At 41.0% G+C, this 144,049-nt stretch overlaps 4 protein-coding genes across 5 annotated transcripts; 1 reads left to right on the forward strand and 3 right to left on the reverse strand.

The window, feature by feature from the left end:
* Positions 1-11,751: 11,751 nt before the first annotated feature.
* Positions 11,752-74,420, forward strand: ext1c (exostoses (multiple) 1c). Its single transcript, XM_070921374.1, has 11 exons — positions 11,752-12,698; positions 62,130-62,223; positions 65,140-65,247; positions 67,205-67,324; positions 69,299-69,431; positions 69,810-69,928; positions 70,172-70,267; positions 70,716-70,802; positions 70,921-71,081; positions 73,300-73,471; positions 73,586-74,420. The coding sequence occupies exons 1-11, from the start codon at positions 11,752-11,754 to the stop codon at positions 73,769-73,771; spliced, it is 2,223 nt and encodes a 740-aa protein (XP_070777475.1). The 3' UTR covers positions 73,772-74,420.
* Positions 74,421-75,474: 1,054 nt separating this feature from the next.
* LOC139298976 (mediator of RNA polymerase II transcription subunit 30) lies at positions 75,475-79,453 on the reverse strand. Its single transcript, XM_070921808.1, has 5 exons — positions 79,403-79,453; positions 78,607-78,843; positions 77,740-77,898; positions 77,339-77,428; positions 75,475-76,456 (listed from the first exon to the last, which is right to left on the reverse strand). The coding sequence occupies exons 2-5, from the start codon at positions 78,829-78,831 to the stop codon at positions 76,361-76,363; spliced, it is 570 nt and encodes a 189-aa protein (XP_070777909.1). The 5' UTR covers positions 78,832-78,843; positions 79,403-79,453; the 3' UTR covers positions 75,475-76,360.
* Positions 79,454-92,501: 13,048 nt separating this feature from the next.
* anxa14 (annexin A14) lies at positions 92,502-97,364 on the reverse strand. Of its 2 annotated transcripts, none has more exons than XM_070922038.1 (13): positions 97,332-97,364; positions 96,953-96,992; positions 96,194-96,290; positions 95,926-96,014; positions 94,880-94,993; positions 94,608-94,698; positions 94,402-94,481; positions 94,167-94,205; positions 93,879-93,969; positions 93,696-93,791; positions 93,546-93,601; positions 92,853-92,960; positions 92,502-92,709 (listed from the first exon to the last, which is right to left on the reverse strand). In XM_070922038.1, the coding sequence occupies exons 2-13, from the start codon at positions 96,977-96,979 to the stop codon at positions 92,650-92,652; spliced, it is 948 nt and encodes a 315-aa protein (XP_070778139.1). In that variant the 5' UTR covers positions 96,980-96,992; positions 97,332-97,364; the 3' UTR covers positions 92,502-92,649. The 2 variants fall into 2 exon arrangements, with proteins under 2 accessions (XP_070778139.1, XP_070778138.1); XM_070922037.1 differs by having other exon boundaries at positions 96,953-96,995.
* A 2,078-nt stretch (positions 97,365-99,442) lies between these two features.
* crybg2 (crystallin beta-gamma domain containing 2) lies at positions 99,443-119,476 on the reverse strand. The gene is made up of 20 exons (XM_070922172.1): positions 118,664-119,476; positions 116,945-117,715; positions 111,972-112,019; positions 109,982-110,100; positions 107,691-107,904; positions 106,480-106,619; positions 106,215-106,341; positions 106,070-106,105; positions 105,799-105,938; positions 105,460-105,586; positions 104,303-104,457; positions 104,088-104,214; positions 103,954-103,986; positions 103,081-103,193; positions 102,795-102,924; positions 102,577-102,716; positions 102,192-102,315; positions 101,240-101,398; positions 101,002-101,161; positions 99,443-100,597 (listed from the first exon to the last, which is right to left on the reverse strand). The coding sequence occupies exons 1-20, from the start codon at positions 119,474-119,476 to the stop codon at positions 100,509-100,511; spliced, it is 3,765 nt and encodes a 1,254-aa protein (XP_070778273.1). The 3' UTR covers positions 99,443-100,508.
* Between the last annotated feature and the right edge of the window lie 24,573 nt (positions 119,477-144,049).

Below are 144,049 nucleotides of genomic sequence, written 5' to 3' on the forward strand. Positions count from 1 at the left end.
TATTGTTTTCATATTGGGCTGCAGGTAACATAATTCAAATCCTTCCAAAAAAAAGCCTCATTTGCTATAAGAATCATCTCATCGATTTAGAATCATTGTTTTCATCCAAGTACAGTAGTTTTATTAACTCAAGGTCCACTTACTGGACCTCATGGCCTGGGGTTTCCTTAAATATGGTGATTGGTATCTTTGTTGTAGTGCAGAGAAATGTAGTGCTGAAAGCTAAGACAGTGAATCCGATTAGTGGATTGACAGACAATTAACTATTTTGATAATCAATAATCATCAAGTAATTCTTTCTAGAAAAAAATGCCAAACATTCATTGGTTCCAGCCTCTTAATTGTGAAAGCCCTAATTTGAAAAGCTTATCCTAAGTTAAAATGACAATAGCCTAAAATAACACTAATACGAATAATAATAATAATATAATATATATATATTTTTAACAATTATGGCATTTTCCCCTTTCCTTTTCACGCTGAAACCACATTCAGGCTGTGACAGCTGTCACTAATCCTCAGAGAGCCTCGGCACTGTTGCTCAGTGATTATTCTCGCTCGCCCAGCCTTCGTCTCTCCACAGCGCTGCTCTGCAGCCAGGAGACAGATCCAGAGATCAGATACTCGTCCAGAACAAGACAAAGGAAGATTACTTCATCCGGACACAGAGCGGCGCAAGAGTCTCAGAAATGCCGGCTTCACTGTGGAGATAAGGCGCCCTGCCACTTTCTGTTTCCCGTGATATTATCTTGTTGTACCCCATTAAACGCGCAAAGGCCTGGCAGACAGTCAGGTAGCATTTAGAAGAGACTCCCTCCATCAACACAATATATAATAAAAAAAATAGCTACCGCTGCTGGTGTAACAATCTACCATTCTTAACATCTAGCCTAATTGGCTCTTTGGGCCTCCCGATGCAGATCCTTAATATATGGAGCGCATTTGTTGCCAAAATAATGAAGTCTATTATTTAATTGTGGCCTACTTTAATTTCGAGTAATAGTGTGTAACATGGCTTACTGCCATTACGGTTGGTCTATAGCCGGAACTTTGTCTTGTAGATTTCAACTGCTGAAACACCTAAATCCTCCCAGATTGGTGTCCCTCATACATCATCATCATCATCATAATGGTGGCCCAGTGTTTACGGTGGTGTATTAGACAACATTCTTTCCGCAAAGGTTATTGCTATTATTATTATTATTATTATTATTATTATTATTATTATATCTTCAGCCACAATAAACAGGAGACTACATTTAAGGGAGCCTTGAGAAATGTGACGCCCCTCCATGTCGGTTTAATTCCTGTGCGTAATTCAGTGCTTTCAAAGCGCCCCAGTTGCACGGGGTCGCATCCAGATGTGTGTGTTTTTCTTTACGGAAGACGTCGAGGAGCTTCTGAACCAATCACTGCCGCCTGGGGGCGGGTCGTGTGTGGACTGTTGTGGATATAGAAAATGGACAATTTAACACGCAAATTCAGCATTCATATCCCGACGGGGAGACCTACACTTGCACGCTGAATTGATTGGCAAATGCCCGGCCGAGGTGTGAAAAGGAAAATTACCAGAGAGGGGAAGAGCGCGGTCCGCCACCCGGTAAGAGCGAGCTCTCTGTCGGGGGGGAAGTCGGAGCGCAGCGGGGATCGTCCTGGGTGATTTCTGCTGTCTATGTTTAGAGGATGTGTTCGTTGTAGATGCATCAGAGTAATAACGTTAAAACCGATGTTTCTGCTGAGATTACAGGTTACATGTTGTGTATTCAGAGAGTATTCCTCATATTGATCTTCTTCTCTGGTCTAAAGGAATCAATCACCATTACCAGCTCATGCTTATAAAATACAACGAAACGTTTAATTGTCCCCTGACATATGGTGGCCGCACAGGTTGCGATTGTATAATTAGGAACATGTTTCCGCAAAGTGCGCTTTCCCACCTTAAGACAGCCTGAACTGCCATCAGGTCCTGATGCTTTGTTTGCACCTTTGTCACTCACGCTGCTCAGATGTTGGGATGTGAAGTGTTGGAAGCAGCCCTCACCAGCATACAAAGAAGCCAAACTAGGAGACCTTTTGTTTTATTGTCGTGGACGTATATAGATAAAATTATGCCAGGAGGCCAGTATAACCTAAAGTCACTATAAGTGCAACAGGGGCACTTTAATTCACCACTGGATCATGGTGAGACACCCGCCTTTAGCCTGTTTGACAGACGCAGCCTGTTTCAGTAATAGGTGGCTGTTGGGGCAGCAGGGAGTGATGGTGTGGGGTCTATGGTGCTCTGACTGAGAGAGGTGCATGCTGGATAATAAAGGAGAACCCGACATATCGGCGAGTGAGAGATCTGGGAAATTCGGAGGACAGACACGAGGGGGCGGCGGGACACTCCGCCTCAGATTCTTTTTACGGACGCGCCCGGACGGCGCGGAGGCTGTGTTTGCGCCTTGTCAGCCTTGTAACTTAATCATATTGTCGGGCTCGTAAAGTGAGAGCGGGGTCGCCCCGTGAGGAGAAGTTGGTGTTTTGAGCCTCTACAGCTGGTGTCATCGGCGGACTGAGCTCGAGCAGGACGCTCAACAGTTCAGTGCGCAACTGATTCCGCTTCAGGGGGACTGGAGAGTCCGAGCCTCGCAGCTCAGAACTGGATGAACCTGCTGCCGCCACCTGCAACGGATCTCAGTATCATTTCTGTGACAGGTAGGCTGCATAGGTGGCACGTTTTGACAGTGAGACTGCTGCAGGTTAGACTAAGTAAGTAGCATTCAAATACTGAAGCTGTGTCAACGACTGATGCATTGATGGACCTGAATGATTAACTGTCATTCTAATGCTATTGTGGATAATGATGTTTTCTCTGGGTCCTTTCTAAGCCTTACATCAACTCTCTGAGCTTTGGGAAAATCTTCAGCACACGTTGAAATGTTCTGCAGACGATCTGCTTCTCCCACTGGACAGATGGGCTGTGGGTTGCACATTACCCTGCCACCATCCAAGAATACTAAATAATGTTGCCACTAGTTCAGCTGTCGAAACTGTTTCTGAGTGCAAAACAGTTGGAAGTAACCTCGGAATCACTTTCATCTTACACTACGCTGAATGTAAACTCTTCATATACTTTGCAGACATGTACTGATGAAGATGGTGAACAGAACGCAGAGACAGTGGCACAAGGCATTTGGGCAACAGTAGACTGTGTATGCATGTTATACAATATGACATGACATCCCCTGAAAGTTAGGCAGCTCAACGAAATTGGATAAATTCTGAAGTATTTCTTGAGAGCTGTAGGGAATTTCCATTTTCTTGAAAGCTATTTCAAGAATGCCTGTCTAACACCTTAGTTTCACATTTAAAAGAAATGTACCACAGGGCTGTGTCTTCTTGATGCAGTCCAAATAAAAAAAAATGCTTTCTTCTGGCTTCTGTTTGTCTTGGATGCCTCTCTTGCATTCAAGATACAGTAGTTCAGGAAAGAGCAGAGAATTACCTGCTTTCACATCCTACTAAGTGCTCCATGTATTAATGAATCCCAAAGAAACAAACAAGGCTGCCCGAGTTCATTGCAGCAATTAATTACAGCTCTCTAGTTATGTTTTGATGAAAAAAGATGGCGACTTCAGTGATCCCAAATAAAGTGCTGTCATTATCATGGATGCGCAGAAAAAAGGCTCTCTGGGGAGGGTGGATCCTCGTGGCAAGCTGTACATGGATTTCATCTGATTTATGAAATGACTTTATTGTAATGGCAACCCCCTCATCTTAATAGGATTTTGCATTCATGATGGTTCTGTAATACCCTTCCTGGTGATTAAGAGAAGCGCGTATCTTGTCTTGTCAAAGCATTGGCAAATACAGACAATATTCATATTCCTGAGGTGGTGGGCATATCCATAAACAAGGCATCCATCAGAGGGATTGTGAATATCAGTGTGCCCTGGTGGGTCACTGCGCATAGTGACCATGTATTCTCATGCACTTTTTTATTGTGCTTGTGTAAGAATATGTGATAATAATCAAGTTGGAGAGTAAAGGAATGGCATTACAAATAAAACTGAGGAACAGCTTTGAAATCCATTTATCGTCCTCACAAGATCCTTAATCTTTTCTGCAAAATGCTGCAATCTCATATGTCAGGGACACTCTACTAATTGAACCATCTGGAATGTGGCCCTTCTTCCTTATCCCAGGGTCAGATCGTATATCATCCCTGCGTTGTCAAGGTCAGATTGTTTATAGGCCGATCTGATCTGAGTTCTGCCATAGGAATGCTTCCAGGCAGAAGCTGCAGAGATAAGAGTTGCAGGTAGGATGCGCTGCGAGCCGGACCAGTTAATAAGGCAGATGGATTTCACTACATGCCGTTTCTTCGCTCTGTGTGTTGTCAGGTGCACAGCCAGGCACCCTGAACACAGAGCAGTGCACTTGCTGTATCAGTGTCCTCAGTAGGCTATTCTACTGTATATGCTGGGAGCTGTGTACCAGTGTTACCTATGATCTTAGTCTCTGTGTGATAAAGCCTCATCCACACGTTTTCTGTCCGTTTTTCTGGAACTGTAAACAGCTTCGCCGAATTCAGATCGCGAGCTTGAACCTCCTAATAATGGTTCCTACCCATCTTGTTCATTCTGTTAATTAGCCCTTGTGGCGTTGGAGAGCAGCATATTGTTGAGACATAATTAATCAACCCGGCTTGTAATTATGCTGGGTTTGGAATGTGAGCGCGGTTGGGAGGCTGGTTGCGTTGCAGGGCGTTCAGCTTGAGGTAAACATCTTATTAACCGTGTCAGAGTCCCTCAGCCCACACGGAGCAAGTACGGTTTTATTAAGGTGGCGAAGAACGTGCTGTTATCCATATTATGAAAATGGCCTTGTAAAAGAACCAACGTTTGATTAAGTTTATGGCCATTGTGGTTCAGAGGTGGTCGAGCTAATGGAAAAATACTCCGGTAGCTGCGTGTACACAGCGAGAGAGATTCTTTTTTATACAGTAAAAAGCAATTTGTTCAGCGTAGACCAAAATGCACATATGCACAAGTGTTTGTATCTGCTTATATATGCATATGCTGTGTGGGAGTGTAAAGAGCACCTCAATTTCAAAGGGCAGCTAGTAGGTGAGGACAGAAAATAGAACATGGATCACATCCTGGTTGTAAGCCTTTAATACAGGTCTGTCAGGGGAGACAGCCCGATTGTGTTTGACCACAGCAGACTGACTGTTATGACTACGTACAAACAGACAAACCTCACACACTCAGTGACTCCTACAGCTCCTGATAGAAATGCAACCCCACTATTATGCAGCCATTCGCATTCACACCAATAAAAACACGCAGTTAATGAGCACATGCGCAAATTCCCGGCAATACCAGCCCCTCTGGTCACTAAAACAAAGAAGCATACACTAACACAGTGGTTCCCAACCTGAGGGTCGGGACCACCCCAAAGGGTCACAAGATAAATCTGAGGGGTCATGAGATGACAAAAAGAGAGATGGTGTTCTTCCTAATATTTGCTTTACTGTTCTCTCTCTTTACACCAAACCAGAGCTGAATTAAATTGCTGCTAATGCAAACCCGACATTTCCTACTGCTGCTTCACACTAAAAGCATTCAACTGTCATAACACGGGGGAGACTTTTATTGTGAATTGGCAACTGTCTTTTTCTGCATTTTTGGATCGCAGATTAGCAAGCAAGTAATGGAACAAGAAGCAGCAGCCATGAAATCAGATTGTGGTTAATGTTATGATGGAAAAAGGCAGCTTATTGACTTAAATTAAAACAACATGAGTTTGTTTGGCTGCACTGTAAACAGATACACCAAGTAGCAGCTCAAGGAGTGTTCACTGCTTCCATAATTCTGGGACCTGTAGTATCAAACTGCACTTGGTGTTATCATGGTAACCACCGGTGTCACCAAATCAACCAGGACTGAAATCTTAAGGATTACAACTTGGAACTGTTCCCAAATCTGTGAAGGAAAAATTACTCTGGTTTAACCGATTCAGGGACATATGAAACCTGTATTGAGGGGTCACAAGTAGACGGTAGCTCCATTTTAAGGGGTCACAAGTGAAAAAGATTTGGAACCACTGCAATAACACAAACAACGTAGTGTGGCTGGTCCCCGGTCATGCTGTCACATCTCTCAGGCCTGTAATGACAGAGTCCTGGGTAATTTTAGCTCGACTGAGCGTTTCACCACACCACAAGATTTGTGTTTTCTTCAGAACACTTCATTTTGCTGAACTAATATGTTGCCAGCTTTAGGCCTGCAAAAACACACATGCCAGATGTGTGTTTAAGTATAGTTTAGACACACACTCGGGCACACACAGCCACAAAAAGTCACCAAAAGGCCTACTGCCACGGAACACTGGCATTTCTACAGTGCAATCACCCAGGATTTGTCATGTGTATGGTGGGCTTTCATCATTCAGGTGGACTGTCTTTACAAGCTAACCATATCATTTGGGAAGGAATGGAAATCTCATTTTACCAGACATTTGGTCCACCCAGTGTCAATTTGCAATCTGCTCTATGTCACTATCCAAATCATTTCAGACATAATAATGCTGCTACAGCTGCTTCTCTTACAGTTGAAATGACTGTAATGGTAGTGGATTTCATTTTGAGCATTTACAATGTCAGTTGTGCTCAGCATTGGTGCTGTGGCCAGAAAACAGCAAATTGAACAAATAAGGGAAAAGCCAATCTGTCCCTGAAAGGCAGAAGTCTTTATAGAAAAATATCCCATTTGGTGGAAGAAAAATACAAATTGACAACTACTGAATTTCCTGCAGAAGGCCATCATGGGTGACATCCATTTCAGAGCATGTCAGTTTTCATTTTCCATCAAAGCCTGCATAACTACAGTTGAATAAGCTGCTGTGTAAACACAATTCAAGGGAGGCAGATGGGAAGACACATTTCAATTCCATTTTCCTGAATGACTTAATAATGTAGTTCTGTGGAAAATCGCAGCAGGTAGAAACAGTTGAGGGAAGCCCTTAGGGCCCTCAGAGAGGAAGAGATCCAGGGCAGGAAGTATAGGGATTGGGTCCAGCTGTCATCCATGAAATATCAATCAATAAGTCCCTCTCCCCCCTGTCATTCTCTCCTTCCATGCCACTTTGATGTCCTTCATCATCACCTTTTATTCCCCTTGACTTGTTACTTTCCTGTCCTTTTAATGACCTTCCCATGTCCTCCAGATCGGACTATATTCAACAGGAAGGCCAGCTTCAGAATTAAATTACATCAATAAAGATCTTCAGCCTTTTAAAGTTGTAATCCTTAACATTTCACTCCTGGTTGATTTGCCGACACCCTGGTTTCTGGTGGTATCAGAAAGTGCGATTTGTCACATTAAAAGCCACTCCGTGTTTCGCCAGTTGATTGTCTTTAATGTGAAGCAGTGGCAGTAGGAAATGTTCAGTTGGCATTAGCAGTAACTTAATGCACCAAACAGTCAACAGAGAGGCTGATATCACTGCGATAAAATTCAATTCAAAATTCAGTTCAATCTGGATTGCGTGGCGGAGTCTGCCACAAACAATAAAGAGCTAATTACATAATGTAAATACATTAATGGCTGAAGAAATGCCAACCATAAGTGTTCAGTAGGAGAGTACCTCAAAAACCATTTTAGAGTGTAAGGTAAGGTGAGCAAACAACTTGAAAGGTACTTTCTTTGCAGTAAGGATATGGAACATTGTGAAGAAACGCTGGTTTGTCCTGCTCCGACGGTACACGATCCACCTGCCACTTTACATTAGGTGGTTTTATTGCAGTGTGCATTATTACTTTTTCTTCACTTTGCAGTGTTGACACAATTTCATTGCGCGCTCAGTACACTCTAAATGAACCTTCCTAGAAGTTTCTTTGCACTCAAGGCGAGGGTATGATCAAAGAATTGTTGGCCTTGCAGAGTGTATTCCTCTTGTCTGTGATTAAGTGTTTTGTGCCCCTTGCTGCATCCCACCTCCCCCAGCCCCCTTTTGAGGATGAAGCAGGAATAATTGAAAAAGGAAAACCATGCAAAAATGGTATTGTTTCTATGTGAAACCCTCTAGTCAGCTTAGGTAGCATAGGAAAAGGTGGTGAAAGGAAAGAAGAAAACAGAAGGAAGGAATAATGGACTGCAGGACAAGTAGGAATTGAGGGAAGAAGGTATAGATGGAAAACAAATGGCAAGGGGTGGAATTGTCGGGCTCTGAATCCTGCTCTCACCTTTCCTTGAACCCTGTCCTTCCACCTTCAGGCCCCTCTATTCAATGAGCCTTGTGGCTTTTACCAGTGCTAGGCACCCAACCATAATGATCCATCATTGATCCATGACAGAGGGACTTCTCCCACCACTTAAAGTCACTTACATGTGTGTATGTGTGCATCCATGTGTGTCTTCTTGCTGATTTGCAGCTCTAAGGATGTTGTCAGGCCTGTTCAGGTCCAGGCGTGCCCCACAGTTTCACTGGCTTACATTCATCATTATTGCTCCTTATTAATGGCCACGCACTGCGATTGCACGGTTTGCCCTTGCACACAAAAGTAGGATGGTAGGGAAGGTAGGGATGGACGTAGCGGTGTTCAACAGAAGCTTTCACACACCTAGAGCTGTCAGGCAGTAAGATGAGGGAATTCATTTTTTTGTGGTTAGTTATTTAAAAATTTATAGTTTCATGCCCTAATATCCTATAATATTATCTTCTATTATCTATTACTATGTTCAGTTCACATATTATCCATTCTCCTCCAAACCAGTAATACCATATTGCCTCAGAAATGTCTCCTTTTATTGTAATTTTGAAATCAATTCAAATTTGAGGTTTGAGCTGGTATTATTTGATAAATTAAACTGAATTAAGCGTGACAGCTTTTTTTAAAAAAAGAAAGAAGTGTCTCTTATTGTGAAATGGCAGTTTAAGCATGGAAACAGAAACTTCTATTGTTGATCCCACAGTAATAGAGAGACCTCCGTGCACTTAAATCAGTGTAAATATCCTTAGTCCACTGGGATTTTTGCAAAGCAATGGCGTCCAATGGCATTAGATTAGATAAGGTAATGGAATAAATTTGTCATGCCCATCATCATTACCATCATCATAATGATACCCTCCATCACTTTTCTATTACACCTTCTTGCCATCACTATCAATTATCCCCACAACCACAAATCACCAGGACAAAGCTCGTACAGGTCTCTCACAGGAGTGTATCCTGACGAAGATTGAGGTGTAATTGTGTGTGTTGGTGGCGGGGGATATAAAGCACGAGAAAAAAATAAAGAAAGGAAAATCAATGCCTTAACTAAAGGGGCAAGGTGAATTATTGATGAGGAGTATGTAATGGGATCCCAAGTGTCTATTTCTCCCCAACTTGGACTGCTTGCTGCCCAGGCGGCTACAGTCGTAGCCAGAGAAGTAGAAACAAAGAAGGTGCCAAAAACCTCCCACGAACATCTCCACAGGCAGATTAACTAACCTGAATTATCTGGTGCAGTTTGGCTGACACTACCGGTTGTGGTACAGCAAGGATGCATTTCCAGAAGGGCTCATGTGCCCAGATGCTTCTGCTACCCAACCCAAGCAGCCGAACCCTAAACCCCGTTGAGTGAACGTTGCTTCATTAATTTGCGGTGCCTTCACTGCCTCAAGTGAATGACAGCTAGCATCACTGTAAGTCAGCTGCATTTTTTACGAAGTCCTATCTGTAGTCACAATCTTTTGGTGTCAAATCCAAAATGCTTCCTCATATTACTTCTCAGATGGTTTGGTGTCAGGGTTATCCACTCAGCACAACTCGCTAGTTTACTTAATGTCTTGTTTCGTCCAAGCAACAGTCGAAAACCCAAATATCTTTAACTTGCACCCATTTAAAACACAGAAAATCCTCACATTTGATGAGCTGCTGGAAAAGGACTTTATTAATTTAGTCATTTTCTGTCAATTTACATCGTAAAACATTCACAAACACATTACTCACTTTTTGTGTTTCCATATGCATTATACAAAGCTCTTAGCATGTCTATAAACACACACTTATGTATATGTAACACAGGTAGAGCCCAAATGTGTTGTTGTAGGTTTTAATTCTGATTTGTGAATTGAGGACCTTTAAATTTAAAATGGATACCATTGAAAACCAGTCACGGTAGATAAACTGAAAATACACAATGTTCAAGTAAAACAACACTGTTTTTCTTAATTGCTCCAAAGCTGTTCACACATAAATCCTTATTTCCTCTATCCTTCTGAGGTGGAGAAATCAGAGGATGCATTGTTTACCCACACCACTGGTGTGCTGTTTGTTTTATTGCAAGCAGAGAAGGCAGGCATCACTTCTGCTTGGCTGGAGAAGAGGCAGAAATGGGGAATGTGAAGGAGAGGTAGAGAGAGAGTGGCCAGGTGAGACCTGAAAGCTGCCTTTGTGTGGCAGCTGGCAGTATGAACACTGCCCTTCACTGTGAGGTGTTCTCCACACGCACACACACAAGTATAGTGTACATGTTGGGGAGTTATGGGGGGATGTTTGGCAAAGAATATGAGGCTGAAAAACCGTTGCAAGTTTGCAAATGTGACAAAAAAAAGCCTTCACTCGAAGGTGAACGGACGTTTCAGAGCCATAAAGTTGCTCTGTTTTCCTTCTGCGTTTCCAAATCTCCATTTCAGATGCTAAACGCTCTCTCATTTTCTCCTCTGCTGCACCTCAACTGTATCTGGCTCAGTTCAACTGGAGCTTGAACAGCATGATAATATCTAGTCCCGTCTGCTGCTTAACATACTATCGCAAAAGATTATTCCAGAAGTCTGTACACATTACAGCACACAGGAGCCTGTGAATATCCATCTTTTTCACAGGTATGAGGAAGCCAGACAGGAACGGAGATAGAGAGAGGGTGGACTTCATGAAGAGAAGGTTTTGATGTGTGGCTAATCAGGGATGGATGCCTTGTTGAGCGTGCACCGAGTTGTACTTTTCTCACTTTTCTCTGTATGAGCTCGAGCTGAAGAGGGATTTTTTTAAATCCTCGGCTGCCTGTGAAACATTACCCAGCTGTGCTACTTTATTGCTATTTGATTATATGTGTATTGGGTATTGTGATGGGGTTGCAGATTACTTGTCTGTCCAAAATGAAAAGCAAATGAAAGCTTATACCCATTGGACTATCTAAAGTGTTAGTTGTGGCTCCTCTTGAGACGGCAGTTTCACGCCTAATCCCAGAGCATGTCTCAGTGTTGGTTGCAGAATGGCAACTCTGTCTGTGTACTGATCTGTATTCTTGTTTGTTTACTTCTCCCCAGGAGGGGCCCTGCAGACGGCAGTCGTGCCAGGCACCATGAGGCAGCAAGCTTGGCCTGAGAGAGCGGAGAAATCACCCTTCATAACTCTCAACCAGGCTGGGCAACGGAAGAAATGCACAAAGAAGCAGCAGCAGCGCATGCCACAGCAGAGACAGGCTAATACACACATCTGAGAGTCCAGCGGAGAGCAAATGGGGAAGGCAGAGAGAGACTGAGAGAGGGGAGTCAGTAGCTCAGATTGCGTCATTCTAAATGGCAAAGTGGACTTGGCAACACTCAGAGGCAGTGATGTCCTTGTTAACACATTGTCCTCCGTTAGAAGCTCCTTGTTAGAAATCACAAATCAGTCCCCCGCCCCTGTGAGGCTACAGAGCTGAGGGGCAGAGGAGAAAAGAAAAACAGAGGACGAGAGAGAGACAGAGCGGAAAAAAGAGACTGTGACAGGCCCCCATGCAGGCGCGTAAGAAGTATGTTCTGCTGGGCTTGTGTGCGTGCTGCTGGCTGGTCCTCTTTTACTGGGGTGGAGGAGTCCAGCTACGACTGCTCCGGCTGCTGACACGGCAGCGGGGTGAAGTGGTGCGCCCCTGGCCCAACTGGACCGACCGAGCCTTTCTGCCCCGCTATGCCCACCTGGATGAGCTCCAGACGGACCCCGGGACGGCTGAGTCGCCCCGCCAGCGGCGCCAGGCGTGGTCTGCCATATATAAGGACAGTCGCTGCCGCATGGAGACCTGTTTTGACTTCTCGCGGTGTCGCCGTAGAGGAAGGGAAGGGTTCAGGGTGTATATATATCCATCAGAGAAAAATGATCGTGTGTCAGAGAGCTACAGGAAGATCCTGACGTCTATTGGTGAGTCGCGGTACTACACGTCAGACCCCCGTGAAGCATGTCTGTTTGTGCTTGGGATAGACACCTTAGATCGGGACCAGCTATCAGGACAGTTTGTGCCCAATGTAGATGAACGTATCCGTGGTTACCCGCTGTGGAATGACGGGCGGAACCACCTGATCTTCAATCTGTACTCAGGCACCTGGCCCAACTACACAGAGGACCTGGGCTTCAATATCGGCCAGGCCATCCTAGCCAAAGCCAGCCTCAACACAGAACATTTCAGGCCGGGATTTGACGTCTCCATCCCGCTGTTCTCAAAGGATCACCCGCAGAAGGGCGGAGAGCGCGGCTGGCTGGTGAGGAACACCATCCCGCCACGAAGAAAGTACCTGCTGATGTTCAAAGGCAAGCGTTATCTGACGGGCATCGGCTCAGACACCAGGAACGCTCTTCACCACATCCACAATGGAAAGGACATCGTGTCGCTGACGACGTGCCGCCACGGGAAGGACTGGGAGAAGCACAAAGACGCCCGCTGTGACCATGACAATCTGGAATATGAGAGGTAAGACAGGGGTCACATGGCCAGTGGGCAGGGCAGTAATGAGGGGACGTTAAAATGAGAAGCGAGGTGCGAGTCAGGGATTTATAGGACATAGTGTCAAGTATCATTTTTTTATTAGGAAATACACAGTGGTGTTGTTCCGTTTGCCTTCTTATTTGAACTTTTAATGCTGTGTTATTGGTCTTTTAGATGTCGATGATTCTCTACAAGCAGTGTCAGTGGTAGCTTTTCGGTCCCACTGGTTATTTTTGTCTCTCTTTTATGGCGGCACAATTTTTGACTGTTTAGGTTTATGATGTTTGGCAGTTGCTTTCGAGATCAAAGATTTTAGGCACAGACTCAAATCACTGGAAAATTGGATTCAGGTCACGGTTTACAGCAGTTCTCGCTTGTATTAGTGCTGTTAAAAGTACAGTTAAACAGTGGTTGTGATGTGCTAAACTTGTAATAACTGACCTTGAGCTCCTTTATTATTCAGAGTGTAAATAAATTTTACAGTATTTTAGATGAACAAATAACAGTATTCAACAAAAAATGTGAAAACATAAGATAACATGCAGTTATTTCCATTTTGTATTTGGGTGTTTAGACCAAGAAATAAACATAGCTACAGCTAATTAATTACAAGTGAAACTACACTGTGTAATGAGCCACAGCAAAGGTCACCACAAAGAATGTCTTTGTGAAATGTCTGATTACCTCAGAGAATAATCCGCTGCTGGGTGTAAGGTGTAAATGATTATTATTTGTTTTAATCAGTCTGTCCATTTTCTTTATAAAGGTTTTATTGCTGCTGTTGTTGTTGTATGGCAGATAAGCTTCCAATTTCCACTTTAATTTAAGTGATATTTTGGAGGAAACTGATGAGATGGTGGGTGGAGTGGATAACATTAGGAAATGAGATTCCAGCAAGATCTGCAATACAATTATTTACTATTAAAACCAATTAATTTCAGCATGTGATGTTTTCCGGGGCTTAAAAACAGTACAAAGGCATATACTATTATGCTTTTTTATTATACACTTCAGCCCTACAAGACTTTTCACAGAGTGGTTTTCAAGTATGCGTGTCCTATTGTTGAGTTAATAATGAAAAGCTTTAGGAAACACATCCATCTGCACACAATACATGTTGCAGCAGCTGCTTGGTAAACAGGTCTCATCCTACGAGTGCTCTTCTCCTACTGGCTTATTGGAGCTCAGGAAAGTGATTTCAAAACTGATGGAAAAAGATGCATGTACTCAAAACAAACAATTGGAACTTTTTTGTAAAAAAAAGAAAATGTCATTCATATGCTCTGGGAATTCATATTAGAGCTAAAAAGGAGGCATCTATTATTAAATAATTCAATAGTATATTTTTTGTGTGTGAAAGCGGTGTGGTGTAAACACTGACACTGCCTTAAATGTGTTGGTTTTAGCAGCAGAGCGTTGTTACGCTGGTGGTGAGGTGGAGAAGGATGAAGGAGGACTACTGCAGTTTACTTTTATGCAAAGTCATTATCTTCTATTATTCTACACAGTGGTAATTACATAGCTGATATAGAGGAACTATACCGCTCTATAACACTGCCCCTCTGTTTCACTCATACTTGCTTAACTTACACTTTGCAACAAAAGTCTCTGAAGCTGAAGTGCTGACAGAGCTCCTCATTATAAAGTCTGTGCCTGTCCATTCATACACAGATACCAAGAGCAGGATAGTCTGATGATGCAGAACATTCGTAGACAGGAGAAGATGGATTTCAGTGAAAGAAAGAATATAGAATAAGGACTTGGAGCCTCACCAAGCTGTCTATTAAAGTTTGCCTGACATGGTCCACTCCTCTGCAGTGGCGAATAGAACAAGACAGCAAGGAAAGATCTGGACTATCAGCACTATCATTATTCTATTATAGGACAATTAATAGACAAAGATCATTTAAGTGTTTACAGGTTTGGGGGGAATTAACACCTCGTCCGATACATACTTTGACAAACAGAAACAGAAACCTGAGTCAAAAGCAGTGGAGGATTGAGACAAATTGTGACGACGTGATCACCTGTAGCGCTAGCCTCCTCACTGTTCTCTACACTGAAGAAGCCCGATCACACCAGAGAGTTCGTCCATTTGTCCTTGTAGAATTGGCAACTGTTGACTTCTCATAGGTCTAGTTGGTGAACTACTTCAACCGCTAACATGCTAGCCAACCAAGATGCTATTTCCGAATTTACTTCATCCCTGAAAGATAACTAAGATGTTTGTGCCTTAATTTAATCAGTGAACACTAAGCAGTAGGGCTGCAGCTCGGAATTATTTTTATTGTCAATTGGTTTGCTGATAATCTTCTAATTGTTGAGTCCATTAAAGGTCAGAAAATAATGAAAAATAACCATCCATAATTTTCAGAGCCCGAGGTGACGACTTCAAACTGATTTTTCTTTTTTTCCTTTGTTGCACCAACAGTCAAAACCCCCACAGATATTAGTTTATTATCTGACTTAACTAGAAGGATTCTCTCATATTTGTGAAGCTAAGCCGAAACCATCAAGTTGAAAAATGACGATTAATGGATTAACTGACTTTTTTTTGCTCTACTAACATTCATTGAAGTCATCACGTCACAGGACGTTGAGTCAAAAGAACTCCTGTATGAGTGAAATGAACAAAATTAAAATTGACTTGAAATGCGTTCCTTTTCTATTACATTGTTTTACAGTTTATTATTTATTTTTTAACTGAAGTGCTTCTCCTTATGTTGGATTGGCTGAACTTTTCTGGCATAGGAGAAGCCAACTGCTAAACCCCAATTTAAATCTAAGCCTCTGTGAGGTGTAAGTTGTTTTCAGGTGCTATCGAATGAATACTCAAAGCAAATATTTCTAAACCAAACAATAAGACTTTCCAAATATCGTTTACCCTGGGATCAGCAGTTAGGTGGTGGTTCTGATCCAAGTACACTCCTAGCTGCTGTGGCCTATAACTAGCTACCTTAGGCTTGTTTACATTGGGCCGGCAAAGGGATGGAGCTGCTCAACACTGTATGAATGAGCTCATTTATTCCACACAGCCCGCTACTCAGACACCCGGGTGGGCAGGGGGTGTGTGGGGAGGGGAGGATGTGTCCCATGTGGTATTTTGCAGTAGTTTTGGATACGGCAATGGCTCTGAGGGTGTAAGGGTGTGAATGGGGGAGGCAATGTGAGAGACAGCTGCCATTTGTAAGAAAAACACAAAAAGCTGGATGATTTTTTTTTTCTTCCTCTCCCTCCCCCTTTGTATGGAGTCTCTTTCTCTGAAAACGGGAGGCTTTTAGCCTTGGAGAGAGAGAGAGGTGTGAAGGGGGGATGTGGGGGGAAGGGAAGGGAGGGAAGATGAGGGATCCATCTCTCTTTTTTCATCTTTTGAATCTCCCTTTGGGGAGAGAGGAAGGAGATTTCAGAGGGGAGAGCATGAGAACCGTGGACAATAAACAAACTGCATGATGAGCAATGTTTCTGTCTGAAAACCAAGTCCGGGCAAGGTAGAGACACACCCTCGCCTCTCCATCTGTCTGGTCTTCTGGCATATTCTCCCTCTCTTTCATGTCTTTCCTTCAATCTTTCCATCCTTTTTCTTTCTCTCTTTTCTCGACTATTTTTACCAGAAAAACCTGCACCTGAAAAAGCAGTATATTAAAATGTAGCCCATGACACCAAGCGAGCAGGTGTCTTTGTGTGCGAGACTGTCACTGTTATATATGCACAAGATTCTGTGTGTTTGTGAGACACTGTGTCTCAGTCAATGAGGCTCTTAGAAGGTAGCACCAGGTTAATGAGCGCATGCATCTGGTACACCAGCAGATTAGCCCGGAGGGACCTGGACAAGACAGCAACCAACGGACAAAGGGCATGCGGAGGAGGAGGAGGAGGAGGAGGAGGAGGAGGAAGTAGGAGGGAGCGGAGCTCAGACGGACGGATCAATAGATCGTCATGACATAATCTTTTAAAACCTAACCATGTCACCCCCTTCTTAGACTAATGAGAAAATTAACTGGGCTGTGAAGCGGTTGCCCCAAATGATGACACAATTAATTTTTATTCCTTTTTAGATAAAATTGCTAAAATTGCATTATAATAACATTAATCATTTAGTTGAAGCTTGGGTATTCCCCTTTTACAGGAGATACTGTAACTCTGCAGCATTATGTGAACAACTAATGTGCAACTAATAATTATTAATTTTTATCAATTAATCTGTTTATAATTTCTCCAATTAATCGATTAATTAAGTCAATATTCCCAATATGTCATTTACCATGATATCAAACAGAGAAGCAGTGGAGAAGCAGTTAAACTGATCAATAATCAAAATAGTTTCCGAATGATTTTCTGATGGTCGACTAATCGTTTCAGCACTAATTAATTTCCCTCAAACTCGTGGATCTATTGCTCAAACTGGCCTCCCTGGATCGTATTTCGCTGTCTGGTGACTGAAACACAGTCTGAATGGCCAGTAAGACATCAGTCTGCTAACCACATATCATATGAATGAGACTGCTGTCACACTGTGTTCATCTCTGGTCAGCACCGTACACAGAGACTTTAACCTGCCACTGTAGGTCCTTACACATTACTGCTGAACAACAGATGCTCAACAACAGTAGTGCTAATTAAAATTAAAGAGTTTGTTTACCCAAAACACATTTTCTTTCCAACCTTTGGTGTTATCTAGCTATGCAGTTGCAGATGGTTTTGGTTTTATTTTCCCGGGTTTCGGATATTTCTGCCTCTTCTCTAATACAGTTGAGGGCAATGGAATGCCTTTGTGCTCCTCACAGCATTGAAAAATTCAGCAGCAACATCTGTTTTTGTAGAAACAGCATCCCAGTTATTGTAACAAGTTTCACCTTCAGGGTGCATATTTCTTTGGTTGAAAAAGCTCAATTGAAAACTGTTCACAGTGGGGTCTGTGTGTTATCCTGAACCATTCTTAACAAAGACGCCTATTCACCAAAACAAGTAGTGTGCAACCCATGTTCAACTCAAGTTAGACAGCCATTTAGACTGACCGCTAGTGCAGGTTTAATCCGCATCGCTGTGAAAGTCATGACTACAGCAGTGTAAAGCTGTCCTACTCTCCTAAAATATTTATACATATACATATGTTTTTTTCCGCTGGACTACTGAATAGTTGCATAATTCAGATTCTTGTGGCTTCATGAAACTAAACTATAATACCTCCATGGTTGTTAGGAAAATAGTTTTTAAAAACAGATTAAGTTTAAATACCTTTGTCCCGCTATTCTATTTCTATTAACATTTTACTCTTTTAAAGTACCGAATGATTGGTAAATGGTACCCAAAAATCCCATTAAAATCTGCCATAGGGAAAAGGAAATCTGAATAAGAACAGAAGGTGCCTGGAAATACTTTTCTGGTCTATTGAATTGGTGTGTAAATTCGAGTGTGTGTGTGTGTGTGTGTGTGTGTGCATGGATTATAGATGATAGGAGAGAAAACAGAAGGAAGTAGCAAAGAGACAAGTTGGAGGTAGGACACAGTGGTACCCAAGGCAATAAGAGCAGCAAGACAGAAAGGAAGAAAAGGAGAATGTCATGTGATAAAGATTACAAAAAACGGGGAAAAAAAAGACGGAGGGATACCGCAGGCAACTTAAGGAAAAAGCGAGACGGGGCAGGAGGGAGGGTGACAAAGTTGGGGAGAAAGACAGAGCAAAGAAAAGGGAAATTGGAAGAGAGGGGATACTTGAAGCGAGGGAGATGCTGTGCTGCAGCCTAATGGCCTAGTTTCCCTCACTTTAGAGAATTCTCTAAGAAAGGGAAGAGAAACGTGCATTGTACAGTGAATGTAAATGAGCAAGAGTGTGAAAAACAGAGAGGGGAGGAAGAAAGAGAGGGATATTTAGGAGATACAAAAGGTACGCCAGAAAACACAAAGTTCTCAGGTTCCTTTCGGACCAACCAAGAACCCAAGTGTGTGTTTGTGAAGGGGAGCTGGGGCTGAACAGAGCAGGACAGGAAGGGAGGGGGAGATTGAAGGGACAGGGAGGATGTGTCATGGCAAAACGCCGTACCTCTCTTTTTATCTTAAATGGCTTTGGCCTCAGTGTATAAGAGCTGGTGTTGGAACCCGATGGGTCATTATTCATGACCCTCCTTGAAGGAACTCAAGGTTGTTGAAAGAGAAAGAGTGAGCAATCAGACTTTAAAACCTGGGAAACAGTTCAGGATGAATGTGGCATACTAATCAGACAAAACACAACTGGAGGACTGCAAGAGAGAACGATTTAATAGTATATATTTGCTACGGTAAGAGTTAGAAGGAAATACTCTCATGCATATGTAATTTGAACAGGACTTTTATGCTGCAAACGCTGTCCTGTGAAGGATTTCAGTGTGGTGCGTGACAACTGAACCAGCATTGGAAAGGAAACCAGTGTTGTGTTGTTATCAGCTGGGAAACATAAAAAGGCCTCCCATTGTTGTGTGGTTACTACTTCCATACATTCAAAGTTTGAATTAATATGTGGGTGTGTACTTGCACAGTGTGTGTGTGTGTGTGTGTGTGTGTGTGTGTGTGTGTGTGTGTGTGTGTGTGTGTGTCTGTGTCTGCATCTGTAAGCGCTGCACGAGAGTGTGTGTGATTTCAGATTTTGGCAAACCAAATAAGAGACGCCGCAGCCCACTGTAATTAGGGCCTGTGAAATTGTACCTCTGAAGATGCTGTGGTCTGAGTGTGTGTGTGTGTGTGTGTGTGTGTGTGTGGTTTGTGTGGCCCTTCTCTGCTGTCTCTCTTTAGAATACTTGGAAATGAGAAGCAGCCTTGTGATTCTCTGGAACCTCCGTTCTTTTCCTTCTCTCCAGCTCGTATCTTTCCAGTCCCACACATCGGTCTTCCTCCCTCACTGTGCTTTTGTGAAGTCTGGACATATATGTTTGTATAGTCACAAGGAGCTTCAGCAGTGCAGCAAAGGTTGTACTGAGGGCTTGAACCTGCTTTTAACCTGCTTGTTTTTCTTTAAAGCTGCTATAATCAATATATTTACATTGACACTTGATCAAACGACAGCATTTAATGTGAAAGGCGTTGCTCTTAGTGATGGACCACAGAGAATTATCACCTGACTGCTGTTCCCCTCAGCTCTATGTAGCGTTTTAGCATCTTTTAACTCATTGTTTTGGTTTTACGGCCCGCAGCTTTAATGTTTTGGTTCTCTCACGCCGCTCTCACAAGCGTCAGTTTCAGTTGCAGTAGGAGTCTCTGTACCACAAAAAAAATGCTCAGATTAATCAAAAGGCAAAAGGCAGACAGACAAAGTTAGCGGAGACCAGACTAGAGCTAACAGGAGAGTAAATATTGGACTTACATTCTTCAGGTGGCCAGAAACATGACTCTAAATCCTTGTTACTCCACATCTTATCATATCATATCAGCTTTATACTGTGATAATATGTCAGTGTTGTGTTTGCACCTTGTTTCCGATGAAAAAGATGAAAAAGTGTCTTTTTCTATTCATGTTTTGGTTTATCTTCCTATCACATGGCAATTCATAAGATAAAAATATCATTCATTTGTTAATTTAATCTATTCCATTCTGCTAGATAGATAATATTTGGGCCAAGGAATCATTTCTTTGTTTGAATTTTATTTTAGCCACAACTATGAGAGAGGGAGGCACTCAATCTCAAATCAAAAAGGCATGTTTGCAAGGTCACGAAATCAGTTTAGCTTCACTTCAGCCGATGGGAATGATGTCTTTGGCTGGAGGAGTGCTCTGTGTTGGCGGAGGCTTGCGCTCTCTGAGAGTCTTCTACTGCAGCTCCCCAGACTGCTCATCTTAAAGGCAGAAAAACCACAGCTACACAACATTCCTTAGCCTTGCAAAAATGAAATGTTGTAATCTTGGTCAAAACACAAGCCAGTCACAACCTGCTTGTCATTTCTCATTAAATGTTTGTGGTCAAATCTTCATCCCCTCATTGTTCTCTCAACCGCTGCTCACTGTTCGAGTCGTATTGGTAGCCTCCCACTTCCTAAATTATCTATTTCAGTTTCGGTTTCTCGTCAGTCTCGCTCCTCCACGTTTCAAAATAAGTTGTAATTTATCTGTCTAGTCTGAGGGCTTTCAATGTAACAAAAGCTTGTTGTTTACAAGTCCCTCTGGCAAAACCAGTGGTACTGGAACCACACCACCACATGAGGCAATCAAAGTCTCCACAGCTTTGTGTTGTAAAAACTCTTCAACAACCTTTTTCATACAGTCACAAGAGCAGCAAATGTAACATGACAAAATGCCTGGTAGACATACTGTATCTGCCACACCCAGACTTGACCTACATTTGGGAAGTCTTAATTCGAATCCCTGCATTAAAAACAACTGCAAGTCTAATTGCTGTGATAGACATGCATATGTAAGACTTTTGCAGCTTACAATAATAATTCGTTCTCTGTCTCACCTCTGCACAACCCTGTAACTTGTCTCCCAGCATCTTGTCCTCCTCCTCCTCCTCTCACTTTTTTCACACTGTACTGTACAAAGTCCTCCTACAGTTGACTGCAAGCCTCCTACCATATTTCTGAGCTATGCATAATTAATCAGCAGACCCTGCTTCCCCATGAAGGCGAACTTTTTTGACAGCACAGCTGTCTGTAGTGTTACACACAATTGTCTCGCACGCCATTGTGTTAGTTACATGCACATGAATGCACATATGCGACGAACAGTCCCCTCTTTGCTCTCACTTTGCTAATCTATGCATTCCTGCTCTGACACCATGTTTCCCACCCCCCCCCCCCCACCGCTCACCCTTCATGCATGTTTTGATGAGCCAGACAGCCTGCGAAAGGTTAGGAGAGGAAAGGTCTTATACTGTGTGAGCCTCAGAGTGTCAAACAAGGTTTCATCTAATCCACTCTGTAAGAAGTGACGAATCAGGAGTCTTGACCACTGTCTGTGCTCAAGCATGTCGCCCTCTATAAGCAAGCCTTATAGCTGATGACCTGCACGTGTAGGGATGAATTGATTTCTTAACCGTACAATCGTAACAATTTCCGATAAGGCACCTTTGATGAGGGTTTATTAATGTTACATAATCATTTCCTGAAGCTTTGGAGATCAGTTATAAGCAATAAATAATAACTACTTTTTAGGTTTCCAGTTTGTGAAAAAGTCTTTGACTGATTGGACCATTCCACCTCTTGCAGAGAATCTGGGCAAAAAATATGTTTATCAACAATTTTATAATACATTACCAACATTTATAAATGAATTATTACTGAATGGAACTGATAGACACTGGTCAAACGGATTTCGTTGGTGTTGTTGGCAATCCATTAATAAACGCTTAAAGGAATAGTTTGACATTTTGGGAAATACCAGACTATTTATTTGCTTTGAGCAGTTGCCAGGCAACCAGCGGAGGCTCCGGGAAGTTACTGCTCAGAGCCAAATAGTCTGGTACAGAAACCCTCAATGAAACAACAAAGTGTCGTTTTTACACTTTGATTTTTGTACGGATTAAAAAAACAAGCTCTGACATGTTAATCAGTGAGCTTTAGAGGTGCTGGTAGGTGGATTTTGTTACTGTTGGACAGCGCTAGGCTACCTGTTTTCCCCTGTTTCCAGTCTTTGTTATAAGCTAAGCTAACCTGCTGCTGGCTGTAGCTTCACATTTAACAGACCTCTATGCTATCTCAGTGCTAAATCTAGGAGCTACATGGTAGTAATCATTTTTTGTGTAATCATAGTAATTATATTTCATTTGGGGATGAAACATTTGATTTGTCAGTAGATGCAACCTTCACTTTTGAGGTCTTCTTATCCTAAAAATCATAAAAATGTAGTCATAGTGTGCAGCTAATACAGTCCAGCTGCTTCGAAGGAGATCGCCTTACCTGTAATATCCTCTGTCTGTTGGTTGACCTCGCTATGTTCACTTCTTACAGACATATGTGAAAACAGTGATCATTTGAAAATACATCTATTTTCGACTTATCTTCTCAGGGAATTTGGAAGTAATTGTAGCTCCCAGGTCACACAGGTACAAACCATGGCTGAGGAGAAATCCTGTCAGGCATAACCTCAATTTATTTCAAAGGATTTCAAGATCTATTTAATCCAGGTAGACTATATAAGTGGGGCTGTGCGGTTACAGGAGGGGCTCGCCGTCTCACTGATAATGTGAGAGATTAGGCTCAAAGTTATGACAGTAGTCATGGCAGATATATTCATATTCACCAGATATTGTGCAGAGTAGAAGGCTAACCAAAACCAAATGTAATAACATGCAAGACAAGGCATTGATAGTTTAGAGATTGAAACATTTGAATTAAATACAGAAACCATTTTCAAATATGTAAATATAACTTTTGTGTTCTGTGTTTTGCAGAAAAGAATGACCCATCTTAAACCCTGTAAACCCAAATCTTTCTTCTTTAAATAGTGCTTGATTCTGGCTGATTGGTGAGTGCAGTAGTAGTTGTTGTTGGATTTGGGCACATTTTCACATACGTACTGTCTGTATAAGGAAAACAGGTAACAGAGAACTTTTAATAGTTGCCAGTTTATCGGGGTCTGGACGTTCTGTTCTTTCTGGATATATCTGGTTTGTGAAGATTTGGAGAACATTTTGCAAACGTGCTGCATGTCACTGTGTTCTTGTCACATCAGTGCAAAGCGATGGGTCAATTTTGATGATTGATTGTTATGATTGTTTTCGCTGTAAAAAAATAAAAAAATTGGCGTCAGGCTTCCCGGCTGGCTTTGAGCTTGAACATTGTGTTAGCTGTCAGGCTCAGGCCAGGCTTGGGCTGTAATGAATCAGGCTGGGCCAGACTCAAGGCCCCACCTTCTAGTCTCGCGATCAGGGGCTGCATTCGACTGTGTGACCGACTCCCACTTCACGCAGCAATTTTCCAGGTGTGCGAAGGATGTGAATTCTTTGCACTACTACTTCTGTCCAGGCTGAAATGTCAGCCCCATGCTGTAATTTACAAGTGAGACTCAAAAGAATTACAAACATTTTGTCCATCATTTTACAGACCTTACGCTATCAACAATTGTTCAGCCATTCTATCCGTTTGCGTGTCTGAGGTTTGGATAAGTTGCACTGCACTATTCGAGGACTGCAAGGGAATAGCCCATCCCGAGACCATTTGCCAACTCTGCCACTGCTTGTGAGTAACAACTCTTGGCAGAACATGCGTTTTTTTCACTATCAGCTCCTCATTTCTCAATTACCTCAGCTCATGCTTTGTTTTCTCTTTTAGACTCCGGTATACATGGAGTGGGCGGCTCCAGTCTGTCAGGTGCCTATCAGGTTTCTTAAGGAAGGCCGTTTGGCCCCGGGGCTCCCTCACTAGTGTGGGTGTCCTCTTAATGGGTGCCCATTCAGCGCCCTAATGGGCCCTTTATCAACCCCGGCTAACACTACAGCGATCATAGCAGGAAAAGCCTCTGGCGACCTTGCTCGCTTTTGTCCAGGCCAACTGGAGCGTAAAAGCTTTGACAATGACAATGCAGTTGGGGGAGAGAAAGAGAGAGACATGGAGGGAGACATTTCTCATTCCTTATGCTGTTAAGGAGCTGAATCTCCTTTGAGTGGCCTGGATTTAACTTGTTTACTGTTTTTTGATAGCATCTATTTGGCCTTTGACCTCACCACCACATTCTGTGAGAGGTTTAGTGATGATGGAGGCGAGAAGAAGTCTTTCTGCTCAACCTTGCCAGAAAGAAAGATATGCAAAAACTGTTGGAGTTTAGAAGTTCAATCCCTTAATGTGGAGAAGAAGCCAGCAGCCAAATCATTACTTACAGACACACAGCACTCAGACCAGATTTTGCCTCAATTAGGCTGTCCCAAACACATTCAGAAGGTTTTTTTCCAAGCACTTCTTCACAGGACCCCTAAATTGCCTGAGATATATGGTGCAAAATTAGGCCAGAAAATATTGTGTAGTGTAAGTTTGCAATAAGATGAAAAGGCTTTTTAATAGGGACTCTCTTTGATGTAGAGCGAAGCGCTCCGATTGGCCGGTTTTGAGATGAATGACTGATACATTGTGATAATCCCAACCACTGGAGGGTTCAAAGGACTCACTAATATATGCTGCACTATCAGCATTAAAATTATCTATGTACCCTGTTTTTTAATAACGCTGTGGGGTATTGGGGTTAAACTGGGATTTGGATGAGAGCGTGTCTAAGCAACCGCTAGTATTTTTAATACAAACTATGTCATAACCCTCCATGTATACTGCTTAATTATTTATTTCACTCACACATCATCCTTTAGTAGTATTTTTAGCGCTGTTTGTTTAATAGATGTGTGTGTCAAAGAGCCTTTATCTATATTTCTATTAGGGGTGTCCCAATCTATTTTGTTTGGCACCAAGAAACACAAGCACGTGTTCCTCTCTGAGTTCACGGTGTACTTCTTCAGTATCTATTTGGACTGACAGCTCACGTACAGGCTGTCCTCTGCTTTCTCATATTCGAGCGAATAGTTCAGCTCCACTTCTTCGTCACTTTAGGTGTTTGAAATGGCATTAGTCGTGGATAACAGATTGTTCAGAGACTTTGTTGGGACCTGACCTGTCTTTCATGCCATTGTCTGAGGAGTACTTATCGTTCTTATGCTAGTATTAAATGAGCACACTGGGTGCTTTTTGAATTAATAAGTAAGCAGCTTGGAAAGGGCACCTGTGGTAGCAGCCTGTGCATAAGCGGAGCGCACAGTTTCTGTTAACCTCTTGACTTGTGCAATGTCAGAGAGGTTTTGAAATCTGACCTACTGTACTCCTGCTGCTGAGCTGTTTAGCCAGGACCTCTTTGTCCAACACTGTTTCTTAGAGAAAGGGTGGGAACCACTGCCTAAACTGAACAACGCAGAAATTACAACTGATAAAATCCTTTTTATATTTATTTTCTCTTGTCGTTATACTAAAGTGCCGGGTAGACTAAGAATAATCATTAGGCTTTTCAGGAGCCTCATCTGTTTTTTTTTTGTGCTTTTTTTGCAATGTAATACACTCATCACGAGTTGGAAAGTGCGCGCACGAGTGTGTGCACGAATGTGTGTTTGCTTGCGTTACCGTTGCCAAGCCCAACAGAAGACAATACAGTGTGTGTGCCCCAGATAAGGGCTTTTATTCTGCTACCTAGCAAATGAAGAATGTGTATAAGATCATGAATTACTCATGAGTTCTGGTGTTGAACTCTTATTTAATGATAGCCGTGCTGGGACCGCTCTGTACCTCTTGCCTGTCGCCCCCCCTCATCACCTTTGATGAATGAGAAACAAGTGGAGAGAGAAAGAGAGTGAGAGTCAGAACTTCCCCTTAGTTGCTCTCAAAATGTCTTTAGCGCTGTAGTCTCTCAGAAACTGCACCATAGACACAAACCCTACAAGCCACAGTTGCACTTCAGAGAGTATGATGTATGGCCTGCTGCACTTCCTTGTCAGATGGCCTACTACACTGAACACTCACCTACAGCACACTACAAAACAGCTTTCCTCCAAATGGCACTGCGCCGAATATACACACACTTTGTCAGGTCTGCGTGCCGTGTGAAAAATGGGCTTCATGTTGCTTCCGCCTGCTCAACCTAAAAGTTTCCTCTCTAGATTAAAACCTCGGCACACTGAGCTCCTTCACACTACAGCAGGCCCTGACTCATTCCCATCCGCCGTTCATTTCAGTCCTCATTTCCTTTACATTATACACACCATTAAGCATATTAAGTTCAATGCCTGCCATTGCGCTGCCCCATGCTCTTAGTGATATAGCCATCTGTGTGCATCTCCTTTCCTCAGCAAGCAGGTGTGTCAGGGCAGGCTAGGAAAACAATTCATAGCCAGATGAAGGGATATGTCTAAAATGTAATATCATTTAAAAGATTTAATTAAATTAACACAACCATGCTAGCGCACAGCATGCTAACATGCTAACTCTTGTGATGTTTAGCCAGAATAATGTTTACCATGTTTACCATCTTAGTTTAGTATGTTAGCATCCTGAAATGAGCTAATTAGCACTAAAAACAAAGTACAGTTGTGGCTGATGGGGAAGTCAGTCAGAAGTTTTTGCAATTCTGAGGGTGAGTGGTTAAGATGCATGCCATATAACCACAATGTCTGAAGTTCATTGTGACAGACACACTATCCTGTATCTGTCACTATTGAATAAAGGCTAAATGCCCCGAAAAACAAAAATCCTTAACCAAAAAAAAAAGCAAAAACAAAAAAATCCTCAGGACCTCCAAACCAAGATTACCAAGTTTCATGACAATCCATCCAATATCTGGTATTTGGTATCGCCAAAGTCATGAGGATACATCGTCTGGAAACCATGAATGTTGGTACCAAAGTTTGTGCTAATCTATCCAGTATAGATGTTGAGATATTTCACTGGCTAAGTGGAAACTTTGACCTGCTGGTAGCGCATCTTCAAAGTCACATGGATTCATCCTCTGGAATATGAATATTTGTATAAAATGTCATGGCAATCTTTAGAGCTTTTGAGGTATTTCAGTCTGGGGTGTTGTGGTTGACTGACCGACCAAAATTGCCATTCCTAGAGCCATGCCGCTAACAGTGAAACAGAATTAAAATGATATATTCTGTATTTCTCCACGCTGCTCCTTACACTGCAGCACTTTTCTTGAAGTCGTTCATCTTCAGCCTGGTGTATTTATTGCCTTCTGTGATATGTTCATACCATTACTACTATTAGCTTGCTGTTGGCATCTACTATAATGACCTCTAACAGTCCGGTAGTGGCATTCAGTGTCACTCCCAACCTTTCACCCAGTGCCAAGCACCAGATTACACACATGCACACCCCTCATATGCCCTTAGACACTCTTTCTCTCTTTCCTGTTTTCGCTGCTGCTCTTTCTTCCACTTGGTCGTTCTCTCAGCACAAGATGCATGTAGTCACACACGCCCCTGCTCATGTTTCTCGCTGTGTGCCCAGCCGGCAGCGCCCTGCTCGCTCAGCCCTGCGTCTGTGTTTCCAGCTGTCCCCTGGTTATCACTCTCTCTGTCTCTCTGTCCACTGGCTGCCAGTAACCAGAGCACTCTGTCTCTGTCTCTTTCTCCGTGTAGTGACCTTCCCTCTCTTACTGTAAGATGAGTCTTCATATACTTCCTTCCTTTCTGTCTCTTTGTTGTCTTGCCTTCCACTCTCTCTTTCTGTTTTATATCCTTTAGGAGAAGAGATTTACTATGTGTGCCTCTTTTATTTTTATTTCTAGAATTTATTCTTTTGCCCCACTGTCTGTCTCTTCTATTGTACTGCTCCCCCACCACCCTTCCCTTTCCGCCCACAAGGATGTAATGTGATCAGGTGCAGTGCGTGTGAACCATCTTGGTTATATTCACTTCAAAAAGTAGATTATGTCTCTGTCCTCTCCCTTTTTCTTCCCTTTTCCTCGTGTCATTTCGTCTCCTCTCCTCAATCCCTCCATTGCTGGAGGAATAGCCAGGTCAAGTGGTGGAGGCAGTATTCAGATCCTTTACTCGAAGAAAAGTACCAATACCACAAAGTATTCCGTTAAGACTACAAGTAAAGGTTCTGCATTCAAAAGTACAGCAGTATTATCAGTAAAATGTCCGATGATTATTAACACTGATACATTAATGCATAAACTGCATTTTACTGTTGTAGCTGGTGGAGGTGGAGCAGACAGTTAGGTAGTTTAGTTCAGCAGGGTCAGGCCCCCTCCACAAGGCAAACCCGAGGGGTTGTGAGATGATTAATGGGAGAGAAAAGAAGAAAGAAGTTCTCCTACACAAATTTGAAATATTAATGTGCCTTGAACAGTTATTTAAATGAAACCATCTGATGGGTTCAGAAACGTGACAAGGGGCCCTTGTAAAATACTGTATTGATTTCCCAATAACATACATAAAACAGCATAAAAAACGCATTTTAGATAGTTACACAGAAGCGGTTGCATTAACAAGTTATTTGTATGTCCAGTGCATTACGCTCCCTTTACAAGTACCCATCAAGCCTCTGCTCACTTACTATGCACACGCAAGCACTTACACACACTCTGTCACACTCCATCATGGCCTCTAATAGGGTAAAGGCTGATGGAGCAGCCGGGCCTGCTCAGCAGACAGTGGTAGAGTGAATCTATATTCAGTCTCTGCACTTCTTCCTCCTCCTCTGGAGCCTGATGAACTCAAGGGAATCCATGGAGCCAATAAACGTACTGTGATCTATTGAGGCACCCTCCCTTGAATGCAATCCATACTCCACGGGGCATGGACTGTTTTCTGCGTAGGCTGAGTGTCTGTATGTGGTAATGTTTTATTTCTGTGTCCTTGTGTGTCCGGTGGTGAACTGGGTCCAATGGTTTAGTGGAGGTTTAGTGCATGTGCGCATGCATTAGCAGCCCTGTGTGTAACAGAGAGCCACTAAGTGAAAGCGACAGAGTCAGAGAGAGAAAAAGAGAGAATGGATTAGGGTTTTCTCAATGTTGCGGCTTTCTGGTGCAGCAGATGAGCAAAACGGAGTAACAATGTTAGTGTCCCATAAAATGCAACTTCCCATGAGTGCCCTCACTGCCACATCGCCTCTTAGGTTAATGCAGGGATGATTAAGCATGTGGGACTTTATTGATCCCTGTAGAAAGATTCTCTTCATTCAGAAGTCAGAAAGAGCTACAGGACATCCAGTGTCTTACTGTGTGACACTTCAGGACGGTGACAGCAGTGATCACTACACCACCACTCTTATTTGTATCTAAAACTGCATTGAGTAGGCATTACCGATTGTGGTTTGGAAACTATTTAACTATTACTGTTACTGTTATTGTTCTTGATGGTATTTCTTCTATTTTTAAACTGCATCTGGGTAGTGCGATGTGCTTTATTTGGACACAAAGTAATCGCCTTATGATCCCCCGCAACAAGGGAAACCCCTGCTGCAATATTTTGTCTTTTTACTTCCTGTCCATTCTGGAACTGGGAATGTATCATGTTGTGTAGTTGGCATATGCTTGTGACCACCTTTCAGTGACCCCCACACCCCGTAGATGAGGGCAGCTTTTCTTTTAGATCTTCCTTATTTGTATCATGCAGTACCACTGTATGGAGACACCTGCATTCCCTTTTCCCCATTTTTCTCATTAATTTGTCACCTATTGACAGATTGTGAGGTTGTACAGTAACCCTTTTTGAGGCATTATTTCCTGGTTTCGTGGAGTTTCATTTCCCCTCTGTAGCTGTGGTGAGACAAGTTGAGTAGTGAGTGTAATGGCACACATTGATATTAAAACTCTCAACCCAGGTGCAATTACAGTTCAAATAGAAACTATAAAAAGAAATCCAGGATGGTGGATTATCTAGCTTGGGCAATTGTAAAGTCTGTGGAAGTCAGCAAAGGCCTTCTTATTCTGAAACGATGAAAAGAATACTTGTTTAAGGCAAACTGGAAACTGGAAAGGACATGAGCGTGCTTGGCACAAACCTAAAGATAAGTTGTCTCTGGTGGTGTCCACACCATTGTGGCCACACTCTTCTGCATTTCAAGATGTTATACTGGCACTTGATTAAACTGCAGGCCAGTACAGTGGTGTGCTCAGCCAAAAAAACAACAATATCATGAGAGAGGCTGAGAGGCTTTTGGTCTCAATTCTGACACAAAATATCAGGATTTCATTGGAAATTAGGCTTCGATTGTGGGAAATCACATTTGATTGTGTGTGTGTGTGTGGGCTACTTGACCATGGGTGTGCAATAGTGCTATTAGCCACTGGTAGCCTCTTAATTCATTAAGCCCATAATCAGGCCTTCATTTGTATTGAAGTAGTTTTGCTCAGTGATTATCGGCTGGAAACGTGCCATCCTGGTTCTGTGATCACCCTATTTGATTGGAGATATCACCGGTGGGATTTGAAAGTGAAAGAGAGAACCACAGAGTGAGAAAGCATGCCCGAGGCAGAGACAAATTATTAGTTTGTTACTGCCTCTCTCTCTTTGTCTTTTCCTTCCCTCTGTTCCACCATCCCTCCTTCTTTCCATCTCTCCTTCTTTCTTACGGTAATGCTCCATTGATCTGTGCTGGGAAAAGATATTGCTAATTCACTGAACCCTGCAGAGCCTCTGCTCTGCCTTGGGCTGATTGCACTAGTTCATCCCTAATGTTCCCTTTCTCTCTGCTTCCCTCGGCTCTAACCAGCATCCCAACCAGACACGTTTAACCCTTCAGCTTTCTAGTGCTGCAGGGTGGCTGCCGGCTAATGGCGAGGCAGACTCCTCTCAGCAGCAAGTGGTGCTAATGATGACAACGCCAGAGTACGAGTGCCAAGTGAACTGAGTTGGTAAAAGTGATGATTTGATGAGCAGCGCTTTCAGCAGTGTGTGTGCATTGTGAAAGTTGTGGAGAGAACTTTTGCAGCAGTTTAACTTTCAGAAATGATAAAGTACAGACAAATTAAATTTAACGATGACACCAAACTTTTTTTGTTCCTCCTCATTCTTTGGTGCTTTCATCCAGGGAATTATATGAGTGTATAAATATCAAATGAGGTCTGGCTTCAATCATGAAGCTGCTCATTAAGTCACAGGTAGCTCTTGATTAGAATCCGTCAGCTGCAACAAAGCTGTGATTGATGCAGCAACTCATAAAAATGCACAGAAATAGAGAATGGAGGTTATTATTGCCAAGTTAATTTGACACCAGCAACTCAGAGGCAAATTGAAAAAGAGCCAACTAGACAACAGCTAGAGGAGAGAGGAACAGTAACAAGAAAAAAAATAATATACTGCATAGATAAAAGAAAGGATATTATGAATGTCCAGGGGGAAAAAAACTTAATTTTGAAGTCGAATATTAGTTTTCTGGTTTGAATGTGTTTTTCTCTTTCTGTGACAAACACACACATGGACCCACACACACACACTCAGGCCTTAGGCCACGATGCTCGGATGTTTCCTGTCCCTCGCTCCCTCACTGCAACATAAGGATGCTCATTTCTATACCTCATTCATCATCTGAATGCCAGGTGGGGCAACCTCTGAAGCACAGTGGCCACAATTAAACTAAACCCATTAGAATTGTGCCTGTGGTAACTTTGCCAAGGGCAGAGACATGCAAAAAAAAGAGCTTACATCTGAATGCTGTTTTTTTGGCCGTTTGTGGAAACAGACAGCTTTTTTAAAAATAAAAAAATAAAAGAAGCAATTCTGTAGATGTTAAGGCCTTGGGTATCATCTGTTTGGTTTGTATTGATATTTGCTTTCGAGAAAAATTAAATTGTGCACACAAAGTACCGGGGGTACAAACAAATAAACCAAAAATGAGGAAATTATATGTTTTCTGCCAAAAATGTTCAATTTAAGGCACAAGCTCTATCTTGTGTGCATCAATGTAGTAAATCATGGCCTGAAAATGCTTAATGTTATCTCCGGCTGCCCTCATGCTCTGTAAAACGTCATATTTCATAAACTCCAAAGAGGAACAAAAATAATTTTTAACTGTTATTAAAGAAAGATATTAAAAAAAGAAACAAACATTTGGGCTTTCTTGCCAAGAGTGAGATGAAAAGATTGATGCCACTGTGCGCTAAATATGGGAGCTACAGTCAGGAGACAGTTAGTTTAGCACATTGACAGGAAACAGGGGGGAACAGCAAGCCTTGCACTGTCCAAAGGTAACGAAATCCATCTACCAGCACCTCTAAAGTTCACTAATTAACACGTTATAACTCATTCGTTTGATCAAGAACAGAAGGGTAAAGCCAGATTTTGTTACCTTTGGAGAGAGCCAGACTGTGTCCGTGATTTATGCTAAGCTAACAGGTTGCTGGAGGTATCTTCCTATCTACCGTACAGACATGAATGTGGTATCAATCTCCTCATCTATCTGAAGAAAGCACAGAAGCATATTTCCCAAAATGTCCAACTACTCCCAAAACAAAACCTTTGATTGAACCGAACAGAGCAAATTGGAAAACAGTTTCATCGTCATGACCTTGCTGCAAGTAAACCTTCAACTCGCCCGCGCTTTTGATGTGATTTCCATGACCTGTTTGATGTTTTTGAAGGGCTATTTACATGTCTTTCTTTGATGGAGCTATCAAAGGGAAAAGCTGTTGTATTTTGTGAAGTGGTCGGTGTGTAGTTGGACCTTGTCTTTCTCTGCCCCCCACCTCCAGAGAAATACTGTGGTGTGTGTGTGTGGCCGGGTGGCAAGGTCGGAGAATGGTGTTTATGGTCCTACTGAGGCGTGACATTTCAAAAATGCTCCATGCAAATCTCTGTTCCTCTCTGTGTGCCTTTCCTCTTCTCTTTCATTCAGCATTCTCAAGTGTCACACACTGTATCTTCCCCTCCTCCCCTCTCCTCGCATCCTCGCATTTTTTTTTTTGCATCCTTCTGCACCTGAAAATGTAAATTTACATGGCATTAAATATGCACATAGCAAGCTAGGTGTCAATCACTGTTTTGTTTTCATTACATGTTCCTTATCTAGCCTCTCCAGATGTGGAAGGGGGGTGAGAAAGTGGGGAGTCAGGAAGTATTCGTGCTGCTTTTGGCTACAGTCTAGTGTCTTCCAGTGAGCTCTCCCCAGAGGCTGCGGTAGTTCTGCTCTTGTTTTCCGACCAAATGAAAACTCTGATTGGCTCGAGGGCTGTTCCCTGCATGCCAGTCAACTCGCCTGACTTAATTAACCACTAATCTCTCAGCTGTCAGCTTCTGAGGCGGGAGTTGGAGTGACTTCAATCTGCCGCTCTTCTCTGTACTCTTTCCCAAGAGCTTTAGGGTCCCTGTAGAGAGCACCCCAACCCAGCCCGCCCCACTCAAACCAGACAACGCCAACATCAAATACCCAGCGTCATCCTGCTTTGACAGCCAGCAGACGTCAGCCATCCACAGGAAATTGAAAGCTTGGGTTTAGAGAGAGTGAAAAGGCACTGTAATTTTTCGCTAACGTGTAAAGAAAAAAGAAAAAGCAAGACAAGTCACCCCTGCCAGGAGGGAGTAGATGATGGACAGCTGGAGAGAAATGTAATGAATTTCTCTCCGATGGAATGACGGAGGGGGGAGTTGATGTCAGCGTTTGTTACAGAGGCGGGATAGTTAGTCTACACGTCACCTGCAATCTGAATCCTTGACTTTCCTGTTTCTCTGCTTTTAGCAAATTTTGCACAAAACAAGTGTAACTGATATGTGTTTTGTTTCCTTAAAGGTTTCTGTTTTTTCAGATTTTTTCCACTAACTAAAGGATGAATGATGTTTTGCTTGCTAAATGGAGGCATAGCCCTGTGTATACATGTTGCTATCAGGCAAAAACAATGTCTGTCAAGATTCTGCTTAATTCTTCTCCTATGTTTACCTTCAAAATAACAGCACAGTGGATTCACTTACATTACTTGGTCTCAACTTCAACTTCAACTTTAACTTTATTGTCCCTGAGGGGAATTTGTCTTGCAACCAGGTGAAACATAGAACAAAAACTCAGACCTAAACATAAGATGCCGAACATAAAACATACTAAAATACATAAATCATATAATAGAACTATGGAAAGCAATTGTTAAAGCCCACTACTCAAGCTGACATAAAACAATGCACATCAAGTGACAGCATAAAATATAACTGGGAGCACATCGAGCCACCGCCGTCTAATTCTGTCATCGGTGGTTAAAATGACTTTGCCATCACCACCCTCTGATTTATATAAAAGAAAAATCATGAGCTTTTAACAGTTTGATGGTGTGAGAGATAAAAGAATTTCTCACAGTGTCAGACGGGGCCTTTGGTAGTCTGAGTCTGTGTCCAGAGGGGAAGAACTCAAACTGTCCATACAGATGATTAAAAGGACCCTCACTTCACTGCGTCGTGAATGAGCAGGGACATTTTTTCATCTGTCTACGATGGAGTTTCAAAGAATCAGTCAGACTTCACCAAATTTCAGCTTGTCGTCTTGTTCATTTAGAAAAGTTAAAGAATAGTTCCATGTTACAATTTGGGTCTTATTTTTTTACGGATGTCAATTCAATTGGTACTGAACTGTGCTCACCAAAGTGATTGCTGAGACCCAAGACCCAAGTTGTATAAACCAGAATTATCCTTCAAATTTTGGTTGGGCTTGAATTGACCGAATCCTTGGCTGTATCAGTGTGGGGGTTTACCCAGTATGTGACTGAATCACTGATGCATAAGGCTCTGTTGTTGGGGGTAATGTGTTAGCAAACCGTTGCCTATTTACATATGCAGCTGACATGGAGCAACATTAGCATCCATGAGGGAAACATCTGGCTCTTAAGCTTAAACTGATGAGAACAATGAGATTAGACCTAAAAGTTTAAGTTGCGGGTCGTAAAACCAAAACAATGAGCTGAAAGATGGTAAAAGGCTCTGTAGAGCCGAGGGACAGACTTTGTAGACTTGTTGTTATGAGCAACACCTTTCACATCACATGAAGTTATTTAATCCATTGTTGATATGAAAAATATTGATGCAGTGCAGCTTTAATGTCTTTTCCAGTCACATCTTTTCAAAATGTCATCTTCCAGTTAAAGTCACAACCCAGACTGAAGCAGGAATAAGGTCCATGTGCTGCTGTGCCTGTTTCACTTGCTGCAGTGTGTAAACTAATTATTCGCTCACATGGTCTGTTTCAAACTGACTGTGGAGTCACTGGGACAGGAGCGTGCCTCTCAGATTATACCACAGACTGACGGTCATCAGCACTTGCACTGATTTGAGGAGGTCACATTGAGAGTAAAACATTCCCACAGCTTTTATTTACTGTACACAGCAATGACTTGCTTTGTTTCCAGTACAAACTTTATTTGCATGGGTTCATTTCATGCGATTGCTTCCTTTTTAAAAATTCCTTGGTTTACTTTTTTAAGTCCATTTCGTCACCAACTTTGATCTTAGCATTCATATCAGTCCTCTAGCTTCGGGCAAATTCACTAGCAATGCACTGAAACATATTTGCATATTTGTTGGATATGCCCTTTTATGTATTCTTGTACATTACTTCTGCACCTCTATGAGCCCACTAGGCAAGTTCAGTGAGAATGTTAGCTCCAATATGTTGCTCTAATTAGATGCAATGTGTCGTTTTGAAACTGCTTGGCGGGGAGCAGAATAGGGACTTTTGTAGTGCGGCCACACACTGCACAAGACTTGTTGTTTAATTACTGGATACCACTTCCCCTGAGGTCCCACTGCCACTCCTTTAAATCCTCACTCTGCCTCTTTCATCCCTTCCTCCTCAGTCCTATCCTTGATATTCTCCCCTCACAGCCAAACACCCTCACTTGCTTCCTCCGTCTTAACTTCCTCTATCTATTCTTCTTTTAAACCCCACCACTGCTCCTCTTTTCTCCTCAGCAGTACCTCTATTCCCTATCTCCTTCCCTTCCTTCATGCACGCCTTCTCCTTCCTTCTGGATAGACTGTTATCCGAGATGGCCGCTGGCTCATCTGTGGCCCAATTAGGCATAAACAAACATTTGGACATCTCCCTCCTGAGCCCCTCCCCTGTTTCTCTATTCTTTTCTTTCCCTTTTTCTCCTCATGCAAGGACAAGACAAGCATTTGTTTCTCCATTATATTCTGTTGTTCTCAGTGACCCTGACTGTCTGAAAGTGAGACAAAAAGAGCGGTATAGAAATAAAATTAGACAGTTGAAAGAGACAAAAATGAAGAGGTGGAACAAGGGAAAACATGCAGTTTAACATGGGAGGAGAGTTTTGGCAGACAAGGAATAAAGTAGGAGACGGAAGGATTAAAGGGGAGAAACAGATTTATCAGCAGAAACAGTGTCTCAGGAGCAGATGGCAACTGATTCCTCATAAGGTGTTTTTTCTTCCTTTTTTTCTTTGTTTTATATACTGTAGTTACATAAACTTATTTTGTTTTCATGGAGACAACTCTGGAAGTTCTGTGTGTGTGTGTGTGTGTGTGTGTGTGTGTGTGTTCAGTCCTACTGAAGCAAAGATGGTCACAAATATGCAGTTTCATTTAAAAAAAAACAACTAAATACATTGCCTAAACAGCTGGGCATTGTAGTTTGCGGATTAATACACATTTGGTGCTCTAGTGAGTATTTAAGGCAGCAAGACGATGTATGTATGCAAAGTGATGTGCAAAAAGACTATTGTGAAAAATAATGATTTGAAAAAGAAAAACCAAGCTAAAAAAGTTAAATGTACACATGACATGACTATAAAAACATCCCCAGAAACCACAGTGGCTGTACCACAATGGAGGTCTGTGCCACAGAGGAATAAGATATATCGCTGCTCATTGACAATAAGTAAGAAAACAAATAATCACCAGCCCGATCCTTTAACATTATACAGAGACATGTTAAACATATTATCCAGAGAGGAGATCAGGCAAACCAGCTCTGTTTCTCTGTTTAAATGCATTATTTTAGAATTGCATTTTCTTGAATTGTTTTTATGTTTTTTTTTTCCTCTGTTTTAGTGCATTGAAGTTTTAACCTTATTTCTAACTGTATTCTTTTTTTTTTATTCACTTTTATTCCACTTTGATCTGGTATTTCTTGTCTTTGTAAAGCTCGTGTAACCGTAAGTGCTGTATAAATAAAGTTGTCATTATTATCACTATTATTATTATCTCTTTGTAATGTCTTAAACACAAATTACAAAACAGACAATGTTTATTGCCGTAGCTTTTATTGCTGTCCTCATTACTGTAGATAATTCACAGAACGCACTGTTAACTTTATTGATTTAAATTTAACAGTTAGTGACTGTTCAGGGACTATTTCAGTTTCCCACTGAAAACTGATTACAATGAGGACTGTGGGTCATCCTGAGTAACCAGAACATTGTCTCTGTAAAGACGCTTTGTGCAGCACGAATGGGGTGCAGGCAGAAATCTCAAAACTTCAAACTACCCTTTTCTCTGTCTTACTCTTTGACAATGAGGATATAGACAGACACACACATACACACACACAAAGAGGGGTTGCGGTGTATGTGGACAAAAAGTAGCTGCTCTGAAATCAAAGCATGGCCGAGCTAAGGCTGCACTCAGCTGGGGAGAGCAGGGCGAACAGTGGAAGATCACTAGATAACACTCACTGACGGACTGTTTGTGTGTGTGTGTGTGTGTGTGTGTGTTCATGCTCAGATATAACCAGGAAGTTGTAGGACAAACCTACTGTGGTCTCACTTCACCTTGATCCAAAGAGAACAGGTTGGAGAGAAGGAGGTAGAGAGAGTCAGGGGAGTTAGTCGGTGGAATATCCTCGCTGCAAAGTATCATGTGAGAGTCTGATAATGATTGAACTCTGTGTGTTACTGTAATTTAGGAATTTTCTACGGCAGTGAACAGAGGCTGAGACACTGAATCACTGTGTTTTCTCTCTCTTTGTGTGTTTGTTTATATATCGAAGTATACACGGATTTATATTTGCTGCTTCTGCATGCATTTCTATGTGTGTTTAAATGTATATAAGCTTGTCTGTGGGTGTATTTGTGTGTATATTAAGGCACAAACACACATACATAGTCCCAACCCCTCTCTCCCCTAGAGGTGCAGTGTAGATGATTGTGTCACAGCAGGAAGAGGCTCTCTCTCAGCTCCATGTCTAATTAACTTTATGCCTCATTTTGTGTGTGTTTGTGTAGCGCCTTGTGTGTGGGCTCGGCTGCGCATTGTGGCTTTTGCCAGTGCTAAAAATGAGAGCGAATTATTTAAAATGAATGTGAAATATTTAAAAGGAGACTGAAATATTGGCCGGGTATTGCTGCAGAAGGTGTAAGGCGGAGGATTCAGCAAAAAACAGTGTGTACCATTTTTTCTTGGGTGTACCAGATGTGTATGTGCCTTGCTTTCAAAGGATAAATCAGGTTTAGTACAACTTGAACCCTTATTTTAGTGGTGTTGGCCATCATTCCTTGAACACATGGTTCACTTAAGGGCCGAATGTAGTCCAAAACAGAAGTGGACACTCACGCAGCTCTGTCATTGGTTGTCTGCATCCTCAGATGTGTTCACGTTTGTCGGCCCGTGTGGTCTGTACTATGTCCAATTTATATTTTCCGTATATGCGTGCTGCGAAGGTCCGCGTGATGTCATTTTGTCATCTGCCCATGAGGGTGCATGTGGTCATAAATTTTGGGCTGTACGCAGACAGTCGGAAAATATTTTTGTTGGTGTGTGAACAAACGTGTGAGCACATCTGTTTATGCAGACACCCAGTTTTGTAACTGGAGCATTTGAGCGTATACCACAACCTTCTTCAGAAAATGGAACTTTCTCAGGTGTCACCTCAAAGGCTTATGATCCCAGCTCCATATACGCTGTTCCATTTGCTGAGAAAGGCCTCGGGATGTAGTCAAAAGCTCAGGAAATAGCTATGTAAGTGAACCTTGCATTCACAACGTTTTATTAAGGTGGCGACATTAATGCAGTACTACAGCCAAAGTTGAACCAGAAAGTCCAATTACGTTTGGCTAACCTGGGGGTCTGTGGTCATGTTTCTTACTCTTACTCTTCATCAAACGTCTTTTTAGTGATGCCGCCACATTTCCAGATCTCAGCCAGGTGACATCTTGGTGTGTACAATGTTACTGTGACCAACTGAACCAACGGCCAAACTTACAAAAATAAGATTCAAGTTGTAAAACCGGACTGATCCTTTACCTGACACTGTGTGGATGTGTGTGTGTGTGTGTGTCAAGGCTGTGCTGAACATGATCTCAGGGTCACAGCTACACTGTCAGGCATCAGACAGGGACAGACGTTTGAGGGACCACGGTGATAACGACAAGGGCGTGTTGATTGCGGTGTGTGTGAGCGCGCGTTTGTGGTAGTGCAAGTGGGAGGCTGTCGAGAGGGTTCACGCTGAGAGGGATTACAGCCTCAGTATTACTTATTGAGACACACACACAGGCTTTATATTAACAGCAAACTCAGCGGGGTTCAGTCATTCTGTAGGGCCTCCTGGTGTCACTGCTGCGTTTACTCATTAATCACATGTCCATTTTGAATTCACAATGCACCAAAGACCACGTTGGGGAATGCACACACGCAGCGTGCTCGTCCTGGTAAGACACACACACACTGTTGGACACACAAAAGTAACAGACAGGATACACAGAAATACACATTGAGGAAGACAAACACGTGATTACACACACAAATAGATAAACATTAGAATACAAATACACATTCTCAACAAAGAAATAGACACAGACACTCGCATGCACTTGTACACACACACACACACACACACACACACACACACACACACATACAGTACAGACAAATACACACAAGCTTTAAATGAAACACGCCTACAAGAGATGCGTATCAAAAAACACTAACAGATATAAACGCACATTGACAAACGCAGGATTTTAATGTGTATGCATACTATGCACATACTATTGCATGTGTTTCTAAAAACAACAAAGTGCATCACAAGCATAAATGGATTATATAGAAACGATGGCAATATTTGTTAAAGGAATACCATAGTTCAACAATGTTGGGAAATACGCTTATTCATACCCACTTTGTATCTGTACAGCCTGATGGCATAGCTTAGCATAAAGACAGGGGGAAAGGGCTAGCCTGGCTCTGTCCAAACATAACAAAATCCACCTACCAGCACCTCTAAAACTCACTAATTAACACATTAAGGAGAGCTGAAGTTAACAGTACCTGTTTATTGTTTATTTAATATTCACTAACACTATTTCCCATAAGCCCTAGACCTTTGGCTTATGAAAGAAACGACATATTACCCTTGGACAGAGCCAGGCTAGCTGTTTCCCCCTGTTTCCTGTCTTTACGCCAAGCTAAGCTAAGCTAAGCTAACTGTAGCTTCATATTTAATGTACAGACATGAACTCCTGGCAAGAAAACAAAAAAAAAATCAAAATATTCCTAAAAATACCAATACCTAAGTCTTTCCTTCACAATACCTAAAATAACCCCATGTGGTCCCAGTACATCTACAGTAAGCATAATTTTATTTCTGTTGTGGAAACCGAAGTGTTACACGCTTGTTGCTAAAGTGCACAGCTCTTTAGCCACATTATTTTTCCAGGTTGAAATGACTGTCGGCACTCTGTGCTGTTTCAGCTTATAATGACATGATTGATGTGTGTGGACTAGCAGCAGTTGCCGTGGAGCTCCAGGCAGTCATATGCTGTCAATCGTGCAGAGGTCAGCTAAACTAGAAACGAGTGGGCGAGTCTTTGTCTCTTAGGGTCGTCCGGTTTGCTGATTAGTTTAATCTGTTGAGATGTTGAGAAAACCTGCTGACTACACAGCAATACCGTGCCATTACTTACACGATGCAAGTTATTTTTGGGAGTAAATTAATTGCGTGTATGCTCATTAGGTCTTTTTAATGCTGTGTGAACCTGCATTTTGTCACAAAAGCTGTCACTGCTGCCACTATTAGAGCCTGTTGTGAAGTCAACCCCTGCTGCTATATCATCAAGTTGTCAAACAGATTTGTAGAAACTGCTTGCATTTAAAAACAAAAACTTACTATTAAAGAAGAAGCCGACTGGAACAAAATCAGATGCTGTCTGGTCGACAGCTGACGCTTATGGAAAACACTGATCATTTATTCTGTTAGCGGCTGCTTTTTTAACAGCCTTTCCTGACAGGAATACAGCTGTACGTCAAGCTCTGCATTTCCAAGCATCGTGCCACTAAAGTGAAAATCCAACCTAAAATAGAAACAAAACAAGCACAAGATTCATTACATTGCTTATGATAGGGAACCGTAAAATGAGCGCTTATCCCTGGAAAAATGATCTCAAACACTGTAATAGAATCAGCAGAGCAGCTCTCCACTGATAGCATAATCAAGCCTTTTTTGTGTTTACAAATTGAGGCAGACTTGTCAGAGATCACAGGAAGAATATGACAGGGGTTAATCCCCTTTCAGAATGGATTTTTTCTTTTTTTCTCTGTGGGAATTATGTAGAGCCGGTGTTGTTGTTTGTTGTTTAGCTTGTTTACCAGCAACCATCCAGCCTGCCAGCCAGCGGTCTCTCAATGGAATGTTCTGGAGAGTTACTGGAGCGAGGCCAGTCTCTCCACACTGCGCCCACTGTCTCCCCATCTCACTGCACTGAGAGCTACACAAGCCGATGATGGCACGGCCAATAAGGAAGCCCGAGAGCGTGTGCGTGAATATGTGTGTTTGTGTGATACTCCTGAAGTGTTCACTCTTGTATGACTGTTGCTCTTTCAAAACCACTAGTCATAAGATTACACTGGCTTTGCGTGCATGTATGTATGTGTTGTATGTTCGTTTTGTTTTTCACTTTTAACTATTGGCAAGCGTAGACAGGAAATGAGGCCAGAGAGAGTTGGATAATGCAACAAATGTCCCCAGCCGGACTTGAAATAGGGATGTTGTGGTTCATGGCCAGTGCCGTAAACCCTGAGGCCACAGTAGTTCATACTTTTGCTGCTTCAAACCTCTAAAATTCCTACAAATGAAACTCTTTGGTATAATCTGTGTCCACACTAAAGCCATAATCTGTGACCAGATTCACTTTGTTTTAAGGGGTCACTTGTTGAAAATGTTCGGAGCCACTGCCTTAAAGCAGCCCCAAAGTAGTTGAGTTAAGTGTTAAAGTGTTTATGAATGAATACAAGAGAAATTGTTTATTAGAGGTAACTGAGTAGAGAGTGTTGCTTGTTTTTGACAAAATTCCTGAATATTTAGCGAGAACTGGCTGACCATGTCTGAGCCTGCAGTGGCAAAGTGCTGATGGTTTGTATGAAGAGAGGCTTTGAGTGCAGGTGAAAACGGCTGGCAGTTTTGGAGCACAAATTGTTACACTGTGATAGCTACACAGCTTTTCCATGTCAGGGATGAGCCCCATAAGCCTTCTGCAAGATGATGCAGAAATATATGCACACCTGAAAGGCAGAAATGGGTTGATTTCCAAAATGCTATGAAAAGAAAATGTATTTAGATCCAAAAATCAACTTCCTGCTCATACAACAATATAAAATATAGTGAATTATTTTATTTTATTGTAACTATAATAAGTCTCATTTTGAAATGTATTTATTTCAAATTTATCAAAGTCAACTTTTCTGAAAAAGAATGAAGTTTGTGTAAGTTTGTATGTGACACTATAAAAATAATTTCTGGAGGTAATAAGTGCAATAGGAACCCGTGTTGTTGCTATTCGCAGAGGTCCTGAGGTGGAAATGGGAGCATATGGTTGTGTTCGCACCAGGCTCTGCGTACTTCCAGGGAACTGACCTTTTGCTGTCCTCCAGGAGACAACATGCTCGGACAAAACTTCAAAGTCAGAGTGATTGTGCCACACCAGCGAGCTGGTGAACATTTGCTAACCTTTGCTGTATCTCATGGACCAGCGATGCTGCTTCTGTGTTTCTTGAGGAGAAAGTCCACTAAAAATGTTTTACATTACTCCTGTAATCACAGATGGTTCATTGTAGCTCTTGGAGAGATTTCTCTCTCTATAAAGGGACAGACACACGCAGAAGGCTGAAGCTGGACCCTGGAGCAACGGTTCAGTCAGGTGGCAGAAGGTGACCCCAACTTGAAATTGATGTGAGTGGAAATAGCACACATATCAAACGCTTCATGCATGATCTGTGTGGACAGATTAGGGACTGTATGAAAATGATTGGGGGTAGGTGGAAGCAGAAGGGGTATTGCTTAGGGCAGTGGTTCCCAACCTTTTTGGCTTTTGAGCCATTAAAATAAAGCAACGTCTCCAACGGTTGTTCGTGACTTGACTAAGTCAGCCAAAAAGTGGTTATCTGGGTCATCTTCGAGGCCTAAAGGGGAAGAATTGTTATAATGGTTTCTTTTTTCAGGTTTTCTATACTGTTACTTGTCTTGTGATCCCTCAGATTTATCTTGAGACTTTTTTGGGGGTCCCGACCTCCAGGTAGGGATCCAGAACTGGGCTCTGTCCAAAGCACCTCTAAAGCTCACTAATTAACAGGTCATATCTTGTGTGTAAAAGCGTCAAAATTGTGATTTTACGGGGAGATGTGTTTTAAATTTTGTCTGTTTTTTAACCTCGTAAAACCCTGTGGTTTTACCTTTTGGACAGAGCCAGTTGAAACTCCTACTTCCACTAAGCTAAGCTAACCGTCTCCTGGCTCCAGCTTAAAATGTATGGAGTGGTATGAGAGTGGTATCGATCTTCTCAGCTAACTCTCAGAAAGCAGCGAGCATATTTCCCAAAATGTCACACTGTTCCTTTAAAATATCTGCGGCTGTCATTAGAATCTGAACAGTGAAGAAGAGATAATCATGAGGTTAGACACGCACAAATTACACGAGCGCACACACAGGGAAGACGAACACACATTCACAGAGATTTGATGGGAATTCCACCGAAATGCCGACTGCAGGTAAACGCTCGACATTCCACTAATGCCTCCCATAGCAATGTGTGTATGTTTGCATAGGTGTGTGTCTTTGTGTGTATGTGCAGAGGCTGGTGATATATGGTCGGGTCATTGCAAAAACAAGTGAGGTCTCAGGGTCGGACGGTGTGTCCAGCTCAATTGAGGTCATGTGTTTCGTAGTTTACTTCATAACATTAGTGTGTGTGTTTGTGGGTATTGTTTGGTCAGGCTGTTTTGAGCTTGTGCGTGTGTGTGTGTGTGTGTGTATTGTTGTGATCTAGATAAACTGGCGACTCTGTAAGAGTCAGTAGTCGATAGTGTTTGTGCCTGGAAGCAGTAAAACTGTCTGAGTGAGCATGAATGCCATTAGACACATGCACATACCTATCACTGTTGCCCTCCAGCACACACACACACACACACACACACACACACACACACATAAAATGCAACTGGCTCCACTGACATGACCTCTTGTGTCTGCTATTTATCTGAGCAATCTGTGTTTACGCAGATGTCACATACACAGTCACACAGACTCCACATGTCCATGTACGCACACACTCTCCCCCAGAAGGCCTAAATTTCATTGAGACAAATGCATGAAGATAAACTGTAATCTTTCCAGATTTAAGTGCATCACTACTCCACTTACTGACAATAATCTTCTTCTGTGGTTTCCAACCTGGAGTCGTGGCGCCCACAAGGGCTCACAAGATAAATCAGAAGGGTCACGTTGCACATACCAGGACGGGCCGTTCCTATAATCTTTGCTTATTTTTCTTGTGAATTACTCGTTATTTAACCTCTTCAGGCCTCTAAAACTTATACCAGTGATACAGGGGGAAAGATTTGATTGACCAATGCATGCAAAGACAGAACAGTAGGCATCGTTGTGTGGCTTCTCCTCTGTCTGAACGACGCACTCATACCTCAAATACACACATCCACAGTAGTAATCAGTAATTGAAAAGCTTGCTGGTCCGCGAGCTCTCCTCACCTCACACTGAGCCGCTCCTTAAAGGCCACGGCCTCCTTCATCCCCTGAAGACCACAGGTAATCACCTCCTAACCTGCTGTCAGGGTCTGAACAGACACGCATGGGCCCATGTTCATGCGCGAATAAGCTGCTAAATATTTATTTTTGTTCATCTCCTCTTATATAAACTGAACACAGAGGTCAGAGGCAGATGGCTGTCACAATTCAGGTAACTGGCAAAAGGGAAGAGCAGGTTGAATTAAAGGCTTTACTACACTGGAATCTATGGTCAATGAGCAGGCTTACAGTCGACAACCTGGTGGCTGTCAGAATTAGGGAAATTATTCCAGAGGAGGGAAAGCAGGAAGGCAGGTGACAAGAGTACAGGTTTCAAGATTTAGGAGTCAGGATTAAGGATTCGGGAGTCAGGATGGCAAAATGGTGGAGTATTGAGATTGTTTGTTTACTAGCAGTATGCTGTTAATTAACAATTAATATAAAGTACATACTCCATATTATTTGTGGTTAGTATGGAATTAGGACACAGCAAAGATCTGGAAAGTGAAATAATAAGTACAGTGCTCAGCGGGAAAGATGAAGTCTGAGGCTGAAGAAGGAGAAAGTGTCAGTATAACACTTTCAACGTTGGCCTTCATATAAATTGAATTTGTTGTCCTTGTTTCTATGGATATAGAGCAAATACAGCAGCTTGCAGGAGTTGGCCATTTTTAGATCTATATTTTATGATGTTTCTGCTTCATTCTTTGTTGCAGTTTCTGGACCAATAAGAAAGAGTCGGGCAATGTTATGTTGGTCTTGTAACCAAAATAATACTTTTGCATTCTCATTATGAGAACATGCATGAAAAACATGAACAAGATTATTTTCTGGCCACAGGAGTTATCGCCACTGTTGTTACGAAGAATTAAAAGTTGCCACATTACACAATAGAAACGGCGTTTTCTTCTAAACTGCAGTGTTGTAACTGCTGAACATAGTCCCACCACTTGTATTTGTGGCCTGGAATAAACACCCATGGGAGTTTCTTTGGGAAATATTGCTGCTGTCCTTAAAGCATGAAGAATTAGTGTTTGAAATACAAACTGCTTGGAGCTGCAAGGGCTGCGCCACAAAGAAAAATATAATCCGCCACACTGGAGAAGAAAAAAAGAAAAATCCACGGTTGCCTCACACTGAGGTTCTTATGTAGATTACTTGAGTATTTTAAGGATTTAATCAGGGGCCGACAACGCTGCAGTGTCTCGTTTTTTTCCCCTCCACATCGGCGTCTAGCTCACTAATCTGAAAAATCAGTCACTACACCGGGACATACAGGTAGAGACAGAGAAGTGTTGTGAGCTCACACACACACACACACACACACACACACACACACACACACACACACACAGATATGCAGATGCACCGATCTCCTCGCCCACACGTATGCCTGTTCATGTGCGACTCCCCAGGGTGGTGTCAGGGCCCTGACTGATGAAAACACAGCAGCGGTGGCGGTGTCAACGCCATAAAACAAAGGCTGCAGTGTAGATGAGCTGCCAGCCGTACCTCCAGTGATGGATTTCACCGCGAGCACATTTGCTGCTGAAAACAGACCATTTAGTCTCCCTACCACTCTTTCTTCTTTGCTCCCTGCTCTCTTAATTCTTCCACTTCTACCTTGTTCTATTGCTTCTTCTATCACAGAGTGCTTTATTTGTCTTTTGCATTTGCCGTCCTCCTGTTGCCCGCGCTGTGATTTTTTTCCCCGATACCTCCAGTCTTCACACTTCTTTATAATTCTCTGTGCCCTTCAGCCATCTTCAAAGTTGAATGACTCATGTTTATGACCCTTACAAAGGAACACATCTGTTCTCTGCCCATCCCATGCTGTCTGTTTCACTGTTGTTGGTCTTCTCTCCTCTCTGCTCCACTTGTCTGCACACGTCTGCAGCGGAACCGCCTCAGACTGTCTTTTGTCCATTCAATATCCTTCACAGGTGAAAGGGTCACCGCAAGCTCCAATATCCTCTAAACCCTCTCTGAAATAAGGGCTGTGTGTATCTTGCGAATATGTTCCACAGGTGAGAACTGTCGGGCAGAAAATTGTCAGATTTGTGCTTCATTTCAACAGAAATCTGTCTTTTTTTGTGTGGCTGTAATGTCCATTTTAGCCTGGGAAGGCCATTTAAAGTTTTCACCATCCTGGAATAGTTACAGATTGTGTTGTTATTTTCTGCTTTTATATCCAAACTTCACACTTGTGCATTAGTCAGACAGATTGCTTAATAATAACAGTGGACATCGACAGATCGGTGTTAAGCCAGGCTTGCTCATGACTCAGAGTTTTTTGACGGTCTTCGGTGCAGAATGCCGCTCTCTGAAATATGCAAAACCCTCTAAACCGTGTGACTATTAATAGAAGATGAAATATCAGGGAGACAGATTATGTTCACAGCAGGGAGTCTCAGCAGAGAATTTTCCTCAACGATCTTTAGTAGTCCCACTCAACAATGCATAACAACCCCCTCACCACCACCACCACAACAACAATCTGGGTTAATATCATGCAATTACAGTGCATATGTTTCATTTTGGTGTTTTGCAAGCAGACGATCACGGAGAATGAATATGAAAGAGACGCCTAGTGAGGTTTCCTTCCTTGCTAAATTCTCCATGTATGCACAAACAAAGGTACAACATTCTTCCTTTAACATATCTTTACAAACCTACAGCGTTCCTTCACAGCAGTGCAAAATAAAATGACAATTATAAAATGAAGAAACAAAAAAATATAAATGTTCAAATAAATTAAGATTAAGAGATTAAGATTAAAAAAGATAGCTGGATGTTTCGACCTTAAAGGTAAAGTTTAACATTTTGGTAGTTATACTCAGTGTTTGATACCACTCTCATGTCTGTAAGATAAATATAAAGCTACAGAGGGTTATCCCGCACATAACCCTCTGTAAAACCATAAATTAGCTTTTACCGATAAACAAACAAGATATAGTGTGTTAAAATCTCTCTTTGTGCTAAGCTAAGCTAACCAGCTGCTGGCTGCAGTTTCTTATTCATCCTACAGACATGAGAGTGGTCTTGATCTTCTCATCTAACTCAACACAACCTATTATCACCTTATACATTTCAAAGTTTAAATGGTGAACGTTCGATATCCACTCTCCTTTTCGCTCTGTTTTGGTCCTCAACAACTCCTGAATGGAATATCTGTCTCTAAATGCTCCACTGTGTTCACCAGCTATCAGCTGGCTTTGCTTGTGTGCAGGTAGCTTATAGTGGGTTTATTCTAGCTGAGAACTGCTGCCTGCTGTGTCTGGAAACAACATTGATGATAACGGTGAGAGTGAACCGAAACAGTCATGTTGCGGGCCATAAAATCAAAACAACAAGCTGAAAGATGCTCTAATGCTCCATAGAGCAGAGGCAAACTGGAGAGTTGGATGATAATTCTCTGTGGGTTCATCACTAAGAACACAGTCATTTGATCTATTCTTGATATAAAAAATTTGATTAGAGCAGCTTTAAACATGTTTTTTACAGCGTAGCTGCAATGAAGTGAGGAAAGTTCCTCAATTTAAAATACACAGCCCTCTGTGGAAAACCAAAACTTCTTTACAGGACACCTACCAGTGAAAGACATTCAATCATAAGTTTAGTCAAGCCACTTGGAAGAGTCAATCCCACTTATTTGACCGTGGAGGTTTATGATAAATGTGCAGACTTTATGAATAGCGGCTCTATTTAGAGATGGCTCCATAAAACAAGCAGCAGTCCGCTGTTTTATGTTTCATCATAAAACCTAAGGTCAGTGCCGTTTGAAGTCTCAAAATGAGATTCACTCTAGTTTTGCAGGGTGGCAGTTAATCTCCTGTGACATAATATTCGTTAAGGTAGAAAATAAGTGGGACTTGAGTTGAACCTGAGTCTGGAAACTTTCGTGGCTGAGTTGGTTGTTTGAACATTACGTATGTACTTTAGGGCAGAGAACATACAGTGTCGTGGCCTTTATGTTAACAGCTACTTGGAGCTTTGTGAGGACATGAAAGAGGCTTTTATATATATGACTGATGGCCACACACACACAATAATGATCCTATAGTCTGTAAACTTTCACTTCAAAAGGAGCCGCAGCATAACAGCCATACCTATTGTAGCCCCACCTGTGCATGGGCGTTTCAACCTCTGCTATTAGTACAGCTGCTTGTCTATATGCGGCAGTATTTGTTCAGAGCTAAAATAGCTTTAATGACGGTGTGTTTGACACCATGTTCTCAAAAGCGGCCCTATTGTCACTGATGTCATGTCTGTTGTTGTCTGTTTGGCTTAAAGGCCCATAGGTGGTCCAGCAACGACAGTGGTGCAATTGATGGGATTTGTCTGCTTCTGTGTGTGTGTATGTGTGTCTGAATGTGTGTGAATGTTGTTAATAGACTACCCGGTGAGCTGCCAGTTGGCTTGTCTCATCACGAGGACCTAAAATCTGGCAATTCTCAGTCAGGCAGGAAATAAACAAAACATTTGTTGGCACTTTCCTGTGGTTAAACAATTAAAGGCACACAATGGCACATGAACACACACTCTCTCTCTCTGTCATACATGCATGTGCAGGCTCACTAATTCACAAGCATTTTCGACCGTGCGTACGCGTTCCCAACACGTTTTATTTTCAGCGTGCAGCAGAGAATTCATAAGGGGGAGAAAACTGTCATTGATGTGTAAATTCACTATAAATAATTCCTCTCTCGTCTCACCCAAAAGACCGTCTTGACGCGTGTTTGCTGCTCCTGCTTTCAGCTTACGCCCATCTCTCTTTCCCTCCCTCCTGTATCCATCCCTCCCAACATCATTACTTATGAAGCACTGTAATGAAAGACTCTCATTTTCAGTGTTTTCTGAGACCCTCCATCATCCGTCCTCCGTCCTCCGTCCTCCCCCCCTCACTCGGAGATGGGCATATTGGATAAAGTATCCAGCCGTAATGGAAAATGACAGCGGGGTTGTGGCCTACCCACTTGCGCCGTGTGAAAAACAGGAGAAGTAGAAGAGTCCTCGCCTTGCTCAGCTCTATATTTATAGGCAGAAAACCTGATTTCAGATCAGTCACGCTAGACTTGCGGCAGACACCTACTGCACGCCGGGGGAGGCGGGCAGGCAGACAGACAGTGAGCTTTTTCTAGTTCTTTCTTTCTTTCTATCCTCTCTTGCAAAAAGTGCATGCTGTGTTGTATTTTATGTCTCTATATACCCTTGCTTTCCCTCTCTGTGTCTGTGTGTCCTTATTTACCTCTTGCTCTATTGATATTCCCCATCAAATACACAGAGGGAGTGCACTTTCTTTAGAAATGGAAAACAAAATATGCCAGAGTGATGAGATAATTTCAACTGTAATATTTTGTAGAATCAGAGTCATTTTATGTTCGTAGTGCAGCGATTTGTGATACTGATGTTCATATCTACAAAATATGACTGCGTTCATGCACAGCATTCACAAAGACGCCTCCTCGGGTGACTCATACAAACAAAAATAAGTGAGCAACAACTTATTTCTGTTTTTATACCACGCTCATATATGTCCATTATATAAGAAGCTACAGCCAGGAGCCTGTTAGGTTAGCTTAGCATAAACACTAGAAACAACTAGCCTGGCTCTCTTTTTTGGTAGAAAAGATTCACCTTCAAGCACCTCTAAAGCGAATTAACATGTTACATCTTGATTGATTAATCCATAAAAAAGTGCTAAGCGAAGCTAACCAGCGGCTGGCTGCAGCTTTGTATTTACTTTACAGACACAACAGTGGTATCAATCTCCTCATCTAACTCTCAAAGAAAGCAAATAATTGTGTTTTCCAAAATGTCGAACCGTTCCTTTCAAGTAATATATTTAGACACATGGTCCCCCTTCAAAGCCTTAATTTATGTTGCACTTTAATGGTGTCATTTCTCTAAGAAAAGTACAATTAATCAAATTACCTAAAATCAGTTGACATGCGTGAGACTTTCGGGGCCTCAGGGATCTGGGCTCTGAGGCAGTTGCCGCTTTGCCCGAATGCTAATCCAGACTTGTTTTTTTTGCGGTGCATCACGTAAAGGGTCAGTTAAGGCTTCTGTCTTGGCAAATATCAAAAGATCATTTACCAACTTGCCAAAACACTTGAGGAAGAATCAAATTGTATTTCCCTTTTTGCTCCCCTTTTCCTTTGATCCTTTCCAGTCAGTCTGATCTTTATTTGTGACATGTTATACAGATGCCTTCAAGCCTTAAATCAAACCCAGCTCTGTCCGCTGTCCTTAGCTTGTCTCTGTCCCCCCGCCCTTTTCGAAGTCCTCAGTTCTCTCAGCAGCTATGTTGAGTATCTCTTTTTCCGTCTCCTCCTCGTCTCCGTCTTGTAATACTGAGGCAAGAGGGCCACTAACTTCATGCTCGTGTTCCTGTGCTGCTGTGCTTTTAGCCTAATGGACAGACAGCTGTGCTCCCATTTCTATATATAACTAACAACCCCACATGATGAAGTCTGTCACACCCTCTCTCTGGCTACTACATGTAGCTGACCACTGTGCTAATGCCCCAGGAATATTACATGAGTGACTATGTGTGCTCATATGGGATTGCAGTGATGAGGCCTAAATACCCAATTTTAATCTGCAGTCTTTTTGTAATCATTTTTTTGGGGCTTTTTTTTACTAAAAACCTGCACTTCTTTGCTCCTTTTTATGTAATAGTTTTTAGCGAAATGTGAAAAATGTGGTTTTATGTACAAATAAAGCCACATTAAATAGATTTAGTAAAAAGCAATTAGATAAGCCTAGCTGGAACTACTTAAAATCTGTATTTAATGTAGCTTTAATCTCCATAAAACCACAATTTTGCTATTAAATGGATGCAGGACAGTCTCTGCAATTTCAGCCAATTGTCCACTTTATTTTCAAGGAAAAGTGGCAGAAAATGGTGACATAGTTCTTTCTTCTGTGAAACATTTATAGTATAATTTAATTCAGAGACGTTCAGAGGCCTTGAAAGTGAAGAAACACACACCGTCATTCTTTGCCTTTCATTTTGTGTAATGACATGAACGCGATTAAGGATAGAAATCCTCCTTTTATATTTACATGCTCTGTATTTGTGTGTATTTGTATGTGTGCGAGCGCTGGATGAGGTATAAGTAACAGCGTTAAGGGATCAGCTGGTGGTGGGGTCGTATCCTTTCAGATTAGAGAGCTTAGTCCTCCTGTCTCCATGTAATTAACGAGAGACGGAGGGAAAGAAGCAGATAAAGACAAAGAGGCAAAGAGGAGAGTGAGTACGCATGGAGAGTGGTATTAAAAGAAACACACACAGAAACACACACACACACACACAGGAACGCACTCAGCAGAGGAGGGATTGTGTTTGTGTATAATGACAGGGTGCCTGGTGGTCAGTGTATTTGTGTACATGATGAGCGTATGTGCAGCAGGACACCGAGTCCAGAACCAACATAACAGATAGGATATATAAGGGTTGGACTGGATCTGTGGTTTGTCTAGCAGAGTTCAGGACCTCTATAATGTCAACAGGGATAATAACTGCAGGATGGCAGCAATGCAGCCGCATGAAGCTGACACAAAAAATCTGCATGTACACAGTCACACACATTTTTTACTTTTGTAATAATGGGAAAATGTCAGTGATTTCACGACGGCATTGCCATGGCATGTGTTGAAAGGCGCAAGATGTAAATGTTCCTGAACGTAGCCGCATGTGTGAATAGTTAAAATTCCTAGCGGTGCCTGAAAAGTTATCCCAGTAATCTACAGGGAACTGTGTGCAAAAGAGTCTTTAGTGTTAATTTAAAAGGTGAAAATGTGAGTTGATGCCAGTGTAAACGACACTGTTAACTGATTGATATCATACCAGAGAGTCACACAGGGAAAAGCCACATGCCATGTGCAAATTGTATGTTCTTTGCTGATGAATAATGTATGTTTTCTCTCATTAAAAGAGATTTATTTTTTTTAAATAACTTGTAAGTGAGGATGCCAACAAGTTATTAAAGGAAAATATATACAGACTCATTATTATAACAGAAGAGGTTTATTGTCCCTCCTGAAGAAACAATGACTTACTCAATGTCACATAAGGAAAACAATTGCATCCTAATGCAAAGGGAGAAAAAAAATCACTCCTTTTTAGCCCAGCACTCGAGCCCTCAGCAGTAATGGCTCTTCGTAACGGAGGAAGACAAAGCGGAGTGGCAGAAAATCCATTAGTGAGTCTGCTGCTTGATAGCAAAGAGACGCAGAGGAATGGTGGCTTTTGATACTGCGAGGCCAACTGCACAGGAGGAAACAGAAAAAACTGCCGTGTCTTTTTTTTTCTGTGAGAGTCGAGAAGGCTGGCAGAAGTTAGCCCCCATGTCTGAACCCCAGTGGATGACTAATATCTGAAACACTCCTGTGGAGCCGAGGTGTGTGTGTGTTTGGGTTAGGGCATGGCTGTAAGTGCGAGGGACAGAGGGAAGAAGGGCATTGAGATTCGGGGATTGGACCTATCGACCGAGCCATTGGCCTATCACAATACCAGACAGAAATGCCAGTAAGTTTCAGCTCCTGGTCAAAAATTGCGTTTTTGTACTGCTTCAGTTTACCCGCCTTTTAAAGTCTCCTTTTAGCTTCAAATATAAATGTATTGCATAGTTTTCAGATAAGCAGGGGTATTTGAAAGTGGAGAAACATTTGATGTGGATAGTTGCTGTCAGTTTCTTTTAATAAATTATTTTGGGGCATTTTAAGAGAGTCGACGATAGAGAGCTGAAAGGAAAGTAAGGGCGAGAAAGCTCACATGCAACAACAAAGGTGGACCCAGCAGGGACGTTGCAGTTATACTGTATGGTCAGTATTTCTCCATGACATTAAATATTCATGACTAAATAAGCAATAATAAAAGATAAGAAATCACATGTAAGTATTTTTTTTTATAAAGAGTTTGACACAAAAAAGCTACACTCAGTTCAAACCAGCGAGATGAGTAGAGACAAAAACACAAACACAAAAATCTCTTACAAAATAAACTCCTCTAAAGTAGGATCCCATCGCTCACAAGGAGATGCTGATTGAGATAACAAGTTTTAAAGGCCTTTCAACATCTAAGAAACCAAGGCACCCCACAATCAAGATTTTTAACACATGTTGAAATTTGGTTCAACTAAAAAAATCCAGTTAGAAAATACTTTTTATTAGAATTCTGACGGTGTTTAAAAGTAATAGCTCATTACAGAAGAAACCTGTGAGGTTTGTAGTGTAACTGGCAGCAGTTACAGGCTTACAGCAGCGTCATAACTGATGAAAAACACAAGGTTCTGGTGGGATGGATAGGCTTCACGTTACAGACTGCAGACCATCCCGCTGTAGTTACTTCTCCTGACTTGGTCTTTCGAATCTTTGCTGGATCTGTTAACAGAATAGCTCCTCGTTTCTTTCTAAATATAAATTCCATTTACCAGTTTAGCTGCACTGGGATTCAATTCAAGATGAAGTGTGTAACTGTTCAATATTTCAGAATTTCCTGCTGGCTCCCATGAATAACACAGTTTACTTTAAACTTTTTTTTGCAAGCGCAGTCTGTCCATACATTATTCTACACCCTCTTTACATGTCATTTCTACTTTGAGAAGGGATTATAGTTTTTTTGATAGTTACACTAGATCCCCGTCGAGGTGCTGAAAGATGAGGAAGAGGAAACAGAGAGGAGGAGACCAGAAGATTAATAAGACGGAGTGATGGAAGGAGATGGCTTATCTGTCCATCTGCCATTAAAACAGTCAATGAGGCGCGGAGGTAACTGTGTGTGTGTGTGTGTGTGTGTGTGGTTAGGAGAGACAGTTCTTTACTCGTGAAACAGCTGCAGGATAGGATTTAACATCTGGATACACCTTCACTTTCTGTTGTTGACATGTCTCTCTCTCACACACACACACATACATGTAAAAGACCGGCCCATTTTTTCTTCTTGGCATGGAGATTACTGAAATGAGAGGAAAGATGAAGACAGCAGGGATGAGGAGGAGGAGGAGAAAGGGGGGGGGGGGGGGGAGGTGAAGATTATGGCCAGTGTTGCCTCTGTGAGACATCCTCCACACAAAGATGAGCTCTCGTCTCTCCCTCCCTCTTTCGGTTTCTCTCTCTCTGTGTTTAATGTAAGTGGATACTAGAAGACCTCATTCCTCTGCACACTGAAACCTGAACTGTCTATGTAGCCTCCTGCCTTTCACTCTTTTTACTCTCTCTTTACTATTTCTCTGCATCTTTTTTTTACCTCTCCCTTTCTGTACCCTCCAATCTTTACAATTTGGTGCTCACATTTTTCACTTATCTTTAACTTTAAATGCGGTTTCTTTCAAATAATGCTTTTCTTACAATAAGACACAGCAATAATATGTTACCTCCTCTGCTTCTGCCTCTGTCTGATGGCATGTTTAGTGTGGGTTGTAGCCCAGCGCCTGACCCATTGCCTGCAGACAGAGCTGTAGTTTTGTGACTTTCTGTCCTCCAACCCTCCCTTCCTCCTGAATCCCAGAGGCTGCAGCAGCTGGCTACACACATATTTATCTCTCTCCATGTCTTTCTCTTATCCTTTTTCCTTTTTGTCCCTTTTCTCCCTCTGTCTTTCACTCTCTCATCTTCTTCTGCTCTCAAATAATCTTGTTGTCCTCCCTCCATGTCACTCTGTGCCACACACCCTGACACCCTCCCACTGTTTGTTCAGTGAAACATTGTGTTGGCAGTCATATAGTTAGTTCACATACAGCACAGGTCTTTTATTTTGTAGCTGAGGAGAGAAAGGAGGCCACAGTATGCACATAATGTGGACTCATATCATACAGTATCATATTACTAACTGTGGTTAATAGCATCAGCCAAATACCAGTAATGTAAAATTAGACAAAGGAAGGAACGGGAGGCTGGCATGTAGGAATGGTGGTAGGAGGGGACCTGGTTATGGAGGGGTGATGCAGAAGTGAGTAGGACATTGGATAACATATAAGGAGGGTAATAATATATATACTATTGCAGTAGTCAGGTCAGGATGCGATGAAGGTTCAGCAGCAGGGAAGGACAGGACAGTGTTTGTGATGTGATTTGCATAGTGTTCGAATGACAGATGGCTTTCTTCCCACCTGATTTGGAACCAGCAACAAGTATTCATTCTGGTGTGGTTTCTGCCAAAAATGGTTCTCCATGTATTAAAAAAAGGTTGCTCTTCAGAAGCTTTTTAATAGAAACATAGAATAGCCGTAGAGTATATTACTATAGCTGAAGTAATGGTCTTGTATATTTTTGGGGAGCATTTTTGACTTTATTCGAAAGTGGCCAGTGGAGAGGTGACAGGAAATGAAAGGTCTCTGGCCAGAATCAAGCCGTGCATGTCGCGATCACAGTATATGGTATGCATCTTAACTACCGGGCCACCAGGTGCCTTGCTCTTTTGAGGTTTGGGGTCCATTTGATGGCCTAAATCTATCTTTAAATGTCCATACTAACCCTCATTCATTCTGATTTTTTCATGTGGAATGGCAGCCTTTTTCATTTTTTTCTCTTGATGTTCTGAATACGTGCATTTCAAAGCTGAAAATGAAGCAACATTGGGGTCAAGAACATGATACGCTCTGCAATTTAATTTCATTGAATAGTGGCAGTGATTGAACAACAGTATGTTGTTGCTTTGGCCTTGATTACAAGTGTGTGTGTGTGTGTGTGGTGTGTGTGTGTGTGTGTGTGTGTGCTGACATTACCAAGACAGTCACTTCTGTCATTCAGGTCTTGCTGTGCTCGCTGAGGTGAACATGAGAATGAAAAGTATTGACAGCGAACCTGTTAGCGCTGTGGCGGCTAATCCATAACCTTGGTCAACCACACACTTGAGCTCACGATCAGGGACAAACATGCACACACACGGATACTGAAGTGCACACGCTCTATTGACACCTGACCTTTACAGGAAGCAGAGCGGAGATCAACTGACCAGAAGCTGCTGTCAATCAGGGAGCATCCACCCTCCCTCCTCCCTCCTGCTTCCCTCCATCCCTCGCCTCTCCGCTTTCACAGTCGGTATTCATTAAATAGTCAGTGTTTAGTATACATAAGGAATGAGTGTACATAAGGGGATGAGGCTGAAAGGAAAGAGGGAAAGACCGAGTGAAGAGCAGTTTTGTTTATCGTATGAATAAATATAGAAATATAGAATAAAAGTCACAAATACAGTCAAAATGGAGGGTGAGAAAAAAACACAACAGAGAATCAAGTCAAGGAGGGCGAAGCTGATAGGCACATGAGTGAGAGAAAGGGAGTTTAAGAAAAGCAGATTTGCTTAGACACCACAAAACCCTCTCTCACACACACACACACACATGCAGTCGGCGACTCAGAATGGTCTCAGTAAACACAGCTTTGATGATAGTGGTATCACACGGAGCCCAATGCCTTGACATGAAGAGAGAAAGCCTGCTGTGCACTGTGTGTGTGTGTGTGTGTGTGTGTGTGTGTGTGTGTGTGTGTGTGTGTGTGTGTGTGTGGTGTATGGGGAGACACTGGGTGGGTGTGAGAAACTCTGTGGCCTGTGTCTCTGTTTGTGTCTCTGTTTGAGACTGTGGCTATCTGAGACAAACATACAAAAAAGGAATAGCAATATAAAGACATCAAGCTTAAATCTGTGTGTGTGTGTGTGTGTGTGTGTGTGTGTGTGTGTGTGTGTGTGTGTGTGTGTGTGTGCGCGAGTGTGTGTCCTGACTACACGATCAACTTCACTCATCCTTCTACATAGATTGGCTCCATATTGGATGTTTAATATTTAACTATATCTGTCCTCCGGAGAGACCGGGGGATTGGAAAAAGGTGGGAGGGAGCAGTGTGTGCAGTGACACACACACACACACACACACACACACACACTTATAGAGCAGTGCTGACTTCTACAGATATGAGTGTACCCACAATCAGAGTCTTTCATCAAAAAACAAAAACACTCAATGTGCAATCAAGAGGATGCAAATGATATGAAAATGTATTCAGACACCATGTTTCTGCAGATTGCACACATGCCCAAACACAACCACATTAGTGCTGAGACAATTGGTTGATTAATCGAATAGCTGATTGATAATCAGTTAATCATTTAACTCTTTCATTAATTAACTGATGTTTTGGCCACTTGGGGGCAGCAGAAACAAGTTGTAAACACAACAGTGGCATATTTGATATGGTGAACTATGGCGAGTTTTGGTCTCCACCCTCTCCTGAGGGAAATATCAGTCTCTCTGGCCACTAAATGCTCCACTATGTTCACTAGCCAGTTGCTGTCTGTCTGCAGTTTGCTGCTTTTTCACTGAAAACTTTTCACTTTGCATCTGCAAACACTGCTGAGAGTGAACCAAAACATTAAAATTGCAGGGCTGTAAAACCAAAACAATGAACTGAAAGACACTAAAAAGCTCCATAGAGCTGAGGGGAACTGCAGAGTCGAGTGTTAATTCTCTGTGGGTTTTGTCACTAAGAGCGACCCTTTTCACATACACATAGTCATTTAATCCATTGTTTACAATAGTGACGAGTGCAGCTTTAAATGTAAGGATTTGCTGCTTTGTATATCATTGCAGATTTTATATCATTGGGTTTTAGACTGTTGATAAAACAAAAACAACCGATGTCGCTTTTGTCTCTTATCTCTTGTGATGATTTTCTGTCATTTTATAGACTAAACAATTGATGAAAAAAGAAGTTACAGATTAATCGATAGTGAACTTTAATCATTAGTTGCACAGTATACAGTATATTGCATTCTTAGTTGCGTGCCTACACCATAAATCTACTGTATTCATTCAAATATGAACTGTGACACAACAATAATCTACTTGTACGTCTGTTCTGTAATTTAATCTCATGTAATCCACATCCACACACAGCAGATCTGAACACATGAGCGCTTCCAGATAACAATCGTGCAAACTGCCCTCCAGTGCACACGGCATTCATTCAAACCCCCGTTGTTATAGTGTGAGTGCAGGTCAATACGTGTACATTACAGTACGTATACTGTATGCATGCTTTCCCACATTAACATGCAGGGAGTCTGGTGCGGTACATTCCTTGCCACGCACAATATACAATGACATGCATGCAATCACATACACATGAATACACAGTGAGTCATTGTTATTTAGCTGGGTTTGCCTTCCAGCCAACCCCCAATCACAGACCCACTGGCTCGGTTACTCCCTTATGCACAGTATACGGTTTTCTCAGGTCTGTGTGATAAGCAGAAGAGGTATTTAAAGGGTGGGTTCACCCAAATTACAAAAAAGAAAACATTTCTCACTAAGCTCTACTTGTTAGGGGTGGGTGATATAACAACGTGCTATGAAATTGTATAAATGTGTCAACCATCAGGAGATTTGCAGATTATACAGCAGTAGCTATACCTTTAATATCTGTGGGTGTATTTGTCCGGTATTTAATTCACTGGAGCCATTCCTGTGTGGTTATTGCATCCACAAATCTCAATTGATTTTCCAGAAAATGTACTTTATCACAACATTTATCTTTCTTCTGTCTTGCTTCATGCAACCTTGTGGCGCTAGATGGCCTCTCCTTGAATCCAGCTGTAGCTTGGATTGTACATAGCTTTTGCCAAAGGTGTATTGTGTAAAAATGCACACACAAAACTACACTGCAATTGTTACGCTTTTCACATAGAATCTATATGACAGAGGACAGCGACAAACACATGCATACTCAAAGGACAAATGCCGAGGCGAAGGGCCAACAAGAAGAAAAGCAGGACAGACAGGGAGAGTGAAGGAGAGACACAGCAGGTCTGGTCGTTTGTTGTTGGAAACAAAGTGCTGTTAAATGATTTACTTGTTCCCTGCATTTAAGTACAGTCCCTCATTAAAGAACAGCAGCCGGCAGACTGGCCGGCTAGACTGCTGGATGGCAGACAGACCAACTCGGTGCAAAGACATACACATACGCTACTTTGTGCACAAGCTGACTCCTAGTTATGCATCGTCAAACACACACAAATGCATGTGCACGAACACACACAAACAGCAGGAACAGAGAGAGAAGTGGGTCAGACTAACCAGCTCAGTCTCACTACATTTACAGCATACAAGGGGGTCTCACTGTCGCACATTACATAGTATATGTGCTAACACACACATAAACATGCTCAGCACTTGCACACACACATATATTAATATTTATGTGTTCTCGCACCAACATACACAAACAAAATATTTTATTCTAGGAGATATATTTACTTTTTAATGCAACACACACATTTATTTACTCCCTTTGCTCAAACACATGAATACACACATGAGGAGTTGTGTGTCTTTACAGATGCAATCTACAAATTCATTTACTCATGCATAGCTAAATGAATGTGTTTACCTAAATCCCAAGCTCAGAACAAGATTTGGACACAAAATCCCTCAGAAATACATCGCGTAAATCTCTTTAACCATCGTGACGGATATTTTCGCTCAGAGATTCATTCCAAATGTACATCAACGCTCCCAACGCTGGAGATTTATATTGCTGCAGATGCACACGGATCCATCGCACGCCCACGCACAGATGTATATGTACCACAGTGGCGATGGCAAAGCTCTATCAACAGGTGGAGGAATATCGGAGAAGAACCGTAGCTAACGCCAAACAAGACGGCCTTTCAGTAAACTGATGCTAGCGTTTCTGTGTGTGTGTGTGTGTGTGTGTGTGTGTGTGTGTGTGTGTGTGTGTGTGTGTGACCGTTTGGCATGTTTTGACACATTCATATTGAATATACGCTCACACAGTGACATCCATTCAGATCTTGATGTCCAGGGCTGAGTGTAGCAGTGTTAAATGATGCCAACATCAGCAATGAAATCTCAATTTTCTCATCCAGGGAGCAAAAGGGGCCTGTGTCTCGTCGCTCATGGAGGGCTAAATAAATGACTCAGCGAGTGAGAAGATTAATGATGGGCATATTTTGCACTGACGTTCCTCCTGCAAATAAACAAGCAGAGAGCTAGATGTAGACACGAGGGAGGGTGGAGGAGGAAGAAGAGGAGAGAGCAGGATAAGAGAAAGGAGGGAGGTGTAGTGGGCCGATGAGATGAGGAGGAGCAGAGTGAGGGGAAAAGTTGAACTCTCCCATAAGAGCCTGTTTGTTTCCCCATCTGTTTACTCCAGTTCTTTACCATGAGACCGTTACACCGCTCGTTCGTTGGCGTTCCACTTTGCGGATGAAGGCGAGCATTGATGCAGAGGTTTCCATTTGGCTTCTTTTACATAGCGCGGGTATGAAATATGAGTATGAAGCGGTGGAACTCACCCGGGTGACGTATGGCAGCCGCCAGTGGGAGTAGCACACTCGCAATTTCTTACTTTGGCACGAGTTCAGGGCCTCTTGTCTACAACACAAATCAATAGAGAACAGAGATTAGGGCATATTTAGTTATGAGCTCAGTGATGGATATATTTTCCAACATACAGTAGCTATCTGTAGTGGTGCCAACATTTCTGTGGAGGGGGAAAAAAACTAGGAAGATTTATTACTGCACATAATCTGTGCCATTATGACTAAACATCAGAAATGATAAGCCACAAAAATCCTGTTTTCTTTTATGTGTGACAGATGTTAAATATCATATGTCAAAGGAAGTGTGTGCCACCACACTGGCAGACTATTTATTAGATCTGTTTACTATCATTTAGTTATTTCAGAAGTTTGGGGTTGGTGCTTTTCTGCTGCCATCTTCCACAGATCAATATATTGATTGTAGACATTAGTCCATTTTTCTGGCAAGTTTAACAACTAACAACTATAAACACTAATCTGTGTATTAGCATATTAAATATAAAGCATGACTTTAACAGTTCTTTTTTCAAAATTGTAATAATTAACAGATCCTTTGAGGAAACATGTCTCTATATCATTTAACTGTTTTGTGTATGCTCTGCTGTTTTTCCTGCAACAAATTGAAAACTAATGAATTGAAATCTATAGATTAAACGTATAATAATCGTTCTTCTCTTTGTTAGGTTTGATTACCAGGAGCTCCTCCACAACTCCACCTTCTGTTTGGTGCCTCGAGGTCGACGGCTGGGCTCCTTTCGTTTCCTGGAGTCGCTCCAGGTAAATATAATAATATACATTATCGGAGTCTTATTAGCCATATGTTAGCCAATCTGATCAAACCACACCCGCACAGTCCTGATGAAGCAGATTAGCTACATTTACGATGTTTAAACTCTTAATAAATAAAAACTAAGGAGGTCTTATAACTTTGATTGTTGCCTATTTAGTCATGAATAGATGAATCCAGGTTGTAGGTGGAAGTAGACAAGCTGGCCTGGTATTTGTGCGGTGGCAGCTCACTTGTACACCCCTGTATAACACTGTAATGTAACCGTGATCAACCCAAACATCTCCATTTTCAGTGTAAATGTGTTCAGTTCAACTCCGAGACCGCAGTGATGGCGGCAGCGCTTGAGAGCACAACATATAAATCAGTTGCTGTATATGTCTACATTTAATGTTATCTAGCAAAACTCTACGTTTTCAGAGGCTTATACAATACTGTATGTGTTAACAAGTATAAATCACTCACTTACACATACAGTATGTATACTGTGTCAGATATAGTAACATAACACTGACAAGTAATGTTGATTTATAGTCTTTGTGAAACTGGGTTGTTGTCCGTCAAACATTCATCCTGCCTGTGTACTTTAAGATTCTCCAGTTTCTCTGAGGCCCACATAAATAAACAGCTAAAATCTCCACATATTACATGCCAACACAGCAATCATGAAAACATTAGCTGCAGCATTTCCCTTGGCATAACACTGTTAGAGACCAAATTACACTTTTACAGGAAACAGCTCGGATTCAATGAGATCCAGCTCATATACCGTTCAGTCAACAAGGAAGTGCACAGGATGCAGAATGTTTATGTTCCAGAGACGTGGTTTATGTAGTCTTTTGGTTATTGACACCTTAATGGTCACATCTGCAAGTGTTTTCCCTAGACCATTGTGTTGTGTTGAGTGCAGATCTAGCCATAAAGGCTTTATTTGCTATTTGCTAGGCCTTTTAAACTAAAATGGGTCCATTAACACACACACAGACGCACGCACACACTTATACAAACACTGGTATCGTTCATTTAAGTCCATCAGTGAAATGAGCAAATACACAAACGGTGAAGAAACCACAGGCAATGGAGTTTGAACCAGTCGGTCTGCTGTAGCTCTCTCTCTGCCACCCAAGTCGACGGTCTCACACCAGTGCAGGAAGCAGTAGTGGCTGTTTTTAGATTTGCCAAACACTGAACTCTCTGGCTGCTACAATGTTCCCTGGCCACACTGCTCTCCAGGGCTATGTTAGTGTGATTCTGTGTGTGTGTGTGTGTGTGTGTGTGTGTGTGTGTGTGTGTGTGTGTGTGCATGAATGGTCCGGAAGCATCCATAGGAGTGGCAGCCTGCCCCACCGCTGATGTCTGCTGAATGGACAAATCCACACACAACCCACTTGGCTTGGCAGCAGGCAGCAGTCATGGTCCCCTTCTCCTCCTGTCTTCTTTCTTTGTCCTCTCTTTCTCTCTCTTAGTCTTTCCCTCCCCATTGTCCTCTCCTTTTTCCATTCGAAGCACTTTGCAAGACTTTTCGGTTGTGTATTTTTTTTTTTTTTTTTTTCTTTGCTGCCAGCCAAGCCCACAAAAGAACTGGCAATTACCAGTGTGGTGGGAAACGTACAGCCAGCTTTCCAATATACACACACACATTCGGACACTTCCCCACATACACATTTACTCAAAGCCTCCCCGTCTTCATCTCCCAATGCAAACAAACCAAAAACAACTACACAGCACATAGGCTTTCATATTACCCTACCTCCAGGCAGGGAGGGCTTGACATGTTTGAAACTCACCCTCAGAGTGCCTCATCTCTCAGGGAGGAGACTCAGGCGAGCCTCGGGCTGCATTTCAAATTTAGAGGCCTTGGATTATCACTCTGGGAGCCTTCGTGTGACCTTGTTGTAACCTGCGGCTGATTCTGACACATGCACACACATACAAGTCATCCTATTTGCTCGAGTGTCCTTCAGCAAGTCTATTCTCAGATGTAATGCAGGAGCCTGGAAGCCCCGGTGGGCTGCAGAGAGCGTTTGATCTCCACCATTTCGACTGCTGCTGCTGCTGCTGCTGTTCTCTGGTGGTTTAATTAGAAAAAAAGTGGAAAAAAAAACCACCCAGACCTATCAACACTCTGGACCACAGTGAGTAGAAAGAGGACGAGAGCTGGATGGGATGAGAGTGCAGTGGAGAGAAATGGAAAAAGGAGTACAGAGGGAGAAACCGATAGACTTACAGAGAGGGAGAGACCAAAGGAGGGCTCGGAGAGCAAAAAAAAAAAGTGGAACAACATCAAAAACCTGTCAGTGAACGAGGAGATAAGGCAACATCAAAAATCAACTTCAATAAAGCATGATGCCTCTATGTATCAACCGCTTCCTTCTTATTCTCCTCCCATCTCCTCATCCCTCTGTTTCTTTCCTTCAGTATACCTTCTTCCCTGCGTATGTCCCCTCAGTGGCTGTACCTAATTAGTACACAAAGAGTCTGCCCTGTCAGCCACATCTGTGTTTGCATGTGTATGAGTGACAGTCATTAACAAACCTCCAGGGCTCCCTGGGAAAGGAGAGATTCGACGTATTACTCATCCCAACCACCATATAGGGGTCTTCCACACACACGCTCAGCTGCGCATACATTTACACACAGGAGCATTGATCATATTATCTGCTCAGCCTGGGATATCACAGTGCCAAGCAGCTGGGACTGAACTCATACAGATTATATTCTTGCAGCTGTGGTATGTCATGTTGTGTTGTTTACTGCCAAAGAGGAGCCGCCAGCAAGGGAGGAACCCAGTCAAACTGCAGCTGATCACAGTTGAAGTGATGTATATGGAATTTTTCATTGTGTTCTACATGATATCAGTGTCACTGTCTCTCTAAGACTATCTTTTCTTACATGTGTCTATCCAGGCGGCGTGCATCCCAGTGCTGCTGAGTAACGGTTGGGAGCTGCCCTTCTCTGATGTCATACAGTGGAACCAGGCGGTCATTGAGGGAGATGAGAGGTTACTACTTCAGGTAACACACAGAGGCATTTGTCCAGGGCCCCAGCACTCCAGTGGGCCATTACTGTACTTAGAAAAATAAGAATCAATTGGGAAAGTCCCATCACCAGCAGGTGTTGGTACAAAGAGCTATCCAACAGCACAGAGCGCCCGCAGTGAAACACATTTTCATTTATTTCAAAAAAGAAAAAAGATGACCTTGATTGTTTTGGAAATCGAAACAGCAGGTATCTGTAGGTAAAGGCTCAACAATCATGATTTTAACTGGGGTTTTTTTGCTGTAACATTGTGTTTACAATAAATTAGGTTTTCTTGTGTTGAGCAAACCTAAGAAGATGCTTCTAATAATAGAAGAAAATGGACAGAAAATGCAAATGAGTTGTGCACCAGATTAATTAAAGTAAATCCAAAGTCAATATCAAGAGATCATGAAACTGCAGTGAGCCACACATAAAGGCTTGTCTACACAGGAGGCATTCAGCCACCGGTCTCACACACGTCCGAACCAAGACAGTGTACAGTTGTCTACACAGGCTGCACAGCTGGCATTTCACTCGACCTACCTGCGTTTAACCGCGACCTGAAGCTTATTTTTACACTTCAAGTCAATTTTATTCTGTTTTATGCGCATAACTGTAAGTAAGAAGCATCCATCATGTAGGGCTACAAAGCAGGAAGTGAAACCAGAACAAGACGTAAGAAGACCTCATTCAAAATCCCATTGACATTTGTAATTGCACTAATATCTAAAAATACAGCCTTGAAATATAATCTTACTCAACAGTTTGTCCTATGGCTCGCTTCATATGTTTTAGATAAGGATGGGAGTTCTTTGAAAAACCGATCTAATCTAACCCGTATCAAACGTTGTGATTACAGGTTGGGGCCCTTTGAGATTAATCACCCATCGAGGCCTTAATCCAGCTTCAGTTCAAAGGCAGTCGCTCACAAACATCCACAAAAAAACACAATGAGTGAGCAAAGCCAGCTCACTCTCCGCTACAACCTTTATCTCGCTCCCTCACGCAAATGACATCATGTCTCCTCTGCATTGATCTGCTCCGATCTCGACCAATAGAGGACACAAATTGGCATTCAGCTAATGAACAGGAGCAAGCCCCCGAGAGCTCAGAGCAGAGACATTTTCAAATTATGGCAGAATTGGATTGAATGAGCTGACCTCATTAGTGGCACTCTGCACACCTGCAAACCTCTCACATGGAAACACACATATAAAACACACACACACAGACATTCACACTGTATATGATCTGAGGTTAAGTAGCGTGAGGCCTTTGCCCAAGAGGCTGAGTGAGGACAGACACTTCAGACAAACTGAGGACGTCGCTATAGTGAAGCTGTCCTTCAGATGTACTAAGAGAGGAGAAAAGGAGAAAGTAGGAAGGATAGGGGAACAGAGAAAGGTGAAGTATGTAGGTGAAAATGTAGGGGAAGGGAGGTATGTGAAGAGAAACTGAGAGGTTGAAAGAAGGACAAGAGAAAAATAAAAGAGAGACAGAAAGAGACGAAGCTGGCGCTCATTAGAAAATGTGTTCGCTGTGTAACGACAAATGGGTTTAAAGGAGTCAAGCTCACGCTTTTCTCAGTTCAGCATGGCTTTTTTCCACTTTGATTGAGCCGCTGAGCTTAACTCCCTAAATCAATTTTGGTGATTCACTCGTAGCCCCCAATGTAGTCCTTACTAATTAAGGGCTAATTGTCTGAACAACAGACCCCAAATCAGCTCTGTGGTTTTTTTTAAGGGGCCAAATTAAGCAACCACTTCAGTTTAAGCAGTTTTGATCACTTAAATGTCTTTCCTAATTTTTCTCTTTTCCAGTCTATTTTAAGAGACACGGCTCGCTTTAAAAACTCTTTGTGATTTATTTCCTCTGCACTTCTTTTGAATATTTCTTTTTTTCCTCATTTCACTTTCGGGATCTTTTACTCATCTCGTCTTTTGTCCTCAGGTGCCGTCCACGGTGAGAGCCGTAGGGAATGAGAGAGTCCTGGCCCTCAGACAGAGGACCCAGATGTTGTGGGAAGCCTACTTTTCCTCTGTGGACAAGATCGTCCTCACCACACTGGAGGTCAGCCTCAGCGCTCAGCATAAAGGCCGGGTCACAGAAAGTAGCACGCCGAAATCCATCCACATGTCTTTGTGAAATATTTTGTTCTAGACGCTTGTTAACGTAATGACTTGGTAAACTACTGTAGCAGAGACGATTTAAAAAGGAGACGGCTCAGCTCAGAGTAATTTCCTGTATCAGTGTCACGTGGGTTTCGCCACTGCCCCGCCCATTTAGGAGACTAGCGGCAGGTCCTGAGTCTATTCACTCCAATGGGAGAAGCTCTTTAGCTCTGTTGTTCACAGTTTATTCAAAAGACTTATTTGTACCACTAACTCTGATGACTGTTTAAAAACCATTCCTCTTATGTGGAACAGTTTACACTTCCTCCATTTCTCAGTCTCTGGCTCTCCGTCCCCTCAAAGGTCAGCACTGTCAAGATGCTTTGCTATTGGTCAAAAATACCTGTCAAAGTTTAAAATGCTGGTCTTAATCTTAATCTAGTAATAAATCAGTGCAACTTTGACTGTATCATATAAAATCTTAGCCCCTTGTGCCACCACTAGGACTTCTGTCTATCTCCCACACACACTTATGGGTAATGTTGCTTTTGGCTTCTGAGTATTGACTAGAAACCTAATTGAAATGTTTTCTAACTCTGAATACTCAGCGTTTCTGTTACCATACAATTCTGGTTCAGGAATGTGCAGCAACATCCAGTGAAAACATCCACAAAAAGAATTCACTGCTGTAAACACAGGTTTTCTGTTGAACACACAGCCGCAGTTTACTGCCTGTGTGCTATCATCAGTCCTCTTTCAGAAAGGCTTTCCAACAGAGTTTTCACTTTTGAATCAAACCACCCTTCTATCATTATGATTGTGGGGTTGGATCTTGGCCCATGCTCTACATTTCTACTCTTTTACTACCTTAGCTCTGTGTTGTACTGTAGATCTGGGGAACATTTCAAAGCAGTCCACATCCGATCCGCCTGAAGTCTCAGAGAAATCCCCTAATGTATAGAAATTATATATCATTACGTAGCAAATATCAGTCTCAACCTGTCAGTTTCTGCCTCACTGCTCGCTATTATCAGACTGTGAGAAATGTTTGTTTTTCAACACTACAGGTCCGATTCAGAAAGGTTTCATCTTTGAAAGAGTCCTTGCAATACACAGTTTTCACAGTGATTTTCACAGTCCTAGCATCCAGTCTTCCAGCTCATACATGTATCTTTCTCTCAGTCAGTCTTTTGTTTTACTGTGCTGTCTTTGAATGAGCTGAGAAGAAATGAACTTCAAAGGTAGTTGCTCCAGCTAAGAGAATGTAATTTGAAGGTTAGCCCAAGGGGTAGATGATGAATGAAAAGAAATAACAACCTCCGGTTTTTGCACATATTGCCTGTGTCAATTGTAGCACATAAAAAACGTGGGGAAACAGATTTAACCCCTCTGATATCTTAAGAAATCACCCAGTGAGTGGTAGGCTTTGCACTCTGATGTTTATAAAGGCAAGCCTGGCAGCCCCTAGTGTATTTGCTGCTGGGGATTTATGCTAGAGATAATAAAGGAGAGGTTCTGGAGGTTGGTGATAAGCTGCTTATATACATACAGCATGCAGAGGGGAACCTCTCCCCATGGGAGACAGCTGTGTAGTCAGCCTGAGGTCAGCGAGGCAGAGGGCTTCAGAGTGGATGCCGGTGTTGCTGCGGCGTGGACACCTCCTGTTGGTGTAAAATGGAAAGTACACAGAGCATATCATTAGGGATTGCTATAATATGCAAACACAAGTGTGTCAGGTCTCAAAGTGCAGTGGAGTTTACATGAAGCTCCAAGACACTCATCCACCGGCTTAGAGGGGAAAAAAATGAATGTGGAGCAGGCTTATACTAGATGAGCACAACAGCCACTTCACAACACAAGCAAACATGTTCTCTCTGCTTCTCACATTGAAACCTTCATCCAACCGCATCCTTTTTTTTTTCTCCCTCTCCAGATCATTAAGGACCGTGTGTTCTCTCACATATCGAGGAACAAGTACATGTGGAACTCCCTGCCAGGAGGTCTCCTCGTCCTGCCAGAGTACTCCACTCACCTCGCACATTTCCCTTTCTACTACCTGGGATTAGGTAAGCACTCACTTCATTTAAATGAGTCTGCACAACATGCAAATCTTCATTGGACAGGATGGGGATGAGACTATTATGTCAGCGCTGTGGAGGCAGAGAGAGAGAGAGAGTAATCAACAAGCAAATCATAATCAAATATTTACCAAAGTCATTTTCTGTATTAGTTTTCATTTTGTAATCATGCTAAAATATATATATATATATGTGATTATGGCATTTTGGTGCAGTCTATATGTTTCTTTCAGCAGCATGTATTGCTCTCTACCACAATGTCTAATCCTTGATGGACTTACATGGATACAGATACACTTTAATATGTTTCAAACAGGCAATACATTCTCTCTTACCCTCATGTTATCTATCCGTGACCTTGTTCAGGGCTCAGTCCAGGTCAAGAGTTCACTGCTGTCATCCATGCCGTCTCCCCATTGGTCTCCCAGTCTCAGCCAATCATGAAGCTGCTTCAGGTGGTCTCCAAATCAAAATACTGCTCGCAGGTAAATGAGACAAACATTGAGAGATTATGGTATAATTCAATATGCATCCACAAATGGTCACTTTTAAAACACTGTTTGGACACACATCTTCCACACCATTTACTGAAGCTTACTGTATTCTAATGAGGAAGCAATTAACCAGCCAACCTCACTGGTTAATTGATGTCAGCTGCCATTTCTGATCAGTCTAAAGCGATTGTCTGTTTATGCGTTATGTCAAATTCCCATCCTCTGCTGCTCTAGATCATCATTCTCTGGAACAACGAGAAGCCGCCACCCAGTCGGAGCAAATGGCCTCCCATGCCCGTCCCCCTCACTGTGACAGACGGCAGGAGGAAGGTGAGGACCGATGCCACTCACAACTCACACTGAAGCCCGCTCTGACGTCTGAGCGACAGCATGACAAACTATGAGTTGCTCATTCTGTTTATGTATCTTTCTTTCACTCTCTATCTCTGTTGCTCTATTTTCTCCTTGATGTGTATTCTTCTCTGTCTTTCTTCCTATCCATGTATATCTGACATGTCCACCGATCCGTGTGGCGTTCGCTTTCATAAATGTCACTCACTCTCAACATTTCTTCTCCGTCTCCCTTTCACCGTCTTGTCTTTTTTTTTTTTGACTCCCAAGGCAAAATCCATAGTGATTCACTGATCTCAGTCACTCAACATGATTTACTGAAACATGATCATCTCTTACTCATTCTCATGATCTCTCTAAGCACAGGCCAGACAGCACATGGCCTAAAGTACAAGAACTAAGATTTGCCACTGTCTGTCTCTCTCAGACCACCAGTCGGTTCCTACCTCATGTTGCCATAGAGACAGAAGCAGTGCTGAGTCTGGACGAGGACACCGTCCTGCTGACCAGTGAGGTGTGTGTGTGTGTACACGTGTTAGTAATGAACTCACAGCAGAAGTGCACACACATAAAAATCTATATTCCTGAAAAAGTTGGAACAGTATCTAAGTGTCCCATGTCTGTACTTCTAGGTGAACTTTGCCTTCTTGGTGTGGCGGAGTTTCCCTGAGCGGATCGTGGGCTACCCTCCCAGGAGCCACTTCTGGGATCCCCTGAAGCGTGCCTGGGGCTACACCTCTAAATGGACCAACGACTACTCCATCGTCCTGACTGGGGCTGCCTTCTACCACAGGTACACCAGCAGACTTCAGCAAACTAAATAGAAAGTGCAATTTAGAGCTAGATATGCTTTGTTGTTTTTAAATATTTTGCCTCTTGATATGTTTTCATTATTATCTCTATCACAAAACAAGTATAAATAAGACTAAATGTCTACAGCCATGTTAGCTGCTCTGTAAGGCAGTGGTGCTTTGAGCTACGTGTTAAGGCCAGCATGCTAAAATATTCACCGTAACAATTCTCCACCATAACCATAACAAACATCCTGATGTTTAGCAGGTATACTTAGTTTAGCGTGTTTGCATGCTAACATTTGGTAATTTGCACTAAATCCAAATCCAAATTATTGGAAATTCAGGAGATTATCAACGTTATTACCAGTTATCCTGTGAATGTCTGTACCAAATGTCACTGCAATCCATCTCCGCAAGAGGAAAAGTCATCAGGCTTCATAATGTTGGAACCATGAATGTCTAGCAAAATGTTGTGTTTCAGATATTTTACTGGACAAGTGAAAGGACAGACTGCTGGTGGTGTCAGGCGATTTCAGTCTTTTTTTGCCAGCAGTTTCAACCTTTTTGTCATGCTAATTTGGATCTTTATAGCCCCTAGGTTAGGCCCACTGATATTTGCAAGGCCCATCCGCATTACCTTCAATACGTTTCACCACTTAAACAGAGAAATGAGAATGAATGGTCAGTTAAAACCTGCCTCTCTCATTGTGAGAACCCTCAGTGTAGTCTTTGACACGCAAAAGTATCTAATTACTTACTGTGTATTGCTTTGGTAAATGTAGCAGCTCAGCAAATGGCTTTTTCACAATAGGGCTGCTTTGCAAAAAAAAAAACATTGAACATGACCAAATCCAATAGTGAAAAGCAGCAACTTCCCAAAATCAATATAAAGTTCTATGTGTAATTTTGGTTCCTAAGCACAATTAAAACATGTCAAGTCTGACAAATGTAATGCAGAATTACCAGCTGCACTAAAATCTCCAGTGTGAATGAAAACTGAAGGAATGGAGAACATATGCATTGTCCCACAGGGGTTTCGTTTGTTGTGCACTATAAATATCAAATACCACTGGCAGCAAAATGGTTAACTTGTCCCAGATACATATCATCAACACACATCATACCATCTACTCTTTTCTGTTGCCATGCCTGCTGCCATACAGGTGCTGCTAGCTTGCCCTCCACCTGTGATAAATAATGTAGAGACCTCTTTATTCTGTATGATACATTGTTTGTTTGGTGTTTTGGCTGATGTGATTACTGTACTGCAAGTACAAGAGGCTAAACTTGTGTTTAGAAAGTAATAATAGTGAGACAGAACGTCATGTTTTGCACAGTGGCGACAGATGTGACAAAATATTCCTGCAAGATGATTGATAGAAGAATGTGTAGGTGGTAGGTGAGAAAAAAACCCCATTTTACTTTATTAAATCCTACCTTTTTCACACCTCAGTAATTTCTCCTCTTCTGCGTGCACGTGGCTGACGGTTGAAATGTACCATGATCCTGTAGTTAATGTTTTCTTTTTAATTGGTGCCAAGAAGCCTTTTTAAAAGTAAATGTGACAAAAAACGAGAACATGTGTATAGATTTTTTTTAAATCAGTAGACAGGAGGTAGAAATCGTCGTCGTTAACTTTTGATAATAACACCGACATGATCTAAAAGAGAAAAACCCAGCAGCGTCTTTTTGTTTGGAGAAAGCTGGCTAAGTTTTTTGTCAACACGTCATGGTAGAATCAGTACTTACTTTTTCTTTTATCAGTTGGTATTCTTCTCTTGTTGTCAAACAGAACAATGAAATAGGTTATGAATGTGTGCAGCAAAATCACTGGTATTCAAGTCAACAGAAAAGTCTGTTAGACAATCTGTATAACAAACAGTTGTTAAGGAAAGCAAAGAACAAATTTGATATAATTGAGCTTAACTTAAAATTGTTCTAACATGTGTACTCTCTTTATTCTTCCAATTACTTTTCTTTTTTCCCAATTGCTTTGTGTTTGTCGACAAACAAGGCAGCTGTGGGAATTTAACCTGTGATGTCTGTGTTAGTTATTAGAAGTGATTAGTGACTACTAAGGCTGATCCAATGTCCTCCTTATGTCCTCCAAAAGTACCGTAACCTGTTTGCTCTCTTTAAGAATACCCGTCCAAATGTCCCATCCACTTTTAAGAAAATAATGCACATACCTGCGTAACACTTTGACCTGCCCCACAGGTACTATCACTACCTGTTCTCCCACTACCTGCCCCAGTCTCTGCGAACTCTTGTGGATCGCACCTCCAACTGTGAGGACATCCTGATGAACTTCCTGGTCTCTGCTGTAACCCACCTGCCGCCAATCAAAGTGGCTCAAAGGAAGCAGTACAAAGAGTTGCCCAGTCCACAGGTGGGTAGCCATTTGTCTTTGTCACTTGTGTTTAATGCTGTAGGTCTGTGGATGCTGCTGAAATGTCAGGTCAGTACTGGATGGTGAATGACAGTGTCTTGTTCTACCTCCCAGGGTACAAAGAGTGTCCCCTGGGCCAACCCGGAGCACTTCAACCAGCGGCAGGAGTGTGTCAACACCTTCGCCAACTGGTTTGGCTACATGCCTCTGGTCCACTCTCAGTTTCGCCTGGACCCCGTCCTCTTCAAAGATCAAGTATCCGTCCTCCGCAAGAAGTACAAAGACCTGGAGAGAGCATGAAAATGACGGACAAAATGGACAGAAAGGCTCAAAAGCATTGAGGTCTGGTCTAGTGGCCTTTTGGACAGACAAATGGACCAATCAGAGGTGGACAGTCAAGAAGGGATACTCAAGACTGTGTGGGATGTGGACAAAGTGGCAGTGTGGTCCATTTGTGACATGGACAAGGTAAAATCATCAGACAGACCCTGGCGGACTGTTCTGGACTATATACATATAAACATGAAGAGAAAGGGGCCTATACAAGTTTAAAAGGAGCTTCAAATGATTCTCCTACCTCCATGAGTCTGGAGAGACAGCGGAGGAGGAAATTAAGGGGCCTTGACAGAGTCCCTGTGATTGGGCCTCTCACTGAGAACGGACAGTCTCCATTGGACAGCAAAAAGAGGGACGTGTGTGAACACTTCAGATGTCAGTGCTATTGCTGTGACAATGAGAAAGGAACGGCCATCTCATGCCAGAAGCACCCAGGGGAACGGTATTGGTGCCATGCACTCCAGCTGTCAATGTGTGTCTCAGCGTTAATGTGCAGGGACTGTTGCCGTGGAAGCAGATCATTTCACATCAAAATGCTAACTGTAAAACCAATAAAATGATTTATAAATGCAAACTTGTGGTTCTGAATAAAGTCTGAGTTTTTTTTCCCCCACTTGTCACACACCCTCTATTCAAAGAAACCCTGGACATACAGCAGACATGAAGGAACCAGACTGCCTCGTGATACATTTTAGGATACTGACGTAGTAAAACACATCAGTGACCAATAGTAACTGGCCACATTTGGGTCCTGTAACTCCACCTGTACCAGGGAGACAACAGGGAATACTGGAATTCATACTGGAACGTACTGTAAAATGAAAATCCTTAAACGGGTCCACCAGTCTTAACTAATTTTCATTATCCATTAATCTGACAATTATTCAATTATTATTATCATTTGCTCTATGAAATGTCAGAAAATAGTGACACATGTCCATCACCAAGGTTTTTTGCTTTTGTCCAACCAACAGTCCAAAACCTTGTGTTATTCAATTTGCCGTAATTCAGGAAACCACCAAATGGTCACATTTTAGAAGCTGGAACAAGTCAATTTGTAGCTCTTCGCTCAAAAAATGACAAACAACAATTCAGTTAACAAAATGTTATCACAAATGTAATTTTCTTACGATTGACTGATCTAAGCATACTCCACGAACCTGTTATGCGTAAACATTTACAGCTCATATAAACTGAGACAAGCACATTTTCCTATCCGATGGGTACACCGTTAGTCTGTGGCGTGTAGCGTGCCCTTGCCTATACAGTTGAAATCCTGGGATTCTAGCAACCAATTTCATGGAGAAACGCTTTAAGGCAGATTGAATTAACTTCATTCTAAATACAATCAAAAGTGTTCAATCACGTTTTTGTGACTCTGGGTTTCTCATGGTCTTTGATGCTTTGTTGTAGTGTAGGAGCGATACACTGATGAGCTGCTGGTGTGTACAGAAAGATGAATAAAAAGGGTCAGGGTCAGAATATGCATCATTACGTGTTGGTGGATATGCCTTCATGTACTTATATATCATCTCAGTTGTGAAGGAGATCTTGCATTCCCACATGGGCCCTCAGGGTTGGAAATGACACAATAGAGCACATACTGCAAAGTCTGAGCTGGCCAATCCTGTATTTAGAAGCAGGCCTTTAAAGTAAATGTTCAAAAGTTGTGTTTAAAAAAAGTTTTATTTCATACAAAACAGAAATGACCCAGTAGGCCTAGCTTTTGTCCCACAGTTTACAAAAATAAATTCACAGGCAAGCGAGACTCAACACCCTCAGGGCAAACAGGTGTGTTGTCTAGCACTCAGGAAGCTAATCTCATTTTGCACATGTACACACACACACTTATGTACAAAGCACCTGAGATGCATAGCTGCCAAGGGGCTAATTTGAATTCTGAACCCATAGTGTCTTTACACCTGACAGAGCATAATAAGGGCAATTGTTCCTGTTGTAAACACAGTCATAAGATCAGCTTTTGTGCTTTCTGGAAGAATTACCTGCAATGAATTTAAGTCTGTCTAGTGTCGAGTCAGCACCTGGGGGCAAACACCATTAATACAGTGTTTCAAGAAAACATCTTTTTTGTTTTTACCTGAGGCATAACAGGTTTCAACTTATTATTTCAACAGTATGAAAACAGGAGTCCATAGCTTGTTTGAATAAACACAGAGTGACAAAATAACAGTTGTAGAGCACCTGGGTTGTCAGCTGCCTTGTACAAAAAGAGAACATTTCTTGGAGCTGGAGTGTATCAGGCTGACACAAGTATATCCTTTTTTTTAGCTTTCGTCCTATCTCATCAATAGTTTCCCCCTCAACAACTTCAATATAATACAAAATAGACAGCAGAAGATCTTAGGTGAGCTGTGAGTGAATTGTGAGTTTCAGTGATGAAGTGCCAACACAGAGGAGGTGTACTTAAATGGAAGGTCCCATATTCAAAATCCAACAGAAATTCCCTTATTTCACCTGGTCTTTGCTATTATGCAGTCCTTGTGTCTGTGGAGGAATGCATCTCTTAAAGAGAGAGTGGATCTAGTGGAAGTATCATTTCCTGAGCGTCAGCATGGCGTTGACATCCCACAGCAGGTTCCTCATCTGATCCATCAGAACCTTCATCTCCTGGTTCTTCTGACGTACCTTCTGCAGGTGAACCACAAGACACATGACATCAATGAGTAAAACTCCTGAAAGCACAAGCCATAGCTTTAGCATTTGACATCCTTAAGCAATCAGGACAGAACATAGTTCACTCACTATAAACAATCAATAATTGATGCTTATTTACAATTTTGAGAATAAAAGAAAGATACTTTTAACTGGTTTGCCACTAATGTTGTCGTCAAACAAGCTTACCAGCCTCAGGCAAATTTCTCCACTATTTTGCCATTGGCTGCCTGGTGGCAATTTCCAATCCTACCTGAAATCTTCATCCCCATATTGGCTCTAATGTTTACAAAAACAACATCCTGATTTTGAAAATTGACCTAAGCATGGTTTCTGCATTTCACCCATTCCACCAAGGAGTACCCTTGGCCTGTGTCAGCACTGCCACCTAGAGGTATTTGCAGAGGACTTTAAAAGCTAAACATTTTGTCTTGCTCTGTATCAAAGTGCCTTTCAAAGCCGAGAGAACGAGAAGCCCACCAGGAAGCTCACTTTCATTATAAACAGCAAAAACATTAAAATAAAAATCAGCCTGAGCTGCCAGGTAGTAATACTGTGTCACTCAAGTAACAGTATATTGATGTTATTAAACATGTTGCAGCAGACTTTAAACTATATTTATATTGTCTAAGATCAAGTATCACGTAAATATCTGGCAACATGATGCACATCCCTCCAATTTACTTGACAGCATGTATTTTACTTATTATAATTGCATGGGTTACTGCAGGATAACTACTAATTGTATTGAAATCTGACAACAGCAGGGAGGTGTAACTGTCACTAACTCACTACTCCAATGCAGAAAATATGTATGAAGTAATTATTACTTGTGAGAAAAGGAAAACAGAAACACACCTCTAGCACCTCTTTTCTCTCCTGGTTCACAGCAGCACTGCAGGGCTCCACTTTGACAGAAACCAGCTCCTCCCCAACATATGGCAGAAGCTGAGGACACAAAATGCATATAAATTCGTTTTTCCCCTCCTGCCTGTCTATGAATGCATTTGGGTTTTGATACTGAAAGAAGAGAGAGTGTGTCAAAAGGAACATGATACACTGTCCATTTCCTCCAATGCATTCATCAAGTCCTGATCAAAGGACAGAAAGTCATTTTCAGTGTTGTTCTAGTACATGTGTTTCAAGTAGTATCTATCATTTATTATATTATTACATATCATTTCCTTAAATAGCCGAATATTTGAAAATACAGACAGATAAAACTAATACTAAGCAGAAATTTAGGGCTCCTTCCTGACCTCTGTTGGCCCCTCCTGCAGGTCAGCAGTCATCTCCACACAGCGTTCGTACAGGAGCCGGAGCTTTCTGAACAGCAGGGCCAGCTGCCGTAGGTGTTCCTGGAGCTTCCCAAAGCGGTCCTGGTACATCGCCTGGCTCTGGGTCACACCATTAGGAAGCTACATCAAAGACACAAAGCGTCTCTCATCAGTTTAAGTGTCATTTACATTTTTGGTTGAGATGGCAGTGTAGTATGTAGTGTATGTGTCTTTATTTTCAAAAAAATGTAGACTAAATTATTGATTAATTATTTAAAAAAAAGTATTTTTACTGCTGTCAACTCAAAATCAGAGGTTTGAATATCTATTTCCATGGAATATGTGCAAATTCACTCTGCTGATGAGGAATGTATGATATGGTCGAAAAGCTCTAGAACAAGCAAGTAAGTGGACCTTGAGTTGAGATCATGTTGTGAAAAAAACAAACAAACAGGTAAATAGATTACGGTAAATCAATGATGAAAACAAGGATTCCCGAGACAAAAGCAAGACTAAATACAGCCTAAGACATTATCATACCAACACATCTCTGACACTTTGTCATAAAAACTGAACAGGCTAAAGGAAGGACTTGTTGTTTGCTGTTTGGATTGCATTAGATTGATGAATTGATGAAGATGTAACCAATACAGATAATGAGATTTTCCCAAATGTGAGCCACTGTCAATGAACATAACAGTGAATCCTACAAAATAAGAGGTCTGCCTTAATGTTTGCAAAACCAGGCCTTCACGCCATAACAGCATCTCACATAGAGATGGGGGACATTACTTTTGCATTCAAAACATTATCTTTGGCTGGATAACAGCCTAATGTCCAGTAACTTACCTGCGTAGCTCGTGTGATCTGGAAGATCTCCATGGTGCGAGTGACAATGTCCTGGACAGTCTCCTGTCCAATCCGACAGAGGAACACTGGGGAGATCTCTCTCAGGGCTCCCTGAGGAGGCATGGGCTGCTGACCTGGGGCTGAGGCAGCACTGGAGGGCAGGTGGGGCTGCTGCTGAGGGGGCATCCCTGCCATCCCGGGCTTCTGAGGTAATGAGGCTGCCATCGCCACACAAATCTGTGGGAAAGGGATGCGATTGAGATAAATAGCTTGACGGAGCGCCTAAACATGTTGTGGCCCCAGGACTCCGATCTTGACTTGTGCTGATGTCAAAAATGAGGCTAACAGTTGCTCAACGTTAACAATAACGCTAGCTCAATAAAGTGACTGAAAGTTTCAAAGTGATAATACTGCATAAAGTCGAACATTTCCTGAAGATGTAACCTAGCTAACGTTACTCTTTCTACTACACATTAACTGATATTGATAACAACACCCACGAAGTCAAAACGCATACCGTAAACCTACTAAATAAACGCAGAGTGTTTAATGATTGACAAAAGCTAATCTTGGTGGCTAAACAGGCTAGCCGAAACAATGTAATGTAAAGACTCGTACAGAGGCAAGCTAGTTAGCCACTAGCATGCCAGCTAGCTAGCTGGCGGCGGAGTGCCGAAAACTGTTTACCTAAATTAACTTCCTTGGGCAAAATGCTGTCCAAAAATATCCGAATTGCTCTAGTAAGTGCGAAAAACAACCTGGCTAATTTATTGTTTTAAATAAGACATAATGAGACCTTTCCACTGATTTCTTTCAGAAAGCTTTGCACGTTATTGTTTTCATTGCGTCACTTCCTGCCAGAGTAGGACGCGTTTCCTACCACTAGATGGAGACAGTAAAAAAAGAAATGGAGACAGTTGTTGAGTAAATGTACTGCAAACGCCAACCTTACTACAACACAACAATCTTAGAAGTATTCAGAAGTATTCAGATACTTTAGAATAGCAAAAGTAACACTACCACAGTTTTGTATAATTTCCCCTGGGGATCAATAAAGTATTTCTGATTCTGATTCTGATAAAAAATAGTCCATTACAAGCTAAAGTCCTGCATTCACAATTTCATTAAAGTAAAAGTAGAGAAGTATCAGCAGCAAATTTACTTAGAAATACTCCTTAGAAAAAAAATACTTACTCCAATAGTAAAATACCATATTTTACTATTGGATTAATATTACTGATGCATTAATGTATAAGCAGAATTTTAATGTTGTAGCTAGTCAAGGTGGAGACAATTCTAACTACTTTATATACAGTACTGTTGAGCAATTTAATTTAACAATTATTTAATATATAACAACCACTGGTTAGTTTTTAGTCAACTTTTTTAGGATTGTCCCTTCTACCAGGGCCTGTTAATGACTCTTTATATAGATCTCTTATCCACTGTTTCATAGAATAAAGTGTATAAATGATATAAATCAAGCCTGAAGTAACAGCCAACAATAATTGACTTTTCGGGCTTAAATGAAGGTCATTTGAGTGAGACTTGTTTGTAGCCCGGCCAGCCCAGTGAGATTCAGTAATGGAAAATAATTCGCCTGCTTTCTTTATTAGTTAAATCAGTGTGGCAGACTTAAGCCGTGGTTTACATAAGACAAAATGGTTGCACTCATGGGTCACGAGTTTTAAGGAAGTACATTTTGTTTTTCTTGCAGTGTGGTTTAAAGTTTAACAGGCCCTTTGTTGACCTTAACAAAGCTAAATAAAATGACATGTAGGTATCAGTGTTTGATAAAACACTGATACCTAAATGTTTAGTTTTGGAATACATTTTTGAATACTTGTGTCAAAGAAAAAGAAATCTGTAATTGCATAGATTTTCAATTTCCTCCAAAGCCAGAATGGATCAAATTAAGCAGCGTGCAAAGAAATTGGCAAGAACAGAAAAAAAGAAAAAAAGTTGCAAAATTGATTGTGAAGCTGAAATCAGAGCTATTTTACTTTCTCGTGCTCTGCGTCACTGCATTAAAACACCCGTACCCTATTTTGACTCTGAACTGTTGGGATGTTTTTATTCTGCTCTCTCCTTTTGTTTGTGTACTTCAGTATTTCCATAATTGTTGTTTGTTCACTGTAGAACTTGAACTTGAACTTGAGTAGTATTCTGAGAGAGATTTGGTTTGCAGGGAGCCATTAAAGATCACAGGGATACACGATGATAATGAACAGCAGGGATAGTCAAGCGTGTTAGATACATTTGAACATATTTTGACTTGACAATTTTATTTTATTTGATGGTAATGTTCACTATAAAGGCTCTCCACTAAACTTCATGTAAAAAGAAAGTATTTGTCTTTTTGGCCACACTTGTGGCACAGCTCTAGGGATGGCAATGCCAGTCATTGGTCCACCAGTTTGATCCATACTGAAATTTCTCAACAACTATGGGATGGATTGCGATGAAATTTTGCACTGACACTCATGTTCCCCAGAGGATGAATCCTACTGACTTTGGTGATGACTTGGGTTTTCCTCTAGCACCACCACGAAGTTAACATTTGTGGTTGTGAGTGTGAATGTCAACAACTACTGGATGAATTGCCATGAAATGTGTAATTTCATTAGTTTTGTAGGAACACCAATGTCATTCCCATCAACCTCAGTTGTACTTGTGTAGCGCTAGTTATCAAATGTTAACAGGCTAACATCCTAACCTAAGATGGTGGACATGGTGACCGTTTATTTATTTCACCACAGAATGAAAATCAGTAACATTATATGTGTGCTTACCTTCAGAGGCAGCACGATCATGAGGAGTTTGGCATGGCAAGAAGGATCTTTTTCAGTTTATGTTTTTCTGTCTTTTTTTATATATCACCAATTGTTCATTGTTGTAGCAATGTACTCAATTTTGAGTTTTATAGGAATGGGATCGTCTTTCTGAGCATCAAATGAAATGTTTACAAGACCCCTCCTCCTTCTAATTCTCATTCTTTCACCTTTGTGACTGATTTGCCTGAACCTACCAAGGCAATAAAACATTACTTTATGCAATCAGATAAAACTCTTTTCAGATAAAACATGTCACACAAAAGGGGCCAATTACATTTTAGATATCAGAGCAAGACTGTAATGTTTAATTATTGGCCTTCAGGCACTGATTCTGAGATAATCCTACAGGAATGTAGAAAAAAACATAGGGTCACAAATTCAATACGCAGTAGCTGCAGAAGTGTCCAGTACAGATGACACGGTGTTATCTGAACGAGACATTAAAATGTTTGATAGCAGGAAATGCACAGCATGGTGATAACACGGCTGATAAAGCATCACAAAGGCTTGGCTGTGCTCTCATAGCTACCAGAACAAGCTGTTACAGGAACAAGTTTGTTTCCCTCCCTGTACTTGTGTTACTTATCGCTTGAAGCCTTTCTGTCACACCCGTCCCTCTGTCATCTTTGGCCTAATAAAATCAAAATGACTGTCTGTTTACAAGTAGAAGTTTTATGGGAATATAAAGTGGATTTAAAAAGGTACAAGCTGGTATATATTTCTTTTGAAAGTGAAACACTGCTAAGTTTAAAAATTGTATCCTGTATCCAATGTTATTCCAAATTTGAAAAATCTGTTGTAATGTTAATATTGAGTGGCAGATGAAACAAAGCACCATACGTAAATGTTATTGTTATTTCATGCACAAGTGCAATGAGGCTGTCACATCATTGCTTTGTTAGAAAGTGATAAGATGCCCGTTTTACCTCAAATATTTGTACAAGCTCGATATCAAAAACTAAACACCACAGGGACACATTCCTTTCTACTTAAGTTATTCCACCAGATCCTTCAGCTGCTAGTTGACAAGCAAGGTGAAAATCAAACGTGTCTTATTCCCACATTTTCATCAAAATAATCTTCGGTGAGGCGAGAAAATGTCAGAGTAAGCAGATTATAGTTCTTGTGTTATCAGAGGAACCCTGGAAGTCTTTGGTGATGAGTTTCTGTGGTCGCATTCCATTTTTACGTGAATTGCGTTATCATTTCACATCAGTTTTTGACGGTTTATCTGAGCTTGGTCGAAAGTGAAAAGTTAGATATGAAGAGGAAATATTTGTTTCTGTTTCCATTGTTGCCTTGGAAATTTGAGTTTTCTCTTTTTTATTTTTACCGTGTGGCACAGAAGGAATTTTATGTTATATACATAAACATAGTGTTAGATAACTACTACTACAACTACTACTACACATAACTACTGAAAAATAAAAGTGCACACAGCACCCTTAACATGAATTTGTTTTGTTAAACTGGAATAAAATGCGGTAATGTAATATATCCTAGAACATGGCACTACTGTATGATGTAGGACAGTCCATGGTGTCCAAATCCCCATAGCATTATTTCATTAGTTTTAATCTCCAGGGTTGAGGAAGTACTTGATGTGAGGTAAAAACAAAGTGTAACCCAAGCTTTAGAAAAGACATTCAGTAAGATCTACTTTTGATAAAATACAGTTTAATCCTTTCCTCATGCCTTAATTCTAATTTACATATCAGATACATTTCACTTGTCTGCTCTCTCTCAGCATTAAAACTGCAGGTCACGTTGGAAATGCTCTAGAGTGTACAGTGCATGCTTTTTTTTCTTTTCTGCTCAGCTGTCTCTGACGACTAACAGTTATCAGCATCAGTGTTATGGAGAGCTGGTAGATATAAAAGGACAGACAGAGAGGTGGAGACAGCCATAAAGTACGAAAGGAAACAGCTGGAGACCAGGATGGAGAAAACAGGGATGCTCGTCCTCTGTGTCTGTTTGACCTTCATGTCGCTGGGCTGCACTCAGGTAAGGGACACGACATGTGGGACAAGTGACCTGAGTTTGTGTCCACATTCAGAGGGCTGTGATGGACCAGGGATGAACAGTTGATCCTCTCTGTTTAGTGGACACAGGTTGGACAGCCGACTGATTTTGAACACAAAGCACGGCTGCCTTCTGTTTTTTCTGGCTTAAGTATGGTTGCAGTCAAAGTAGTCAGAGGTAAATGAAACATTTAAATGCATCTCAAAGTCTAGGCAAATGGAGGTAAATAGAAAACCTTAAGTTTTTTTTGTTTTGGTACAACAAGACAGTAGATTTTTCTGTTTGGATTTTATTGATAAATAAAATGATGAGAATAAAATAAGCTGAGCAATTGTTTTCCCCATCAAACTTGGCTTAAAAGTGTAAATTGAAAGTTCATTCTTGACCTTGGAAACAGTAGTTGATATTGTGTTTCTAGTATTTTATTTCTTTTTTTTTTTTTTATCATTTTGAGTTTAATAAGACCCTAAACATGGAGAAAAAACAGGTTACTTTACAAATTGGCACACTGCATTTAAGTAGTTCATTTTATTTTTAAAAAGCATGTCAAATTCCAATTGTTATGAGGGTTATTTATGTTACTAGACTTGTTTCACATGTACATAATTATGACCAGGAAATGTATTTGTAGCTCCTCCACTGCTATAATTCTGTGAAACTGAATATATTAGACCTACTTTACTTTGTCAGCCCTCACTAATCCTTTCTTTTGCTGGAGGGAGCTATTTGGAGTCAGCCACAGCTGATATGATCAATCAGGAAAAATGAAAGTGTAGGTTTGGACTAGAGGGGAGATGGAATACAACAAAGAGACAGATGCAGATATACTGTGTGCAGTCAGGGGACGTGGTGGAGGGCAGACATATACGGCAGGCCTCCACCAACCACAGCAATATGCAAAGTGTGATGTTTTCATGCCTCATGTACTCTACTGGAGCAGCAGGTGCTTGACCTTTGCATGCATGGTGTGGCTACGAATGATTTGTCACCGACACAGAGACATGTTGTACTGCGGCTTTATCTGTGGCATCGACTGGCAGCACAATACAGGCAGGAAATAATTACAGTATATTTGTGTGGAGTGAAGGAGAGGACAGAGGGTGGCAAGCAAGACAAACAAGCATATCATTTTACCTTCTTATTACTGTTATTATAATATTTATAATAATATTTGAATGCCTTGTAGTATCACCTGTTTCTTTATTTGTTTAGTTTTTTATGCCATTTATATCGTTATTGGATTTTTTTTTTTTTTACATTATGTAAATAACACAGCTTTATAGGCGTTGGTATGCTTATTTTTTGTTTTATTGTTAAAAAATATTTTTTCATTCTTGCGAGAACCACAAAAATGAAATTCTGTTCACCTGCATTGTACTGGGGTGGAGGTGGAAATGATCAACATGCAACCCTAAGCAAATGAAACTAAAACTACCTGCCTTTAATAGATAAATTCTATACTATACAGATACTTCAATAGCCATTGTTTCTTATTTCATCACATCTCTTGTTCAGTGCAAACTTTTCTCTTTTACAGGAGACAAGTACAACAGTTTGTACTTCCTGTGCAAATGGAGCAACAGTGACCAGCAGCAACACCAAACCAACTGGTACCACCAAACCTATAACAGCAACCGCATCACCGGCCGGCCCCTCGACTCACATAACCTCCAACAGCAATACTGTAACCACAAGAGCACCTCCCGCCTCCTCCACCTCAGCTGCCTCCTCGCACTCCACGGCTACCATCACTTCACAGCAGCCCACAACGTCCTCTGGACCAACTCAAAGCTCTGGGTCCACGTCACCACACGGGAGTGGGACAAGCACTCACGCGACTTCAGCTACGACGTTAAAAGGAGGGTCTGCCTCTTTGTTTGGGTCTTGCAGTCAAGTACTGGTGCCTGTGATCTCGGTTCTGATCTACGGTGCATAGGGCTGAAAGTGTAAAAGCCAAAAGAATCACAGATTCACCTTTCCTCAGTTGACATGTTTGATGTTTGACAGAGCTCTTACTGTGACTGTCACTCACCTATCATATCAATGCTACGAAGTGCTTTGTCTGCTCTGAGCTGTTTTCCGCTTTTGACCAAGAGTCTTCCACACAATCTCAATAAATGTTGTATAATCCCATGCTTCAGAACTATATTTTAATCACATCTTTTGGCAAATAAAATGGTGATTGGACTATATTTTTAAATATGCATTTACAGTCTAATAAAACATATTAGCAACTGGGAGGGAAATGGTGAGAACCTCTTGGGGGAAAATGTCAGAAGAACTGGATTAATCCTACAAGAATCTCAGTTCTACTAAAACTGATGGAAATGGCAGAGTCGCAGCTGCCACCCCATTTGCATTTTGGTTTTGATATTAAAAAGATACTTAATTTTATTCAAACAACATCAGATTCAAATTCAGGAACCACCTTTAATGTTTTGTTTTGTTTTTCTCTCATAACTCTTAAGGCATGGCAGCAATGTATTTCAGTTTATTTGTATAATCATTGCAAACTGATGGCTTTTACGGTATGCGTAATATAATGAGCATGGGTTGAGTAGTGGAAGTGCAAGGTTGTGTATGATGTAGATGAACAGTGGGCAGGTCTTTTTGAGGAAAATATAGTGTTCAGGCCGTCAGGCTGCTTTATGTTCTTGGAAGACTAAATGGGGGATTTAAATTTCTTAAATTGAACATAAGGGAAGTTTGATACATTTGCCTAAATGAGCTGTTTGAGCACTCAGGGTGTGGTTTACTTGAGTAACAGATGTATAAATCAATGCATAATCACAGAGCTGTGACATCAGCTGTAGGTTAATTGTACTTCCATTGTTAAAATAAGCCAATTTTATTCTGATTTAACTTAATTTTCCTCAGAGTAACAAATATTTTCACTGGGATACTGATCCCCAAGGCTGCTACAAAAAAGGGCCATCTCACTATGCAATTTAAAAGTGGAATTCTGCTTTCTGCTTCTTTCAACAAGGTGAAGCCGTTTAAGAAAGTATTAATTCTCACTAAATTCTACAGACAATCACAATCAAAAGGATAAAAATAGTGGCAGCTAAGTGGTTGGAGGAAAAAAGACAGCAGAGTTATCAGAGGTATCTCTTACAGCCATATCTGGATTGATTTCTATTGGCTTCGTGTGACTTTTGCATTTGTGGTCTCTCGCTGGGGTGGAGACAGAGGGAAGGCTTCCTGAAGCAAAACAGGTATCAGGTGAAAAATCTGAATGCCTTATAAAAGGACAGCTTCTGGAAACACACATTTTGCAAAACCAAGACTTTCTGCGAGGATACACAAGTATATGACCAGGCGAGACCCTAAAAAGAAAGAAACAACGCGGAATAGCAGATAAAAACAGTGAGGTTTTGTCTTGTCTTCAAGAGAAAATCATCTCTCCACCAACATGAAGTACCTTGTCCTGGGGCTGTTTCCGCTGGCTCTGTTTGGATTTGTGTCTGTCTGTGCGCAGGTAAAAATCTTTTTTACTGGCTGTAAAGTACATAGAGAGGGAAATATACACAAGTGTGTGAAATTAAAAATCTAAATCTAAAAGAGGAAACTTCAATCTAATTTTATAAATTCTTTTAAGTTAAATGTTAAAAATAAATTTGTATCGATGAAATGAATAAATTCACTCCAATAAGTTGTATGACATCACAGAAATGTTGATTTTTTTATATCCTGCCCTCATATTTTTTATTATCTATGCATTTTTGTCATTTAACTCTTTTTTTTAAATAATTTATATTTTTTATAATATGATATACAAAATTATGCTCCATAGCATCAAATACAGTGCCATGTTATGTCATACATCTCTGTTTGTCTCCTCTTCGATCCTCCAAACTGTACAGCCATCATCAACGATGGCATACAATAACACCACCAATACAACCTGGCCATCCAATAGCAGCACTGCTAACAACAACAACAACAACAACAACAACAACAACAACAACAACAACCCTACAGGAACCAATCCCTCCACCGGACCCACAGTCATGACGGGCACAGGCGGCATGGTCACCATGCCTACAAAGAACGGACAGAGCCACATCTTTACCTCTGTCGGTCTGCTGTTTGGATCATTTGTTGTTCAAGCACTTTGGCAATGAGCGCCCTCTTGAGGCTCAGAGCAGGAGTGAATCTTGTACTACAATATTGTTTGTCTAATCAAATATATTACTCATGTATAGATCTAATATAAGTGAATGAAAAAAATGTAATCTTCATGTTGAGACATGTCACACTCTGTGTAGTTGTGTTGACATTTGAAGCAACTGTTTGGTTTTGTGTGCATGTGTGTGTGTATTATGTATAGTAATTATTAGTACATTAATATAAGTCTTTGCTTTTTCTTGGTATGTCCAAAAACCAATAAACATAGAATAACCAGAGTGGAAAATATTACAAATAAAAACATGTCTATATTACCAATGTGTATGTAATGTGTAAGTTTTATTTTATGTTTTGAAAATAAATAACATAAGATTTTGTCAGCTATTATGAAGAAGGTTTGAAATTAATACTGAGCCGTTATCCAAACATTCGACTACACCCAATCTGTAACCTGACCAGTCTTCTCATATTTCCCTTATTCCCAATTCCCAGTTTTCAGATATTAACTTAAATATTGTAGGACTGGTTTCCATACCAGCTCACATAGGCGATTAAAATACCATTACCGCACATTGTATGGTAGAATGGCCTGGATAAAAGAGTAAACAATGTGAGTCAGCAGGTGCAGTGACAAAGATAGTATCACTAAGTCACAAAAATGCCATTCATGCTTTTGTGTTACTACTCCCAGCAGAGGCTCCAGCAGGTTGAAGTACTGTATGTTATCATAAGCTTTGTAAAAGCAGACAAAATAAAAAGAAGTATATATAGTATATAAAATAAAAAAAATATTATATATTAAAAATATATTAAAATTAATGAAAAAGTACAATAAGAAACAAAAAAACTGTGTCACCTTGTCTAAGTTACGTCAAAAACACGGTGAAACCTGTAACTTATTGGACACTGTTGACATCTGCAGCCTCAAAAGGTCCACAGCAAACACGTGACGTTGTTGTGAAAGCTTGTGAGGAAGACAATGGGCCAAACTGGGGTGGTTATTCTTGATTTCACTGTGCAAAAATACAAACAATATGCAGTGTGATATTTGATTATTATTTAAGACTATTGGGACTGTCTTTCAGGACAGGTGCAAACCAAATAGCCATAAAATCCTGATTAAAGTCTCTCTGGAGATCGTCTCCGACCAAAAACCATATACACTCAGGGTCACAGGGACCATTTCCATGAATAAAGTCCTGACAATGATCTTTATCCTGCGACTCAAGAGCTCAAGAGGAAATAATATTGAAACCTATTTGTTTACCAGTTTGTGAATTATCCACCAGGAGCAACAAGGCAGCATGACGCAGATTAATTGCCTCTTCATGATTAAGGTAACAGCGTGGACATGATTGCACCCACCAATGTCTAAAAATACTTTACATGATGCTTCATCAGTACCGGGAAGTTAGGTGTCCTGTCATACACGTTATTTAGGTTAAAAATTAAACCAGGTGTCAACATCCCTAAAGTTCTAAAATGCAAAGTAAGTATGAATTTGAGTTTGAGTTCAAGGAAGATGAGCAGTCATTGAGGGGTTAGCTAAAGGGGATGCTATGATATTATAAGAATCCATACTTCCTTTAAACTGACCATACGTGCGCACGTATTAAATTATGCAATGTACAAAGTGATAGGTGCATAGAAATTGCACAAAAGAGAAGGACGTCTTTCACACACACACACACACACACACACACACACACACACACACACACATCACACACACACCTCCCCAACCAACTTCCTGGATCCAGGGCAAGGTTATACTGTAAGTCATAAATATGCATTTACCCCACCCCTCAACTGTGATATTTTGACATAAAAGCAAGAACATAAAGTTTCCTCTCAGTTTGCCAGAAGAAAGTGGAAGTGGACCAGGTTACAGGGGAGATCACAGCAGACTGCCTTCTGTGCAAAAGGATATTTTCAGTAACATTTCTGGTGTACCTCTGCCTCCTCTTCGCTCTCCACCATGAAGATATTGGCTCTGGGATTTTCTATGCTGGCTCTGCTGGCATTAGGAAAGGTAACTTTTTATAAACTTTTTTAATTGTTATTCAAGAAAATATGCCAAAATACTGTATTGTAGAGATTTCTTTTTCTTCTCTCTACACATAACAAGATTTAACCAACAAATAATTCATAACCAACTGATACATAATAGTCAGTTCCCTAAAATTTCATAACAATGTCATTGTGCGTGACATTGTCCTGAAAAGGTCAGATGAGGTTTTCATGTCATTTATTGTTGTTTTATCATGGTATCATGGTATTATACTAATTCAATAGTCCTAGAAAAATGCTTTTTGTAACTGTTGCACAAATTGTTTGATCATTAGGATTTTCTGAAACAAAACAGATAATCATGAAGCCTCTGTTTTTAAAACCATACTTATTTGTGTAACAAAACTTTTTGGAGTGCTGATGGAATACTTAACAGGTTAGCAAAAGATCAGAAATTAATCCCCAATCCATTGCAACAAGACAAGAGAGCTATTGTATTATCATTTGACTGGAAGTTGTAAAGAAGTAGAAAACCAAACAGTCTCTAATGCAATGACTTGGGTCATGTTCATAGATGGATGGTAACTATATTATGCACACTATCGCTTTTGTTTCAAAAACTGATTTAAATTATTTTTCCAATTTTTCTTTATTCCCAATCAGGCTCTAGGAAACACTACTGATTCGACTGTCACTGCTACACCTGGAGAAACTCCACCTGCCAACGTTTCTATCAATGGAACAACTACTCCTGTAACCGTGCCTACGACCACTACTATAACCACCTCTACGGATAGCCCTACTACCACCACTTCAACTGCCGCCCCACCAAACACTACAACCACGTCTACGACCACCACTTCAACTGCCGCCCCACCAAACACTGCAACCACGTCTACGACCACCACTTCAACTGCCGCTCCACCAAACACTACAACCACGTCTACGACCACCGCTTCAACCGTTGCCCCAAATGTTTCTGCAAACATTTCTACCACCACCCCAATGCCAACCACTATAACCACTTCCCCAACCACTTCTACAACTGTTGCCCCAAACACCACTACAACCGTGTCTGCAACCACCACTACAACTGCTGCACCACCAAACACTACAACCGTGTCTACCGCCACCACTACAACTGCCGCACCACCAAACACTTCAACCGTGTCTGCAACCACCACTACAACTGCCGCACCACCAAACACTACAACCGTGTCTGCAACCACCACTACAACTGCCGCACCACCAAACACTTCAACCGTGTCTGCAACCACCACTACAACTGCCGCACCACCAAACACTACAACCGTGTCTACCACCACCACTACAACTGCCGCACCACCAAACACTACAACCATGTCTACCACCACCACAACAACCATTGCCCCAAATGTTTCTACAAACATTTCTACCACCACGCCAATGCCAACAACTACAACCACTTCCCCAACCACTACTACAACTGTTTCCCCAAACCCCACTACAACCGTGTCTGCAACCATCACTACAACCGTTCCCTCAACCACTAATGTAACTCCTACGACCACCCCTACCACCACGAGTACAACAACAAGAACAATGCCAACCACCCAAACCACCACCCAACACAATGGAGGCTCAGATGTCAAGCCTTCTCTGCTGTTTTCTGTTGTGCCATTGTTGCTCTACACGCTCTGCCCCTGAGTAGCAAAACTCGCCTTAAGGACTAAAAGATAATTGTTCCTCAATGTGTTACCGTGTCTGAGAGTAACTGAAGGTTTAGTTGAACTGAATGCAGATGTTCTCCAAAGCAGGGACTAAGTAAAATTCTAACCTTTTTAGAAGTTATGTGTAACATTTGCACATTGTTCTTAAATTAACTATGTATTTAAACAAACTTAAGGTATTTGTTAAATCTGCAGGTTAACATAAACATGTAATGTAATGGATCTGAACTCTATGTGGCATCAGGAATAAATCATTATTGAGAAAGTTATGTGATGAGGCTACTAATATATGTGTGTGTCGGAGCTGACTCAGAGCTCCCTATTTCAGTGTCTTAAAGTCTAAAGGATCCGGCCATTTTAGACAGAGATAATTACGACTAAAATATAGATTTCTGAACTGTGATTGTTGTATGTATACACACACAATTTATTCAACTATTAAATTATTAAGAGAAAAGGTGCCATTGTTACGGAAGCCAAGCTTGCATTTATTTTTTGCTTTTATCTTGAGATCACAAGTTAATTATTTCGTTATCTCGAGAAAACAAGCTTTGCCATCTCAATAACGAGATAATAAACCTGTTATTGAGATAATAAACCTGTTATTGTGAGAAAACAAAAAGTTGTTTTCTCTTATTAGCCTACTTTATGTGTATTGGAAATCAGGAGTGCCATGCCAGCATGCATAGATTGCATCTTGACAACGGTAGCAACTGATTTAAACTGAAAATGTCAAATAAAGGAGTACTCATTATTGATCAAGACAACAGATTGTACTTCAATCAAGGTCTAATACAGGCAGAAAGAGACAGGATGTTAGCGATAACATTCAGATCAGATCAGTCCTTGTCATTTAAGGAAAAGACTTTGAGATAAATTAAAACATTAACATGAGAAAACAAGCTTTGTTATTTTGAGATAACGAAATAATCAACTTGTGATCTTGAGATAATCTTGAGATCATTGAAAAAAAAAGATTGCAAGCACGGCTGTTCTCGGTTTCCATACCTCGTTCTCTGTATAGAAGCACCATTTCGAAAAAATACAGGATGTATATACAATAAGGAGAAGAGGAAGTATTTTGGCAGATATTAAAAGTAATAAAAACAAATAACCAAACTATCCAACATAACTTTTTTTGTTGTATTTCATGCATGTGTTTGTATCAGCCATTCAAAGAAGCATAGGCAAATAAATTCCACATTCCATAAAATATGAAAAGTAGCAATAGGACATAAAGTTTATTTCTGCACTACCATAGACTGATTCAGGGGGAAAAACTATATATAATGAATTAAAGTAGCTACTACTTTAAGCTACTCAAAATGTGTAGCTTTTGCTTAATCTTCAGATCGACAGATGGCCAGCAGAGCCTGTAGATGATCTCCTTTGAACTGTTTCTGTTGGAAAAAGATGCAAAAATTAAAACTTTACTTGTCACTTAAAAGAATAAAAACATGACTTGCATTTTAAAAAGAACTCCTCACATCTAAATGTTTAATTTGAAAGGAGTATTTAACACAGTACTATGCGTGTGACCTACCTGTAGAGCAGTGTAGAGGGAAGTGCCTGTTAGTTTTAGGAAGGCAGCTCGGATACACAGCAGATCTTCCTCACAGTGAGACACCATGATCGCCTGCACCATTGACGTCTGAAAGAGAGAAATGTTTTGCGTCAGAACTGTTATGTATTTAACAATCTCAGACACTAGAAGATTTCCTATATGTATAAAATGTCCATTATATTTCACACAAGTTTGCCTTCAATGGGACTATTGGTTTTGGTTTGGATCTTTGCACATCTGTACACATTTCTGCTTTTCTGTGGTCTAGGCAGAGGCAAAAAGCAAATTAATCTATGTAGCACAATTCATACACGAGGTGCTTTTCAGACATTAAACTTTTAAAAAGGCGGAGGGAACAAACTCAAGAGTAACTATTATAATACGTATTACACACAAGGCAAAAATAACAATCTAATTAATATTTTTTAGGAATATTTTTTACACATTTTAGAAAAATATACAAGCATAAACAAGATAAATAACGATGTACCCTTTCTGTAAATTACAGACAAGTGGAGGAGGCATAGAGTAAAAATGAAAAATTAGTACAACCCCTGCAGTAATGAAAAAAATAATGGATAGAGAATGCTTCATCAATCAGCCACAGTACTGTTTGATCACAATGTTATCATCAGTTACCATAAATCTTCAGAATAAAAGACAGTATCTTACCTCCATGGTCATTAGTCTTTCAGCGAGGTAGACATCAGGGTTTTCAATGCACTGTACTGTCACGACACAGATATGAAGACACATGAGTGACTGATCAACATGGACGGCACATACTAATCCCTCACACAGTTTTTTTAAAGCTAGATTTACCTAAAACTTTCAAACCCAGTTGAAAGTCTCCTGTAAACCGTTTCTCCACAGCTTGAGCCACCATCTGTCCGCTCTCCAGCTCCAGTCCCATCAGCACTGTCAGTAACATACAAGGTCATATTCATATTTCAAAACAGTGAGGACTTTTCTAACACACAGGAGAAAATTATATTACAGCCTCACCTTTGTTAAGATGGTCTGAGTCTCTAGAGGTCAGTATGTCAATCCATGGTCCTGCATCAGTTTTTTTCCCATTTAGTGACGCAGACAGAGACTGTAAGAATAAAAACAATAAAACACAGTCAAAGGGGTGAAATTTCCGACATGCTTATATGCTGACTGCCATAATAGTGCACTGCCAAAATGTAGTACATTGTGTCTGCTTTATCATATCATATATCATACAAAATATAGCACTGAAAGTTGCTCCTTACTCCCACCACAACATTTATTCATCATGGAAAATAATACCTCAATATCTCTTTGAACCACTCCAGCAACACTTTCTTTCTGTTGGGAGACAGGAGTGAGAAAACATAAACAATGTGTTTCAGAAGAACCTGTCACATTCCCACTGTGATGTTGTGAAGATATGTTGTTTTAATAACATGAAATACCCACTTTGACTGTCCCTGACAGTATTAAGGCCAATTTCTTCAGTTATGAGATTAAAGGTGATGGTAAAGGAAATAAATACTCAAATTACATTTAGCAAAGCCACAACAAGCTTAGCAAAGTCTCCACTGGTTTCTGCTTTCAGTTCCTTCTCCAGGTCCTTCTTATAGACTGAAAAGGGAGACAAACGAACAATATGATGAATATCAGGACACAAGAGAACATGGATTAGAGGTTCAAATGTCCACAACAATCAATGAAAACATTTTGGGAGGGAAAGACTTGGAAAGTTCTTACAATATTGGTATGCAGCACTAATTTCTTGAAGCTGCTTTCCGGATCGTGTACACAGGATCTCCAGTAGTGTTTCCTCGTCTGTGCCTAAACCCTGCACACACACACACACACACACACACACACACACACACACTGTATATGTATCCTGGGATATGACAGACAGGCAAGGTAAAATCCCCTCCTCCCCACAAGTGACTCATGCAAACACACATGAAAACACCAACTCCAAGCCCCCCCAAAATATGTATTCAAACACACAAACACCCGCTCACCACCATGGCCTGTTGCAGGCGATGAGCCTCATACTGCAGAGGAGGCATCAGCAGTGCCAACAGTAGAGTTTCCAGTTCTCCAGACAGAGCTTTCTTCACACCAGCTGCCAGGTCCTGGGAAAGTCAGAATAAACACAGATGTTTTCACATATCACAGACATTGTCTCTAGTTGTCTCTGTTGACTCTCAAACTCTGGGTTAGGCTGGCTTATTTTTTACAGTTTGAAAGGAAAATTCCTCCCTTATATACATGTTAAATCTACGTAGGCTAACACTTTAGCTAACAGCTAACTCTCACTGGTGGCCCTAATCAAAAAAGGCAAGGTGAACAATGTTGTTGCTTGACTGTTGAAACTCAGTGGGCTGGCACCATGACACTTTTTGACTTGTTTCTGTTCTTTGGACTTTCCCTTAAAGACACTCTGATAGTGATGTGTGTGTATGTAACTGTAAAGAGATTGGTGGCTGTTTGACCACACAGTGACAGTGTGAAAGTTCGTCTCTGCCAGATACTATCACCTTATTTGTGCAAATGAAAATACCTCTAATTAATGGAAAGAAAACTAACTGCCATCTTTTTTGTTGATTTCAAAAAATACCCATAAAAACCTTCCAAGAAATAATAAATGTCCACTTGCAGTTTATGTATGACACAACGGCATCGTATTAATTCCCTACCTCACCCTGTGTCATCATTTTAGCCTATACTGTTTAAACTACTCCCTCTCTAAACAAAGGTGTGTTCAAAGCCTTTAAGACCAGTTTGAATAATGTTTGATCAGCAAACACATTGCAGATGAGCAAACATACATGTTTGTGACATACGGCATGATCATTGCAACTCTACACTCTGCTGTAATGCACAACATGGATTATTTTTGGGAATATTTTATATTGGGGGGCTGCTGTAGCTTTGAACTTTGAGACAGTTATTCTGAAGATCATGTTTTAGTTTTCTTTTTTTTTAGAGTCTTTTTCATCTTGTAAATTGTTAGTTTCGGTAAGAAGTGCTGTTGTAAACATATTCTGGTCATTTGTTTCTTTACCTTTTGAGTCATTTTTTGAAAGGTCTCCGCGATCACTTGTCTCTGGTCGTTGTTCCGATTGGTTAGGATCCTCACCAGAGTCCCCGCATCTGAGCCAGGTACACAATGTTTGGATTTCAATTATGATACAATACTAAGTATTTAACGATGGGGCAAGGAATGCTAAGAGGCAGAAGAAAAGTAAGATTGTGTACAGCTTTGTCAGTGATGTAAGAGTGATGGTCAACAACTCCACATCACACCAGTTTTAATCTACCAGCAGAAGTACCTTTCATCTCCAGTGCTGCCTGGATCTCCGTGGCATCCCGGTCAGGGTGGAAATTGGAGAAGGGTCGCACCGTTCCGAGGGTACCCCAACACATTTCCTATGGGATGAATAGTGAGAGTGAGTGAGAGAAACCAAAAAAACAAAGACAGGTCTTAGACAAACCAAAGAAATACTGCAAAGACTGGAAGATTAGGCATTTAAATCCTGCCACTGGAGACATATCCTGTCTGTTTCTATCAAAAATGTGATAACTGAGTGGCAGGGAATGAGTGGAATGTGTAACAAGAAAAGACGCAAGATGATGATGGATTTGTGGGACATATTTAGAAGGTGCTGGTAGAAGATGAGCTAAGATACAAGTCAGTTTTCATTGTGTTTGAATTTAAAGAATGTCAAATATTCTATACTACTGCTGTGAATAGTTGGGGGATGGTTGGTGAAGTAGTTTGAGAGCATAAGTACTGAAATGTTCTTCAACAGGAAACACAATATTTGTCTTAAACATAATATTAAGCACTGCAGGTTTGAGCTGACTTTATCAATCCTTAATTAACCTGGCTTTCTTCACATTAAAATCTGAACGGATATTCCAGCATTCCTGGAGGCATCACACACATAGTGACATAGTGTTTGCAGATAACGTTAGAAGCTATGCAGATAATCAGAGAATACAAGACAGCAGATTATGTTATCTACAAAAAAAGGAGTGTTTTAACACTGCAGTAGCAAAGAGAAGACAGGCAGAAAAAGTCTACTTACATGAGATTTGAAGTACTCAGGGTCCATGGCTTTGTCTTAACTGCTAGAAAGAATGTGAGTAAGAGATAAATGGTCCATACACATGCAGAAACATATAGTGAATTACACTAACCAACACAGACACATGGGTGCAGTATAGAAATAAAATGACACCCAAATTGGTGAAGAGCAGAAAAGTTAACTGAATTCTGAATTTGACTGTTCAATGAATCACTTGATGACAGATTTTTTAGTGAAAGTAATAGTTAGCTCAACAAAACGGTTATATTACTTCAATCTACATGGGACTAAGACACTCAACATGCCAAAACAAACACCTGACAGAATAACACAAGTACATTTTCTTACAAAATCCTTAAAGAATGCTTCGTTTTCCTACCTGTAACAGAATACTGTGGCAGCTGTAGGAAGGTGTGGAGGTAGTTGACTTTTCTTTTTTCTTTTTTTTTTTACAACCTCCTCTAATCAGCCCTGTATCTCAGTCCCACCCTTACAACGCCACACCTGCTGCAGTTCACCCGCCTGACTGTCTGTCATACAGCTGACCAATCGGTGCTCAATGTCTTCACAGCTTTGTCAACACTATTGGTCTGTAGAATAACTATGACAGCCCACCTGCAAAATATTGACATTCCTTGCAGAGGAGGAATCCAGACAGTCAAGTTTGTTTACAGATGACCTTTTCTTATGAAATCACCATATAAGCTGTAGATTGTGTGGCCTATTTGGCCAAAAATGAATCATCAATGAGGACTTGTTGTTGTGCCAGGCTACATAATTTATCCCCTTCATTGAAGAATGTGTGGTATTGAGGTTTTCAAGTTACAGCTGTGCCAATTTTCAGCTTTTCACCAAGATGGAGCAGATAAACAAACCCACCAGGCAACATGCCATTCATCTCTGTAAGTAGTAGTTAGGGGGTAACTATGGTTTCAGTGTAAAACAGATCTCTGGTGTGCTCATGTATAACCTGATGGTCCTTTAGCTCCTAAACCTGAAAACTAAATTGTGTCACGAGAGCTAACAAAAGGCCCTCTCAGCCCCTGCATTTGTGGCTGCCAGTGACAGCAATCTGATACTTCAAAACTCTTATCCGCCCTTTTCACTCAGTCAAGAGAGACACTCAGTCACATCCACTTTCAAACTCAGAAGGCACAAATAACATGTCATATAAATGACTGTATCTCACAGAAAAATCCAGTGGGTGGAATTTGTTCATAAAATAATTTCTAACAGTAAACCTGAGCATGATGAACTAATGTGTTTCTCTTAGCTGTAATCTGTCCAATCAACTTCTGCCAGCTGTTCACCTGCAGAGCACAAAGACATATGAGACCTGTGTTGTTATTACAAACAAAGCTGATCTACAGTAAGCTCTTTTGCCTTTTTGTAATATTATTCATTATCATGATATTATTAAGATTTGCTTTACTCAACATCCGTTTCAAAAGACAGAAAAACGATTTTAACTAGAAAAGGCAAAACGTTCTTCTCGCTCGCTGCTGAGATGAAATACTGAATAAGTTGAAATTGCACTCAAAATACAAATGACAAATATCAGTTTACATGCAACCACTTAAAGCAGTTGAACTGTCATTTGAAGAGTAAAAGATGAAAGCAGTGGACATGTCAGTTGACGTGTTAGTGGTAAAAATTCAATTTCACAAGAATAAAAATCAGTTAGTGTCAGAGGTGAAAGCAGTTGACATGTCAGAGAAAGTGTTGAAAACTAAACCTGCGATTGAATAAAAACTATAAATAATGTAAATGTTAGTGTGCATTGCTGAAGGCAAGTGCAGTGATTAAAAATACAACAAAAACTAGGATTATTATTATTAGAATAATTATCAGCATTAGTTTTTTGTTAGTTATTCAGTTATTAGTATTTCTCCTCTTTTAGTAATTCATCCATTAATGGTTGAATACTGCACCACTAGTGCACCAGTACTGGTTGTTTGTTCACCCTGAGTTTAACAGGCAGTAAAACTGAATAGATGAAAGCATGAATGGATGAATGCAAGGACGGGACATATGAATGAAATAAAGAAAATAGATTAAAGAACAAAATAGTCCATCAACACTGTAGTAGTAGTAGTTTACTGATGCTCAGACAAATGTACATCTAATTGTTTTCGGTATTGAGAGGAAATATGTGATCAGGGCTGATCAGTGCTGTGTAAACAAGAGAGAGTGAAAAGAGCTGAACATCGACGTGACTGTGTTTAAACCTGCAGCGTACAAGGAAATATGAGACCTGTGTAGTTATTACAAACAAAGCTGATCTGCAGCAAGTTATTTTGCCTCATGATGGTATTAACCGAAGATGTTGTTTGTTGTGCTCCACATCATTTTACATTTTTAGTTAAAATAGAAAGAAATCAGGATGAATGTAAAGTGTAAAGTGGGTTTTTAGTGGGTACACATACTGTTTTAATCAGTGAAAACAGGATGTATTTATGATTTGTTTGAAATAAAAATAAAAAAGTCAGCTTTGTTTCATTTAACATTTTTTAATTCAATATTTTAAAACCATTCCCTCTTACATAATGTCTGACATCATATCTTTAGTATCAAATATTAACATACAGCTGATGCAGGTAACGTAGATTTTCATATAACAATTTGACTTATAACAAAAATACAACAAGAAATAGAGTAACTGGACACACACAACCCATTTCATTGCACAATGCAATGCGATATACTGCGTACATAACTGCAACATTTCCCACAAAACAAGCGTCAACACATACAGTACATACAAAAATACCTTTAAAAAAGCAGAGCATACATTTCTTGCGCACCACACATTCGCTGGGCTTCATTCGTCCACTATCTGTATATCAAGCGTTGGTAGCCGCTTGCTGTTCGCTCCAAGAAAACAATGTCCAGAAGCAAATCAAAACTCGGTTTGCTCCAACGCAAACAAAGTTAGGAAAGCATCAACTACAGATGCCTCTACAGTCAGGACTTTTGCATGAGCCGGAAATCATACACACAAGGAGATTCTAGTTTGAATACTCAAATTGTTGACAAATGACAACATCGGATGAAGGTCAAAGTCAAAAGACATGGAACAGGTCGAAGCATACTCTCAATCATCGGATACAAATGAATGGCTCTGTCCACGCTGCGTTTGTATACAGTAGTTCAGCACATTCCAACTCATGTGATGACCCCAGTCGCTGCAGCAGGTCGAGGTACTTAGTTTTCTTTTTTGTAGTCCTTGCACACAGGAAATCGTTATCTGACTTGGAGAAAATGGATTCATTTGTATGACATAAGTACAAACTAAAACACAAAACCTTCCAAAGCACTGAACTGTCTTTTGCAGCTTTTCCAGGGCTTGTATTGCTTAATTGCTTTCTTACTGTTGCAATGTTCATCCTAGTTACATGGTTCGTGAAGTTGGAGGCACTGAAATAAATGACATCATAATGTAGTAGCAGTATTGCTTCCCAGTATACTGAGGGAATATTCTGGAGGTGTAAAGATAAGCACTGTTTATGCTGAGGAAAGCCTAGCGAAGAGGAAACATGGAGCTTTTTACAGCAGGTTACAGCAGCTCTATCGCCCACTGTTGGCTTGGCCTCTCCTCGTTCTCCAGCATGATCACCACGTGGTCCTTGTCGTAAGTTTTGCCACCTGAAGAAAAGGAAAATAATCACATTAACAAGAAGTCGTCCTGGTAATGCTGTAATGATCATCTAGAAAAAGCAAAAATGACATTTTAGTGGCACACAGTTTTGGAATGTAACTAAGGTAATAGTTACTACTTACTTTGCAGTATTTTTGCATTGTGGTACTGTTGTTTTTACTTAAGATAAGACTCTGAATACTTCTTCCACCACTGCTGACATATTTGTTTATTAGAGTAGAGGGACTAGCAGGCAATAGCATTTATTTTAGGAAAATCTGCGTAAGAGATTCTCAAATTTGAGCTAAACCAGTTTACGTTCATCAAGAGACTTAAATTACTCTTACTCACTGAAGCTAATCTAATAAATGTTTAGATGCAATCAGCCAATGCTCATGTTTTCTTCTCATACCTTTGACATCCAGGACCATGCCAGGGAAAGTTCGGCTGGTAATGAGGCCTCTCATCTGGGCTGTCCAGGTCTGGATCGGCTGCCGGGTCTCTGTCCACAAAACCGCTTTGGCTGCAGGCTCTATATTGCCCATCACCTGAAGGCTCATGGTTTGGGACAACTACAGCACACACATACAGTGCATGATCAGACCAGCTCAATGTTAACACGGTCAGATGAAACAGAAATCACGCATTACCTTGCTCTTGATGAAGCCATCCTGATAGAACCAGAGGTCACTCATGGGCTCCACCTCTGGTGTCACCACCACTCGCCCTGATTTCATCTCCTCCACGCCGCCCTGGATAGACATGAAGTGACCTCTCTCTTTGTTCTTGATGCGGAAAAAGCGGCGCTTCTGCAGGAGGCCAAATACAAAGAAGGATTGTGGTTACAGTGAATCCATGGCTGTTTTTCTATTGTAAATCAAAGTTTTAAGAAGACCCTACACAGCTCAATCATGCTTTTAAATATCAAAGGAATATCACATAAGATTGGTTTAAGTTTGGCTTTTCACTTTTTACATCAGTTTTACATCATTTCCACTGTTTAAGGAGGGGGTATTATGGAAAACAAGTTTTGTCTAGTCATTTCAATTTTGTTGTTAGAGATGTTAAGTAAATGCTCTAAAAAAGCATGAAACTGATACTCCTTCACTGTTTCAGCAACACTTTTAATTGGTGAAATAACACTCTTTGCCGCTGCCTACAAGCCATCCAAAGCTGGCACTTGTTTAAATGTCACACTTTGAGCCAGTCATGACATTTAATATCCAATTCTTCTTATTCATAGTCTAAATTAGAGTTTTCCTACTGGTAGATATGGCCTTTGAGGTTAACCAGTCACCAATGGTTAGGGACCAGTGCAGCCAGACAATCATAATAGTTTAGGCTTATGCCTTTCATTTATTTTATTTATTCTTTAAAAAGTAGGGAAAATACTACCATTTAAATAAATGATCTACAACTTTTTCTTAAAACTTAATTCCAGTCCAAAGTGACTCTTCAGATTCAACTAATGCACAACACACTGCGTTTCACATCGTGTCAAGTAATAACATGTAACTCGTGAAGGTAGGATGCATGGTTTGCATTTCTAAATGTGTAATTTATGACTTAAAAAGAGGTTGTAAACATGACTTGTTGACAAACCTGTCTGACTGGGAACATTGAGCCAATAGTCTGTAGTGAGCTAAACTTCGGCCAGTTGGTGATTTCAATTGGTTCCAGTAGGAATTGGCGCCCCCTGTAGTTGCTGTGTTCACATATCACCCAACTGCAAAGAAAGAAAGACAAAATTAGAGAAGAACATTTTGCTCAATATCACACACGGACCCACAACAAGCATTTAAGTAATGTTTAATTTGGTATTCCATTGTATCAGCTGACTAATTCACTATCAACAAACATCGCTCATAAAGAAAACCAGAGGCTACTTTATGACGTCAATGCAAATCAACTTGTGCAAACGCACAAACTGTACATGGCCAAACAGTCTCCCCAAGTCAGACGCAGACACAGAGAGGCAAACACTTACCAGCCGCTGTTGACTCTGACAGAGAGAATGTGGTTGTTGAAGCCCTCTTCAACCATGCTGAGGATCTCCATGTCCGTGGTGATCTCTTTGCCCTCCAGACACTCGAGGCCAAACAGTGAGATGGAGGGAACTGAGAATGTCTAGACAGGGAGAGATGGAGGTTCAGAGCAAGACACAGGAAAGAATACAGAGCCTTTTTTATAGGAGGGCTTTCTCACCGTTGGCACGACCTTGACAGAGCGGATGGTGCAGCCGGGCGGACATCCCATGCTGGTTAAATTGGGGTATTCTCCTTCAGATAAGACATACATGTTCCCAGAATACTGTTTATTCTCGTAGAGCACCCAGCTGAAACAAAGAAATGAATTAGTATGTTTTTTTCCTTGTTCACCCTTGCATTAGTAGCCTTTTCACACATTATGCTTTATTGTCTTTTTATTTCACAGACTTTTCCACCCCTTGTTTCCTTTTCTTCTAGGATAATTGTAACGCTTAATCACTCACCTTCCCCCTGACACTCGGCAGGACTTGGTCAGTAATTTTTCTGTCACCGCTTCCTGGTTGAGGTCGAAGATGTGACACTCACCCTGGAAGTCTGGCTCAGAGTACAGTATCACCTGACGGACATAGATAAGTAGAGGTAAAGAAGGGGAAAGTGAGATATTAAATTAACACATTTATAGCCTGAAGCCTTTTATTCTTTTAATTATCTTAAGCACTGAATGCAAAAGTGCTACTACTGTAATGTTGCTCTCTATGAAGGAATGATTTATCTTATTTTCAGCTGTCGTAGGTCAAGTTTTAGCATCTAGTCTTTTGATTATTTCAAGTTCCTTTTGCAATGCAGTATATTGCACTTACTATTTAATATTTAACTTAAGATGCAAATAGAAGAAGTTCAAGTGGAGAGCAAATGTCAGATGGAAAAGGCAAATCAGTTTCCTGGATTGTTGCGTGCATTAAAAAAACGGGGTTTTCCCTGCATGGAGCAAAGTGCACAGCCTGTGCCAGAAAATTTTAGTTAAACTTTTACACTGTGTGCTGTGACCACCGGGCAGAAAAAAACAGAAAAGGAAAATTCAGGGAAAATGATTGCGGTTGTGTCACAGTTTATAAGTTACAAAACTCCATCTGCAGTGCCTTAGGCATTAGAGATGTGCGTGCACCTGTTTATATTCTTCTCTCTAATCTGAAAACTCTCCAAAGGTCAAGTCAGGCTCTCTCTGAGCTAAGTAGCAAGCCCAGCAAACCAAATATCCTATCTAGGTGAGGTAAAACTGCAGATAACACACACTGTTTGTTAGTGTCATAGACTGATGACTTGACTGAGGTGCATTAAACAACATAAAACTGAGAATGCCAAGACAATATAGTCACCTCAGTCCTGATCCTTGAGCTTTCACTTGGAGCCTAAAAATCACAAAATCACAAAAATGTGAGTATCATTACAACATCAATACACTCAAATCTTGCTGATGGGTTTGTGTCCTGCTCCTCACAGTGGTCCTCACCAGTAGGATGGGCTGCACTGAGCAGATGCGAGTGTCCTGAGAACCCCAGTCAGCACAGTTATTGTAGAAACCTTTCTCTAAGATGTACTGGTTCCCAGAGAAGTCTACATGGGAGTAGGCTACCCATCTGGAGGGAAAACAGTTAAATGATTAATGTATTACAGTACCACTTAAATTAATGATGTCACAACAGTGGTAAGCATTCGTCAACTTACGCCCCACTGAGTACATGGATGGAGCGCGTGGAGGTTTTGTACTCAAACAGTTCAACGTCTGGAATGGCCTCCGTCACCTCAAAGGTGTTCTCCTGCATGCCATCCTCGTCTTCCTCGGGCTGTTCAAACATCACCATCAAGGGGTCTGTCAGGTCCTGCAGAAGAGCAAGAAAATGGGTTAACTTACCTCAATTATACTAAAGCCCCCTCAACAAAACAACGGGCAGTTTGGGGACTTCAAATTTTTATATCAGACAACTAGAAGGGGAAACAAATCTGTGATTTTCTCTAGTTAAAGTTTTAAAACTGGCTGGAATAAGATTGTGTTTCAGATAACGTCACGAGAAGCATGTTTAAATGTTAGAATGCAAGAATATTGAAAACTAGTTTAAGGTACTTTCCAATCTAAACTAAAGATAATTTTGTTATTGCATACTGCATAAATCATAAATCAGGTGCCTTTTTTGAAGAATGATTTAACTTTGTTTAAATAATTTAAGTCATTCCTGTTGCTTGTAAACCATACCATGTTAACATGGTCTTCGGTTAATAAATCTGAATCTAAGTTAAACTCTGATGTCCTGAGTTGCTGTTTCATGTAATCCAACTTGTGGCACTCAGTATCGGGATTACAAAGGCCATTTATCAGAGTGCAAAGTCACTTTTTTGATTAGATAAGACGTTAATGACGTAGGAGATAAAATTAGGTCATTACAACAACAAAAGTGAAAGGATTCATACAGTACAGTACATAAACACAGAAAGAAAACAAACTATTAGTAAGAACAGAGAGATTAAGCACAGTTTGGTACCAAAGCATGAAGGCAAAACGGATGCAGTTACTGCAACAATGTGGAGAGGAGTGGGTGATGTTATATGGCCTACATGTCCATGGATTCTAAGAGTCAACAGATTGTTTCATTAACTGGAGGTCTGGCTCCTTACAACGGTAATGTCATTGTTGGTTTAGTCAAGGTTGCACTGTTTCTAATTCAGCCTCCAAGCATAACAAAAACAATCTCTTCATTTCATCTGCAGTTTTCTCACAACCGGAGCTGCACCCTCCCCCTTTTGCTTAGATAGAGGACTTAGAAACATTTGAATTATGACTTATAAACAAATATTAACTGCAGGGAAATATATCCCTTGCAACTTACTGCTCGTATCAGCTTAACAGAGCGTAGCTCAGAATCACAGCCTCCCCACACCCTCCAGTCATGGAAGTCTCCCTCCTCCAGCAGGTACTGGTGGCCTCGGAAGCCCTCTTTCTCGTAGCCCACCCAGCTGCAGCAACAAAGAGAGAGGCATAGGGTTAAAAAGCACTCAAATTTTTATCATACCCCTATTTATTTTGGCCTGGGAGCTGTTTGATATTGACTTTCTGCCACATGTTTTGCCCCAACCTTAATTGTGCAGCAGTACTCCTTAACCAAACTCACTAATCACGAAGATCTTGTCAAGGTGAATGAATATAAACACTGCAAAGCAGCACTCACATTCCTCCCAGTACTTTAAGGGAGCCGACATTGTACATAAAGACCGTCTGCTGCCTGTTTACTCTGGTCATGAAGTCTCTCATGTTGCAGGTTATGGTCCTCGATTTCCCAGTGAAGTACGGCTTTTCATAGATCACCATCTGGAGACAAAGAGTGTCATTTACAACCAGGGCATACTGGTAGCTTTTTCAGTGTCAGTCATCATAGGTGTCGGATAAGCAGTTCCACAGTCTCAATATAATTTAGCAACAATTTATTAGCCCTTTCTCACCTTTGGGTCATTCATTTTCTCCACTCTTGGTTCACCCTATGATAAAAAGAAATAAATTCACTTACTGCAAACAATCAGGAGTTATACGTTTACACAGAATTCATAAGGAACAGAGCTTGTATATACTTCTAACAGTGCCACTTACTACTTTGAGTGGATGTAGTGATGCCACGTAGGGCTGTTCCACTCCCCAGGCTGCAGGGTTGGAATACCCCCCCACCTCCAGGACACGTGGTACACCCTGGAAGAAGGGCTGTGCGTACACAAGCCATCTGGGCAGTAGAACAGATCAATGAGTGAAAACAATGAAAGCAACATAAATCTGATACACTAAACAATCTGTTCTTCAAATCACATGAAATAAAACACCAATGACGAATTAGAAAGTTCATAATTAGTTCCTAACTCACAGCCCAGCATTAATGATGATGGAGTTAGCCTTGATGGGGAAGCCAAAAATCCTGGCATCATCAGATGTATCTCTGAAGATGACCTTCTTCCCCTCTGCGTTCTCTTCTGGGAAAAGACTGATTTCTGGGACGCTGTAGTCCTGAGGGGGGGGGGGGGGGGGGGGCAGAGAAACATCCATTAATGTCATGTAATGGAGAAAATAACAGGTTGCAATGCTACAGTCCTGAGGGGGCTGGGAAAACATATGCAGCTGTTGCCTCAGTGGGAACTATCGTGAGTTAAAGACATAAATCATCCAAATGTGAACAAAAGGATCGTCTCACCACCAAAACATGATCGGAGCCTGCTACTAAACGCCATACTGACTGACAGACCTTTTAATACGCTGAATAATATTTAACACCAACTAAATCCATGAATCCCTTCATGCTTTCTGATGCTGTTTAAAGTTTGTGTTATAGCCCAACCAAGACTGGATTTTTAGGCTGATACCGATATTGACAAAATATGATGATGAAATGAACAATATATAGTTAGTTTGTTTACATCAGTAGTGAACCACAAAAGTAAAACAAGTGTATATATTCAATTACGATACAACTGGGCTTATTTTCACCTCAGTCTCACTCAAACGCGTCAATTATGTGAGTGTACCTGAACTGTATTTGCTCAAAAACCTCATTATTCGAGCTCTGAATCACAATTAATGAATCACTGAATTACAGATCTAAACACAATTGCATGATGCATTCATACTGCGTCGAATAAATACAAAAATTCTGTAAAAAGCTTCGTTGCTGCAGCATTGAAAAGTTGTGGGACTATAAAAATTTGGAAAAATACAGTTGGAAAGGTGTAAACTATTTCAGAAAAAAAAGGAAAATTTACTTTTACATTTTAAGTTTATTCAATAGATCACTCCTTAAAGTAATTTGTCATTTCATACACTTCTGTAAGAGCCAGAGCAACAGGTGCTCGCTCCTACTTTTGACAGTAGATGGTGCTGCTGAGTTACAGAACACATAATCACTGAAGAGCTACAATACAAAACATGTGAGAGAACTATTCAGCCTTTTAGCATCAGATAACAATGTTAAGGAGATAATACTTCAAATGGATTCCCACTGTACTTTATCACAACTGATCATATCAGAATTGAATGGAGGGTGTGTGTCATTTATTTCTGGCAACAACCAAAAACCTGTCTTACCCTGACAGCTCTCCGAATAGAGCCGATGATGAACTTCCTGGCTGGCTTGGTCTCTATCTGCACATCGCTTGTTTCTCCGTTCTGCTTTTCACCCTCCTTCTGTCCGTTCTGCAGCTGCTCCTCGGGAGGGTTGAAGGGGTAGGTGAGCTCTATGTCTCCCTCGTCTAGAGCGATCTTCTCCCCTTTGAAGTTAGGTTTCTCATACAGCACCCATCTAGGGGGGGGGAAAGGGACACGGGGGTTACAGCCTCTGATGTACGATCCATGTTGGCATGTGTTTGTATAAAATTCATAGACCCTGTTGATGTATTGTAAATATTTTGCTCGGCATCACATTGCTGCATCATTATTCTGAAATCTATCAAACCAGAGTTTCACACGTGGGGAACAAAGTATCTCATTATTCCACTGAAGCTGCGGTTTGACTTCTCATTTCACACAGTTGCTGCTGTGCTACTTTATCAAGGCTTTGAGAAGAGAGGGAAGGATTACATTATACACTATATACGTATATAATTATTTCGAGTGAGACCATGTAACGTTTGGACCCTTTTTCCCTCTTACAAACGAAAAGTTGAATTGATATGCAATAAAACGCACTATTGATCAATTCAATACACTCAGGGGTTTTGCTGCTACAGCCTCACTGGTTCTGGTATGACCAGTAGCTCACTGTGGCTAATGTTAGCTAATATTAGCCAACTTTAGATAGATAGTCTGTGTAACTGACAGCACTAAGTCAGTTCACAGACTTTGTGACTCTGCACTTGTGCTACTCTTAAAATAGGTTTTAGCATTTCGCATCAACCCATCATTGACACTGAAATGGGGAAATCACTCTTTGGTGTAACTGCTAACAACTCACAGGCACCTGAAACATGACCAGGGGCCCCAACTAGACACCTCTGTTTTTTGTAAGAGGTCACCTGACGAAAGGACTTTATTTATATATTTAAGTGTATCCAATGGTTTGCATATAAAATGGTAATCTGAAAAGTAGCTCTCAAATAAATGTAGTGGACAAAAAAGTATAATATTCCACTCTGAAATGTAATGGAGTACAAGTAGAAAGTAGAAACACTCAAGTGAAATACAAGCACCTGTAAATGGCCCTGAAGCAAAGTGCTGCTTGAGCAAGTTAAATCTCTCAATAAAAGAAACTACATCTCAGTTTAAGCCTGGGGTTAATTGGATACAAACTCCACTCACTTAAAACAATTTAATTACAGAATTAGCTGTGGTTTGGGGAGTGACGCAGCGTGTGATGTACGAGTTGACGGTGTAATTATCTCTTTGCAGGACGCCAAGCGAGCCTTAGCCTGGTGTTAGTAGTACAGGTCAGAGCGGTACCATCAGTGTTACTGCAGGTTCACACTGTTGGCTGTGTTTGATTTAACATTCCACATCTGAGGCAAGTGTGCGTTTAAGCTTGTGTGTGGGTGTGATAACTATTGAAGGCATGTGCATGTCCGCAGTGCATCAATACCTGTTTTGTTTTGACGCTACACGACTGCATCCAGAAATTGGGGTTTATTTAGAAAAAACAGTGTTTAATTACACACCTCACATTTCAAGAGAAACAAGATGTCTGGGCCCCTATTCTCAAGCTTCAGATAGCTTACAGTATCAGGGTGTCCCATTTCATATGTCTCATATGATTGTACCTGTATTTGAACTGAAGATCTCAGGAAGCCTCAGGTTTAAGGGAGTGCCAAATATGTGGTGGTGGCAGCACGAGGAAAAGACATATTTATCGAGTTTGTTTACAGCTGTAATTAGTTATAATCTAGCAAGACCGGATAGGCAAAGCAATCTGCTGAAAGTGACAAACAAGGAAAACATTTTTAAGTTTGATCTTGGCTGCATATATTGGATTGCTGTTCCTTCAAGACACTGAGATTTGTGAGTAATTCATGTTTGACCTTCACATCAGTGGTAATTTTGGACTTTTTCTTTAGATCTCCTGCTTTAATTAATTCTGGACAATAGCTGAGTATCCCATTCTACATACTAATTCTAAGCAGGCTTTAAGAATGTAGTGTGCTCACACTAGAAAAGTGACAAAATAAAGTATACTCTAAACAGTCAATATGCATATTAAATAAAAATTACTTTTGAGTGTGCTGTTATTGTACACAATTCTCCCACAATGCAATGCTCAAAGCAACTGGAAGAGCAGCTGACAGCTGGAAAAAGTTAAAACTGTGGTGGTGAAACAGCTCCAGCTTAATTGTCACTTGGCTGTGCCTGCAGCGGTTAGCGAATGTGTGTGCAGCAGTTCAACCGCTCACCCTCCTCTGACGACCCTGATGGAGATGGTCTCCTGCAGCTCCCAGGGCGTGGCATCTGTGACATCACTGCGTACCTCGATCCTCTGGCCGCACATCCCTGGCTGGTCAAAGATATACATCTAGAGACAAACGTGGACAGATACAGAACAGATAATAATGAGCTGTCACTATGTAGCTCATTTCAGCAGGGCAGATGTTTGCCAGCACAGGTGTGAAATCGGGCTGTGTGGCTGCAGGGCGTTTCCCTGCTCACTATGCAGCTCTGCAGCCTCAGTAAGACATTTTTTAAAGTTCTTTAAGCAGAAAGATAATCTAAGATAATCAGATCTAAACCTTTGCAAATGGAGATATTTATCCAAATAAAATACGGTGATTAGAAAGTCATTTTTAATATTAGAAGCCATTTAACTTGGGCAGGGAGAGTGATGCAATGGTAGACCGGATAAAACGACAGTAATGACAAAGATTTACTGCAGGCAAGAGCTCAACTTGTGCTGCTGACGAATCCTTTATGTGGTTATAGGAAATTAAAGAATGGAGCCAATGGCATTATCTCCAGTTTCATATCCAAGCATGAATCTTGAATTTCATGCTAATCTCCTTAAGACATCTGATACAAGACTTGTACAAGAAACAGTCCAGGGTAGTAGAGTTGAACAGCAGCCCTAAATTAGTCCTGAATATTTATGATTAGCATTTGCAATGTGAAAAATCAGAGTGACACTCAAAAAAAAAAGAAAAAAGGAATATATTTAAAAATGGATTAATACTAAATTCATTCTACATAGGAAAAGATAAGTTATCCTCCTCTAGGAAGTCCTTTGTTTCTTAAGGCTGAATTTGAGTATAGAAGCTTCTTAAAAAACCTGTTCACGTCTTCAGCACTGACATGTTTTGTCCATTCAGGTCTCAGCCCCTGCAGCATGGAAGAGTACCCGGGAGCTGAACCTAAATGTCAGCTCCACCTCTAGCTTTCAGGATCCATCCTGGACAATCTCAGAGAGAACATTTACAGTCTTCCACTGCATGCAGGGGCAGGCCTGACATTTCAGGTTACGCACATGGCTAGGGATAGGCAAAAGTAGCAGGTATGCAGTTTAATGTCATCAATCACAGCCTGAAATTCCACAGAAGATTTTCGTTACAAGATGAAGAACAAAGGGTTTAACCAGATGGTCTGCTAACTACTGAATAAAGGTTGTGAAAGAGCAGTTAAGGGACGACACGCGTTAACCGAAAGAAAAACATCCTCTCTTAGAATTGAATGTTTGCTTATAACATTGCTTATAATTGAGCTAAATGCTACAATGCTACCTGCTCACAATGACAATGCTATCATGCTGATGTTTAGCAGGTATAATGTACCATATCCACCATTTTAGTTTAGCATGTTAGCATTCTAGCATTTGCCATTAAGCACAAATTACAGCTCAGGCTGTCGGGAATGGTGTCTTACTAGTATTTAGTCCACATTAAAATTTTGACCTGATAATGGCATTAGATGAAAAGTCAGAGGATCATTAAAGTCATTAGGATTCAGCCTCTGAAGATCATGGACATCTGTACCAAATTTGAAGGCAATCTGGCCCAAAGTGGTGGACCGACTGAGCGACTGACCAACCAACATTGCCACCTTTAGAGAAATGCCAACAACAACAACAGCAACAGACGTGCGGCTGACGAACCTGGGTAAAAGCATAGACACTTCATATTGTCTATTGTCTCCTTTCTATTCTCCCAACCCTTAAATGAATGTGTTCTGTCTGTGCCATTTGTCAGCACGAGAGGAAGAAGTGATTGCTTATTTAGCCAGTGTCACAGCAAATTCCACTGAAAGACAGCCTTCACTGTCACGATATTACTTCCTGGTCGCTGGTTGAAGTTAATCAGTGAAAGCAGCTTTCACCTTTGAATGTGAACTTGAACATGTCACTCAGCTGCTCACTCAGGTTGAAGTGTACTCAAGAGTGTATTTTGTGTAGAGACTCACCTTTCCAGGACGAGGATTGAGCTTCCCATGTTCTTTCTCTTTAGTGAGCTATGGACAAAGAAAAGAATTCATATTTTAGCAAACTTTCTAGTATATATATATATATATATATATATAGTATCTAGAAGCCAATTTTCTTTTTTTCTGACATTCTGAAGCGATTCATTGATATGATAATGAAATGATGAAAATACAGAATGTACTTCTGCACCACTTGATCACCATTAACAATTTTAAGGTTCTACCGAAGAAGTGCAGACAACAGAGCGACAACCTCAGCAATCCTTTAGACTAAAACCAGTTTCTACCTCTTCAATTTGCACATGCCAGACAATCCAAACATTGTGTATGTTTATGTGACCCTGTTCAACAGGCTCTGGGGGTGTTGGGGTATGAGGACATCTTTCATGACAGAACAAGCACCTCGTTGACAGGTGGGAATACATTCCTCCCCTGTACCTGTTTAACCTGATGCTTTCTAGCACTACCCCGACCACAGTATGACCTCACCGGAAATTGCACTGAAAAACTGTACAGAGCATCCAGCAAGTGATGAATTACCTGACTGTTTCACCTGTGTGTGTGTGTGTGTGTGTGTGTGTGTGTGTGTGTGTATGGTGTGCATTTCCTCCATGCACACCATACACATGAGGGGGGGGGGGCTCATGTATCACTTGGCCTCTACTCTCTGGAAGCTCTGTAGGAAACAGGTTGTCATCTGGATCATGTTACCAACCAAAGAGGGCCTTGTACCCACCAAAGAGGCCTACTACAGAGGCTTTTATTTCGACAGTCTTCAGTAGTGTCCGTCCCTGTCCTAATTCAAATTAGGAAAAGTGTTTAAGTAGATACATTACAACAACCAATCTCAGCCAAATCTAACTAACCTTAAAGGAATACAATAATGGTTTTTATTTGTCCCACTGGCCAAACTTCTAATTTATGTGAGCAATGCCCTGAATATTAAAGGCAGCGCTACAAGATGCCTTTGTCAACAACGAACACATATATGAAGTCATTTATTTATTTTTTTGTATGTATTGTATTTTTGTAATTGGAGTGTTCAGACTGTGAAGTGTTGGTGTTGTGTGCATATGTTTTAATGAACAATAAAGTATTGTATTTTATTTTATACTAAAGTTTATTTTGTATCCAGCTTTCACCTGCAGCATGCTACTGCACATCCACACAGCATGCCTAATGCCTGTAAACTGTGGAACTGTTTTTACTAAACAATGTTGTCATGGGACATGCTTTCGCATTGCATAATCAACAAAGACTTAAAGTCAACATTTACATTCCTCTAGCACGTTACAGCAACATGTATGGTGTACTGCATGTTGATGCTTTTGGGCTGAAAACCCTGATCCTAACCCCTGCGAGACAAATGCGGAGACAATGGAGGGATGTTGACGAGGTATCATAACCTGTCCGATTGCAACACAAGAGTTGGTCTCACGGGTTTTCTTTAAAGGTAATTTACAGTACTGGTTCTTAGAAGGTGTACAAAGAATAAGACTGTAATACATTGAAATCATATTTTCAGTCACATAAAGAAAATGTAAACAACATCCACTTTCGTTTCACAAGCTGTATACGTCCTTGTACCATTACGGTGTAATAAGAACTGAGATTAAGATAGAGCTGATAGATTTGAGGAAAACATTGGGATTTTGCTGACCAATATTGTGATTACAATTTAAATTGTATGATGATTATCTATGAATGAAACTCCAGGCCTGAGTTGGTTGTCTATAAAATATGTTTTGTACCAAACATCACAAATTAATCTTGTGCCTCATCATGAAAGAACGCTATTAATAACAGAAGAAGTAGAATCTTTGACATCATCAAATCAAATTTAGTCATGACATTCAAACATGTCGTTACATGTATTGATAACAGCTGCATACTTGGACAGCGCTAGCTAGTGAACGGCTTAATCCTTCACTTGCTGCTCTTGCGATTTGAAAATGGACTCTTTCAAATCTCAATTTTGATATTTAAAAAAAAAAAAGCGTTTGTTCAGGCCCAGCATACTCCCTATACAGTATTGTCAAAGTTTTACCGGCTGAAAGTATAAGTCTGCATATATATACTTCCTTCTTAACTTCACTCCTTGCCTTCACTTTATAGCTCAAAAAGAGGTCAAACATCTGCATCATACATAGTGATGTGTTTACAGCTGCCTTGATGCCCAATTAGAAAGTAAACTCCAACAGACACTTTCCCTTCCCTTCCCAAGATCTGCTCTCCCATAAAATTAGTTGCCACAGGTGGAATGTGCAATTTCAGCAAATCACATAATCGAAAAAAGAATGGATGAGCACGAGCTGCATCTAGCTGACGAACAAAGCAAATGAAAAAAAAGTCACAGAAGGGAACAGATAATCACTGTCATCTTCTCTCACCCTTCCACCATCAAATTCTCCCTGTCAACTCCACTTCATCAAATATCAAGCAAACAAGGGGAGAAATGTGAGGATATATACAAAAGGCGAGGTGTGGCCGTGTCTCTGCAGGAACAGACAGATAGCTGAAAAGGGTGGGGAGCCCAGTGGAGGCAGAAACAGAAAAAAACAGAGAGAAGCAGAAAGTGTTCTGCCAGGATTACATTTCTGAGATGTCTCACACCCACTGGCTGAGAAAGTGTCACTGATGGTTTAAATGCATGAAGGAGTTTACAGCAGGATTGGTGCATATCTCTGTTTGTCAAAGCATTAATAGACACTTTGACAAACAGAGATATGCATCAGTCCTGCAGCGTGTTCAAAATTCCCTTTAAGTCGTGCATTTGGGTTCCAAATTCCTTCATTCCCCGGAGCAGTTCATTTTCTACAAACAATACCTACTGTAATCCATTCTTTTCCTACTTTCTTTCAGTTGACAGGAGCAAAACAGGATAAAGCTGTAAAATACACCCCTGTTCACACCCATGTCATAATAGGACACTAACACACTACTTTTACTGATAAAAGCCAGTTCATTGTCTGGGTCCCTTTGCACAAGACTGTAGTTTATATAGATACATATGTAATATCGTATAATTCTGTAACACAAATATATGGATTGCATGGTGTATGTATGTATGTATGTTTACTCTGTGGCATGTTATTATATACAGATATGTGTTTAGATCAGACATCTAGCAAGTTTCTACACATCTACATTATAGTACAACATTAGCATTACAATCACTAGTAAAACATTAATGAGCCTTTTTAGTTTTACTCCAAGTGACATCCAGAACAAACAAGGTGCCGAGGTGGCTACCTGTCATCAGCTGCCTCTGTAAAAGTACCATAGGCAGGAATGCAACTTCATGCATTTGCGACACAAGTATGATGAGATTACTTCTCTGAATTCTTCCCATCCTGTCTTCTTGACAGAGAGGACAGTTTGAAACTGCTGCTACTAGCAGTAGTATTTCTCCCCATGGATCTTTAGAGGCCCAGAGGCATCAGTCTCAGTCAGTAACATGAGCTGTGGTCATGCTGTGTGCTTTGGCCTGGAAAAAGGAGCCACTGGAGCCATACTACTGAACGTCGCAGAGGCTGCTTTGAACATGAGCAAACATCCTGTGCAAACATTTGAAATAAAACCACACAAGACAGCTGGAGACTAATGAGCAGTTACACCTCTAGAATGCAGCTGACACTCCTTTTGTATTTGCAAGGACAGAAATAACACCACTATCATGTGTTATGCATGGGGGAAAAAATGATCAACAAAAGATATAATGCAGAGGACAGCGTCATTAAGTAGCAGAATGCAAGGATTCTGGTTTTACTGCTTATCATAATATCCCAGCATTCCCTCGGGTCAGTCCTGTGTTTGCCGTGCTCCCTAACTGTTGGGATACCTGCACTCACAATATGAAGTGGTGTGAAATCAACGTTTTGTGGTTTTGTGTGAAACAGGAGGAACACGAATTCCTTTTGCGTGTGTTGACAAAACGAGACGGAAAAGTGAGAAGGAGGGTGGGTGTGTGTGTGTGTGTGTGTGTGTGTGTGTGTGTGTGTGTGTGTGCCACCATGTGTGCAGCGCATGTGTGAGTAGATGTTCCCTTTCTCTCCAATTAAAATCATTTTAAGACATGTCCTAATCAGTTAAGCCCTTCACATGCCCACATGAATGCTTGCAAGTAAGAACAAGTGCATACATGTGTGAACACTAGGCTGGATACACACCCTTTTGAGTGAGATTTTGTGATGCTCAGAGGGAATAGCATGTACCTGACAGGCGGGGGCTAAGGGTTTGGATCCCGAAGCCACTTCCACTTTTATATCTATAATAACGGCTGGGGATCTACAAATATTTGCATTAAGAAGCTCTATAAATGGTGATGATCTTATGTTATGTGAAGGTATATGGACACAAACAAAAGCCACACAAAGAGGGACATTTCCTGTGTGCACAAAAAAAACACATCTAGAATCATCTCTCTCACCCATTGTAAGCTGACCTGTTGTTTGTCTTTTTTACAACAGCGAGGAGAATAGATCTGAGAGTGAGGCTAAGAGCTGCACACATAATGAGTAAACACAGATATACATACAAAGGCAGAAATACATGTCGAGGATTTTCTTTCTTATGTTGTTACAAGAGACCTAGCTACCATTTCAGGCCTTACACAACCTTCTGATGACTACAAATGTGTCCCTACTGTGCACACTGGGCTTATATTTTGTTTAACAATGTGTGAAATAAAAAGAAAACTGCTTCTTCTACTGCATTCTTCCACTTGCCTTGCAGAAAAATGCATTATTCATAAACTATGTGCACATCTCTCCCCTGAACTGAGGCTGCCTCCTACATAAATTAGTTCTACAAGCTATTCACCAGAACGCAAGATTCCTTATAAATCTGAAAATCAGTCATTCCTCACCTGAGTTGTTACATATGTAAATGTCACTGAAGCAACAATAATAATACTTAATAAAAACTAAATACACAATACAAGTAATACTCACATAAGCATCAGGGAAGGCTCTGTATTTTGATGCTAAACTCCTCTCAGGCTCAAGTTCATGGCTCTGGAACTGAGACCCCCCATGTGCACTGTTGAACAGTGAAGTCTGCTGGACCCCCATAGTGGCGTCACTACTGAAGCTCCTCTGCAGGATGGGAGTGCTCAGTGCCCCAGTACCTACACTCTTCCCCATCCCCTGTGACTGGCCAAACATAGATAGGGGGGAGTCTGTGGTGGTTAAAGACCTGTGGAGGTCTATGGAGGCGGTGGGGCTAAGGAGGCGGGTGGGACTGTTGCTGGAAGGTGGCGAGCTGATGCTCAGCGGTGGAGGCCGACTCATTCGAGCATTAGGGTCTTCAGCCCCGGTCAAGGAGCCTGACGAGGAGGATGAGTTCAAAAGGAAGGAGAAGCGATCAAAGCGGGACCCCACTAGATCTGTTCCAGTGGCCAGTTCACTATGCTCCTTCTGTCCTACACTCATGCGATCGCTTAAAGGCCCTATTTCAGGTAGCGAGCCGGTGCGGAAGAGTGTGCGATGTGTGTTTCTGTTTTCCAACGTCTGGTCTATGGATGTTGATCTGTAGCTCCCGAAGATGACGCTGTTGTCTAGGCGGGAGCCAGAGGTGGAAGACGGAAGTCCTCCGTTTCCATTAGGCACTGGGGATAGTAAGTCCTCAGGAGAAGAGTCAGAGGATTTTCTCATTACCATACTGCCAGCAGCAGATGCTCTCAGGGACAGGCTCAGGCCTCTTGTTCCAGGCTGCTGCTGGTCCTGCAGGTGATTGAGCAGATGCAGTAAGTAAGCAAAATAGGTTTTGGTTCGACCAAGTCACACAAAACAAAACAAACAAAAAAAATCCTCACATGTTCTCCTGTTCCTAGAACAGTCATTTAGTCATGTCAGATTGTTTTGGTTTTATTTGTCTAGGTTACAACGGCAGTGATATATTTTGGGACAGCTATGGAAAACATCTCTTTTTAGATTGAGTAGTTTTATCTCATTTTCTCATTTAGTTTGGTGTAGGAGAAATTTCAACTGAATCTCCAGAAAATCTGCGAAAGAAAATGCAAATTAAAGCATGTTTCCATCCACTGCTGTTATGCTAATAATATGAGTACGGGCACATCAAGATAAACAGTTGGTGGCGCTAATCTTCCAGTCTGGTTCTATTACACCACTGTAGAAGAAGAGGGGGCAACGTATTCAAAAGAGCTCCAGTCAAACCTCAAACGATGAAAAGTCATGCTGAAAACATAACGGAAATATAGCATTTATGTGGACGTTTAAGTCACATGCTTCATCATGTGGCATTTTCTTTTTATCAATTCATCAACCTTTCCACTTCAGCCAAGCGTTAAAACTTTTTTGTGATATTTCAAATGAAACAGATGTATGGAAACGCACTTTACTTAAACCACAGAGGGATAAGTAAAAATATATGTTTTTGGTCATTTAAGTGAACCTTTTAAGAGCAAACAAACTTACACAACCAGAAAAAAATCAATAAATAAACAATAATAATAATACAAATAATAATAATAATACAAATAATATACTTATGTCTTGAGCCTACATGTACATTTTCTTGCTCCGTGCAATAAGAATATAAATAACATTTCACTGTTGTTGTAATGATGTAACCCCAACCCTTTACATTTTTGGAGATATGAAGGTTTTCACTAAGACATTTTACTGAATTTGAGTCTGAATGAACTTTACCTGCTGGCTCTGCTTCATCAGCTCCAGTGGTGAACGAGTGTCTCTTGGGGAGTTCCTCTTCAGTCCCAGTTCAGCAGGCAGAGTGTAAAGCCCGTTAGAGGACTCGGCAGGCTTGCCCATTGCCTCCATATTTTTTATGGGACTGGTGAGGGAGGGAGGGAGGTCAGCGATGACAGGGCTGGGAGCATCCTCGACAATTGGTGGCAGGGAGGAGACCAGGACCGGAGGAGGCCCACGTAGGCCCATGGTTCTCGGCCTCATGGAAGGTCCCATGTTCTTCAGGGTATCCACTAGGCTATCCATTTCAAACTGGTTGGGGGAGTCCACGTCAGGGGAGGCCGGAGGAGTGGAGGGGGGAGCTGCGGGGTCGGAGACCAGCTCCACGAGTGTGGCCTGGAACACTCCAGTAAAGCGGGATGAGTCGTCGTCCTCTTCTTTGAAACTGTTGATGTAGTTGTAGCTGGTTTGTTGTGGCGAGGAGAAGCCGGACACAGGGAGCTGTTCTGAGTCCCAGCGTGACTTTATCTTCTCTGACTCTGCCACTCCCTCTCTTTCACCTGCAGGTGCAGCAGGCTCCTCCTGCTCCACTAAGCTTCTCCTCCACTCATCTTTCTGCTCTCCCGCTGGCTCGCTCTCACGGCTCAGATAAACTCCGGTCCTGTCATTTGGCCTGTTGCCAGAGGTAATGTCTTCCTCTGGAGAGGGGGAGGAGGAGAAGGAGGAGGAGGAAAAGGCGTTGCCGAGGTGTTGTTTGTATGCTGTAGCCTCGGGGAGAGCGTAGGAGGAGGAGGTGCTTGAGTAGGTGTCAGACATTCTGTAACTCAGAGAATCAGAAAAAGAGGAATCCTCTGTTGCATACGGTGTATACTGAGTAACACCCTCAAATCTATTTCTCCATTTGAAGTCTGAGCTGAGATCTGTTCCATTGGATTCAGTCTCAGCGGTGCTTGCTCTGCTACAGTCCACTGTATCCTGTCCAACCCCAGCGGTATCAGTCTCTTTGATCAGAGATACTCTATGGAAGCGATATTTGGATTCATCCTCTTTCGGGGGAGATGAATTCTTTAAGGACAGTTTGGTGCTCAGGCTGCTGTAGCCTGAATTCATTCTGTCAACCAATTCCTCGTCAGCTTTAGTCAGCTGATTTTCTGAAGCAAAGACTGCTGTGGGCGTCCTTGGAGGCGTCACGGACCTGGATAAATACAGACAAAAAGAAAAACAGCCAAAGATGACAAAAACAGAGAAGAAAGAACGAGAGTCTGATTTAATAATGGTAACTGGTCTGCAGTGTATCAAGTGCTGCCGTGCCTCCAGGGTGCTGTGGTCATGTAATGCCAACAATGCAAATGATACAAAACCACTTTGAGTATCCTGACCTGCATGCAATGTCAAATAAAGTTTACAAAGACCTCATAATTGTAACATCTGTTTGACTAAGTTATTATCTAATAATGTATCTAATTTATTATCTGTATTTCTGACATAATGGCAGAAAGAATTGCAGATCTCTTGTGGAAACTGGTTTCAACAACAATTCAGTAAAGAATTTAAATGGCTGGCTTCACTCTATGCCTCTTGTGCACACGATCGTCCGAGCACAAACTCGTTGTTGCTGTTATGACTGTCAGCTGACTATTTAAAGTTGCTCAAAGTCATAAAGGAAGAATAAAAACTTTATCGCCATCAGTATTGTGTGTAGAACAAAAACAGACATTCAATTAAATGTCAAGAAGCTTTCATGAGTCAAACAGTAATTCTGAGTTGATCCTGCATCAGTGAATCATTTGACCTTTAATAGATCTTTGGAACTCGCAGCGTCGCAGGTAAGATAATTAACCGTTCACTAAATTGGCAAATGGTTTTGTTCTGTTCTCACAGACTGTGTAGGCGACTACCAGTAAAAGGTTGTGAAACTACACAAAGAATGCACACCCTGACTCACTGTCATCAAATTTGACATTAGACCCCAAAACTATTTGGCACGGTAGGCGCAATCACTCCTTACAGTTACATACTGTCACACATACACACATGAGTGTAATGCCTGGGGTGGATTGTTAAAAGGTCATGAGGATGTAAATGCCTTAGTAGTTCACTCGTCTGCATTTGCTGCTACTTTACAAAAAGGTCACAACTTTGAACAGAAAAGAGGACAAATGTAATCAAAATGTTTTTTAAGCAATGTGTTCGAGATAAATTAAGAAATAAATGTTTATTTCACATGAAAAATCTGCGGAAATAGCTGCAGGTGTTGAGGACGTTTTTTCCAAGTGACTGCATATAGCAATGCAATGCACATTAAGTGCCTGGGTGCAAAAGATTTGAGTATCAGTGGCCCTGACAACACACACTGACCACACAGAATGAGTCACTCTCAGCTAAAAGGTAATGAATAGAGACAGTATTTACGATAACACTGACACAGTGGTTCATTATCCCTTGTACTTCAAAGACAATAATGGATATGCATAACAAATGGGCACTAAACCACAAACCAAAGTGCACTCAATTACTGAACTATTCTTTAATAAAAATCTAGAAATCAGACTGGCAGATATTTTAATATCTTCTGGTGAGTACGACATGGTGAGTACATTGCTGCTCTAGCCGCAGAACCACACCTATCCATGAGGGCACCTGCAAAATCTGACAGCGATCCTCCTCTTAGTCTTCACTGTAACATGCAAATTAGGACCCACCTGACACAAGGAGACAGGTAAGCCGACAGGCAGACAGATATATAGTAGGCAAATACAGTATATTAGAATATTAAGTTACAGGTTCGTGGACGTTCTGTGAACACACACAGACATGCCTGTACGTCCATGCACATGTGCAAGAACATGTACAAGCCTTAGGTACCCACGAGTCCACATACACTAGTCCACGGAGTGAGGCTCTAAGTTTGGGGAATGTTGCACATGAAAGGAAAACGTCCCATGCATTTATGTATCAGCATGGTATAATTTGTAGCTCTCTGTCACGCCTGGTTATGCAGCTCTGAGGATCAAAGAATAACATCTGCCTCCATGTAATTTAACTTTACCAGCAAATGCTCCTCTTTCTGTATTGATTAACTCAAGGCATGCAAGGCCATGTGCATACCCAAAGGTATACATAGAAGTCTTGCTGCAAATTTAAAAAACAGCAGAAACAGTGCATCTAGGGTGGAGCCTCTATAAATATTGATTTTGAATGAATGCCAGTTAGAGTTCTCAAGCAAGCAGAACACATGCAGGCTGCAGCTAACTCACACTAGAGGCCACCATGCAAAATGTGATTCCTTCCATAATTATAGGATAAAAAAAACACTTTTCAGGTCTGACTGAGTGTCAGTCTAAAAATATATAACTTATATGGAAATCTATGAATGGGAAAAGAGTGCATGTGTATCCCACTAGCATGTTTTACTGGTTTAGCTGTCGTTCTCTACACATGTCTATAAAAGTATTAAAGAAAGGTATACGGAGTATACAGCAGTGTGACTTTTGACTGTTTGACAGCCAGACAGATGGTAGCAGAACTCCAAACACCAGCAAGCCCTGAAGCTTTACTGAGCTCAAGGAGGAGGGTTTAAGTGCAGTTTACACGGCTCAGTGTATTAAAGGTAACTGCAACCGTAAAAACATCACCACTACTCAGTTATGCTGACTGACCAGTATTAACAAGTCCAGTACCAGTACCAGTGTTTAATCTACTTGTTCAACCTTTTCTTCATACCATTAAGCGTCATATTCATACGATATATAAGATAGAAAGATACTTCTCCTTCTCCTATGTTAATTTCAGCAGATTAAAATACTGACATGGTGTTCATAATAGTCAAAAATTAAAACTTACTCTGATGTGAGATAATGCAAAATGAAAGATTGGGATATTTCTTTTGCAAAGAAGTGACTTTGGCTTGTCTCGGCCAAAGACAGCCAGGTGTTAACAGGTTGTGTTTCTTGAAAATGACTTCTGTCAGGTCAAGATGAGGTTTAAAACTCACACCACTTGTTCTCATGACAGAAGGTGATTGACAACATAGGCAATTCTCCACAAGTTTCTCATTCCACTTGTGTCTCAAGTAAGCTGTCAGACAACAGCCAGCCTGCCACACATGAAAGGAAAACAAAGGACAGTGGCAGAGTTCTGACTAAAAACCTACAAGTGGCTCAACTGGCTTCAGATCTAATCCTACCAGAAAAATAAGTGTGCCTCTTTCAGATTTGAAAGGGCCACTCTGAAGGATAGACAGATGAGTAGGGAGGCCCTAAGATAACTGTACATTTTCACCGATTGTATGTTTGCTTGTAAGCATGAAAAGTGAGTTGTTTGGTTGTAATTTATGAACTAAGGTGTGTGTGTATTTTCAGATGTATGTTTTCAAATCTTTATTTTTTTGTGGCTGATTTGCTTGGTTGCTTTATCTCAAGTTAATGTTTGCACATGTGTTCGTATTTAATATGTTTTTATTGTGATGAGTATTTGTGTGAAAAAAGTAGATTTGAATAGAATCTGCATTTCTTTACCAGTCTTGGAGATGGGTGGGATCCCTTGTATAAATACATATTACTCAATGGTGCCTTAATGCGACCACGAGCTGGTAAGAATTGTTGAGTTATAGCTTTATATCGATGAGTCTCTGTTTACTGATTTAAATGGAGGGCTCTCCATTTACTGTTTGTCACTGTCCATTGATGGGGGATTCTGAATTAATGATGCTGTGGCGTATTGTGAAGGGAGGCGTGCGCTTGGAGCTTGTGGCAAGCTAGTCAATTAAATGCACTTGACAGTCTAGTTATATAAAAGGGACAGCCTGGTTAGTTATAGGTGGGGGCCTCCAAAATGTCTGTAGCCCCAGGGACTGGAGTAATGTTAAGGCGCCTATGCTCCTCATGACTCCACCACAGAGGAAGCCTGTAAGACAGGTGGGGCTGGTTAAATACCTCATCTTTCACTAAGCATCAGCATGCCTGTTCACCAGAAACTCTGTTGTGTTAAATGTATGAGGCCACAACTTGTTCGTTGGCTGGTGATGGAAAAATGGAAACGGAACAGAAATGATGATACAGACGCACACACACACTGTGTAGAAAAACACTGCAGCACTAAAACAACTCTTTCGTCGTTGAAATTCATTCTTACACTATTTGCCATGAAATCACTTGTATATTTCAACTCACTTCACTCTTCTTTCAATTTTTACCAAAGCAGACTTGTTTTGAATGCACAAGTAAAAATTTGAATATAAAGTTGTGGATTTAAAAAAAAAAACTGGGTTCTTTATTCTCATTTATGTGTTTTCTTTTGCCTTCTACCAAATCAGCCATTGAACCTACACCATTTACTATTTTATATCCATAACATGGCAATCTGCAAGCCAGTGTACAAGTTAAAGACATGTCTTTGCTGCCATCTTGTGGTTTTAAAAATATTAAAAAAAAGACCAATCAGCAGCAACTAAGTGATTTAATGTTACGACTAGTCACACGGCAGTTTTTCTATTGCACAAAGTGGATATTTATGTATTCTTATGATAAATGTTCATTCAGCAGAATCCCTCTATGTTGTGAATACAGTGAGGCAGATTAAAGCTTTTCTTTGTGTTGTTGCACTGGTGTGTTTACATAATGCAGCTGCACCTGTCACATGTGCCATAGATTCCTAAGAAAATATTCTCCATCATCTCGCAGAAAAAGAAAGCCATGCTCTTTGCCTGCAACCAGTAGGAAGAGTTGCATCAAGATTAGAAAGCACATGTGTTGCACTTCCCAAACATATGTGTTAATAATAATATATAAATAAGCATTCTGGCATGAGACCCAGGACTACAGGTGTCAGGATATGTTGTGGGGATAAAATGGATTGTGATTTTATGAGTAAGTCTGGTTAAAGTTGTAGGCATTTACTGCAGCGATAACACACATTAGTGTACTGCTGCTGTAATACTAAAAATGTAATCGCAAGAATCACACAGACTCTGAGCACATGAACTCCCTAGCAGATCCTGGGATACAGGATACTGCAAGTGACCCAAACATTCTGAATTTGTCAACCTAAATGCTAGAGCAGGTGGAGGCTGGGAGATGGAGGCAGAGAACCAGAGGTGAGACACACTGACGCTGTAAAACTGTTTGTTTCAGCAGCTGTGGCTGGCCTGAATTCATGTCACTAACAATAGATCAGTATGTCGTTTTCATGACAAAAAAATTGTTTCACTCACGCTGCAGCATGTTGCAAACATAATGTCATCAAAATACAGCGAAGCACACCAGCTGACCATCAGAGCCTGGAGGAGGGTGATGGTGCAACATAGCAGTTGTGTATTTATCCATATTGTGATGAGAGCTAAAACAATTCATCAGTTAATTGATTAGTTGATTGACAGAATCGATTCATCATTTAAGTACCTCATTAAGCAAAATGCCAAACATTTGCTGATTCCAGCTTTGTCTCTTTTACATCATTGTAAAGTGGATATCTTTATGTGTTCAACTGGACAGAACAAGCAACCTGAAGACATCACCTTGGGCTCAGGGGACTTACGATGTGCATTTGTCATTCATTTGTCTTCTGACATTTATAACCTCAACAGTTACGTTAAATGATATTGAAAATAATCATTAGTTGAAGCCCTAATTATGACAAGACGTTGAGTGTTTCGAGATGATCTGCTTGTAAAAATCTGAGTCATCTTTTTATTTAATAGATTCCTTGGGAATAAAAAAGAAATATGTCGAGTATATTGAACCGTGAACACTGTATCATGTTTTGTACCAGACTGTTAACTGACTGCATTGTTACACCCCCACAAATCAATACTCTTCCCTCATTGTACCGAGTGATAGTTCAGGGTTGAACAAATAGAATGGACAAGAAAAATCAATCAATTTACTTTACATGACATGTGACCTGTGGACTACAAATGCTGCTCGGATTGATCAATCCGAGTTCGGTCACAAAGCTGATGGTATGTGACAGTGATTATGGGTTATATCACGTAACATGTGGTGCATTAAACACAGGTATGCAGGCAGCTCTGCTGGTAAACAAGGCGGATCATCCAGTGCTGAAAGGTTTAGCCGTTACACATTTCAGGACCTCATTATATGACCACACAGTAAGGCGATAAAGTTAAGATTACCCATTTAAAGTCTATCATCTTGGCTCCACAACTATATCGCTTTACACTGACAAGAAATTGGTGCTACTTATGTGTCTAACATACCCCTTAGGCTGCATGTTGTACATGCCAGCAGAGTAGCTACAGAGCTGCAATTTTCTAAATGACAACATTCACACATTTTTAAAATAACTCACTTGTTGCACTTTCCCTTAATGCTCCCTAAACTTGATTGACAGCAAACTATCAGTTACACACAGAGTTAAGGATCTGTTCAATCACATGGTTCACTTGTGTTGAGCTTAAACTCCAGTGCGCCGGCAGCGATAAGACTTTCCACCTACCCCTGATTCAGGTCGGGTTGGGCTTCTGCCAGATGCTCCTGTGTCTCTGAGAGTGTGTCTGCAGCTTCGGTATCAGGACGGTGTGTGTCTGCGTCCGGGGCTGACAGCTCGACTGCCACCTGTTCTTGCACCGACCAGGTTCTGTCTGTGCTCTGAGTAATTGTATCCACCCACTCACTACTCGGCTGAGCCCTATTGTGTTCAATCTCTGTGGCATCTGATTGCAGCTCAGCGCTGTGTGTCAAAGTGCCCGTGACAACCCCTACTCCACCAGAACTGTCTGTGACTGCACTTGCTGTGGCGCTACTGTTGGCTTCTGTGCTTTCTTTGCTCGCTTCACCTCTCGTGTCTGCTTCTGTATTAAGTGAAACTTTCACTTCTTCCTCTCTAAATGTGGGCGTGATCATGTCTTCCTCTCTTGTGTTACTGGAAGCAGCATGAGTATTTTCAGACCGCCTAATGTCTTTGTGAGCCAGATATTGTATCTCCTGGCTTGGGAGTTGCTTCTCTCCACTAAGGGGGTCTTCTGTTTCCAAATACTCAGCCCAGTTTGCCTCTGACCCCTCCTCCTGCCCATGCGGCTCACTGGAGGGTGGAGCAAAGTCGCATACCATCAGTGTGTCCACCTGCTGAACCGGTGTGGCTGGTGACTCCTCCTTTCTCTCCACCTGCTCCTCTTCTTTCACCTGTACAAAAGCTGTGGTTGCTGCTTCTTTCTCCTTACTGTTTGCATCACTGCCTACAAGAAACTCAGACGTCCCACTTTCTGAACTCTGACCTCTTACTTGTTGCTGCACTTCAGTTCGGTTACTGACATCCTCTTTCTCTTCTTCATTGCCCAGTTTGCCTCCCTCATTCTGCATTTTAACAATTACCACCCTCAATTCTCCCTCATCTCTTTTGCTTATCCCTCTTTCTGCAGTCTCCTCCTGCTGTGGAGACTCCACGCGCAGCCCAACGACCTCTTTCACCCCATCTACCACGCTCATTTCTTCTCTTTCATCCACCGTGTACATCTCTTCATCCATGCTCTCCTCTCCGTTGTCCTCCTCAGCACTGTAGAAGATCTCCAAGGCACTGCCATCATCTGATCCTACACTCAGATATGTTGGACTTAAAGGCCCATCATACCCATTAACTTGTCCAGAAGGAACAGAATAACTGTCTGTTGTTTCAGTTTTTATCTCAAGACCCTTCACTGCACTCATTTCTTCAGGCGCAGGAGATGGACAGCGAGGATCAGGGCTCGCCTCTTCTGTGACTAACTCTTTGACTAGGATCACTCTCCGTTTGCAGTCAGTAACCTGAGTGTCTGTCCCTTGGGATGTTACATAGTCAGAAACAGCAGGGGCGGAGTTTTGAACCACGGGGACTGACCTGACAGTGTCTTGAATGAGGCTGATTTGATCGGATTTCACCTCTGAAAGGGAGGGGGTCAGTTCTGAGTAAGGAATGTTATCACTGTTAGCTGGTTCAGAACCTGAATTGAGAGAGGAAGGTAGATATCTGTGATGGATATCTGGGTCTCTATGTGACTCAGAAGCAGTAGACGTTGGGTAAGAGGTGAATCTGGAGTTCTCACTAGAAGAAATCGCATTTCTCTCACTGAAGGTGGCATTTATGTTTGTGTAACCACCTACAGCATGATCGGCTCTGCAAGCAGCAGAGTCAGATTCACGTGAAGTTGACAGGCGAGAGTATATAACATTAGTTTCTGTGTGGCACTCATTAAGGGTTTTAACCATGACAGGTTCTGATCCGGTGTTAAGGTGTCTTATCTCGGTACGGATTTGAGGTGGTGGGTTTAATAGGGATGACATTACTTCCGAGGTAAAACTCTGGGGGAAAAGTGACTCATACAACGCTCCATAAACTGCATCTTTAATGACAGGATGAGTACTCTTTTCACCGCTGACAGCTGAGGTTGTGGTGACACTCTTGGCAGTTTCAGGAATAGATCTCTCAGTGCGGGAAATCAAGACTTCTTGATGGACAGAAGCAGAATCTGCACTGAGAGCTGAGTCGTCAGTGTGAAGAAGAGAGTTTGACTCTGTGATAGTGGCGTCAATTTGGGAGTCAGCTATGTCAGGGGCAGCAGGAAGAGGATGTGATAATGTAACTTTGGTGGATTCTGTGGGTTTCTTTGTGTAAGACTGCTGGGGGATGTCATTGTCACATGGGCCGGTGCTTGTGGAGACTGAGTCAACAACTGCTGCTTTGTGATCTGAGGTGTCGAGCCCGATAGGAGGCTGGCTAGCTGGAAGGATAGGTACAGTCAGGTTATCAACAGCAGAGGTGGTTTCTGTATGAGTCATGGGGGCAGATGAATAGGAATTGCTTTTGGATGAGTTATCGTGAACAGGAATGTTATCTTTCTCCTGCGATGAGCCTGGATCATCCAGCTGCAGTTCAGGAATGGTAGCAGTCGGTGCTTTCTGCGGTTCCTTATGTTCATCGGAGAGATCGGAGCCGTTCGTCAGTGGCTCCTTTGCTTCTTGTTGGGTGTTTATAGCGACAGAAGACTGCGGTTGATTAGGGAGAGTGAAATGGGATTCTGACTGGTTTGTGGTCACAGGGGGAGGAGAAGGGATGTCAAACGTATCGCTGGTGTCAAGCTCTGGTTGAGACATACTGAACATTGTCTTCACGTTGGCCTGATCCAACTCCGTCTGACTGATGTCCAGAGGAGTCTAGACGAAGATAATTTACAGTTTCACTCATGCAATAATGAAGAATTTAATTTTTATGGATTTAATGATCATTTGTAGATATGGATAAGTTAGCCCCAGTTTGTGTTAACAATACAATCGAGCCACAGGGCCAAGCATTATGTCATTCTGAAAAAGTACTTACCACTGTTTTGATAGTCTTTCTAGAATCCTTAAACCTGCAATAACATTTTTTTCCACTTGGGGTCTGCTGCTACATGCTCCACTATGTTCACCAGCTAGTCGCTAACTGTGTCTGTCTGCCGTATTATGCTGAGCAGACAGTGTACAGTACTTTTGCTCTGAAAGAAAGCTGCCTGCTCTGACGGAAAACTGCGCTATGAGAGCGTTGAGAGTGAACCAAAACAGTTTGGTTGAGCTCCGTAAAGCTGAGGGGAACTGCAGATTGGGTGATAATTCTCTGTTAGGTATCACTACATATCATTGCGAGTGATCCCTTTCAAAAGCCGCTTTAAAGACTCTACAGATACCATGTTTATTTTGAGTCGCAACTTGGGAAATGGATTAAAAATCATTTTAATTGTGAAGCTGATAGATCGTCCTGGTTGTACCTTTCAGAAAAACAAATGCTTAACCCTACAATGGTAATACAGACAGTTACATAAATATAATGAAAATACACGAGAGGCACAATCTGGGGCTATGGATAAGTCAAATAACACAATATGATCACATAGCTATATAGGCAGTTGATGCTCCAAATTTACAAAGTTACAAAAAAGTAAGGAAAAATGAATTTGTCACACATGAATTTGAGGAAAACAATCCTCAGGGATGGGGTTACCTCATCTTGCTCTTCAATGCCCGGGCTATGAAGGCCAAAAGTGCTCTTAGAGATACCCTCTTCGTCTTTCTTCTTCCTCTTTCTAAGGCCAAAGGAAAAGGTAGCAAACCTTTTGGGCTTACGGAGGTCCAACTCTGAGTAGCTGAGCTCTTTGCCCTGAGAGGAAGAGGGAAGGATGGAAGGATGGAAAGTGATACGGGGAGAGAGGGAGGAAGAAATGCAAAATGCAAGACATAGAATTTCAAGGTAAACATTAAGTTTTTAACATGTTACTAAAAGCATCTAGAAATATATTCCCTTGATCAATACTGTACATGATTAAAAATTGGGAGTGCAACTTTTATAGCTTGTTATATATAAAAAATCATTTTTAAATAAGATACTGTAAAACCCTACCTTTTATCAAATGATAATATAAACTGAACATAGATACCAAACATACCTAACCATTTTAAGCACATGCCAAGGATTAATTAGAAACCTTCAAACACTGCTTCTTTCAGTGGTAAGAATGAGGATATTACACAATGAAAAATAATTTCACCACACACGCTTGTAAACAAGAAAAAGAGTTGACACCCTAACTTCATTCCAAGCAGTAAAAGCTGCTCCACCCTGAACAAAAATGAAAGACTAGTAGAACACGATCTATTAAACCTAGTAGCTTCTGCCTAAAACACTGTGGTTTGGAGGGCTTGCTAAAAGTAAAAAAGAAACTTTATGCAACTTCCCTTTCTAATTACATCAGTATACTGTCACATATGATGTAGCCTGTGGTATGTCATAGATTTACAGCAAATAACATATGTAGCCAGTGAGAGAGTCAGTATATCCCCAATTAATCTTAAGTGACTGACCGCTTAGTTTGGGTAAATAGATTTTTAAGTACATAGGATCATAGGTCTACATGTCTTTACACAGCGTGTTACTATTGTTACAAAATAACACGCCGAGTGTATCAGCACAAAAGATCACCTAGCATGACCCAGGTGTTTCTTATCAGATATTTTAAAAAGATACTATAGCGTGTTTGTGCAGGAAGACGTTGATGGAAAAGACAGAGATGATGCTATTCTGGTGATTATGTGTGTTATGTTTTGTTGAGCCGTGATGACAAAGGACAATAGAACATGAGGCCGTCGATCACTGTCATGTGCCAGGTTTTTAACTGGGTGTGCCTGCTTGAATTCTTCCTTCTGTGATGGGTAGTTTGGAAAGTATGAGAAGCAAAGACAACAATCAAAGTGGAGACTTAGTTGAGTCTGTAGTGGACGGACAGTGCGACTCCGCAGTGTTAGACACGTCTAAAGTCTAGTACATTGAACGCTGATACAAAAGTATACAGCCACACACAAAACTTTTACCTGTTTTTTAATGAATCTATTGTTTTTATGATTGTGAATCCAGTAATTCAGTTATCTATCAACGGGTCCTACCATTAAAAGCTTTTCATCTTAACTTAACATAAAGTTGAGAAGAACCTTTGAATGAAGAAACATTGAATTCATAAGCAATAAAATTTATGTATATTAAGTGAAAATAAATGTCTTTAAAAGATGAAAACTAAATTCAGACCCCCCCCCCCCCCCCCCCCTCAAAAAAAAAAACAGTGACTTCTTTTCACTGCAAATCAACTGGTTTTTAAGTATTTTCTAAAATTAAAGCGAGATAATGTGTAATAAACTAAAAAACTAAACTAAACGCACCCTTGCTCAGTTGAATACACAGCGGTTTTACTGCTACAGCGTTATTTGCTCAGGTATGACCAGCAGTAGACTTTAGATAAATGTTGCTTTGTGACTGACATTTGGTTTATCGTTATGATTCAAAATAAACTATTACACGATGTGCCCTGGCACAGCAACTTGGAAAGAAAAAAAACACAGCTGTTGTTAGGTGGCCACATGAGCACTTAATAGTTGATTAAGTGGAAACTGATATTCAAATCTACTTAATTATGTTATTACTGATGACATAACTACACAATGTCAATAATATTCAGTGACACAACAGAACAAGGGACTTGTAGCAGTCCTTGTGGCTGTTAAACCTGACCATCAGTGGACCATCTAACCAAAGGCCAATGGGTTGCTCTTTTCTACTGATGGTGCATTTGAGTTCACCCTCAAGGTGTTCAATGCCATTGATGAGGGATGGTAGCAGCGAGGTCAGAGAAGTATTTCACCTGAATGATCCTCAATCCTTGATGTTTGAATGACTTTTTCTCGTTAAAAAGTATGCATGTCTTTGGGTGCACGTGATGACCATGAACAATACAGAGAAAAGTGCACTTCATTGTGTGTTCCAAAAATAATTTGTTGTCTCCCACACCTATATTATGATGTAAAACTTTTTAGTGTGAACAGTCAATTACTTCTTATGGCCCGAGCCATCTTAAATGTCTTAAATAACTTTTGTTCTGGTCCACTATAATGCCCTTTTTAAAGTGCGTTGTATCACGCTTTAAGCCCATTCAGCATCACTTTCATTGTGAGAGCTGACACACACATCTACAGCATTCATACATACACTCACCCTCCAAATTTTACGCTCATATGATGTACTGTATGATTGGATCTGCCAAATCAATGGATTACACTTTAAGGAGTAAAACATATGAGTGGGATTTCTTTTTTTTTCCGCGACATCTGTCCTGCAGGTCTCAGCTACAAAGCAGTCAGATCATAATTGATCTTCACCACTACATCGCTGCTTTGTAAAGCACTGGCACCCTCTGCTGGAGGGAATAAAAAGTCTTTTGTGTATTTCGCTGTGTGTCTCAGTCTGTTTTATATCTACTGCAGGCATGCAGGGGAAACAAGGCCAGAGTAATGCAGATTAAATTAAACTTTAAACAACCTAAAGTACGCAACAATCACAAGTGACTTCATTGAATTAGAACAGACTGTGTGTACAGACATACTGTGTTGTGGGTGTGTTATTTTCAGAGATGGTGCCCTCTAGAGAGCAGTTCTGTATGTTGGTCACCTGCAGTCTGTTTGTGGGTGTAACTCAATTGAGATTATAAGAGTGGTCATTAAGTCTGAGTGTAGTTAAATAATAACAATTCATAAATATGATTGTGCTTATTTTCATAGTGTATATTAGAGTTATGTGTGAGTGTGTGCTTGTGAGTGTAAGGGTGTAAGTCTTAATTATGCAAGCAAGACCCCGAGGAAGATTCTACAGACAGTAAAGAGGGGGCCACTTTCCTCAACTTTCACAGACAGAATTTTGCCCCAAGAATATTCTTGTTCAGACAAGTTTCTGATCTGATCTTGAGAGTGCTGAGAGAAAGCCTACAGGCCTGTCCTGCGACCTGAGAGCAAAACAGAGACATGAGAACACCCACAACTAAAATATGAAAGGCATTGCAACAAGCATATGTCCGTATCGATTTCAGGGATGATAAAATAAGACTGAGGCTCAACACAACATTAATTCACCAGTTTCAGCCTCTCAAGAATGCCTTTTTTAATTATTACATTTTTAAACATCTTATGCATGCATGCATGGATGAGAAGCTCTGGCAAAGCAAGGAAAATAATGAGCCAATTACTTTTACCAACCAAAATAATTAACCTACAAGAAACATTGAAATTGTTATTTAAACTCGCTAAATCATGTGCTTCACATTTGTCGCCAAAGGGACAAATATCAAGTTTCAACTGAATATTATACCGTTAGCCTCCCGGGCAGCAGAGAGAGAAGACAACGTTTTCAGAGGTTCAGATGACGTTGCTTCATCTACACCAGAGTGCAGCATGTGCCTTGCCTTAATAACAGAAAGGGTATCGAGTTTAAAACCCAGTCATCCGATATTTCTGTCTCAAAGTCTTTCTGGATCAGTCAAATCAGGTGACCATTTTGAGGTAAAGACATATTTTATTGGCATACAGTGCAGTAATAAACGCTAAAAAAAGAAATTCTCCTTACAGAATTTCTACTACAGAAATCATCCAAGCTTTGGCAGCAGTGTGAATTGATGAGGAAATTGTTAACACTTCATCACAAAGGGGATCAGGGCAGGGCGAAGCAGTACGTTTTAAAACTGGTTACCAGTCTGGCAACCGGCCATCAGCTTTTGAAGCTTGACAGAACAGCTGACATATTTTTATTGCTTATAATTGTAGTCGTAATGGTCCTATATAATTTTGGCCCATATTTTATTAATGAATGAAGATCCCCAGGATGACTAAACATAATAACATAATAAATAAGACACTTTACTGAGGGACATTCCCTACTTTCACACTATTCACCCACTACAGTGAGACACACAGCGATGTGTGGCTTCGTGTCTGCGGCACATTTTCACACTTCAAGTCGCACGCTGAGTGTGTGTATGAATGTGAAACACTGTCTCTTTTACTTTTAAAACCTAAAGGCAATGATTTAATACAAAAGGTGTAATTACTCATATCAGGTTCCACTAAACCGGATGATGCTATTTTGAAAGCACAAGTATGTTACACACACACACACACACACACACAAACATCCCAGTCAAATATCTTTGCTGGTTGACTGCACTGTCAATGAACAATGAAAACAGCTTGACTGACCTTTGACCTGGGTGCGGTGGCATAGAGAGAAGACCTCTTCTTGTCCGAGACGATGTTGTCAGCCCAGGCATCGCCATCCTCGGCAGTGTTACTGGGCTCAACAGCACTGAAGGGTACACAGTTAAAAATGTGAAATTAGTCTTTACTAAATTAATCCACCTGAACACAGCTAAAATTATATAAAAAACTGTAACTAGTCTGAGGTTTGAAGTGCTGTTTGGTAAAACATCTGATGCATTTCTTTTTAAAGACACTTCTCATGATGAATTAATGAGTTAATAAACAGTACAATAAAACTGATGTCAATGGGGATATCATCATACAGTACATGTCATCCTGTTAGAGCAGTGTGATCAGTGCCTTTAAAAAGAGGGAAAATATGCTGCCTAGCAAAATAAAGCAGTGAATCACTGCTTAGGGAATGTCGAACAGAACCGGCTAAACAGAGAGTGAGTTTGTGTTTCTTAAAACAGCGTTCCAAGTTTAATGTAACTTTTGTATAGAACAAAGGCTAATTATGTCATCAGGATAAAGGTAATGAATATAAAAACTTGCTTGGGGCTATATTAGCTGTCACCTAAAACAAGAAATTGGTAGCTACAAGCCTAAATAAGATTATTAATTCAATTACTGTCCACTGTTTTGGCTTTTGGCTTTGTTCATTCAGCAGAATTGTTTTCCGACTCCTGTCCTGGGACGTTGGCGTCAGTGTGAGGCTGCAGGGGCTTCAAAGTCAACAGAGAGGCTCCATCTATAATCATGAGCTGTCATTACATCAAACAAAGGTCGCTTTATACACAAAAGCTGTCTTCCTTTGCACAACTGGGTGAAACAGGAAGCCAAATGACAAGCAAACACCAGTAGCAGCGCCACAATTTATAGACAACTGTGACTTCAAAAACCATGCATATTCAGTGAGAGTGTGCACACAGCGATGCACATCATTTCATCTGCTGTTAAAAAAAGGCACCTTCACCTTTTCCTGCACCCATGCAGGTGACAGCTATTCAGACGTTTCCATGTTTAAAGGCCTAATGCAGCTTCAACAGTTGGGAGTTGACACTGTTATAAAATGTGACAGACAAAAGACTTTTTGTAATTAAACCACTGCCAAATGTTTTTCATTCCCACCAATCAGTCAAGGAAATAACCACTGCAGTGTGTGAGACAAATAAGCTGTTTTGTGGTCAGAAAAGATGCCCCGAGAAAAGAGGATGAGTCATGTCTTTGTCCCTCTGTGATGTGTGTTTACATGTCAACACACTGGATGCCCAGAAACATGCAAAGCCTTTCACTCTGTCACCTTACAACACCTGATACAAATCAATCTTAAGAATGTCTTCATTTGGATGAAGTTCAACAGGATGTAAGATGAAAGTGCCCTCTGTACTTTGTCTGGCTGTGCAGTAAAATGTGAGAATGTTTGCATAAGAACAAGACAGAGAGAGAGAGATAGTGAGAGGGAAAGAGAGAGGGAGCTAAATGAGGCCTACTGCAGTGAAGATTACACATTTGCATCTGTATCTACAAACTTGCTATAGTCAAACCATCTGTTTTCTATATGCAGATGCATTAAAAGCACGCACCATCTCAGTCACCTTACAGGAATAGTATTTTAGGAAATTCACATTGACAACTATACAGTAAATATGCTGCTTTAATAGTCAGCTGTTAGTTAGCTTAGCATAAAGACTGGAAACATGGGGAAACGTAATATCTTGTTTATTTAATTCGTACATAAACCAAGCGAACGACAAAAAGAAATGAGATGTAGTGTGTTAATAAGTGAGCTACAGAGGTGACGGTAGGCGGAATTTGTTACCTTGGGCCAGACTAGCTGTTTCCCCCTGTTCCCAGTCTTTATGCTAAGCTAAGCTAACTGCTAGCTCCAGGTACATATTTACTGTACAGACAAGACAGTGGTATCCATCTTTTCATTTAACTCTCGGGCAAACACATAAACGACTCTTTCCTCTAAAATCACGTTAATCATGTTGTAGAAGTCAACATGATTAACGTGATTTTATTGATGTTACTCTACATACTTTTGGAAAGCCACGTTTACTGGCTACGTCCTCTGTCTCCAGAAGTCTTTGTTAACATATTGAAGCTAGTGAGACGTACACAACCAGGACTAAAGGGAGATGACAGACAACTATGTAGTCACGCTACTCTGTTTTATAGTTCTGTTTAGGAACGTATGTCACGACTACTTAACCACGCAATGACATTTTAATTGGGCTTTAAATGCAACTTAATTTAAACGTTTTCAGTATCACTATGTTGCTGTTAGCCGACGAGAGCCTAACTGCTTTTATCAAGTGCTTTAGCTTGAAAATAATGTTGAACTATTTTCATTGTTCAGAGCACACAGCTTATCACTTTTTTTTTAGCAACGACTAACTGATGTTGGGACTGCTTTAAATACATACACACAAAAAAAGGCAGACTGATGCCGCTCTCACCATCTTTCCCTGTAGCGAATCATGCAAGGTAGTTATGTCTCTCTCTCTTGGCAGATGTGGAAGCACGTCCCTGCAGCAGCGGCTGATGAAGGCTAACTGCTGCTGAACTGAACTCACAGACAAGGGCATGTCAAAAAACAAAGATTTTTTTTTCCAAAGCTGCTTTTAGTCAAATGTTGAAATGCACACTAGCGAAACCTGCAAAATTAGTTAAATTCAATATTATGTCAATAAATTACTGTTTGCAGAGACAGAAGTAATCCCTTCACTGAAGAAGGGATCGTCTATATCTTTTGTCTGACTGATATCGTGGTGTCATTTGGAATCAATACCCCTATTTAACCAAGAACAATAGACTAAATGGAACACATAAACAATTAACTTGACAGCAGTGTCACCCATTTACTACTTGAAGCACACAATTGATTTTTACCAACAAAGCTATCTTTAACACTGAATCCAGATCTATGAATTCCTCTACTGCTATTTAACCTGGCCTTTATATATATATATATATATATATATATATATATATATATATATATATATATGTAAAATCAAGTATTTCTCCTGAGAGATGTACATCAAATTCAACTTATGTAACCACAGTGTTAACTTCCTACACAAGGACAACAGGTTCCACAATACAGTGACTCATATTGAACTCAATTGTTCTGAATAATGACAGATATTTAAACACAGTCATCTGAGACAAGACATCTGAGCTTCAGCTGTGACTAAGATGCCGACCTGTATTCCTAGGCACGATGATGATGATGATGGTGTGTGTGTGTGAGTGTGTATGTGTGTGTGTGTGTCAATGATAAGTATTTTCATGACAATGTTATAGGCATGTGGAGTGGCAGGTTTCTACAGTACCTCCATTAATCCACAACTCCACTCTGGAGCCCAACAAACCTTACCAGATACTAAGACTGTGGGTGTGTTTGACTTGTTTCAAGAGGGAACTTGACCATATCCTCTGTAATTTCATACAGCAGGGTGAAGTTTCATTTCAAATAAGTCCAATGTGACTTTGACATCACCTTGAACTGTGTGAAATGCTTTGGAGTCACAACAGACAAAATTGTGTTTCTTAGACCCTGAAATCCTCAAGTCTTTGCCAGATAAAACCCTGTACGAGGATTAAAACTGAATCCTTATCTAACAACAAAAACAGATTTAGTCTATGTCTGGATTTAACTCTGATCTAGGGCATTCATCTTCATTGTCAACAAGAATCCATTCATACATTGCAATAGAAAACTAATACAAAAAACCATGAACATTTTCACGATGTGACTGTGACTAACAATCAGTGGATGAGAGGCTGTAAAGAGAAATGGCACGTTATTCTTTTCATTCTCATTATAGTTTTGTCCTGAAAATGTATATTAACATGAAGCTTGTTGTTTGTTACTGTTTATTATTTTAACTGAATGTGTGTCCTCCATGCGCTGTTAAGCTTTGCCCTTGTGTAAACTCTGTGTGCAGCTCTTGTGTGCAAAGGCGGTTCTCGCAGTATCAGCCCATCATTTATTTTTTTTCCCTGTGCAAACATAAGCTGTCACTCTGGTCTGGTCTACAACCACCTGAATAACATGATACATTGTCTTAGCATGTGACTTGCATAAACACGCCACCTCACCTATGTGTTCATGCACAGCACATTGCTTACATGTTGTATGACGTTTAAACAGAGCGGCGTCTTTACTCCTTAACATCTCGGTGAAGTTGGAAGTGTTCCAAACTGAAAAGCATCAGAAAAGCGTTCTATGTGTATTCCTTGCATGCATGATATTGCTAAATGGAATTAATTTAGCATGTCACACTGTCATTCTGCCACTAGGGGTCTCTTACATTAACATTAACAAAAAGACGTAGTTTGATGATGTCGTGAAGCAACGTGAGGTCATAGGAGTTGTTATCGTCATCGTTAAACAACCACCATTGCTGATGAGTTTTATCCACGCTACATTTAGCCACGTTTATTCACATTAAGTCATTTCATTTTAATGAAACAGCTGCGAGTAGCGTTAGCTGATGTAACATTAACTTGCTCCCTTATCCTTAGATGAGTCGACTACTCATACAGCTACTGTAGCTAAAGTTATGTAGCGTTCAACATGCTCATGAAGTTGTTTTTAGTGATTACTTTGACCACGGAAAACAGCACCACGGATAACAGCGCTGGGCTACTCCTGGTTGAATTGACCACATGACACATGGGTAGTCGACTCATGGAGTCAACTTTATGAGCGTGTTGAACGTTGTTGTAATGTTAACGTTATCCTACACATTAGCGTGGTGGCTGGCAGGAGCCACTTGTCATACCAGCACATCGTAGTATGCTAAAATCAATATTGACATATCAATATATCATATCAATAAATTAGGTCTCTGGACTACTACTACTGGATTACTGTGTTGCAAAATGGCATGCAATTAATGACAATGATGTGCGGCAGAAAAAATGCCTTGAATAAAATAATGGATTTCTCTGTGTTTGAACATTGTTGGAAACATTTGGGATAATGAAAGTACACAACTCAACAAAATATACAATATACATTCACATAGGTCTAAACGTTTTAACACATTTTAATGTGGAAATGTTCCATATTATACCTTTAAAGGAATTAACATTTTTACTAATTTATGGTTTTGAAAGCAAAAGATGGATTAAGTATGTATATCGGCTATATCATTTATGTCCACTGACAGTAGCATTGATGAACTAAAGGTTTCTGTCTCGGCCCCCTTCAGAAGCCGAAAACAAGTTCATGCCCCCCGTTATACTGTTTGTCTAGCCTGTCCAGGAGCCTTTGTTGTTTAGAAATGAGCATATCACAGTTCAGCAGATGGTGTTTATAGACTTTGACTTTATTGCCCAACAGCCTGCCTCTAGCACATCACGACTAAAAGTGCTGTACGGCTAAATTTCAGGCATCCACACTTGTATTTTGCATCTTTTTTAACCACAGATAACAGTATCAGACCCAAAAATCAAGTAAGTATCAGACAGCTTCTACTTTGAGTAATAGCGGAAAATAGCCGACACAGTTTCCCAAAGCTGAGTTATTTAAGTTGCTTGTTTTACTCAACTAACAGTCCAAAAGCCAAAGATATTCAGTTTGATACCACAGAAGATGAAGAAAACCAGAAATGTTCATATTAAAAAGCTAGAACCAGATTTCTACTAAGAAGATTTCTTAAAAGATGAACAGATCAAAATAGTTGCTGATTAATTGTCTGTTGATCGACTAATCAATTAATTGACTGACTGTTTCAGGTCTAGATAACGTGTTCCTAGTTTCCACGTTAATGAATGGACTAAGAGTATTTTTGCTGGTCCCCTCAAATGAAGAAAACAATACATATTCAATCATGCATTTTGTCTTTGACTAAAAAAATGCTGCATGACTAACAGTGCTATAGCTGCAATATGTTTGACTTGAAGAAAACTTTTCTAAAGCTGTTCACAAGCAATTTTAATCCATGTCCCTGAAGGATTCTGCAAGCTTTCAGAGAACTGAAGGATGTTTAATTTCTCCATATTCCATTTGCTCTTTTACACAGTTACATAATGAGAGGATGGACTCAATTTCAGGGATTTCACAGTCCCTCTTTCAACGGTCCTGTCTAGACAGAAATGTCCTTGAGGGTTATCTAAATCTCCATCAACTGAATCATCTACAATGGTGTATCTATGGATTTGGCATGGTGCTGCGAATAACTCTATTCAGCTATCATTATCCTCATTAAACAGGTTAAATTGCCTGCTGCCTGTTAACTTTCCGCACAGACTTCTAGACAGCCTTCTGTAGCATGAGATCAGATGCACTGGTGTCTCATTTTAACATAAAGTATGTTGTAGGCTGAGAAACCTTCAACAGTTTGTGTAATCTTAGTGTCTACCAATAAAGACTACAACAGCAGTATGGGCTCCTTTCAGTGAAACAGAAAACTAAAGATGTTTCATATGAAGGGAGCAGAACATTTGGAGCAGCTGCAGGCAGAAGCTGCGTTATGTTGCTGCTCCTCCACGAGAAGCCACATGACACATGCACGGGCTTGAAGCCTGGCTGCTGAAAATTCACGACCTTCTGCGAGCATACCTGAGCACCTGCTGCTCCTCATTAGCCGACTTCTCGGGGGCAGAACCGTTCTTCGACTTTATCTTTAACTTTAAGAAATTGAACTTCTTCCTCTGTCCCCCATTCCTGTCCACATCCTTCTCCACGGATTTGTCCAGGCTGGCGTCGCTCCTGGAGAACAAACTTTTCAGGGACTTTTTGGATGAGCTCTTCGCCATCTCTGCTGGGCGATGTCGGCGAGGAGGGAGGGAGACTTGGGGGTGGGGTGGGGTGGGGGTCTTTTATATGAGTCAGAACTGCTTCCCCGCTGATGGTCCTGTCATTAAAAGCTGATGGAAATAGCCGAGGAGTGGAGAAAACCGCACGGATGGCTCTTGTTGACAGATGACAGCTGCTTCATTTTCTGTGCAGTGCGCAGAGCTCAGGTGTGGCGACACGCCCCGGAGGAGCAACACCCACAACCCAGACAGCCTCCCAGTGACGCTGCCTTTCTGTGGCTCTCGGCCCACTCACAGATAATGCAATAAAAAGCCTTCGACATCAGTTCATTTTATTTACTTTAATGGGTCACGGTGTTACCTGCAGGTTTCCCCAAGCTGCTTGCAATCATGCCCATATAAGCATTCTTACCTTAAATGTTTTCACTGTCAAGTACAAGGGCCTCAGGTAATGCACTCACACACACACATCAACTTCATGTAGATATATTATACATTTAGTTTTAAAAGTTACTTTTCACGAGTAGTTTGCTTTTATGCTTTAATTGTCCTAGTTTTCCCAGTTTCCAGTAAAGGTCAGATATGATCATGCCTGTCTCCATCGTGATGAAGGTTGGTGGATTTAACACACCGAGGAGGGAAATAAGACCCTGGCCTTATCAATCTACCCCGGACAAAATCTGAGTTTGTCGTATTTTATAAATATTTCAGAATGTTGTCAATAATAAAAGGAACCTGTATGTTTATATGATGCATAGCTGATGGTGGGAGATAATGAGAGACAAAAGACTGGAGACACAGAAATGACTTTTTCAAGTATCCTTCATCCTGCTGGGAATTACATGTGAGCAGTGGTGGAATGTAACTAAGTATATTTACTCAAGTACAATTCTGACTTACTTGTACTTTACTTGAGTATATCCATTCTATGCTACTTTATACTTGAACTCCATTACAGATCAGAGGGATTTTTTTTAACTACATTCATTTGACACTTGCAGTTACTAGTTACTTTTTACATCAAAAATGATATATTTTATATATATTCTTATATAATATGACGCACCACTATGCCTCTAATCTATCTGGTAGTGTGTTGCGCAGAAGAATTTACAGGTTAGGTAGCTTATATGAAGATCTCTTTATAGAACATCTCCATATTATGTATACATCAACAGTGTGCAATCTCAGTGGGTCAACAGCGACACCGTGTGGTCTCTATGCAGTTTGCAACCTGATCACAGATCTGATGAAAGGGCAGGCCTGTGCATATGTTTATATGCATGTGGCTGACGCTGCCTCACGGTGGTGCTACCAGCTTGCTCAATGCAATCAAAGACAGCAAGTTAGAAGCTAAGAGTCAGTTCCAGTGTGTGCGTCTTGTTTGATAAGGAAATTACTATGACCTGCCTGATGCACTGAATGGTCAATAAAATAACACAATAAGCTTGTTTTCTCTTTTTTCCCTCTCAGTGATCTATAGAAATTACTGTCAACATCTACTGTACCTTTAGCATAAAAGCTCAATATATTTACAGGCCTTGTGTTTTTAAAAAGAGTCATACATTCACTTAAAAAACACGTGACACTATAAAATGTTATCATTTTGATAATCAAAGACTCGTATTGCTGTGCTATTACAGTAGACACCCACATTGGCTGCATTGGTAATGGTGAGGAGATAACGAGAGATAAGAGACTGACAAATCTGACGTGATCTCATTTATATATGGAGGGTAATAAAAATGAAATAATAGTTTCCCTCACTGTGCTGGGATTCCCCTGAGGTCACCTTCAGGGATACAGTGTGGGAACCTATAAAGTCCTTTATTATTTTATACAGTGCTCAGTTATGTATAACGTTAACATTGTAAAAACACCCAAAACATTTCATTGGAATTGCCATTAGGTTATGTGCACTGATGCAATGAATAGTCAAAAAAAATAACACAATAAAGACCCAAACCAAAGACATTTGTTTCAGGCCTAAAGCACATGGAGAGCAGGACTGTTTCTTGGCTCTGAGCAGTTTCCAGGAAACCAGCGGGGGCTGCAGGACGTTACTGGTCCCAGCCAAGAAGAAAGGAGAGAGGTGTCAGTCTCCTTGTCTTAATTTCCTCCAGAGAATGAATAAGTGTATTTCTTAAAATGGAATACTATTCCTTAAAGGCCATAATTGTGTCAGCTTTAGTGGTGAATGTTTCCAAACAAAATGACAGTTAATCTATTTACCAAACAAACATGACTATATAGTGAACAGGGGGATTTATAGGGTAGACTTGCATTTAGCCAACAGCTAAGACTTAAGTTGCCTGATATTGTTTTACTGTAACAGTAGCATAACATGTTTTAATTGTGCTAGATCAATTTTTGTAACCAAACATTTTGTAATGAAAGTCCTAGTTTATCAGCAGTAGGGTTACTTTTCAAAACATTTCACTCTCAATCATTCAGAGTGCCGAGAACTGATCAGTATTGTTTAATAGCTTCTTCACTAAAGTAAACTCACTAAATATGGCGATATGAACCACAAATTTTATCGATATATATATATATGAAACCTTTAGACCCATTCAGCTGATTGCTACGGCGTCACAACCTTGTGTTATTACTCAGTGCTCCACACCCACATATATGGCCTTAATTCTGACTAACAAACAACCGAAAGTCAAACACTGAGATGAAACTGGAGCTGTTGATGTAGAGACGAACCAAAGTGATGAACCCCAATGATGTACAATTAAAGGCATGCACCATTTAAAAAAAAAAAAAGACTGTAATCAGTGTTTGAAAATAAACAAAAACATTTTTTTGTTCCCTTGTAGGCATCTTGTCAACATCAATCACTGGCTATCCGTAACGTAAAACTGAAAGGGAACTTTGGCATGAGAGCAAAGTCTGTTTATCTTGGCAGACTCACCCACATTAAACACACACAAACAAACCTGCTATTTAACATTATAGTCTTCGTAACCTTTTAGTTGAAATAAAACAGAAAGTCACGTGATGCTCAGGTGCTGCACATATTGTTTGTAAGATGAAACATGCTGAAGATATTTGGTGATTGCCCAACACA

Source organism: Enoplosus armatus, chromosome 16 (assembly GCF_043641665.1).
Source record: "Enoplosus armatus isolate fEnoArm2 chromosome 16, fEnoArm2.hap1, whole genome shotgun sequence".
Classification (NCBI taxonomy): Eukaryota; Metazoa; Chordata; class Actinopteri; order Centrarchiformes; family Enoplosidae; genus Enoplosus; species Enoplosus armatus.

Coding starts and splice junctions, on each gene's coding strand:
- anxa14 (XM_070922038.1), bottom strand. CDS start 96,979: ATGGACCCTGAGTACTTCAAATCTCAT. Junction 94,482..94,607: donor TAGTGCTGCATACCAATATT/GTAAGAACTTTC, acceptor CTCCCTTTTCAG/TCTATAAGAAGGACCTGGAG. Junction 93,792..93,878: donor CTCAGACCATCTTAACAAAG/GTGAGGCTGTAA, acceptor TGTTACTGACAG/TGCTGATGGGACTGGAGCTG.
- LOC139298976 (XM_070921808.1), bottom strand. CDS start 78,831: ATGGCAGCCTCATTACCTCAGAAGCCCGGGATGGCAGGGATGCCCCCT. Junction 77,899..78,606: donor AGATCACACGAGCTACGCAG/GTAAGTTACTGG, acceptor TCTTTGATGTAG/CTTCCTAATGGTGTGACCCA. Junction 76,457..77,338: donor AGAGAAAAGAGGTGCTAGAG/GTGTGTTTCTGT, acceptor GTTCACCTGCAG/AAGGTACGTCAGAAGAACCA.
- crybg2 (XM_070922172.1), bottom strand. CDS start 119,476: ATGTCTGACACCTACTCAAGCACCTCCTCCTCCTACGCTCTCCCCGAG. Junction 103,987..104,087: donor CAGTGCAGCCCATCCTACTG/GTGAGGACCACT, acceptor TGTGATTTTTAG/GCTCCAAGTGAAAGCTCAAG. Junction 103,194..103,953: donor GCTCAAGGATCAGGACTGAG/GTGACTATATTG, acceptor TATGTCCGTCAG/GTGATACTGTACTCTGAGCC.
- ext1c (XM_070921374.1), top strand. CDS start 11,752: ATGCAGGCGCGTAAGAAGTATGTTCTGCTGGGCTTGTGTGCGTGCTGC. Junction 12,699..62,129: donor GACAATCTGGAATATGAGAG/GTAAGACAGGGG, acceptor TCTCTTTGTTAG/GTTTGATTACCAGGAGCTCC. Junction 70,268..70,715: donor TGACAGACGGCAGGAGGAAG/GTGAGGACCGAT, acceptor TGTCTCTCTCAG/ACCACCAGTCGGTTCCTACC.